The sequence below is a fragment of the Mastigoproctus giganteus genome, chromosome 6 (assembly GCF_048544385.1).
Source record: "Mastigoproctus giganteus isolate SK-2022 chromosome 6, ASM4854438v1, whole genome shotgun sequence".
NCBI classification, from domain to species: domain Eukaryota; kingdom Metazoa; phylum Arthropoda; class Arachnida; order Uropygi; family Thelyphonidae; genus Mastigoproctus; species Mastigoproctus giganteus.
The window spans coordinates 5,121,640-5,265,818 of NC_143580.1; the positions used below are offsets into that span (position 1 = coordinate 5,121,640).

At 37.7% G+C, this 144,179-nt stretch overlaps 3 protein-coding genes and 1 non-coding gene across 4 annotated transcripts in view; 1 reads left to right on the forward strand and 3 right to left on the reverse strand.

Annotated features, from left to right (window-relative positions):
• Positions 1-7,415: 7,415 nt before the first annotated feature.
• On the reverse strand, positions 7,416-21,051 carry LOC150083836 (protein obstructor-E-like). Its single transcript, XM_090375806.1, has 5 exons — positions 20,906-21,051; positions 19,434-19,631; positions 16,247-16,447; positions 12,768-12,972; positions 7,416-9,267 (listed from the first exon to the last, which is right to left on the reverse strand). The coding sequence occupies exons 1-5, from the start codon at positions 21,030-21,032 to the stop codon at positions 9,159-9,161; spliced, it is 840 nt and encodes a 279-aa protein (XP_090231932.1). The 5' UTR covers positions 21,033-21,051; the 3' UTR covers positions 7,416-9,158.
• LOC150083837 (5S ribosomal RNA) lies at positions 11,461-11,579 on the forward strand. The gene has a single exon (XR_016547128.1). It is a non-coding gene; the product is annotated as a 5S ribosomal RNA (ribosomal RNA).
• A 9,367-nt stretch (positions 21,052-30,418) lies between the features above and the next one.
• Positions 30,419-48,191, reverse strand: LOC150083838 (uncharacterized). The gene is made up of 5 exons (XM_090375807.1): positions 47,881-48,191; positions 45,412-46,107; positions 45,079-45,267; positions 38,432-38,636; positions 30,419-30,830 (listed from the first exon to the last, which is right to left on the reverse strand). Exons 1-5 carry the CDS (start codon positions 47,930-47,932, stop codon positions 30,719-30,721), a joined length of 1,254 nt encoding a protein of 417 aa, XP_090231933.1. The 5' UTR covers positions 47,933-48,191; the 3' UTR covers positions 30,419-30,718.
• Positions 48,192-93,535: 45,344 nt separating this feature from the next.
• The window catches only part of LOC150083839 (high affinity copper uptake protein 1-like), a 54,496-nt gene continuing 3,852 nt past the window's right edge, over positions 93,536-144,179 (reverse strand). Inside the window, exons 2-5 of the mRNA XM_090374897.1 lie at positions 125,494-125,825; positions 110,279-110,345; positions 101,148-101,316; positions 93,536-93,909 (exon numbers count right to left, since the gene is read on the reverse strand). Coding sequence (XP_090231023.1) covers positions 93,708-93,909; positions 101,148-101,316; positions 110,279-110,345; positions 125,494-125,802 — 747 coding nt within the window. The 5' untranslated portion in view covers positions 125,803-125,825 and the 3' untranslated portion in view covers positions 93,536-93,707. The remainder of the gene's footprint in view (positions 93,910-101,147; positions 101,317-110,278; positions 110,346-125,493; positions 125,826-144,179) is intronic.

Below are 144,179 nucleotides of genomic sequence, written 5' to 3' on the forward strand. Positions count from 1 at the left end.
ACAAGAGAAGGTTAGCCGCATTACAAACATACTAAAAATCTAGAAGCATTTCTATTTGAACATTTAGCCAAAATGTCCTTTGTGTAACTAATATATAGAGAATAAATTGAATGGTTTCGAGCGAATCAAATTTATGGTTATGTCTAGGTAGGGAAGGGTAGGTAAGTTCAATTCGTGGTATTTTGCAACTGATAGACATGGTCATAGGTGAAGCATTCTTCCATTTTCCATTTGTGGGAAAAAGTTCATAAATTTCATACACCTTCACGGGATTCCAAATGAGACCTTTTCCACAAAGTGTGATTATTCCGGGGTCCTGGACAAAAGTAGTTGCGTAGTTCCTGAACTCTCTGCGACCTTGGGGCTGTAGAACAACTGACTTCAGTACCCTCTACTCTAATCGAAGGAAAAAAAAACCATCAAGTACTGCAACACCCAAAAATAGTAATTTCTGGCACGTACTGAGAGTATTACATCTTCCATCATCACTGACTCTTCGTTAACCTAATGAACTGCCTCTTCCGACAACAACATCTTTATTGGGTCTTACAAGTGGGTTCAAATTCCCCACCCCCGACGCAGAATAGGCCATCTCTGTCTCTTTCTGTTTTTCAGCATAAACGAGAGATTGTGGGTTCCCTTGTGTAGACAGTTGGCAAGTAACTTGCTTTATTTCTCCCATCTTTAAACATAATTTATACAGTATATCACCATTACCAGAAGTTTATGACTCACTTTAAGACCTTTTAAAGATATGAAATTTGTGTGAAAAATGATAATAGTTGTTTTATTCATTTTGTGTTTATCATCAGGAAGTAATAGAGATGTTGGCCAAAATAACACGAAGGCTTTATTTATAATCCTTCAGTTTATTTTTGTATTATTTGTGTGTGATAGACAATTTACTATGAAGGTTTTTTTTTTTTTTTTCAACATATAGAGTGAACAGAGGAGCTATTTTCTTTAATTATGACATCTTTATGGCTAAACACAATATGAATAATCCACCAGATTTAGGATTGTAAATTATTATTTTTTATTTCTTTACTCTCTGACATAGTTTTAATTACTTACCCATATATGAAATTCCCACACTATGTGGCAGCCATAAATGGAACTTGCTTTTGAATCATTAGTATGAGGTATGATCAAAAAAATTTCGGGGACGGACTTTATATCTTTAAATTGCTGTGCCATAGCTAATTTTGACTTGTCTCAACATGTTCGATGACTCACCGATAACACGAGATAAGGCAGATTGCCTTTACCTGCAGTCAATCTGAATTAGAGCACGTTGTTTTATAGATTCCTTCGCATTTTACAATGAACGATTTTACTAAAACGAATCAGCCTTTTAAAATACGCTGCTTGTTTGATGTTTGTGGGCTAATCAGGTACGGGATATGATATTGCCAAGGGGGAATGTCTTTGTGTGTGTGCGCGACGTAAGCAGTGTGACGAAATAAGGCAACAACTCAGCATTGGGTCTATATGAGAGCTTGAAGGACAGGGTGGATGCCCTCGAAGGATCTAAATTGAGGGGCCCATCAAGCTCTCAGCTGCCCACATCAACGCCAGAGCTTGCACTTGGGCATCACGCAACAACGGAAATCCCCAAGACAAAATGCGCTGTTCCCACAGGAAAACATAGTTGTTGGTAACTCTATTGTCAGGGAAACGGTGAGCATGGTATGTAAAAAGGATAGGTGTAACAGGACCAGAGTATGTGTGCCGAGGCAAAGGTTCATGACGTTGTAGAGCGGTTATTATCTTTTAAGGGCACAAAAAGTGATATTGTTGTACACGTTGGTACTAATGATATTAAGAGAAGGAGACCAGTGGAATTACTTAACAAGTACAGGTCACTGTTGAACAAAAGCCGTGAATTAGGGTTGAATTTGAAAGTGTCTGCAATTCTGCCCAGACAGGATAGGAGGGAGTATATAACAAGAGCCTTGTCGATCAATTCGGCTTTGGAAAGATTGTGCAAGGCTCAAGGGGTAGAATTTTTTTCAGCCTGGTCTGTACTTGTTAACAGGAGAGATTGCTTCTACAGGGATGGGATACACTTAAATAGAAAGGGTGCAAGAATGTTTGCTGATGCTATCAAGGCAGTGTTAGGTGGGTCGGAAAACTGCTAGCTTGGGGGAATACAAGGACTAATAGATTAACAGTAGCCACTGGCAGAGGAGAAAGTGATTCTTGCACTGCTTCTCTTGGAATGAGCAGCAGTCTGGAAAACAAGATGCAGGATATTTCAGAGACTGCTGGGAGTCATGCGGTACAAGTAAACACATGGATTGTGCTAGGGTAGCTAAGAATAGGAACATGTACATCAATGCTAGGAGTTTGGTAAATAAATTTGATGAATTTGAGTTTTGCTCAAAACATCAAAGGCAGATATTTTTGGGATATCAGAGACGTGGTGTCACACAGAATGCAGAAACGGCATTTGGGGAGTACAATGTGTACAGGAAGGATAGGAAGGGAGGAGGAGTCATGCTATTAGTTAAGAAACACATACAATCCAAGGAAGTGAAGCTAGTCGGCATCGCTGGACACTGTAGTGTCCAGTCAGTTTGGTGTGACATAAGAATTGGGAGATGAAAATTGAGAGTGGGAGCGTGCTTATAGGCTTAATGACTGTGATGAGTATAATAAGAAACTGAACAGGTAAATAGAGAGGACCAGTAAATCAGAGAGTCTTATAATAGGGGATTTTAATTTCTCAGATATTGACTGGAATTTGTGGGTTGGTCACTCACACACTAGCAAGGCTTTTGTGGATTTATTGGATGATTGTTTTCTAAATCAGCATGTTCCGGAGGCAAACAGAGAGAGAGTAATACTTTTGATATGAGTAGTGATTGTTCATGCATTAAGAATCTGCAGATAAATGAACCACTAGGTGGCAGTGATCACAGTGTGTTGAAGTGGGATTTACTCAAAGAGGTAACTACCATCAGGGGGTAAAGGGAACGGGTTTTTGCTTTCGTAAAGGTGACTACGATGGACTGAGACAGTATTTAAATTCTATACAGTGGGACCAACGGATGATTTTACCAACAGCAAAGCAAAATGGGAAGCACTCAAATAACTTATCTTGGAAGCTCCTAGGCTTTACATACCAACTAAGAAATATTGTTCAAGGTTTAGGCCAAAATGGATGTCAGATGAACTAATGAGGCATATGGCAGAGAAGAAAAATGCATGGGATACATACAAATTAATGGGTGACACGGAGGCCTACGATAGATATAAGCTGGTCTGTATCCAAGTCACAAAGGAGATTAGGCAGGCAAAGGCAGATTATGAGAAATCCTTGGCAAAGGATGCAAACAAAAACAGAAAAGAATTCATTACCTACGTAAACTCTAGAAGAAAAGGGATGAATCAGATGGGTCCACTGGATATTGAGGTTCAACTGTTGATGATCCTACAGACAAGGAAAGTCCTGTCTGACCAATTTGATTGGATACTATGATGCAGTCACAAAGGAACTGGATGCATGGAATAACTTTGATATTATACAGGGTGTTTCAGTTAAACGTTTCAGAACTTCTAAGAGGGGTAGGGTACATCCTGACAACTCGAAATCATATAGCAATGTGGGGTCGGAAATGCTTTCCTGAAGCGGTGTTGTACACAGAAGCACCATAAAGAAAAGAGACCGTAAGTGAGAAATCGTTTTAATAATACATGAAAAGAAGCAAAAGGTACATGGATTAAAGTAAGTGTTCGAAGTTTCTTCCACGGGCTACAATGCACGCCTCACATCTCCGACGCATGGACATCCGAACATTCTGGATTTCTCCAGGCGAATTTCGAATTTCTTGAACAAGAACGCCAAGTTAGTAGGATGGATGATTACACGAACGCAGAGTTAGCCGATATGCATTTGGCGTACGGGGCTGCAAATTGTAGTGGGCCAGCCGCACAGCGTTTGTACGCGGAACGATATCCGACGAGGCGTATTCCCAGTCATAATTTCTTTGCAAGACTGCACCAGAGGTTAGCTGAGAGAGGTTCATTTGAAAGAGCTGACAGGGACAGGGTAAGAACAGCACGGACTCCAGCCGTCGATGAGAATGTGCTGCAGCATGTACAGGGGAATCCAAGAACGAGTACACGAAGTCTAGCAAACGCAGTCGGGGTTTCCCATTGCAGCGTCTGGAGGATTCTCGAGAACAAGACATGCATCCGTTTCACGTGCAGCGTGTCCAGACACAGCAACCGGAGGATTATGCACCTCGTATTGCTTTCGCACAGTGGTACCTTGGAAAATATGCTACAAATCCCCTTTTTCCTGCTGAAGTGTTGTTTTCCGATGAGGCATCCTTCACAAAGGAAGGAATTTTCAACACGCATAACGACCATATCTGGGCGGTCGAGAACCCGCATGCAATACGACGTCGTGCAGCACAGATTCGATTTTCGGTCAATGTATGGGCCGGTATTATGGGAGATCACCTCATCGGACCTTACCTGTTACCGTGTCGTCTAACCGGACCTATCTACTTGATCTTTCTGCAGCAAGTATTGCCACAACTTTTGACAGATGAACAGATTTCTGAATCGACGCAACAGACAATGTGGTTCCAACACGATGGAGCCCCTGCCCATTATAGCGGAGATGTTCGTAACTACCTGGATGTCACATTTGGTCAACAGTGGATCGGACGTGGTGGTCCCGTGCGTTGGCCTGCTCGGTCACCCGACCTATCATGTCTTGATTTTTATTTCTGGGGTCATATGAAATCGCTAGTTTATGACACCCCTGTTGACAATGCTGAGGAGCTGGTTGCAAGAATTGCAGTAGCTGCCGAAGAAATTCGAAATTCGCCTGGAGTATTCCAGAATGTTCGGATGTCCATGCGTCGGAGATGTGAGGCGTGCATTGTAGCCCGTGGAAGAAACTTCGAACACTTACTTTAATCCATGTACCTTTTGCTTCTTTTCATGTATTATTAAAACGATTTCTCACTTACGGTCTCTTTTCTTTATGGTGCTTCTGTGTACAACACCGCTTCAGGAAAGCATTTCCGACCCCACATTGCTATATGATTTCGAGTTGTCAGGATGTACCCTACCCCTCTTAGAAGTTCTGAAACGTTTAACTGAAACACCCTGTATATTTAGATCTTAGAAAGGCTTTTGATACTGTTGCACATGGAAGACTGCTGAACAAATTGGAGCAGTGTGGTATTGGAGAGCGAATTGCTGCTATGGATAAAGGGGTGGTTGAGGGGGAGAAGACAGAAAGTGGTAATCAATGGACACTGCTCATCGTGGACTAATGTTATTAGTGGAGTCCCTCAGGATTCAGTGTTGGGGCCATTGTTGTTTTCTGTATTTATAAATGATATTGATGATGGTATATCAACCTTAATGTCCAAATTTGCAGGCGATACAAAGGTTGGCAGGGTTGTCAAGGACACTACTGACAGTACGCTGCTGCAACAGGATCTAAGGTGGCAAATGAAGTTTAACATTGACAAATGAAAAGTACTACATATGGGGAAACTAACCTTAGAATAACGTATCAAGTTTTCTGAGCAGTGCAGACGGTCTGCAAGTGTAGCTCATTGTGTTATATACAGGAATTGTTCTAGCAGAGATAAGAAAGTGATTATCCCCTTGTATAAGGCAATGGTCTGACCACACCTTGAATACTGTATACAGGTCTGGTGGCCTCATTTTAAGAAGGATGTAGAGCTGCTGAAACGAGTACAGAGAAGGGCAACAAGATTAGTGAATGGAACAAAGGGTTGCTCTTACGAAGAAAGGCTTAAGTTTTACAAATTGCAGTGTCTTGAGACTAGACACCTGCGAGGTGATCTGATTGAGGTGTATAAAGTCTTGAATGGTTTGAGCAAGCTCAATGCTGATAGGATTCTTCCTCTTGCTCAGAATAATCACCTGAGAGGGTATAAATTCAAATTGAGGAAAGACAGACGTAGGATAGATGTGCGGAAGTTTGCCTTTAGCCAGCGGGTAGTTGGTTGGTGGAACAGACTTCCATCCCTCGTTGTGGGAGTTGATAGCCTAAATAAATTTAAGGCTGAGCTGGACAGGCATTTGGAACGAACGGAATGGTGAAATGGGGGTGTTTTTTTTTTTTTTTTTTTTGGCTGATGCTGCATAAGCTTGCTTTCTTGCATCATATGCCTCTACTAATGCTAATACTAGTGCATCAACCAATAGAGATCCACTACATTCGCTTCAAAAATTTGTCCATTTCTTGCTTGAATCTACTTAAGCTATCAACTTCACAACAACAGATGGAAGTTTCTTCCAGCAATCAACCACTCGCTGGCTGAAGACAAATTTCCGCACATATAATCTACAAAATCTCTCCTCAATTTGAATTCATCCCCCCCTGAAGTATCTGAGCAGCAGGAAGTAGCTCATCAGCATTAAGCCTGCTCAAACCATTCAAAGCCTTAAATTTCTCAATCAGATCACCTCGCAGGTGCCCAGACTCCAGATGCTACGATTTGCAGAACTGAAGCCTTTCTTGGTAAGATCATCCCTCTGTTTCCCTCATCAATCGCTTTGCCCTTCTCTGTACTCGATCCATCAGCTCTGCATTCTTCCTATAAAATGAGGTCTCCAGACCTGTATACAGTACTTAAGATGTGGTCTGACCATTGCCTTATGCAAAGGGATAATCACCTTCTTATGCCTGCTTAACAAAATTCTTGTATATCATTGACAAGACCCCCATCAGCTACTCTTGCAGCCTGTCTGCGCTACTCAGAAAACGTCTTATCTGACTGCACAATTACCCACAGGTCCTTTTCATTCTCTACCACCCTCAGTGTAGTACCACACAGTTGGTATGTTACTCTGGGATTACTGCTTCCCATATGCAGCACTTGGCATTTGTCAATGTTAAACTTCAGTTGCCACTTCTCAGCCCAGCTGTTACAGCCGCATATCGTCGTTACTGTCTGTCATTACCAACCCTGCCAATCTTTGTATCATCTGTCAGCTTGGACATTAAAATACTTTCATCAATATCATTGATAAATATAGAAAACAACAATTGGTCCAACGTCGAACCCTGGGGACTCCGCTAATAACATTAGTACACGAGAGTTAAAAACATCTTTTGCTCATGCTGTGTTTAATACAAAGACTTTTCAGTGGTTCACAATGTTTAAAGCAGGGCTTCACCTGTCCCTAAAGATGATCTTCTCCCTAACCTCTGTTTAATTTCAAAATCCAATGATTCCTTTACTCGTGGCCGTGATATCATCAGGGGTGATTGACGTGTAACTATTCGTGAAGTTGCCTCACGAAATTGGTATTACTTACGAGTCACGTCAATCAATTTTTGATCACACCTCATATGTTTGTGTTCTTTATGTACTATATGTTCGATGGTAGAAAACACTGAGATATGCAATAAATTATAACCAAGAACAGCAAATATTTATTCCACTTTCGTACGACAAACACGAAGTAGTCACTGAATGCACCCATGGCCACACTACAAGATTCACAAATTACATTTTTATAATTCAAACCTAAAGCGAGAAATATTGGCACTCCACCTTAATCCAAAAACCATCTTTGAGAATTACTGGTATCTTTTTCTTTTTGTCTCAATGAATTTCCAATGTGTGAGTTCACATTTTCTGTAAATAGTGTAGGTAGACCCAAAAAAAGCCAATGTACTTACTAATAAATACCAAATCAAACACAGAAACGAATGCAAAGATCCTGATAATTTTAACCTCTTGAACTGGATCTTACTGTTTATAAATGGCAATAACTATTGGCACTATTTATAAATGGCATAAGTATTCCAATTTCATACTTTAAAGTACTAGTACTAGCATAATTTTTATTATAAAATCAAGAATAGTATTTTTATTATATATAAATTATAAATTGTATATTATAAAATCAGGGACAATCACAAAATAATGTTAAACAGAATTTAACCTCAACATATTGGCTGAACTTAAACATTGTTTTTAAATAATTATATTTAGCGAGGTCTTTCATAAATATTTTTAAAATATTATATACATACATAATACTATGTATAAAATATTATATAAATACATACAATTACTTACAAAATAATTATAAAACAAAAAATTTAAACATCATAAAATTTAAAAACATAAATAATAATACACTGGCAACTGTAAATATCCTGGTTTAGTTTTAAAATAACAATTCTTATGAATTGAAATGGTCTGATGACAAAAAGGAATATTTTACATCTAAATTATGTCTAACTCAAGATGAAAGTTTCTTTTTGGATTTCAAACTTGCTGAATATCAATTTTCTTTTACACTATTCGAAAAAAGTTAATGGTAGTGTAAAATATTATTATTAACACTTTTAAGACTAACTAATTTCATAGTTTTCATTTCATATCGTACATAATATCAGCAATAAGGTCCGGTAACAGTGGATTGGAACAATACAATTTTCATTATGATAAAATGCAGTGTCCGGGGGAAAGGTAACTGGAGTAATCTCTTCCCCACATGATCATTCCTAACATCTCTAAAAAGAACAACTTTGACATACTGCTACTCTTCCTAAGATAGGATCTTCCACGTTTTCCTAGAAAGATTCGAAATCGCCATCTCCAAAACATGGCTTGATCTGTCTTCGATTCTGATCAGATTAAAATAACTCACTATATACAAATTAATACAAAACATTAAGTAGGTGTAATTTAAACTGATGCTATAAAACAACCCACTGCCTAATCCTAAATCCTTCGTGGTTCTAGATTATTTAGGTCTGAAAAACCCTTTCCATGTTTGAGATCATAAAAAATACTTTTAATCATATAAAGAACCCGATTGAAAGGTCCTGTATAATTTTTAGCAATTTGTTTAAAAATATATATTCTGCTTTCATTCATTGGAATATTACTTACAAATAAAACCAAGTATAGGAAGTACATCTGGGATTAAAGAGGATTAGACTATGATTCTGAATTATAAATGTAACATCTCACTTTCAAATATCCGTTTAGTTCATCTGCACTCCATGAAGATTTCTATTGAACAAACCACACAGGATGAGTTCCCTTTGCTCTCGAAATTACAATTAATATTTTGGAACGTGTGATGTGATAGTTATGTTGCACAGTGTTTGAAATAATTTGTTCTTCTAAATGAGGTCACGTGTTCACAACATTGCTTTGATCTTCTTCTTTAGACAGGACATTTTCAGACGCTGGTTTTGGAACTGGTGGTTGCGACACTGAAGATTTCTTGTAGTAATCGGCACTGCAGAAGTATAAAGTTATATTTATGAATAAAGATTATGGGATTATCTGAAATAAAGTATTGGGAATCCAAAAAAAATAGAAGCTAATAATGAAATAATAGTAACATTTTTAGAATCAAGAGAACAGAGAAACAAGTTATGCAGAGTAAAATAATACAGTAATGTACTTAAGAAATATAAATACAAGTTAATAACGTAATAATAGTAAAAATTTTTGGCTTTAGAGCATATTAAAGACATTAAAGCCGCAATCATTTGTGGTTTTTCACTCTAAGCATGCAAAGCATCTTTCATTGTATTACGTTTCAGGTCTTTTCGAATATCGAATGACTAGTCTCTTGCAAAGGATTAAAAACTACAATTCTAATCAAGAGGTATTTACCAAACCCAAATCACCTGATGTTCATGTAATGGCAGGAGTATTTAGCATTTAGCGGAAATCAGAGTGAAAATTCTTTCCACGAAATCTCGAACATTCTTGTGTTGTCACAGTGGCAGTCCTATCAGGAATAGTGTGAGTAATCAATCCCCCTTACTGTTCTCGTGTGTAGCCCAGTTGGTAGGATCACCATCCTCCCCACATCTAGTGGAAAAGACCTTAGTTCCACCATATCTGGTGGAAAAGAGTCCTGTCGTCAATGATAGGAGGAATTTTTATGGCCTTTTTCACAACGTAGCTGAGTTAAGCTGTCTCAGGCGAGGATAGCATGGTTTTTCTCCCGGAAACTCGGGTTTTTCCTCCAGCAAACAGAAACTCGGCCTTGGGACACACGCAATTTACTCGGGAGCAATATGGCCTTAGTCACTGATGCTCCTAAAAGCCCTATTACAACCCCAGGGCCGAGCGGGCTAGCCAGGTGGGTAAAGGGCCTGCCTGGCAACCCACAGATCGCGGGTTCGAATCCCGCCTCGGGCTTGGATCTGAGTAGAAAGTACAAAAACCTTGGGAGGTGCAATATGGCCACAGAAGCGGATGCGTCAACACTAACAAAAAAAAAAAAAAAAAAACCCAGGGGCTCACATCTTATTGTTGTTATTGTTATTGTTATTAATCGCCATATGGTGCAAGGATGCCTGAGGCTTATGCTGCACCAGCCAAAAAAAAAAAAAAATCTCCAGTTACCTTGAGAGAGAGAGAGAGAGAGAGAGAGAGAGAGAGAGGGGGAGAGAGAGAGCAGGAGTCAGAAGTAGAAAGGAATCACCAAGAGAGAGAATGGATGATATCCGCTTCAGAACTCTGGGTGTGCCAAGCCCATACTCACAAGATATGAGCCCCTGTGGTATGTCTAGTGAGCATGGGTCTCTCTCTCTCTCTCAGAGTATCTCGGAAATTTTTTTTAGCTGGTGTAGCATAAACCCCAGGCTTCCTTGCACCATATGACTAATAACAACAACAACGACAACAAAGCCCTCCTCCCCTTCGTCGAAGAAAAAATAAAGGTCTTTATTGCAAGAAATTATTTATAATTAAATAATATAATTTTATATACTTATAATTATATAATTTTGTATATGCTTATACAATAATATAAGCATTTTGTTAATATAATATAATTGCCACTTCACGTGTTCACTCTTGTAAAAGCTACCAGTGTGGAATTTTGCCCTTCCCAACCTGTTGGATTTTGACCCTTAAATTACTGTATTCTTATAGAAATTTCCTTATAAAATTTTCTATGATTTGAACGCCATATTTTACTGTTTTCCTAATACGTTACTGATCTATAATGTTTCCATTACAAAATGTAAAATCGAATTGTTACAAATATACGAGAAAAAAATAATTTTATATTTGAAATTTGTTCTTTCTGGAACTTACCTGACACTAGATGGCCGCACCTGATTATAATAATTTAAATATCGTACATCCTAAGTCCAACTTTATTACCTTATGGAACTATTTTATTACAACAAAAATGTTAAATATTGTGAGTATTACGAAGTGAGTTTTCCATTCTGCAGTAAACATTTTACTTGGCCACATTAGCTTTTTACAGCTATGACGTCACACGTAAGGAAAGAAAATTTCAACAGTTAAAGTAGCCATAAAACTTCTCAATTATTTATGAAGATTCATAAATTACATCGAAAATATTATTTATCTTATAATAACAAACATTTATTTTAAAAAATATAAACAGAGATAAAGATATAACAAAGTATATAAGAAATGCAGGTATTGATTTAAATCAGCCAGCGGCCATACTACGTTGAATACACCGGTTCTCGTCTGATCACCGAAGTTAAGCAGCGTTGGGCCTGGTTAGTACTTGGGAGGGTGACCACCTGGGAACACCGGGTGCTGCTGGCCTCTTCTTTTCCCTCCACAATTTGTTTTCTTCTTCTCCATATTGTTCAAGAAGTCGATTTAATTTATAAAATTAACAAATTTCAAATTATCTGCACAAATTGAAGTCAGACAAATTCATGTACTCTTTCAAAGTAGGGATTAATTGTGTCCAATAATTTGTTTGGAAAATAGTTGATTTATTCACAGCTCCCCTACCAACCAGACTTGAGGATGGGTGAAATATATCGCGTATTGACGAAATGCTGATGTAGGCAGATTAACAGTACAAAAATAAATGATATTGTAGCGTTCCTAAGTCAACAAAATTTGTGTTGGCTTTGGAATGCTAGAGGGCGGCTTCATGACAACAGTTCCCTGCTGCTTTTCGAGAAACACCCGTCTCCTTTGCATATAGGCTGATATTGGGACAATGTGCTTTGTACATTATATTATAGTTTAGCTTTCTTACTCTTAAGTTGTTGTCAGGTGGATACTTTTGTCCTAATTTACATAAAGAAAAATTAGGACAACAGGTATCCACCTGGCAACAATGTAAGAACAGGAGAAAGCTAAAATATGGAGGGAGCCCGTAATCTGTAGGGTTTTTTTTAAACGAAGAGGCAATTCTCCACAACTGCGCACAAGATGTCTATATCGATTTCTTTCAGGATGTATTCAATTTTCGATGGGACGAAGGTCCAGCGAATACAGTAGACATGTACAATCTTTTTTAAAGATTGATTCTGCAGTGAAAGGGTACCAAAATTTTCTTGAACGAATCAACAGCACATTGGACACTCAGGGGGATTACTGAAAATGATCCATCCGAATTTCCTTGGATAACATGGATTCTATGATAGAGAGGGTCCAACTGCTAGGGATTTGGAGTTAATTTCTGCGTCTCTTTAATTTTATTATCTAGCAAAAATTTTGAGTAGGAGGAGTAGGGAGAGATCGACTCTCCCTACTTTCCTATTGCCACATCCCTACAAGGATGGCATAAGAAGCATGATGCCAATTTAATAACAAGGCGCTCGCTTGAGAAGAATTTAAGCTAAGGTTAATCCCCGGTTGAAATAATTTAAGTTTTATAATTTTTTCCCTAACATTAATAATAACACTTTTATCACGACAGTGATCATCTTAGCAATGTTCATCTTATGTATTTTTCATATTGTGAAAATCAATTATTAAAGGAAGATTACTTACCATTCAGGGACCCTCTCCGGTTTATCGCACTGCTTGGTGGCGCTGTTGTAGACGGAGTACTTTGGGCACTTCATCAGGGCCGGGATCCTGCTGAACAAACAAACGAAGTACTGGTTGCAGTCCTGTGGATGAGGATATCGTGGAGCTATGCCGTAAGGCTCGAGAGTTTCAGGTGTCTTCTCCGGACATTGGAACCCATTTACAACTGGAAGCGACAAAACGTAACCCACTTCGATTTTGTAAACACTAAATTGTTTCCATTCCCACCTCCTTCTCATCTGCCTGTCTACCTACTAATTCTCTACAATCTCGGCTAATACTTTTTTTTTTTTTTTTTGATTTCGCAGCATTTAAAGTTCCCGCTTTTAACGGTCCCGCAGTTAATGACTTCCCCCAATAATCGCGTTTTACCATTATCTCTTTTCTTTTTGTTGTGTTTATTCCCCTCTTTCCCTCAAAAATATTAGGATCCCCTTTGAAACCTAATTACTCCTTCGAATAAAAGATTGTATATTGATTTTCAAAACCCGATTTAATGTTCAGGTGCCAGAGGCAAGAACAAGGATGGCCCATTAATTAAACAAAATATAAATAAATAAATTATCTTTATTTATTCCATCAATGAACATGTTTATTTTTTATCATAAAATAATAGGAGTTTCCTGTGTTATATTGTTTTAGTCGGAGCCTGAGACCCAGGCAATCGCTTGCTTTCCGACCCTACTTTGTTATACAAGAAAGCTTATTAAATGTTAATCTTTAATGAGTCGAATTATTAAAATAATTTCATCCTTATTAAACAGTACATTAAATTTACAATTAATTTACAAAAAAATATTAATTTAATTTTATAATGATTAAAAATGTTAAATATTTAATAATTACACTAGTTTACAAATTTAAGCTTATTCACTGGGGTTTGAATTTTAATAGGTTCTACTGCCGAAATATGTTGCTGTGATTTCAAATATGACTTAGATTTTTTTCTATCACATCCAGATACATCACAATTTAAGATATAAAAAAGTATTGTTTTTTACGAAAGTATGTAACTTTATTGTATTTAGTAATGACAAATTGATAGGATTACATTTTCATATATCAAGAAATACGTAAATACTAACAAGTAGTAATCAAAATTCTGAAACTTTCATTAATCAGACCTTCGTCTCTTTGTCTGAAAAGAACGTTTTTCTTTTATGTACAGTGCCAGGTTTCTCTCTTTTTAAAAACCAGCAGTAGTCGGCCATCGTGCTTGTATTCCACCTTCCCTGGTACCTCTGCTCCATTTCCTTTACGTCCTGATGGAATCTCTCCCCTTGTTCTTCGCTCATCTGTGCAAGATTTTCGGGGAAAAAATCAAGGAAAGTGAATTTTGATGCTGATATTGCAACCTAAATTGCGAAGCTTTTGGAGCATATTTTGAACAATTTTCTCATAATCCTGTGATTTATGATTTCGTAGAAAGTTTTCCATTACACTTTTAAAAGCAATCCAGGCTTCCCTTTCAATGTCATTCATAGTAGTTTCAAACTGACCGTCTAAAACCAATTTTCTAATTTGGGGACCAATGAAGATACTCCTTAAGTTTTGCGTCAGATAAACCAGGAAATTTACTGCAAAGGTCCTTAAAGCTGTTGCCACCCTTATTCAATACTTTAACAAATTGCGTCATTGTGCAATTTGTTAAAGTTATTATGCAAAATGTATTTTTGCATAATAACTTTAATACATTTTGCAAAATGTAGTTACGGGTTAAACATGCACAATCTGTTGTATTTGAGGCAAATATTTGATACTGATTCGAATATAGGGGTATAAAACTTGTAAACCATTGCAGAAACTCTAGTTATGTACACATTTGCGTATAATACCTAGGTAATATTTTGTCAATGAATTGTGAAAAATCTTTACGTGATAGAAACAAACGGACTTCGGTTTAGTAATCAGTAAACATGCATAAATAACTGCCACATACTTTCACTCAAACCCCAGATAAACTGTAAACCAGTGAATTATTGTTAAGATACAGGCAGTTCTCGCTTTACGAGTTCCCGGGTTGACGAGTTCCCCCCCCCCAAGTATCAACAAAATCGAAAATATGAATTAATTGCAAAAAAAGAATGTTAAACATTCATAAATACCACATTCCCCGGTGCGTAGCTATACAATACAGTGTACCCCCCTTTACGATATTAATCAGTTCTCGTTTCATGATCCCCTTTACTGAAAACTTCAATCGTATAAAAAAACAAATAAATTTTCAGAATCTTCACTTCATTCCTTTTTTTATAAGCTTCGTAAACTTGTTACTCCATGCGAATCGTGTTAGTTGCAATTTGTGTGCCATTAAAAAACATGCTTATGCATGCAATCGTGAAATTTATAATTAAAAGAGAAAATTATTTTGTGCAACAAACCAACCAGTGGCGAGCCAATAATGAATGATCAACGAGTGTGCATTTAGTCGATGATGATTAAACATTCTTTAACATTTCTAATAATTTCTCTATAATTTCTCCATTATTATAATTTGCTTGATTTTACAGGTTACGTTTTCATTTCTTTCGCTAAATCAATCATTGTTTAAACTAATTAGCAAACTAATTTCATTGTTGAGAATGTAACCCCTATTTTTAACCTTATGTCTATGGGAAATAAATTCCCGCTTAACGAGTTTTCGTTTTACGAGCGCGCGCTAGGAACGAATTAACTCGTAAAGTCGAGAACTACCTGTAGTTAAAATTGTAAACATATGGTTAAATGAATTATTTATCAGTACTATTGATTAAATATTTTAAATTTTAATTAAATATTTCGGAATATATTGGAATATTTTTTAATAAATAAATAAATAATTGTTTTTAAACATTTTTGATCAAATCTCAATTATCCAAAGTGTTGAAAAAATATGTAGTTTGGTGGCGGTGTGGACTATTTATTTACAATCCATTGACATCTGGAAGAGCTGCCTACAAGTTACATGTGTTCCATGACGGGTCGGACTTGGCGCATCATAGCCTAAGTCGCTCATGCGCCATAGAAACCATGTAAAATCAAAATCCATGATGACCTTTCATAATTCTCAGAGACCTTCCAGAGAAAAATCTCGCTGACACAGTCACAGCCCTGTTTCATAAGACATCGATTAACCTTTATGTGGCTGTCCCTGAGCATAAACAGAAATATTTTTATTTATTTATTTTCAAAACCAGTCCTCTGCTCTAAGAAGAAAGGACGTTGCACAAGCGATAAACCCTCTATCCAAAGAACAATTTATAATTAAATTCACTTAATCCTTGTAGGAATGATAATTCGTTTTTAAGCTTGCATCGTTAATCCACCATTGGATGATTGAGAGTTGGCTTTAATTTGAAAACCATTGGCTTGTAAATTACATGTTGCCTTAATTAATCTCAACTGAATGAGAAATTATAGAGATGATGACAGCACCTCTTATGGGCATGTCTTCTACTTACTTTCTCTTTTCTCCGCACATCCTTGAACCATGTGATCCCACTCGCAAGTTCCAGATTTTGGATTGAACGAGAGCCCTTTGGGACAGCGCATGGCATTCCCAACACCATCGACGCACTGCCAGAAGTGAGTACACTTATTAGAATCTTCGTGGGGGAAAATTCCGAATCTCCGGGGACAGTGAGGAGTGGTGTGGGGTTGCTCTAAAAGATATCGAAGTATATATCTTTTTAATATCATTAGTAAATCAATTCATATTGATTTATTTTTATTATTTTATAATTACAAAATGTTTGAAATAAAACATAAAATAATTTACTTTTCACAAGACTCTGTAAATTGGCTAGAAGAGTGGGTTATATTTATGGAGTGACGTTTTATGTGGTTTTGTTGGGTTTCGCTGTCCAGAATGGCGATCACCTGGATAGCCACTTCTGAAAACCCATGTAACACATGGAGGTACGCCTCCTAGAAGCGTACCTCCATGTCTGTATATGGGTTCCTTTTCAGAAGTCCCTGTCAGTCTTCCGAAGAAGAAAGTAGAATACAATAACTCTGCACCCATAAGAGGAAACCTAACCTAAGGGCGCAGAAACAATACCGTATCTAGAACAACGAGCGCCCTGAATACCAGGAAATTCACCTTTCGCCCGGATAAGGGCAATCACACGGCGAGGCATTGAGTCCACTAGTTCACGAAAGCGTTCCACGGGTATTTCCATCCGTGCTTGCTGCACTCCCTGTTCATAATTTCATCACAACCTGGTTGGAGGATCCAATGCTCGAACAGATCTTTCAAAAGCGCCCCAAAGATGCGACACAGGGTTCATGAACGGTGAACGGGAGGCCATTCCATGGTGGTAAAATCTGTGGAACACTCTTTGAACCATGTTCTAGTCACTACGGCTCTGTGGGGAGGCGCATTATCCTGCTGGAAGAGTCCATTGCATTGTGGGTGCACGATGACCGTGAAGGGATTCAGATGGTCTGCAAGGATGGACACGCAACCTCGACCGTTCAGAGATGTTTGTAGACGTACCAAAAGTCCCAGTGTGTGGCAGTTGAACACGTCCCAGACTATTACCGACCGCCCACCTGCCTGAACAGTTCCTTGTTGACATGATGAGTGCATATCTTCGTGCGGTTTCCATCAGATACGCACCATCCCACCCTCTTGAAATAACTGGAAACACGAATCATCGGACCAGGAGACGAGACCTGTCTCCAATGGTCCAAGGTCCAGTGCCGATGTTCTTTCGCCCAGTTGCGTACAGTCCTATGTCGTAGTGTTAGCAATGGGACCCTGGTGGGTCAGCGGCGCCCATAACCTGTTGCGGCTAATGATCGCCTGATGGTCTTGGTGGACACGTTTCTCGCACCTCCCTCGTTGAAGTCGGCAGTGATTTGTGTCACTGTCCGTCTCCAGTTGGCTGAAAAAATGCGAGAGAGACGACCATATTTATCCACCACCTTTCTCCGCCCACAGCGCTGTCCACGATGTGATGTTATTCCATAAATGGCTTATTCTCGATACACTCCAGATACTGTCAAACGGAGATAGTGTAATTTCTGTACCACCTCCTCTATAGAGTAACCCATGCGTCGGGCACCCACTGTCATCCCTCTTTCAAAGTCGGTTAACTCACTACGTTTATCCATACTGACATCGATATCAGTATGGATAAACTTGAATGCAGTGTACCTATATATCTGCAAAGCGGTGGGTTCGTCCGCTAGCGAGAGGGGTGACAGCATCGCTTTGCCCAGGAACCAGATATCCCATGAATTCTGTCCTTTCAGTGTACAGTACACATTGTCTTCATTGCTTTACAATGACTCCAAGCATAATATACCTTAGAAGATCAAAAATGATATTCCAAAAGTCCACAAACGCATGTACAACAAATTGCAAGATATCTATATTTAAAGTCAATCCAAAAGATTTCTGGAGCCAGGAGGTCAAGCCTTTGATGAGAAAAAAATCCAGACGAAGGTGTTCCTAAGATCTTGCTAAGAAGATACTTCGTCAAAAAAGAAGAAGAAAAATAAATAAAGAAAGAAGATCTTTTGCCCAAGACTCATCCTAAAATGCGGTTTCTTCTAAATATTTATGTCAGTTGAATTCCACGTATTTATGCTACACTAACAACCACAAATTTTGGTTGCCTTGGTATTATTTTTTTATACCTCGAGACATAAGGCTGAAAGATAAAACCGTACCACAATCATGATGTAAATAAAGCTAGTCGCCAATCAGTTCAGTGACATAGTCAGTGGTCAAACGGTTGAATAAGGTACAATTCCTATTGACGTCTCCTTCCAAGTACCTCATAAGCACACAGTTCCTGAAAGACATAAATATTTCTGTTTGCAACAAATAGTTTCAGATCCGAGAACAAAAGGCCACAGACACTGAAATCGGTATTATGGAGACCCAGTAGGTATAGTTTTTCATTTGAGGACCCGTGTCCTGTTAGTCAGAAAGCTGCGAAATTAAAAACCATTTTTTCTGTTGTTTTTTCAAATATAAACGTGACATAAGGAAAATATCTTCCTGTGACTTGTCCGGTATGAAGGATCCAACGTGTTAATGTATATTCAGTAATAATTTGTATTTTTAAGTGATTTTTATTAAACCTCTTATTGAGGAGTGTTAGACCACGAGCAGACACCTTTTTCATCTCATCCCAAGTTGAATTTGAGTTGCCTCAGGTGAAGAGGAGGGTTGTTTGCCCTAAAATGCGGTTTCCTCTCATAAATGAAACATTTCTGTCTGTGTAATACACGTATTTATGCAAATTTAAGTTGTTTTGGTGCTGTTTCTTTAGACCTCGAGACATTTGCCTGCAGCAGCATGACTGGACTGTCCTAGTTTAGGCCGAATCAGTTCTTTTAGTGCACCTTGAATTATTACTCGTCAGTCAATGGTATGCATATTGTGGTGTGCAGTTGATCTGCGAAGGATGCTTTGCCTATGATTACCATAGCGAGTTTTGTTTCCTTACTGTTTGGAATATTTCGGAGGTCACTGTAAAGGATTCTTTTTAGTGGGTGGTCTCCTCTTGTGCTGTAACTGCTCATACATGCCCCAAAGAGATGACTTATTAAAAACTCGCGCTTGGGCAAGTAAAAATTATTTTTAAAAGAAAACGTCACTTAGTTCATCTCATATTTATCGAAAATACTTACGTAGTTCTGTTCTGGATCCACAGTTGATGTTGAAAGGGTAGTCGCAACGTTGGTAGAGGGGTGAAGAAATGGCGAATACCATCCCATCCGCACACATTCTAACCGAAGCCACGTTATCTCGACATTCGTAGTATTTGTCGCACTGCTTTTCATCAGGGTAGTATCCAGAACTTGAAGGGCATGTGAACTCCCCGAAAGCTGTTTCAAAGGAGCGAAAGAAAAGAGTTGCAATTAATAAATAAAGAAAATCAATACAGATAATTTCTATCGTTTCTGTTACAAAGAGCAAATATAAATCAAAGATAAATATGTAACAAGAAATGCTACATCAAAAATGAAATAATCTTGTTCTCTGGATGAAAAACCCGAGTTTTAGCATTTAGCATTAGCATTATGCTAAATGCGGGGAGAAAAACTACGCTACAGTCGCCTGAGAGCAACTGACTCAGCCACGTTGTGAAATATATCCAAGAAATTCTTCGCGTATTTGAGTTCGAACCTAAGGAAGACCGTAATTATATCCAGTTGCCACCTGCGAAGGATAAGAAATGAAATTCTCGTGAATACAGATATTTAGAATTACTGAATTAACTGAATAACTGAATTAATTCAGAAATCTATTCTGAATTAATTTAGAATTACTGAAATCTATAACTGAATTAATCTACAAGTTTGAAAATTATTGGCTTCGCAATTCTCATTGGGAAGCAAACACCTTTCAAGTTTTTATTTCAACTAATATCTCCTAAAGTCCAATCAAATCAAAGCAAAAATGCAGTGATTGTGCAATACTCTAAAATAGTGCATAAGTAACGTCTTTTTCTGTAGGTAGAAAAAGCCTTGTAGTTGGGATTCAGTGGATTCCACTCTTAAACGATATATCGGCATTGGATTTGGTTATAGCCAAGTCCCAATGAGTTGAACAGGATAATTAGTGTAATCCCAATTATCTTCTCATCCATCATCAAATTATAAAGACGCTTCTCTGGAAGGTAGATTGAGAATTGACAGGTCTTCATTGCGTGATACGAGCAATAGAGGATTGTATTCTGGGATTCACTACAGCTTTTCGATCCGGAGACCTTTAAAACTTATACCAAAAGTAGCAGCTATCATTATGGTTATTGGGCTTTCTCTCCATTTTGGAAGAATAGAGAAAGGAGTATCCTGCACTTAGGAGTATCCTGAAATCGTCCCTACAGTTGCAGCCACAGAAGAAATGAGGTTACCACAACTTATCTTGAACACCCATAAACATTATAAAATGGGCTTTATACGCTGCAAAACAAACTTGATACCACGATGTTATCTTTATATCGCGTCTTATGTAGTATCTACAAACATGGAAGAAGTCAGTTAAATTTGGAGAAGTTCCAAAGCCAATGATAATATGAAAGTTTTATTTAAGAAATGTATTATATTTATGAGAGGTTTTACTGCGCATACGAATGAATTATTGGCTGTGTACTCACCAGTTTCGAACCCTAGAGAAATGAGGAGCGTTATGAGTAGAATCATCACCATGGCAATGCTGGCTGAGAGATCTTCCGTTACTGGGATATTCGCGCCAGGAATGACTGGAAGAATTGGCGTTCTCATCGAAAAGGTTTTGTGTTCAAACGCCTGTCGCTTAGTGCGCATGCGTCATTGGCCAGCTACTGGAGGGATTTTCTAGGACTTGTTTACTCCACTGAGGTGAGTATGTTAATTTTTGTTTTATGCGCGTAATGTTCTTTTTTAAATAGAACGAAGAAATGGCTAGCGAAGGACAATTGGTTTTTTGTTCTTCTATTGGCATATTTCTCTTCATGCTCGTTACATCCCTTACGTTAGATAGGGCTAAAACACAGCCCCACTTTTTGGTGATGCATGTCTAAAAATAGATTTATTTATGAAAAGAGATTGAAATAAGGGAGTTTAGTCCCCAACTCAACTTGATGATATAGGTCCAACTGCTGAGCGAATCATAAATGACTCTTTTTATTATGTTTCTCTTCTTCAAATGGCAAATAATTTGGCATTTTTCAATGGCAGGAACTCTCTGACAATGCAAACGACTGATCAGCAAGTGACGTTACTGTTGTTTCCACACCAATATTGATAAGTTCAAAGGTTACGCATATTCTTCATAACGGACCTGTGTTAAGGACTTCATGTTTCGTTAATGAATGTCACTCGTTGTCAAAGATCATTGACTTGAATTTACGGTGTAAGCAAAGTGACTGGTCAAAGGTCGTTAAGCACAAATGGAACAACCAACTAATTTTTTTGTTCCATCTCCATCCCCGTAATCTCTAATCACAGACGTCTTCCAGTTCATGACCTCCTTTTCGAAAAACAGGTTGTCTCCGTCACGATTTGCTCATTAACTTGGCGTAGTGTCTTTTCATCCTTAAGGTCACGGCAGTGATCACCTCTGACCTCTTGAATAACTGGTTTGGCTTCGTTTCTGCTCGGAACATTCCGTCGTTAGTGCAACCTTCAGAAGCCCGCTTACATAGAAGCACGTTCATCCTGTTGACGTCCGCTGGCTGGTATTTCGGAGAATGCGAATAAAGTGGGGCGAGAGGATCCACAGTTGCTAAACTGGTTGGACAATTAGATAATCCTACACAGGTTTCGGCGCTAAAGTTCTCGCCGTGGGATTCAAAACAATCTGTCACAAGAATAGATGTCACCGAGTTCTTCCTGCTTTTAGATAGAAACATCGTCAGGATTTCCAATAATTCATCAACTAAGAGTTACCCGATTTCAAGAAGATCTTATATAAGTCTCGTCTGTTATTCATAGCTTTTAACGTTAAGGAGAGGATTTGTATCTCGTTGTGATCATAGAGTTGTTATCATATTTAATTGCTAATGTGATGTAAGAAGTAATTTCTAAGTAAATTATAGAATTACTGTGAGGGGGACATGCAACTTAAGCAAGAAAGCATCTTTGATGGGACACACTATGTTTAAAGCTATATTGCCCATCAGAAGGATGATATTATTATAGATTTTAGATAGATAGATTATAGATTATTAGATTACAGTTGGTGGTAGTCTTATGATTGCTTTAAGCGCTCTAATAATTTTCCAGACCTGGTAAGAGCACAGTGGATCTGAGATGGGTTTATCGGTATTTTAAAAAAAATATACCTGCGTCCTGATAACCAAGAAGGTCCCCTCACTCCTAAAGTCATCAGCTTTAAAATTTATTTAGAATATTGTCAATAAGACGATTCTCGTGTGAGTGTGGTATTGGTTGTATGTATCTACTGTATATTGAATATTTCAGCCAGTCAAAATGTTCTGACAGATTAATTTGTAAACCAAGATTTTTGGTTACCAGGGGTCGAGTAGTTTCACAGTATAAAAATTGTTCTGGTTTAGTAATTGCCCTGTTTTCATGTGTATTTTTATTACCAAACAATTGGTGAACTTAAAAAAAAATTCGAAGACAGAGTCTTAATTAGAAGACAGCTGGAAACCCCAATAAAACCAGTTAAGTTATGAAGACCAGTTGGTGTATGGTTTGCTATTAAACATCATCAATCATTGCTTTGATTCTTCCTAGTGGAAGGCAAGAACCAGCTTAGGAATTCATGAAAGGCCTGATCAAAAATATTTGAGCTACTGGCAGAATTAAATAATTTGTGGGCCCCGTTTTTTCATCCTGTTCCAGAGTTTTTTTTTTTTTAAATGATAAAAGTCGTTTAAAGTTTACTTTAAAGCCCATGTTTAAAACAGTTAAAAATATTAAATCGTAAAAAATTAAATAAAAACATGTTGAATATCTGTTAAAGGTGCTGCTGCTGCTGTTGTGGAAGGGTTTTGGGAGCATCAGCGTCTAAGACCATGTTGTTCTGTGTATATTATCTATAATTGTATTTGTTCTGTGGTCAATTTTCTGTTTGTTGGATGAAAAATCGAGTTTCCGGGAGAAAAACCATGCTACCATCGCCTGAGACCGACGAACTGAGCCACGTTGTGAAAAAGCACATAAAAATTCCTCCCATCATCGACGGGACTGAAATCCAGATATTTTCCACTCGGTGTGGGGAGGACGCAATCCTACCAACTGTGGTCTTAGATGGCCAGAGAAACATATTGACATTGGACAATCTTCAGTCCCATTTGGGTCTTATTGTAATAAAGGATTGTATGATTGCTGGGGATATACACCATCCACGATTGCTGAATATCTGCGAACTTTACGCTCAAAATACTTTCCTTGTTTCTGTACCAGATTACGTATTACATGTTAAATTACTATGTCAGAAATATTTCTTACTCTAAAAATCCAAATAGCTAATGGTAGAGGCACGAGAGAAATTATCAAAACATCAAACAAAACGATCTTTATTTAATGCCGAAAATCAGTGTATGGCAATAAGCAGTATGACATTTTATTCCAGCGATGAAAACCATTATGGAACTTGGAAAATGAGTCAAGAAGATTCCTGTATTCTCTTGAACAGTTAATCCCGTATCTTCCGTACGGGATTAACTGTTCCCTCAAAATCCGTATGATTTAAACTCTAAGCCATGGTTCAAATTTCCGTCTTATCATGTCCTAGACTACTCAGTAGGAGAGAAATCATCCTAGATGGCCAAGGAAGCACGTTGAAATTGGAATATCTTTATATTGTCCAATGACAATATTGGACAATGTCAATTCCAATGTCCAATGTCAACGTTGACATTTGGCAGAGTGTGTTTAGTGTCAAACGGCACCAGGGGTTTCCCCATCTCTGCGTAGTATACATTGTGGATGTGAAACAGAACACTGTCAATGCCAGAGGTTTAAAGGTACTGTATATGGATTTTGTATATGTGTAGTGTCGTGTACCGTTGTTCCTCTGGTCATTTAGCCGCTGCGCCCTAATGGGTCCCAACGTTGTGCACACTCCGCCCCGTGGAGGCAGACCAGGTACACCACTATTATAGTTATTTACTCTGGGTCCTGCCACCTAATTTCCTGAGATTTCAGTGGCTAGGACCTAAAAAAAAAAAAAAACGCTATAGATAGGGTTCAGTCAAAAGGGGTACTGGTTATGCGATTTGATGTTGTTATTAAGTTTTTGGGTGTAGGGCTCAAGCAATTTAGAGATGATTCGAAGACTGGTTGCAAGTTAGAGAAGAGGAGGGTGACTGGAGGCTGGGGGAAAAGACAGAAATAAGGGGTCCATAGAGAAGGTGACCACCAAAACAGTGGAGCAGGTCCATGCCCCACCAGAGGGAAATGAGGGGCGGTGGTGGGGAGGAGACCAGGGGTAACCTCCCCCGCCTGGGGGGATGGAGGCAAAGGACCACGCAAGGGAGCGTGGCAAGGAAAGCTTAATGGCAGCAGCTGAGCTGTGCTGGTGGAGTGTCATACCCGGGATGAAGATCCCATCCTGTGTTCTTTTTCAGAGTCTTGCGAGTCTGATATGTCAGTCTTGACGTCTCTGATAGGTCACACTTGGGACTGTATATCATGTGTCCCGTCCGATGTATACTGGTCACTACGAGTTCGGTGCTTTCAGGCCTGGTCGTTAGGTGTGTGGTTACCACTGGACTGTGTCATTAGTAGGGGTCTCTCCTGAGAGTTTTTCCCGTTTGACGCCAAAATTAGAGATCTACGTTCACTGCAGTCTGATTTGGGAGCGGTTTCAGGGCTCCCGTCCATTTAGTCACTGTGTCAGCAGAGCTGCATAATATCAGAGTTAGTGAAGAGTTCTAAATCAGGAAGGTCTAAAACAGTGTTAAATCATTCATGGGACAGAGGTCCCGTCCAAATATTGATGGTAGTCAGGTTGACCGTCCTGTTTGAATTTGGGCAAGGCGAGTTAGTCAGGTATATGTTGTCGTTCCAGTGGTAGGGATCTTCTTCTTGTAAAGAGCTCATGGCAGTATTGCGAGAAGACCTTGTACTCTCTGTCGCTGTCCAACAAGTAATGCTCCTGGTGTTTTGGATTGAAGTTAATTCTGGTTATCAGAATGCAGCGAAGGTCCTCATACAAAGGGCAGTCATACCTTAGGTGACTCCAGGTATCATGAATAATTCCAAGACTTGAGAGCTTGGCTCTGATGGATCCGTGTCCTGTTAGCATGAAATTTGCGTGCAGGCCGGGGGGGGACACCATGAAGGAGACTTGGGATATACCTTGTTGATATGTGGAATAAATTTCCTAATTATATCTCCTTTAGTGGAGTTAGCCCATCTATCTTGCCAGGTCTGCTGTAAATGGAGGCTAAGGCGCTTCTTTTCAGCCTTCAAGTTGTTAGCGGGATCAATGGTATGGTCCATGAACGTCACCGATGTGCCTTTTGATAGTTGGTAGAGGAACCCGCATCGTATCACCTCCAGGTCGAAAGGGAGGGCGCCTGCCAGCATCTGAAGGCATGCGTGCTGACAGTAGAGCAGGTCCTGGTAATGGTAAGGAGGATAAATATTTGAATAGTTTCGAGCTTCTTTCTGTTTATTTTTGCTCTCGAATACCATACCCTGCAGCGTATGTAATCGCCGGTAGAAATACTGCTTTGTAGAACAGCGAGAAAGTGTGGCGGTTGAGGCCCCAATCGCGCCGCGTAACTCTGCCGACCAAGGCAGTATAGTTCCTTAACTTTGTCAGCAAGTGTTTCAAATGTGGAAGGAATGTAGTCCTGATCCAGGATTATTCCTAGATATTTCAATTCAGCAGTGAAACGTATTGTGGTCTCGTCTATCTTAATTTGTGGATGTCTTCTGAAGAACCTTTCAGTAAGATGGAATTTGTCTTTATTAGAGAGATTTGAAGATTATGATCCCTTGACCAGTTTTGCCTAATTGGCAGAATTTTCTCGTTGTGTTCTGCAGTCTGCAGACACGGCCAGGATCAAATCATCTGCATAGGCCTGGGAAAATTAGTGTTCAGGAAATCATCAAGTACGACATTCCAAAGGAGCGGCCCCCAGTACCGAGCCTTGGGGGAGGCCCCTGTAAACCCTGACGTTTGACTCTGCAGTAAGGTGCATTGATATTTATTTCTCTTGCTGTGAGGTAGCTTCTTATGGTGTTATAGAGGTTTCCGGGAAGACAGGCACGTCGTAGTCGGCTGAGAACGTTCGACCACCAGAGTGAGTCGAACGCCCCAGCAAAGTCTATGGAAATAATCAGGAAATATTTTCTATTGGAGTTTGTGGCAGTTGTAAGGATATTCTGGAGTGCGTCAACTGTTGAGCATCCTTGTTTGAAACCATATTGGCTTGTAGAGGATAAATTTGCTGCATTATAATGTACTGTAATTCTACTGTGTAGAAGGTATTCGACAAGCTTGCTTAGCACAGATAACAGGGCAATCGGTCTATATGAAGATGGGATTTCTGGAGACTTGGTTGGGTTTTTCAGAATCTGGCGTATGTTAGCTGTCTTCTAATCAGAGGGGAAGACTCCTGTCTGCAGGCAGTGATTGAACAGGTCGAGGATGAGATATGGGGTTTGCTCCACAGTCTTCTTTATGATCTCTGGTTCAAGTAGGTCTGGTTCTGGACATTTATTGTTGCGGAGTCTATTAGTTGCGGTATGCAGCTCCTCAATGGTGAAGGGCAGCTCTTGATGTTCTGGACTGTATATATATCGTTGTCCTGGCAGAGTTGCTATTATTGACTTGTACTAGGATCCATTGCTGGTTGGATAATTGTATCCAATATGTTACTGATGGATCTATCCCGTGAGGTTGTTATGTTACCTTGCGGGGTTATGGTTTTTTTTTTTTCATTACCTCTCCTCTTGGGAGTTTGTTAGTTGTGATTTTATAGACTACACCCCCAGGGATCGGTGTTTCCGGTTGTGGAAACTAGGTGTTCCCATGATGTTTGTTTGCGTTTCCTGATGGTAGCCGAGTATATATGTCTGGTCTCTCTGTATTGCTGGCGGAGGGCCTCCACCTCCGCGGCTGGCTAGGAGCGTCGCGCTCGTTGAAAGGCTCTTCTTCGGGAGTTGATCTCCCGCCGTAGGCGCTGGAGTTCTGAGCACCACCACGGGGCAGCACCAGGAATGGGTTTCTTCCTAGGAATGGCGCAGTTGCTAGCTTCTATATAATTATATTTCTGACTTCTCTGGTAGGCATCAGTATCAGTGGGATGGTAATTATTAACTTGCAGCTGGTGGGCTAAGAAGGGCAGCTTCTCCGCGAAAAGGTCCCATTTTGCTCTGGTGATGGCGTACCTTTGAGGTGTGAATCTTGGTGTTTGTATTCTATCCAAGGATCTTGTTATTTGGTATGTTATGGTCCTGTGGTCTGAAGTGGTCCAGGAATCCTGAACCGCCCAGCCCACGATGAAGTTTGATATGTTTCTCGTAGCCAACGTGACACCAATTGTGGATTTTTACAGGGTATTACAAAAGGTGGGAAAGTTGTTCGGCCTGTTTAGAACGGTAAGCTGGGAATTTTCGAGAAGATTTTCAAGTGTTTGGCTGTCCCTACAGCCATGCCTATCAGCAATAGTGCTCAACCAGGCAGGCGACCTGCAGTTGGCGTCAGCACCGATGATGATCTTCTCATTTGGGAGTGTTGTAAGGACGATCTCCAGATATCTCGTGTATGGAAGTATATCCACCCCCGGCCTGCAGTACAATGAGACTATATAAAAACTTCCCACGGAGCTGATGATGTGGGCACACGCCACCCAGGATGTGCATAAATGAGGGATTTTGTTAACAATTGTGTCAGGGTTCCTAGTTGCTATTGCAGCCCAAGGGGCTTCTTCATCAACTTGAGTAATTTTATAGGTGAGGGGGGTACCCCCTGACCTGATTTGCATATGTGTACGACTCCTGTAAGATCAGAATATCGAAGTTGTCTTCATCTGCTTTTATTCTTAGCTGTTCAGCTACTGCTTTTGTCCGTTGTGCATTTATTTGGAGTATCTTCAGGACGCTGGTGTTGTACGGTTTAAGACGTTGGGCCATAATCGGTCTTTGATTGGTGTAAACTCTTCGCCTTTAAATATATCGGACATTTGTTGTCACGGATAGAGTGTTCGTGAGGCTTCTTCTGTCCCTTCCAATTTGCACAGACTGGCGATTTTTCTTTATTAGGGCACGTATTATACTCGTGGCCCTTTTCAGCACAATGGCCACAAGTAGCAGTAGCCTGGGTGCAGGTGTGGGTGGTGTGCCCAAAATCTGCAGCCACGTGCTCTCTGAAGCGGTGGCTGCCCCAGTTTATAAAAACTCTGTCTTGGTGAATGATTGTTTGCCAAGCAATAGGGGAATTTTAAAAATTCAGTTTACATTGTTTCCATTCCTGGACTTTGTATGGTACTGTGGGGTGATAATTTCCTCCAGACCAGTCTGGGAGAGTTCTCTGTATATTTATTCCGTATAAAAAAAAAATACTATATTAGGGTTACCCGTAAATGATTACATTAACCCGTATTTGTGTCTGTAAATTGCGTGTGTTCTCTGGTCGATTTGCCTATTTTGCTGGACGAAAAAACCTCAGTTTCTGAGTGAAAAAAACCTTGCTATCTACGCCTGAGACCAACTAACTCAGCCACTAAGTGAAAAAACGTTTTCTACATGTTGTGTTAATTTTGTCGAGCAGTGTATTGTACGGGTGAAACTCTGAAAGCTTCTACTACATTTTTGATACTCTTTAAATCTGAATATTTTATCAGTTTGGATAATTGTGGTGATGAAGTTTCACATGTTTGATGATCCTCACGTCTAGCACGGTGTTATGATCGCTGCTTTTTTTTTTTCTTCAAGACTGAAGGAAGTTTTATTTTTTTTATGAAAAGTCCAAGCACCAGAGGTATTAGAAACTATAGTGCTTAGTAACGTGCATGGGTTCAAGCTTTGAGAAGATGAAGTCGACCTCAGACTTAAACTTCTGTACATTGTAATTTTCAGGAAATACGTACGAAGGAAGGTTAATTTAGAAACGGAAACTAAAAAACCAAGTTTTTTAGATGCACAGGAAGCAATATTTATAATGTGCTTATGCCAAGAGAGAGAGAGAGAGAGAGAGAGAGAGAGAGAGAGAGAGAGAGTAATCCTCAATAGAAATATATGATCTGGCCTAGAAATCGGAGTGTCTTTGAAGCATAGGAGCAGAAGAATCCTTTTTGCGAGATATAAGACAAGACAGAGTTCTAGAAGGATAGAAATCAACTAAGTTATCATTGCCCCACTGGAGAATTACCTGGAGATCAGCATTTAAAGAATTGGTAGTGGATATTCGAGCACTTGAAACTGTTTGTTCAGGGAAAGGTATCTCAAACTGGAAGGTGAAAGGCAATGGGCTATCATCATCAAAACTACTGATAGGGTTTCTGGTAAATGGAAGAAATTCATTAATATATAAGAGGAAAAGAGCGGGAGAAAGAACTGAACCTTGGAGACCACCAGCCTTAGTGGAGAAGTTAGAGGCCATCTGCCATCACCCGCAGTGAGCAGTCAGCGAAAAAACTGGATACCCAATTACAAAAAAAAAAAACAGTTGGCAAACCGTAACACGAGTTGGAAGAAAAATAGGTTGCTAGCAGGTGAGCTTTATCCTTGGATGAACGGGCAGTATAACCATCTGGTGTTTGACCAAGGAGGGAACAAAGATGGGGAAAAGTTGCAGCCAATAATTTTGGCAAGAGACCAGAATGCTCGGCTGTCATTTGGAAGCAAGAAGCAAGTTTTCTACTCTTAGTCTGTTCAAAACCAAGTTTGGACTGATTAATAACTGCATGAATAACAGCTCATTATTAACTTTATGGGCTTTTTCTCACCACGGTAATCTTTCTTATAGGAAAGTTGGATTGCTTTTTCCTGGAAACACAGAGTTTTAATACAGAAATACATGCAAACCGACGGTTTTCTACAGATTGAAAAAAAAATTCCGATTTTATTTATAATATTGTACAGAAAGATTAGTAATATAATCATTTTTTCCCACTCCTACCAGTGTGTTTGGTGTTGAAAAGTGAACCGTGGTGAACCAAGTATTGGTTTTTGATAAATTAATAATATTTACATTGTTCAAATCGAGTAGATGTCTTTATTTTTACATCATTGAGACTTCAAAGTACTGTACAAATATCTGTCACCAGTGCACGATAACAAAACCCCTTTTCTAACCTCCTTAAAAGAACTGCACGTGTCTTTAGATCACCTGTCTTAATTCGCCTGCTGAGTAATCCTTTAGGACTGAGGTGTTTTGCAATTGTAATGGGCCTTTTGTAAGTGGGCAAATCCATTTAGCTCGGCATTGCCAAAGGACTGGAAGTTGTAGCACTGGTGTTTGTAGAACAGGTTGTCTTGGAGTTAAAGGTCGAATGATATCTTTACGCTTCCGTGTCGTGACCTCTCTGCCTTCGTCTGGAGGCCTTTCGCCTTGATGACTCTTCGGGAGGTTTGGTCGCCTCTGGTTTAATTGCATCACCATAATACTTTTCACTGAAAAACACGAAAAATGGAGAAATATTAGTAAAAGAATTAAGTCATCGTAATTGGATAAAATGTGATGATACGTCACACAGTTGTAAATACGTCATTCAACAGATGCATTTAAATAAGTCATTCAATAAGTGCAAATGAGAATGGACAATTTTATTTTAGCGAGGTAAACTCACGCTTTATCGGAAAACAATGTCTTTGAAATGATAACTTATCTGTTGACGCCAATTGCAAAAGGTTTCTAATTTTTGGTCAGTGACTGTACACACTACTGCCAAAAGTGACGTGTCATCTGCACATTGGCACAATATCTAATATTATATACGGTGGGTTGTGCAGATTGATGATGTGCAATGTCTGTTGTGATGGGTGGTTTATGTTCTTTGGTATCAGTTCTTCTGATCTCCAAGTCCTATTTCACAGCATTCGACTACTTCTGAGTGCCCTCCGTCCTCTTTTTGACAATTTCTATGGTGTTAAATTTGTTGAAGGTCTCGAGGCAGGAAACACGTTTCTCAGAGAATTGAGATTTTTCAGAATTAGCCGCTGAGGGAAGCAAGAGTCGGGGTGATCTGTTCTTTCCTTCTTTGGACAGGAGATTAATGATGATTTATCTAATATATTTCTTTGGTCTGTTTATATTAAGACAATTACAGTGAGAAGACCCCACAGGCTGTTCACCTGCAATAATCTGAAGTGGTCCGTCAGACTTGGTAAAAGATCTTATCGTAGGCGAACAGAGCCACGATTCAAGAAACGAAACACATGGCTGCTTTCTCAAGAGCTTCTATCTGAAAGGTTTTTAATGAGTGGAAAGCAAGCGGTTCTTCCACATCTCAAAGGCGTAAATGTGGCAGAAAAACAATATTCCAAGGGCGAAGCTGTCCTACTGTGAGGACTGTCCTGTGTGCAGCAAATAACATTTGAATTTAACCAAGTCCAGAACTGCCCTAGTTCAACTTGTACCATGCACAACTAATTGAATAAATTGGGTATTGGTAGTCGCCCGTCTATTCGGAAGCACATATTTCAGAGAAAAACAGAAAAATCCGTTTGTAGTGGTGGCGAGAACGTTGTGATTGGACAGTGGAACAATGAAAGAAAGTCACGTAGTCAGACGAATCATGATACAGTGCACTGAGAGTAGGCAGAGAATGTGGTGAGAACCTAACGAAGCGCTTTCCTTGTTAAGACAACCCAAGAAACTAGGGGTGGTATCATGGCATGGGAAATGTATTTTGGCACGGACTGGGCCTGTTGTTACTGGTGAAAGGTAGTATGTCATCGAGGGAGTACTTGAATTTGGTATCAGATCTATTGCACTCAGCAATGTTACTCTATTCGGAAGGTGATGACCATTTTATGGATGACGATGAATAGCACATCGTGCTAGAATGGTTCGGAGAACATGACACGGATTCCACCATCCCCCCCCCCACTCCACATACACATTCACTTGATCTCAGTCCTGCTGAGAATGTGTGAGTTATGCTGGAGAGAGCTATTTGGAAACGAATTCTCTTCCTTCAACTTTGTCAAGGCTACGAGATATTTTGCTGGAAGAATGGTTACAATTAAGCCAAAACGCACTAAAACATCTTACAGAATACATCCACACTTGCTATTGTTCGAAACAAAGTCTGCCTGATTCGATGTTCTCGTTTTTTTTGATCAGCCCGTGTGCTATTTTGACTCTTTTTAATCGCCATGCCAAACTGCAATGGGTTCAAGATAATTGAAAAGGTTATAAAGAGACAAAAAACTGTTTAATTTTTTCACTCTTTTCGCATCGGTGGATATCTCGTAGAAGAATTGTTGAAGTTAGAGCGACGGTTAACGCCTTCATTTTCTAAAGTTCGACAGGATGACACATTGTATCCCAGCTATGATTAATTACCATATCCAGCTCCGTGTTTTCTCGTGGGTGGGGAAATACCAACTACGCAGATTTCTCCCCCGTTTTAACCCAATTTTTCCTCGGTGTTCCCATAACTCGATGCAAATCGTGACCCACAGTAGTTGCAGTGTAACTCCTGGCTTCGCAAGCCCACCTTGACCTAGCCACGCGAGGCGTACGCCATGCGTTCGAGTGATTTATTGATTAATAGGAGAGATTACAAGAATAAGCACGCCTACACACTTAGGAAAGTCATGGTTAATTCAGCAAACACCAGCTATTTCCGGCGATACCAGCTCCATCTAGAAGCAGCATGCTCGTTTATAAATGACTGTGTGAAACTCTATAGAGTTACTGCGATGTGAAATTAATCCGAAAGCAACACCTGGAGTTGCTTGCACTTGCCTGGAATTGGTATAGTATGAGAATGAGGGAGATAACTTGGGTTTGAACATGTATACACAGGAAAGTTTACAGTAGGAATTCAATTACAATCTATTAAAAGACAGTCAAAGTCTTCAAGCACAGAAGTTTCTGGATGTAGGCGTCCGTAGATGACATGTGATGGACTTGTAGATGGATTGACAGGATCGTATCAGGATTCACTGTAGGCCAGGCTTCGATGCAAGTGTTCCAGGACATTCTTCCTGTAATTCTTTTCATCCAATAGTTTGCAGCTTGTTGAAATGTTCAATAATGTTTGCTGGGAAAATATCTCTAAGGTAGATGACATTGATTATGTAGCTTTCTAGAACGGATACTTGATGCTGAGATGATTTTTTCACGTTTGGGGAATCTATCCTATTAGCTGGTAGTTTGACAAAAGTGATGAGGCTCTTTTCCAGAATTTTAATTTTCCACGGTGTCATGTTCATGCTTGCATGTAGTGTAGATTTAGAGATGGTGAACGGGTTTCCACAGATCCTGTTCAACCATCACAGAACCCAATATTCAACTGCCAGGAATTTCTTTACAATACTTTACGTATCTGAGGACCATGGTTCTGACGCGTATATAGCGACAGGCGTGAGGCAACTTTCAATGTATTTGCAAATAAGGGGCGTATGTTGACAACCAGTAAGCTCCTGGTGGATCGCCCAGAAGGCTGCGTATGTTTTCCTTTTTGTATAGATGAAATAGTCTTGAAAATTAAAGTTTTCATTCCAGGAGACCAAGATCCGTGTGGGATGACACCTTTGTGATTTTGTTGCCATTCGTTATAGCTTGAATATAATTTTTTCTCCGCTTCTTGGTGATAGATATTTGGGAGGATTTTTTTGATTAAGTCGGAGCCCTGCCACTCTAATTAGTCAACAAGTCGATTAATTTGTGCAGCAGTATTTTGATTTATCTGTTTAACACTTTTAGTATTAGTATTAGTATTAGTAACGGCCGCATGGTGCAAGAAAGCCTATGGCTTATGCTGCACCAGCAAAAAAAAAAAAAAAAAAAAAAAAAATCCGAACAAAATAATGATAAAAAAAAAAAATAAAATAAAATAAATAACTAAATAATAATAATTAATAAATAAAAAAAATAAAATAAAAAATAAATAAAAAGGAAATTAAACCTATCATCCTATGCGCTTCCCTTACCCGAAAGTACTATCCAGATGACCTTTGAATTTCCCCAAACTGTCGGCCTCTACCACCCATGAAGGCAACTTATTCCAGTAATTTATAACTCGCTGGCTAAAATAAAACTTCCTGCAGTCCAATCTAAACATTTCCCCCCCCGTAACTTGAATTTATGTCCCCTAGTTCTAGCATCATTTATAATCTTGAAAATTTCGTCCTCATTCATTTTACTGAAGCCTCTCAGAGCCTTAAACACCTCAATCAAATCTCCTGTAAGGTGTCTAGTTTCCAAACTCTGCAACCCACATATTCGAAGTCTTTCTTCATAAGGACGCCCTTTTGCCGATCTCACCAGGCGAGTTACCCTTCTTTGCACCCTTTCAAGAAGCTCGATGTCTTTCTTTAGGTGCGGTCTCCATACTTGAACACAGTATTCCAAGTGTGGTCTAACATAGGCCTTATATAATGGGATTATCACGTCCCTATCTCTACTTGCAAAAGTTCGATAGATCATCGATAGGACACCATGGGCCTTCCTTGCAACCTGTTTACAATGCTCAGAGAATTTCGTGTCTGACCGTATCGTAACACCCAAGTCCCTTTCCTCCAGTACTGGGTTTAGTTGAACTCCACCAAGTGAATAAGTTATTTTGGGATTACTGTTTCCCAGGTGTAATACCTTACACTTTGTTGGATTAAGCAACACCTGCCATTTTTCTGACCATTCCTGAAGTCTATCTAGGTCTCTCTGAAGAAGCTCAGCTTGACAGTGATCATTAACTACTCTACCAATTTTAACATCATCTGCAAATTTAGACATCACGCCCTCTATCCCTTCATCAATGTCGTTTATGAAAATTAAAAACAACAGTGGTCCTAATACTGATCCTTGGGGAACCCCACTTCTTACATCAACCCAATCTGAGGAATAGTCATTTATCACAACCCTCTGCCTCCTGCCCTGAAGCCATCCTTCTATCCATCTAAGGATTTTCCCAGTGATTCCAACCTGTTCCAGCTTATAAAGCAACCGCTCATGTGGGACTGAGTCAAAAGCTTTGCTGAAATCTAAATAAACAATGTCGAAATTATTCCCTAAATCCAGCTCGTGAGTGACCCTTTCGAAATAGCGAACCAGATTTGTTAAACATGATTTTCCCTTTACAAAACCATGCTGAGTATCGTTGAGAATTTCAATTCGGTCCAAATGATCCTGAATTCCACCCTTGATCATTGCCTCCATGATTTTCTCTACTACTGAAGTCAGACTGACAGGTCGATAATTTCCAACTTCACTTTTAGAGCCACCCTTATGTATGGGAGATACATTTGCACTTTTCCAATCCAAGGGAATCTCCCCATCAGAGGTGAACGAATAACTTCGAGTCATCAGTCATCAGCGTAAGAGCTGAAGTTTGTAAACTTCGCTAGAAATGGTTCAAAGATGAGTGGAAAGAGGTGGTAGATAATACCCCATCTTGTGGTACTCCTCTTCTTTCGGTTATCATAGTCTGGTAGTGACTATGGGATATAATGAGCATCCATTCGTTAAGGAGGTTGCGAAAGATGGAGATTAATAAGTCGGTTGCCTTGAAGTTATTCTTTAATGTATGAAGCAGTGTCTATCTTGAATGTCTTCATGATAAAAACTGCTTATAAATTTAAAATTTCCAACCTTAAATTAAATAATTATTTGTCAGATTCAGAATGTCGATTTTCTGGTGTTTATGGGAAAATAAATATATTTTTATTTCTAATTAAATTTTAAAATGAGTGTAAAGTTAATAAAAATAAACAAGAAGTTCTAAATGTAACTGGTCCAGGAACCTCGTAGAATTATTTCGAAATGTCGGATTCAAATATATTGTTACCTCTACTCCCTCATTTTTTTACCTCTACTCCCTCGCCATACTCTAATTTGGTTCGGATAAGACTGTAAACGCGAATTATTACAACACAATTAACGATATTCACTGACGATTCCTCAATATTTTTGCTCCTGAAGACAATAAGAGATATTTTTCTCTTTACTTTCTACATATATTACCTTATGCATGTTTCTTCTTGCTGAATCTGCTTGATCAACTACTCAAAAATCACAATCCATAGGTTCTCATCCAAGATAAGATTTCAGCTCCTTTCAAGATATGATACCATGAAAGGAATTGATTTATATGGAACAAAATATGGTGGAACATGGTCCCGAATACAACGAATGGATCAGCATATAGCAAAAATATCATGAGTCTATAGAGCCATCCTAACAATGCACGGTGGTGGTTGCAGTATATCCATGGGCAAAGGAGCTGTTCGCAGATGATAATTGCCATATTCCACCATTGTAAGAACTGGTTCCAGCAACATGAGAATGGATTCAGAGTACTAGCCTCCTCAGTTATCACATCTCAATCTAATTGAGCACCTGTTGGATTGGATGGATTGGAAACGAGCTGTTCGAAGTAGGTATCCATAACTGTCCAAATTGCAAGAACTGTGGGAAGCAATTGAATTAACAAGATCAGCATCTCTGTGGTATACTTTTGACATTTGTGAGGGCTACTCCAGGCTCTTCTGGGACCTAAAGGAAGGACTATTTGCTATTAGGTAGGTTTCCTAATAAACAGGCCACACAAGTGTATTACACTCGTGAGTAGAAATATTATGACCATCTCCCGAATAGCGTGCTGGGCCGCCTTTCGCAGTGATAGCCGCTTGCGCTTGGTGTGACATCGACTGCACAAGACCGCGTAAGATGCTCTCAGGTATACTGAACCAGCTGGACAGAATATCACAGGGTTCGGTAACGGAGTGAGGCACTGACGTGGGCTGGCGAATGCTGAGTTCTACTGCATCCCATAAATGTTCCATGGGATTGATGTCAAGGGAATCTGGCAACCAGCGAATCACACGAAATGCTTGAAAATGACACTCGAGCCATTCCTGCACAATGCGAGCTTTATGACGTTGTCTTGTTGAAAGAATCCAGTGCTGTCTGGATACACAGTCACTATGTAGGGCAAAACTTGGTCCGAAACAATGCTGAGGGTGTGTTCAATTGGGACGAGGGGAGCCAGTGATGTCAATGAAAACATCCCAAAACCCATGATACCACCGGCGCTAGCTTATTTTCCTCCTACAGTTGTTTCATCTGTTCACTGTCGAATACGCATCCTGTGATGTTCATTATCGAGCTGAAACGTTGATTTATCAGCCCAGGTGACTTTTCCAATTATCCAATGTTCAGAAACATGAACAGGTTATTCACTCCGTAGGCCTATCAGCAAGAGAGTCCGCTGGATGGTGTGCTCGGCTACGTTTATCTGTGCTCCCTGGTTGTATGATACCAATAATTAATTAAGGGATCGTGAGCGTGCTTCAACTGTCAATCAGTTTAGTCTTCCCGTCCCGACATTTTGGGTGGTTATGTGTCCATTTTGTTTTTGCACAAAGAAAGATTTGTATTCACCCAGAAGTAGTTGTAACAGAAGGCTAAAACAAACACCATCTATTATACTTTTTCAACACCAGACAAAATGACACATTGTTGCCACCTCACAACACACTTCCATAGCCCTCTCTTTTGTAGAAGTCCTCCGACTGTCCTTCAAACCACAATTCGGCAGTAGAAATCACCTCAGCAGCAAAGTGTTTTCCATGAATAAAAAACTTCAGGACAGGAATGAGGAAGAGGAAGAAATCCGATGTTGCAATAAGTAGGGGAATAGTCCAGAAATAAGTAGGATGAGGCTGTAGTTGTAATAGGGTTTTAGGAGCATCAGCAACAAAGGCCATACTGCTCTATATATACTGTCTGTAAATTGCGTGTTCCAAGGTCGATTTTCTGTTTGCAGGACGAAAAACCCGAGTTTTCGGGATAAAAAATCCATGTCACCTTTTCTTGAGACTGACTAACTGAGCCACGTTGTGAAAAAGGCTCATAAACATTCTTCTCGTCATCGTTTTGAAATCTGGTTTATTCCCCTCGGTGTGGAAAGGACGGTGATTTTATCAACTGTGCTACCCATGAGGGATGTTAACATGAACCCTAGAGCGACGTAAATTGGCACGTGTCATTGCGAATTATGTCAGGTATTATTCTTCACATTTTCTAATATATTGCAACTTACCATCCCTTCACGTTGTCAGGATCTTGGCAATCACTAGTGGTGGGATCGAACACGAGTCCAAAATGGCAGGAGAGCAGTCGGGGTCTGGACACACCATCCTCACCACCGATGCAAGCGTAGTGCAGTCGACAATCATCGGCATGTGCGTAGCGTAGGTAAACCCCGGCAGGGGAGCTCGAACTGGGACAGGAAAATCCCAGCAACTCTGAAAGAAAATTTGTTATTGTATTTGTTAGTGTGTAAGAGAGACTTTTCAATATAATTAACGAGGACTTTGACAAAAATCATGCGTTTTCGCTACGGAAATCATTCAAATACAATATCCACAATTGAAACGACAGCGGCTCCATCTTTCGGTGGAAAACGAAACAATCGCAGGATGACAAACCTTTTTTATAGCCATTTATGTTCCGTTTGGGTGCCAAAGAGCCTCATAAGAAACTAGCAACAATAAGCTTCTCAGAAAACACTTACATGGAACTCGAGAAAGCCGCAATCCAGAACACCTGTTGGATAGTAAGAGAGTTCCTCAATAAATAATAATAAACATAATAATAATAGTAATCGGACACAACCAACCAACCAATCCATACACTTTGTACCAGTACCCATCATGTGGCAGAAAAAATCTCATAAAAGGAGGAAGATTTTTTAAATAATAATAATTATAATGATGACAAGAAGGAAAAGGCTACCTATCTGATTGACACAGCGGTGACCAGCACTGGCACCCTCCAGAAAACCAACGAGGAAAAGATCAGGAAGTACACGGACCTAATAGCAATAGTAATGGTATTCGCCATATAGCGCAAGGACCCCCAAGGTTTTTGATGCATTCACAAAAAAAAGTAGATAAAAAAAAACAAAAAATTATGTGCTTCCCTCTTCATACAGGTAACTTCAATAAATTCAATCAATAAATTCAATGGTCTGCTGGACCATTGAAAAAATTCAATGGTCCAGCAGACCATTGAATTTATTCAAACTGTCAGCTTCAACTACCTGCAAGGGCTACTTGTTCCAGCTATCAACGACTCATTGCTAAAAGAAAACTTTCTACAATCTAATGTAAACCTCGACTCCTGTAATTTTAATTTATGACCTGCAATTCTTTATAACTGTGAGAATTCCACCTTCGTTCATTTTATTAATCCCTCTAAGAGCCTTATAAACCTCCATTAGGTCACCTTGAGGTGTCTATTTGCTAAGCTCAGTAGCCCATACGGAGTCTATCCTCATATGGCGTCCTTCTGCCGATCTTACCATTTGAGTTGCCCTTCTTTGGACCCTTTCAAGAAGCTCGATGTCTTTTTTCAGATGAGGTCTCCATACTTGAATACAATATTCCAAATGTGGTCTTACAATTATCTTATACAGTGGGATTATGAACTCACTATCTCTACAATATAACGTTCGATAAATCATCGATAGGACACAATGGGCTTTCCTGGCTGCCTTAAAATACAGGCACTTCATACATGCCCATATTGCAACTCACAGATCCTTTTCCTTTTCCATTGTTTTTAATTCAACCGCACCAAGTGTATCATCTATTTGTAGATTACTATTCTCCAAGTGTAAGACATTGCAATTAGCAGCATTATTTATAGCTACCACTTCTCTGACTATCTCTAAAGGTGTGCTGTTGACACGATCATTAACAACTGCCAATCTTTACGTTATCTGCAAATTTGACATCGCGCCTTCTATCCCTTCATCGATGTCATTTATGAAAGTGAGAAATAACAGTGGTCCAAGATCGATCCTTGAGGGATCCCATTCCTGACGTTAACCAATCTGAAGAATATCCCTCTGCCTTCTGCCCTGCAGTCACCGAGCAATCCATCTTAGCAATCAATCTTACCAGTAATCCTAACTGTTCAAGTGAAAAAAAAAGTCCATAAAAGTTCCTCGCGCCATCAACGAGATTCGAACCAGGGCCGTTTCCAACCGGTGGGGGAGGACGGTGATAATACCACTGTGCTACGAGAGCAGACAATATTTTCTTAAAGATTTGCATGCGTTCATGGCGTCTGTTATTTTTGCTTTAAAAGTATTCCATAATTCAAATGTATTTACCATCAATCGGGATTCGGCCAAGTTCAGAGATGCCATATAGCTCCTTAATTTGTCAAAGTCTCCTCTGCTGAACTTAAAACCCGTTCCCTTACCTTTAACTACTACAACATCATTCTTCATCTTCCAACTGACGATTGCATGATCACATCCTAACGATGGTTCCTGTACTTTAAGGAGTTGATTCTCCAACAAGTCACTGCGGATCACCGAAGAGTTCAGCACTGACATTAAGATGTAATTTGGCCTAGACAAGCTCAAGACCCATGGATTACATCAATGACATCTAGACGGACTAAAATACCAGCTGAAGGCCGGTGAAGAGATTGAAGCCATGACAGACGAAGAGACAGAAATATCTGGGGATGATGCAGACCCACCAGTTAGAACACAATGACATCAAAGCCCGCCTGACTGAGAAATATCATCAGAGATTGAGATGCCTGTTAAATCAAAGCTGAATGGCGGGAATATGGTCACAGCCATAAACACTTACCCAGTCCCAGTACTAACGTACTTCGGGATCATAGAATGGAACAATACCGAGGTGGAGGAGATTATGAAATCGACGAAGATAATGATGACCAAGAGCTGCTACATACCCGAAGTCGGCCATCGAGAGACTGGTCATAGCCCGTAAAGAAGGAGGGCGGGGATTGCCTAACCTCACAGAACAAGAGAAGGCGAGTAAGAACCTGCGAAACTACTTCCAAGAAAACACAGCACAAATCTGCCAAGTCATAAGAAAGATAGACAAACAGCACACAACTCAACAAGGAGACCGCACTTACACCAACAGGAGAAACAAAGACAGAACGATGGGCGAAGAATGCTCCATGGCAGACACTACAACGACCTCCATCAAGACTAGATAGATGAGGTGGCTTTCAATGCTTGGTTTACGAAAGGAAACCTCTTCCCTGAAACCGAAGGATTCATGCTCGCCATCCATCTATAATTAGCACCAGGAACTACAAGAAATACATCACAAGAGACCCAGGAGTAACCCAGATGAGACATGTCCTCGATGACACCTGTCCCCAGAAACAATCCAGTCCATCACCGTAGAGTGCACAGTGATTACCCAAATGGATTACACTCACAGACATGATCATGTGGCCATGATAATAAATCAGAAGCTACCCCAAAAATACAAGCTGATCAAAGAAAGTTTACTGTATGAGCCATAGGACTTTACTGGGACCGTGTCATAACAACAAGACGATTCCGCATAACAGACCAGACATAATCCTCATCGACAAGAAGGAAATGGCTACCTATCTAAAGTGGCGCCCAACACCAACAACCAACCTCCTGAAAGCATATGAAGAAAAGACCAGGAAGTGCTCAGACCTAAGACAAAGAAGTGAAAGAAATGTGGCATGTGGAACAATTAATGGCCATCTCGATCACCGTGTCAACCACCGGCATGATGCCAAAGAGCCATCATAAGAATCTAGGAGCAGAGAGTTCCTCGACCAATAATAATAACTGGACTTAAGAACTGTCCCTTGCACCAGTATCCGTAGCGGGATTACAAAAACCGATTAGGAGAAGAAATAATAATCATTCTCTGTCCAAAGACTTTTAATGATTCCTCTGGCCTAGTCTCGCACTAAACAGCCACAGAATCCCTACGTATCTGCTTGATATCGCATGGTACAAATACGTGATTCTGTTGCAGAAGGAAACCACCAGATCAAGAAAAGAATATGTGCGCCTAATAAAGTGCCCGCTTGGTGTAGTTAATTTTTAAAAAAAATATTTTATGAACAAAATGATTTCAATAGAAAACAAAAATATATATATATATTAATCCAAACTCCATTTTCAAAGAACCCTTTGGTGGGAAAAAGACCACCTCAGGTGGGGTCCTTTGAAAAGTCTAAAAACAGTGCAGTAAACAGGTTGGCAAAGTGACGTATTTTGCGATTCACTTTAATATTTTTTTTAAGACTTCAGATAAGAAAAACAAATTTATGATTTATTTAGAAAAAAGTCGAGTGGTTCCTTCTTATGGCGAAAACCGGGGCAGGTGGTATTTGTCAATCCGGAAATATGCGGAAGCTGATGTTAAACAGAGTGTGAAGGTAGGGGCGATTGCTAAAATAGGGCAAGTTTTTCGACAAAGAATAAAGCTTTACTGCGTGGTAATATCACGAACTCTTAGGAAAAAGAAAACTCGAAAACAGGCAACAAATACTGCTGCAGTTGAACGTGGCAGGATGCAATTCTGCTCCTATGCACCAAGACATTCTTCAAAATAAATAAAATAAAATATAAAAATATACTTTTATAATAAATAGACCACTAGAAACAGAAACCGGCAACTTGTAGGTGATTCCTCTTCAAAGGGATATCAAATTAACTCTAAAAGGGAGAGTATTTCAACCATTTTCACCACTGTCCAGAAAAATGTCAGTGGATGTCCTTATAGGATCCGAACCAGACAAAATAAATAACGAACTGAACTCAAACTTAAAAGTATGTCATGGTCACAGCCTTCTGTGGATTAAATAAGCAACCAACCGTCATCATCATCATCATCAATTCATCCATTATTTCACCGGAGGGCAACAGGATATTCTATAATGAACTATGCAGTCACTTAACACCAAAATGGCTTCTTCGTTGAACTTTAAGTGTTTTCTTGTAGATATTGTTTATTTTATTTATTTATTTATTCAGTTGATTGCAAACTACAATTGCCCCTTGTACGGCCAGAGGGGTTACGTTTTCCAGGCTTTAAGGAGGGTGGCTGTCTCAATGATTCTATTGAAAGTATACGATAGTAAGTCCACCAGGCCCAGACAAATTCCCTCTTTTCATTATTAAGATACATATCTTAATATGTATCTTAATTTGTCTGGGCCTGTGGTGCACTTGTTTGGTATGCCCCTGATGACCGCTGCTATTTCTTTACTACAGATGGATAGTTCTCCATAGCTGTCCGATTGGCTATTGGGTTAAGAGGTTGGTTTGAGCAAGGTGGTTTATTACCATAATCTCTAAAGGTGTGATCGGCCCATTCCTTGAAAGCCTTCCATGTTTTTTCGAGTTGTAAGGGATTCTCTTTGCTTCTGCAAGTTTCTCATTGATTATTTTTTAATGGATTTGTCTTATCCTGTTGAATATGGCTCTTTTCATTTTGGAAAAAGTATAGGATTCTTGGGGTTCATGTTTTTCACCATTCTCTATTGGTTTTTTGCTTGTCATTGAAAAATGATTTCATTTCTTGAAGAACCAGGCCTGATCCATTCACAAATTCTTATTTTTCTTGCTGCCCCTATTATAATTGACCCGTTAAATTAAATAGTCATTTGATTTTAGTTTAGCTGCTTTTGTCAAATCTGTTTATGATGTTAATTTAAAAGTTTAAATTTCCACTTTGTCTGTAATGTTTGCTTATTAAAGTGTTGTAGACCGGGCTAGCCGGGTGGGTAAAGTGCCTACCTGCCAACCCAAAGGTCACGGGTTCGAATCCCGCCTCTGTTCGAATCCCCTATACAATCCGAACAAGATAACGAGTTCATATCGTTATCTTGTTCGGATTGTATAGGGACCTCCATCGAGATTGTTTAAATAGGAAGAGAGCTGATGGTAAATAATCCAGAAATGGTTTCCAGAATTGCTTCGATGATCATAATGAAGGTCAATAGGAGACAAATGTCAGTAGTACACACTCCACTCAAAAATAGTTGAATGCCAGTAACGCTGAACAAATTTAATTGTTAAAAGTGAATAATTATTAATTAGCATTCTGAGGAATTTTCTAACCAGGTGCCTACAAGATTGACTTTTATGGGATGGAACATTATTCCACAATTCCTAGCCTCTGATGGGTATTCTCCAAATCCAGATTAGACCTGAACCTTTTGTAGCGCAAATTATTCGCTCCTTAAGACATCTTTGTTATTACAAAGTGCAAAATGATGACAATATATCACTTAACCTATAGAACTCCAGGAGAAAAGATAACTTGGATTCTAATAAGTTTTGAAAAGACGTCTTTAAGGATGGTGTAATAACCATCCTCTTTATGATTCCAAAATTTCTCGCGATGTTTCTTTGTCCTAATGGATTATGATTGAAGTGTTGTATCCTCCTCAGTATCCTCTCTTTTCTTATATTTAAATTGGACTTCACGAAGTCCAAATGATCCCCCATAATGAGTCCTAAGAGTTAATACAAGTTGACTACATGATGCTGAATTACTTGTGTCCGGGTTAATTAATTGAAGAATTCCGAAATCCAGAATTCTTTTATCATCAATTATTAAACTGAAAACAAACTTGTCATATTAGAGTCACCCAACTGTCTAACTTAAATTGCATGTGTTCTCTGGTCGATTTGCCTGGTTTTCGAACTAGGGGCTTTTCGACGTGTTATGGGGATTATAACCATTGTATACCCGCGCAGGCATCATCAATTATTAAAACAGATCAAATCACCAGAAGAATGCATGGACCATGGAGAATGCTTCACTCGAAAATAGTTAAATCCTTTTAGAAAAAGTTAGAACAGTGGTGGACACGGGAATGGATTCATTAACGGTATATTGCGTGACCTACCTTCAGGCTTGCATTCTGGAACGAGATCTGGCCAATCACAGGTCGCTTTTTCTTTATTAAACACCAGCCCCGGGGGACAGACAGTCTCTGTAGATGCTCCATCCACGCACTGGAAGAATCGGGTGCAATCGGACTTGTGCGCATAAATCCCGTTCTTTCGGGGACAATTTGGCGCTGATTGTGCAGGTTCTACAAATAAATAATGGAATGGTGTTTTTAAAGATAGGGTGACAGAGTGCAGCCAACAAATAAATGAATGTTCTTTATTTATATACTTATATGTTCAAAGCAGATATATTTCGAAAGAATTTTTGTGAGTTTCCAAATACTTACGAAGATCTGGTCTGGTGCTGCAGTCCACGTCCCTCATCGAATCACATCGAAGGTAGATTGGGGCACTCTTGGCATTAAATACCAGTCCGTCTGGACAGAGACCTTCGGTAGCGGTTCCATTTCGGCATTCATAGTAGCGGTCGCATTGCTTTTGATCGGGGAAGTACCCGTTAGGCTCGGTACAGGTGGAAGAAGAAACAGATTGTTGTTTACGAGGATCCTGGCGAGACGGCAGTGGGGTTTGGCGGGCAGGAACCTCCTGCCTTCTGTGTGTTGGCTCTCTGGAAATAGAGCGTACTGGATCCGAGTCAGGAACGAGATCTTGAGCAGCAACCCTTCTTGGAGGAGATTGATACACCGGAATTTCTTGCCTTCTGTGAGTCTGTTCCCTTGCAATGGATTCTTCTTGGGGTGGATCCCTTCTGGGGGGAGATTGATATACTGGAATTTCCTGCCTTCTGTGGACCTGTTCTCGAGCAATGGGCTCTTCCGAGGGAGGAATTCTTCTGGAGAGAGGCTGTTCGACAGGGATTTCTTGCCTTCTGTGGGTACGTCCTCTGGGGACATCACGAACTGGAATTTGCTCTGGTAAGGCTTCTCCTTCTTCTGTTGGTGGAACTAGGTATGTGGAAGGATCTCGGGAGGATGGGTGGTGTGATGAATCCCGCGAAGATTGACGTCTGGACTGGCCAGCCACTGGAAGAGACACACAGACGGTATGAATATGAAAGCAATAATCCAAAATAAATTTTAAACCTTTATAGATAAATACTACATACACTGAGTGGCTACTTTATAAGGTACGCTTATCTTTTCCACGGCACGACGAATCCAGGCTGTTCTGGGGGCTAAAGAGGGTTCAACTATTGGGAGGTGTATCAAATAAAGTGGCCACTCACGATTATCACCAATATCAGTGTATTAAATCCTATAATACACTGATACTGCATGAATAAATACTATATAATCTTTAAATAGTAGGTTATAGTAACCCAACTGAAAACATAATCGTAAATCAGAAAACGTCCACTTGTACTTTTTGAGCGCTATTCTATCACATGATTTGGTTTCCCCTTTAATTTCTTTTACCCGCAAAAACGCGGATTCTCTTTTTCAAATATTGTACTCTAATCTTGCGTATTAATGGTACACTTCGTATTTTCTTAAATATCACATAAATTCAAAATAAGACGAGTTCTTTGCCACTATGCAGGTACAGTATGTTATTACATCATATTAAACATTTTGTTACGTCATCCTTTGCCAGACAAACGACAGGAACATTTATGGGCTTTTTTTTTTCTCACAAGGTGGCTGAGTTAGTCGGTCTCAGGCGAGAGTAGCATAGTTTTCTCTGAAAATTAGGGTTTTTCATCCATCAAAAAGGCAAATCTCCGAATACACGTAGTTTATAAACATAATGTACTGACACTTCATGGCCTTAGTTACTTGGCTTTTAACACATACATTTCTTCAATTTTTAATTTTGGTATCTATTTTTTGTGAATTTTTCAAGGGGATCTACGATAGCATTTTTTTCTTAAAAATTTGATGTTCTTAACTTAGTTATAACGGTGTCAAAAAAATAAGTAATCGCGATCGACCGGTTGATCGCAACTTAAGCTCGAATTCTCCCTGGAATAGAAAAACTGCGAATTTCAAAACTTGTAGTTGCATCTCTTCCCAACTATCGATAACAAGCTTCGGTTATCAATTGTCGATCAGATCTGAGTTCTACAAGAAATAGGTCACGACCATCTATCCATCCAAAGCCGATGTCCTTCACTTCACACGAACGAGAAAGAAATGCGCGCTTCCAAGGTTTCTTCATTTCTTCCGCATGCGCAATAAGAGGGCAATTTTATGTAATTTCAATGCTGTCTTCCTGTACGTACTACGAGCAGCTATTTCAGGAAGTGCTGATGAAGACAGCGTTTAAAAAAATAAAGTTTCTGTTTTACACTCGGGGACAACTACACAGTCAGAGAAGTTCACATGGTGGAGAGAATACAAAAAAACAACACAGTATTTAATAATCATGCGGGCTCGAACCACGGTTACTCAAAGCACGTGTAGGCTGTGTTAAGTGGTAAGGAAAGAGATGCATTGTGGTGGTACTGGAAGTGCTCTCGTCACCAGTACCAGATTGAGTAAGTTCCCTAGGCATAGTTCCGGTTTTGAGCACAAATGGCACAAATATGTATTTAAAAAAACTGAATTTCTTAAAGGAAAATTTCTCTACAAATTAATGAGGAAAATTTTATGGGGCGCCATATTTCAATTGGCACCCCGGGCCACATACATTAGTAACGGCCCTGGTTATAATAATTATATTATCATTTATTATAATACTTAAATTCTTGTTCGCAGAAGCGACTGCAGTTCTACCTAGCGGTGGAAGTACGTGATTACTCGTTGCCATGACTACCAGATGGCCATAAGCGAAATCGAAATATTCAAAACGCTTACCTAGAGCAGACGACAGGGCGACCATAAGAATGAAGATTAAGCTGCGTTCCATTTCGACGAAAATATCGAAGAATCGTCTGTCGTTCACCCGCAGAAGAGTTGCCGATGTGGACTGGGGTACCCGTACTGGGTCAACAGGCTTTCTCTGGATTCTTTCCTGTAGGAGTTAGTCGGCGCAGCTCAGATGGGAGGGGCAGAAGAACAACTCGAAAAAGTAGGTCTCTCCGTAAACCAGTCAAATTACTGCGTTTCTTTTTTAAAGGGTGGTCCGTGCCGCGTTAGCGAACAGCATTCTAAAAATATCACACCCTTTATGTACGACTTTCGTCTCAATCTTAAACCAGAGTTTAAAGTAGAACTGTTGGAAAATTTTAATCGTGAACCCAGCGTATTTAGAATTGAACGCAATACATTACATTGAGGAGGGAGGGAAGGGGAAAAAATAAAAGCGGTTTGTACTGCAGCGACACCGTCTGCTGGAGTACAAAGAGTTGGTGGTGCCCAAAATATGAATTTAAAAAGAATTGTACCAGAGTCCCAGCCCGGGATGATATGTCACTTGACTCACTATTTTTGCTTTCCATCCGTCTTTACCATGCCCGTTCGTCTGTTCGCACGCAATAACTAGACTGTTAATGGTTGTATTTTATAAAATTTCATTTCTTTTAGAAAGATTTGTAGAGCCATCTCAAATTTCATAAAAATTCCACCAATAGAAAATCCGGCTATTATTTGTTTTTTCCTTTTTTTTTTTTTTTCTGCGCATCCGTCACACTATCCACTCAATGCTCCAATCAGAGCATGGTAACAAACATAATATCCAGTGTTTTCGCTACAATAGGTATGTGGAGCCAATAGTGTGGTGGAATATTATTTTGTCGCCTCACCTTTTTAATCTTTATGCCAAAGGTATCATGCGTGAAGCCTTGGAAGATTTAGACACTGGCATCAAAATTGGAGGGCTGAAGATAAACAACCTTCGTTATGTAGATGATACTGTGCTAATTTCCAGTTCCAAGGATCATCTTGAAGAAACTCTGAGGAGAGTATGTGAAGCAAGTTAAGGTTAATGGGCAAGATATTGAAGAAGTAGATGAATCTGATTATTTAGGGTCAAGAATAAATAAAAAGAGTGACTGCTCAAATGATATAAAGAGACGAGAGGCAATTGCTAAGACGTTAGTCACTGATCTGATCAAGATCTGCCCCTAAAAAGGAAACTGAGAATCATTGATTTCATGATTTGTCCAGTTGCCCTTTATGGATGCGAAGGATGGAATCTGAAAAGAGTTGGCAAGAAGAAAATGGAGGCATTTGAAATGTGGTGTTGCCGGAGAATCCTGCGTGTTTCTTACCTTAATTGAAGAACAAATGAGCGGGTATTGAATAAAATTGGCAGGCCTAAAATTCTTCTTCATCGCATCAACAGAAGAAAACTCAAATTTTTTTTGGACACATAGCAAGGAGGGATAACTTTCTGTTGAAGAATATAATGGAAGGGTAAACGGAGGGGAAGAGGAGCAGAGGAAGACCTGCAACTAGGTGGATGGATGGGATCAATGAACTAGACATGAGATTTTGTGATGCCACTCGTAGAGCACAAGATCGATGCAGTTGGAAGAATTTGTTGGTGGCCGCAACAACTCCTCAGGGAGCTCCATGACTGGAAGAAGAACATACGCACAGGATTACTGGACACATACACAGAATTACAGTAGTAAGTGAACCTAATGCGAAGTTGGCCCCGGGTCACAGTCGCCATTAGACCGAAATCCACTTCCTCTTTTTTGGCATATTACTTTACTGTACTTCCTCGTTAGTGGCAAACATTTCCTGAAAGACTTAGCCTCGTAAACGTTTTTTCTTTCCTTTTTTTTTTTTTCCTACAGTTTAATCCGGGTACACCTATTTTAAAAATATGTTTTTTTTTATTCATTATTACGTGGTAATTCACTCGCATTGCCAACTCATACCTGTTTGATTTAAATCTTCCAGGAAATGGTAGGATATTCACCCATAAATCGAGTTGTCACTGGGTGAAATCTGAGGCCACGAAGGAATACCAAACTAGTCCTTTCGTTGTCTTGAGATACAACCTACGCATACGTTGCCACTTAATATGATCAGTCATTTCTTGCGAATGCCTCCCAAGGACAGTTACAATATTTGTTTTTGTTGATTTTATTTATTTCTGTCCAGAAGGCTTTCATGTGGTTTTTTGGTTTAAATTAAATTAAACCTACGAGCTCACTTTAGCTTGGTTTAAATTACTTTTCACTTTTTATGCTGGATTAATGATCAAATAGATTGTCAGGATCAAAATAAAAGGCTCCATCCACTGAAAATAAGGATACGAGACAATATTGAGACAATGTCCTCATCTTTCTGTACCACAGAAGAAAAATAAAATGAGGAGACAGCAAGAAACTTCGAACATTTATAAAGGGCTGGCTAAAGGCAAACTACCACGTATATTCTGGAACCATCCTTCCTCAAAATCAATTTGTGCTCCTCATCATGGGTGTAATCTGAACAACAGGAAGAATCCCATCAGAATTGAGCTTGCTCAATCCATTCAAAACTTTCAACACCCCAATCAGATCACCTTGCAGGTGACTAGTCTCTAAACGTTGCAACTGGCAAAACTAAAGCCTTTCTTAAAAGTACCTCTTTGTTCCCTTCACCAATCACATTGCCCTTCTCTCTATACTGTTCCACCAGCTCTATGTCCTTTCTAAAATAAGGCCTCCAGACGTGTATGCAGTACTCAAGGCGTGGCCTGACCATTGCCTTATACAATGGGACAATCACCTACTTATTATAAATTATCATCTCATAATTTATATGAGAGAAAGTAAGAGCTGCTGTGTAGGGAAAGAAACTTGAATATCAGAAATGGCTGGGTGAAGGAATGATGCAAATAGGAACATTTGTGTTGAAAAGAAGAAAATAACCAATCGGTTGGTAGTAGAAGCAAAAAATGAAGAATGGGAAAGGAAGTGCTCGACTATTAATAGCAAATTGGGATTCAAACGATCAGCGGAACTATGGAAGGTCCTTAAATACTTGAGAAAACAGAATAAACACAATACTGGTTTTAAATTAATACTTGAAAGATTGGATGAAGTGCTATGAAGGACTTTTAAAAGACCGAGAAGAGTTCGAGACGATGGAGGATTTCGATGTGGAAGACTCGGGCTTAAAAGTTTCTGTTAGGGAAGTGGAACCCTTGCTAAAGGAGGGAAGGAATGGCAAATCACTGGGACCTGGAGGAGTTTATATGGAACTTCTGAAATACGGAGGAGTGGCTGTTTTGATACAAAAACTGTTAAATGGTATACTGAGAGGAGAAGAAATACCGAAAAAATAATAACAGGATATATTACATCAATTTATAAGAAGGGCAATCGGAAAAGCGGTTCAAATTACAGAGGAACATGAGTCCTGAACTCGCTGTTAAAGATTCTTGAAAAATGGATCAGGAACCATTTAGAAGCCCGAACTGCGGTGTCAGAAGAACAAAGTGGTTTTTCATCCGGGGGCGGTCATGTATAGACCATATCTCAACAGTATGGCAGATCCTTGAAAAATGTCAATCGAAAGGAAAAGAAATCTTTATGATTTTCATTGACCTTGAAAAGGCATATGACAGTGTTCCAAGAAAACTCTTATGGGAAGCACTGAAAGAAACAAATACTGGTGGACAATTGATTAACATTATTAAGAAAATTTACAGGAAAAATAGATGCAGAATTACAAGGCTGCTGCATGCCACCAACACTTTTCCAAAATTTATATCGACATCTACCTAAGATCCTGGTCAAACAAATACAATACAATGGAATTGCTGTCGATCAAAAAGAACATCTACAGTATATTCACAATTTACTTTTTTGAAGACGATCAGGTGGTGACAGTACAAGACTTAGAAGATGCAGACTATGCATGTCGTAAATTGAGGAATATAAACGATAGGGTCTAAAAATCGATTTTAGCAAGACTGAAATGTTGTCTTCAGGATCAGGACACATTCTAAATATTGCAGGTTTTAAATTCAAACAAATCGATAATTTCAAATATTTGGGATCGATCTCACAAAGAGAGGGATCATCGCAAGCAGAGATCAATAAGAGAATTGCAGACGACAGAAAAGCTATCAGCATGTTAAATTCTGTTCTATGGATCAAAAATATTCTAAATAAAACAAAAAACTTATATTTCAAATCATTGTACAAAGTCTTTTATTTGTATGGAGTGGAAAACTGGACGTTGAATAGGCGAGGGGAAAACAAATTACTCTCCACAGAAATCAATTTTTCGAGACGCTCAGCAAGGACTTCTAGAAGAGACAGAAAACGGAACGAAGACATCAAAGAGAAAATGGAAGTGATAAAGAATATTATTGATACTATCAAAGAAAAACGTTTAACATGGTCTGGATATGTAAAACGGATGCAAAACACCAGATATCCAAAGGCTATCCTGGAATGGATACCTCCAGGAAGAAGGAGAAGAGGAAGACCTAGGAGGACATGGATGGATGGAGTACGGCAGTACATGAGAGCCCGAGGTTTAACTGACAAAATCACCATGAACCGCACTTTATGGCGGGAAAAAATTCCTACCAAAAATAACTCGGTAGGCTGAGGAAACCCATTGTAAATCTTCTGGAAGAAGTCTCTGTAAATCCTCTGGAAACCCATTGTAAATCTTCTGGAAGAAGAAGATAATTTATATGTGTCCCATCATTTGTCTTCTCTGCCACATGTTCATCTGAGCATTTCTTCGTCCGTATGAAAAGACTAGTAGCTTCTATGATTATTCCCTTGATTTCATCCCATGTAGAATTTAGCATTAGCATTAGTTGAGGCATATGATACAAAAAAACAAGCTTATACAGCATCTGAAAAAAAAAAAAATCTTCCCATTTCACCCATCCGCTAATTCCAAATGTTGGTCTAGTTCAGCTATAATTTATTTAAGATATCAACTTCCACAACAACAGATGGAAGAAAGTCTGTTCCAGCAATGAACTACCCGCTGGCTAAAGGCAAACTTCAGCACATTTATTCTACAACTTTCTTTCCTCAGTTTGAATCTATGCCCCCCCCCCCCAGGTTCTTAATCTGAGCAAGTGGAAGTATCCCGTTAACATTGAGCCTGCTCAAACCATTCAAGGCCTTATACATCTCGATCAGATCACCTCGCAGGTGCCTAGTCCAAAGATGCTGCCTTCTTCGTAAGCGCACCCCTTTGTTCCTCTAACCAATATTGTTACCCTTCTCTGAACTCGTTCTTGCAACTCTATATCCTTCCTAAAATGAGGCCTCTAGACCCGTATACAGTATTCAAGATGTGGCCTGACCATCACCTAATACAAAGGGATAATCACCTCCTTGCCTCTGCTAGCAAAATTCCTATATATCATTGACAAAACTCCACGTCCTGCTCAGGCAGCCTGACTGCATAGCTCAGAAAACTCCATATCCGTCTGCACAATTATCCCCAGGTCTTTTTCATTCTCCACCTCTCTGAGTTCAGTAAAACAGAGTTGTCACGTTTCTCTTCGGTTACTGTTACCCATATGCAGTACTTTGCATTTGTCAATATTAAATTTCAGTTGCCACTTCTGAGCCCATCTACCTAACTTTTCTAGATCCTGTTGCAGTAACATACTGTCTTTACTGTCATTAATAGCCATACCAACCTTTGTATCATGCAAACTTGGACATTAAGCTTGATATACCATCTTCAATATCATTTATAAATACACAAAACAACAATGCGCCGAGCACCGAGCCCTGGGGGACCCCGCTAATAACATTAGTCCGCGTAGAGCAGTGTCCATTTATTACCACTCTCTGCCATCTCCCACTCAACCATCCCTTTATCCATTGCAGTAACTTTCCCTTAATGCCATGCTGCTCAAATTTGTAGAGCAGTCTTCTAGGTGCAACAATATCAGAAGCTTTCCTGAAATCCAAGTATATGATATTAAAATTATTTTTTGCATCCAGTTCCATTGCGACCTCATCGTAGTAATTAATCCAATTGGCTAGACAAGACTTCCCCATAACAAACCTAGGCTGTGCCTGAGCTATTTCTGCTGTCTTGTCTAGGTGATCCTGAATCACCTGTGAAACCAGTGACTTCATTATTTCCCCAACAGAAGTTAAACTAACAGGTCTATAATTATTTGTGTCACCTTTTGAACCCCCTTTGTGAATTGGGGACACATTTGCAGTCAATGGAGACCTCCCCTGACTCTAAGGATGCTCTCATAATTATGGCTAAGGGTTTGCTTGCTTTCCTTGCTGCCTCCTTGATTATAACTAGATAGATTTCATCTGTCCCAGGTGCCTTTTTTATGTTTAACTTCAACAATTTCCCTTCCACTTTGCTCTCAGTCATTACAAAATCACTTAGCTCCCTGTTAGAGTTTGATAAACTTCTGGCATTCCCGTCTTTGAATAACTCCTCATGTGTGAACGTAGATGCAAAATACTCATTCAATTTGTTTGCTATCTGAGCAGGATCATCAATAGTCGAATCATCTACGTTAACTGGACCAATCTAATTTATCCCTTTTCTTCTAGAGTTTACGAAAGTAAAGATCTCTTTGCTGTTTTTCTGTGCATCCTCTGCCAAAGATTTCTCGTAATCTGCCTTCGCCTGCCTAACCTCCTTTGTGACTTGATAACAGACTAGCTTACATCTGCCATAGGCTTCTGCGTCGACTGATAATTGATATGAATCCCATGCATTTTTGTTCCCTGCCACGAGCCTCATTAATTCATTCGACATCCATTTAGGCCTGAACCTTGAACAGTATTTCTTAGTTAGTATGAAAAGCCAAGTAGCTTCCAGCATTAAGACTCCAGCATTTACAATTCACCATTGGTAACATCATCAGTTGATCCCACTGTATAGAATTTAAGAACTGTCTGTGACCACTGTAGTCACCTTTACGAAAACAAAAACCCTTCCCTTTACTCTTGATGGTAGTTACTTCTTTAAGTAAATCCCACTTCAGCACACTGTGATCTCTGTCACCTAGTGATTCCTTTATCTGCAAATTCTTAATGCATGAATAATCACTGCTGATAATCAGATCAAGAGTATTACTCCCTCTGGTGGCACCTCGAACATGTTGCTGTAGAAAACAATCCTCCAATAAATACACAAATGTCTTGCTAGCGGGCGCATGACCAACTCACAAGTTCCAGTCAATATCGAAAAGTTAAAATCACCTATTACAAGACATTCTAATTTACTAGCCCACTCTATTTGTCCGCACAATTGTTTGTTGTACTCATCAGGGTCATTAGGTCTATAACACACTGTTACTTTGAGATTTCCTTTCCCAGTATTTATGTCACACCAAACAGACTCAACATTGCATTGTCCACCCGTGTCAACTGGATGCATTTCCTTAGATTTTGTGTTTCTTAACTAACATCATAACCCCTCCTCCCGTTCTACCCTGTCTGTCCTTTCTGTACACATTGTACTCCCCAAATTCCAATTCTGCATTCCTTATATCTGTGTGACACCATGTCTCTGATATCCCAACAATATCTGCCTTTGATGTCTTGATCAGCACGTCAAATTCATCAAATTTATTTACTATACTTCTAGCATTAGTGTACATGCAAGTATACATGCACCTGTTCTTACTCTTAATTACTCTAACACAGCCCATGTATTTTCTTGTTCCATGATGACTCCCAGCAGCTCATGAAATCCCCAGGAACTTGGTCTGTTGGCTCATTCCAATAGAAGCAGTGCCAGAATCCCTTTTGCCTCTGACTGCGGCTATTCTTAATCTTTTAGTCTGTGAAATCCTCCGACACTAGCAGTTTTCCGACCGAACTAACACATCCTCAATAGGATCAGCAAATATTCTTGAACCCTTTCTATTTAAATTTATCCCATCCCTGTAGAAGTAGTCTCTCCTGTTAGCAACTTGTTCCACAGGCTTTTCCGTCATATTATGCTCTTGCCTATCAATATACTCGTGAATCACTCGCTACAGCAAGAAGCACAATATCATGTGAATTCCAGAAAACCCTGGGTTTTGAATGATCTGTCTAGCGGTTCAAGTTAGGACAAATATATCTAGCGTTCTACATTTACTCTGAGAAGTAAAGAGCAAATGGCAACAACTAGACGCGTTGTGTTTTTCATCCCGAGACACCTCTTAACCAAGGGCTACTCGAAATGCCGCCATTATTGATTCTTTAAAAAAATGATTGTTAGTGATTTGCATGTATTGAAAAAGAATGATCACGACATAATTTTAACAAACAAAACAGGTTTATTTAACATATATGTATACAAATAAGTACAATATAATTGGTACATAAGTTAGATTAATTGGTATGTAATTGTTAAGTACACTAACTGGATACAAGCAGTATCTTGCTTTAGCAATATTATAATTTTGTAATGTTCTTCATGTGACTTTTACACTAATTCTCTATCAAGTACAAAATTCTAGAACAGGGAATTATATTAACAGGAAAAAACTAGAACAGGTAATTATATTAACTTAATAGTGTAATTAATATTCGACCATTAAATTAATAAGTCGCATTTTCCATTAAAACTGAATACTAAGAAAATAATACAATTGTCGGGGTATATTTATATATATTTATGTGAGGAATGATGTCTTATAAATGCATTAAACGTATGCAGGTAATGGATTCGGCTTTTGGGTGATTTAATACTGTTTGTTATCAAACAATAGGGGTTGACTTACCCGAAAATATTCTGCAACGCCTCGGGGGGGGAAATCTGTATCAGACATCAATACGATTCTTTTCTCATCTTTTCCTATTAATTATTAATTTACCTCTTCTTCACATAATGACAAAAGTCGGCCAAAACTATCACTACTCTTTCTTCAGTCATGTCTTGCACAAAGATAACTGTGTCTCTGTGTGTCCGTCTTCTTCCCCTTTTCCAATATATACCTCCGCATCCCCTCAACTGCTCAACTGCGCTCCCTAAGAATTGTCTTATTCTCACGAGTCAACTATGTGGGGGGGGAAGAATTAAATGGATACTGTACCATGCACGGAGTCGTAGTGACAATTAATATCTTTATAAAGGTCTTGTTATGCAAGACCTGCTGTGTCTTGTTCTGGTAATTTCTACTCATATAACAATTCACCGTTCTTCGGACCTTTGCGTTCGATCAACGCTCTTGTCCGCTCAGGAGAACGGGTGACGTCACTGTGGGGTAGTATTACGGCGAGCGCACCCCTGGGGTGTTTGAATTCGAAAGTAAAAGCTTAGCTCTGTCAAGTGACGCTATCGTTATATAATTTAGTTGTACAGGCCGTGAAAAATATATCAGGCATTATTAGGCCAAATACCTCTTGAAAGTAAGTGAAAGGGCTGAAAAGTGAAAACATTTTTCACACACCTTCCCCCTACGGATAAGAAATTCTGAGCGCCGAGAATTTCACAAGCTCAAAATTTCTCAAGTTTCTTTTTTTTTTTTTAAAAAAAAAAAAACGTGTAACATGAATTCTACCGGTGTGAAAAAAAAAATGAAGTGGCAGACATCTTTCCTCTTACAGAATTTGGATTGTTCTCCACTATGATAAATGGTACCCCAAACAAAAAGAAATAATGTGTCTACATACACTTTTCAAAATCTTCTGAGTCCTCTAATCCTACCTTGGATGAGCCAACAACTTGGTCTGCAGACCTTAAACAAAATCCCATATTAGCAAGTAAATTTTCACAAGAGGTGTTTATCATATATGCAATGTCTATATTGTAGCAATGTTTATTTTTGTATTAACACAAATTGTTGTAGTATGTTGCACTGAATGTTCTCTACACAAATGTCTGAACTGGACATTTGAAGCACTGGAATACTGATAGGATTGTTCATTGTTGGTCAGGGAAAAACTTCTTCTCAAAGAATTCTTTGGTCACATTTCCTTTATATCAGCATTGACTCCACACAATAGTATTACATGCAACAAAAAAAATCAAAGAATCTGTATCTATTCTTTTTAACAAAATTAGTATAATATGACACTAGATATACTATTCATTATGACAGTTAGCAACTGAGACAACACAAATGTTCAATACATATGACATCCTTTTATAATAAATGTATTTAAAAATATATCAAGTAAACAGCAAAAAAAAATATTCTTCTAACAGGTGAACATTTATTTTACTTATTCTATCTTATTTATTTATTTATTTACCCCTTTTTTTTTAAAAAAAAAGAAAAACATAGCAAACATCAAACATTAAATGATTATATAATATAAATCCTCAAATATAATTAAATTCCTGCAACTAATATACAGAATTTGCAATAAGAACAAAAAAATCAAAGAATACATTGAATAAATATGGCTACAAGTACTAACTTATTCTTGCAAAGTTATAAGACTACCAACTGAACTGTAAAATTTAGGCAGTTATATCAACTGACCAATTGTATAGTTTAACTGTTCAGCACCTTCTGATGGTGCAACCATCATCTGTGGAGAATATCTCACTAACTCTCCAGACATAGAGTTCTTGGGTCCACAAATCCTTAAAGTTTAAGGCCACTGAGTACACTTGTCAGCTGTGAAGACTGCATCATATTCCTTGAGTGATTTCATGGAGATAGTCCTTCACTATTAACTGGAACACCATGTCAGAGCATGAGAAAGACTAAATGTTCACTACAGTTCCTTTTCATTCAGAAGAAGGACAACCATCATGCACATAAAGAAAAACCTCATATGTTCTGAAAAATCGGGGTGGTTGAGGGGGAGAAAACAGAGAGTGGTAATCAATGGACACTGCTCATCGTGGACTAATGTTATTAGTGGAGTCCCTCAGGGTTCAGTTGTCAAGGACACTACTGACACTATGCTGCTGCAACAGGATTTGGAAAGGTTGAGCAGATGGGCTTCGAGGTGGCAAATGAAGTTTAACATTGACAAATGTAAAGTACTACACATGGGAAACAGCAACCCCAGAGCAACGTATCAACTCTGTGGTACTACACTGACAGTGGTAGAGAATGAAAGGGACCTGGGGGTGGTGGTGCAGGCAGATATGAAGTTCTCTGAGCAGTGCAGACGAGCTGCAAGAGTAGCTCATGGTGTATTGTCAATGATATATAGGAATTTTTCTAGCAGGGATAAGGAGGTGATTATTCCCTTGTATAAGGCAATGGTCAGGCCACACCTAGAGTACTGTATACAGGCCTGGAGGCCTCATTTCAGGAAGGATGTAGAGCTGCTGGAACGAGTACAGAGAAGGGCAACTAGATTGGTGAATGGGACAAAGGGGTTCTCTTACGAAGAAAGGCTTAAGTTTTGCAAATTACAGTGTCTGGAAACTAGGCACCAGCGGGGTGATCTGATAGAGGTGTACAAAGCCTTGAATGGTTTGAGCATGCTCTGCTGATGGGATTCTTCCTCTAGCTCAGAAAAATCACCTGAGAGGGCATAAATTCAAATTGAGGAAAGACAGATGTAGGATAGATGTGCGGAAATTTGCCTTTAGCCAGCGGGTGGTTGGTGGGTGGAACAGACTTCCATCCCTTGTCGTGGAAGTTGATAGCCTAAATAAGTTTAAGGCTCAGCTGGACAGGTATTTCGAACGAACAGAGGGGTGAAGTGGAAGTGGTTATTTTTATTTATTTATGTTACTTTTTTTTTTTTTTTTTTTGGCTGATGCTGCATAAGCTTGCTTTCTTGCATCAAATGCCTCTACTAATGCTAATGCTAATGCTAATCTCCTTGAAACTACTGAGCAAGAAGATAGTAAAATGTTAAGTGGATCTCAATTCCTCTTTCTGTCTTTCCTTTTTTTTTCTGTTCAATACATTCAAATGTCATGTTCACAGCCTTTATTCATCTTTTCCATTTTGTTTTGACTTGTAGGAGAGGGGTGAGGTCTCATGCCCTTTACCCTTCATCTATAGACTTTCCACTCACTTTTCTTGTACTTGTTCACTTTCCAAAACTGTCACCTCCTTATTTCCTTTCATTTCTTTTTAAAATGGATTTTTCTCTTTATTTTCAAAACAGAAACACACAAGTCACTCATGACAGATAAACAAGGTTCCCTTAACAGAAATTGGTAACCAATCTCTAAACTTGAAAATGAGCTCTGATCTTCTCAATCAATGCAGTATTTTAATCATCAGCTATTTGGATTATCAAAGGCAAGAGCACAAGAGTGATATTTCAACAGTTTGCTTTCTGTTTTCTTTTCATTATTGCAGTTGATATACATCAATATGGGTACTGTCTAAACCCTTTTACTTTAATACTATATCACTTACCTTTCTAACGTCATATGTGATACAACTGTAATTAGTGGATATACTCCTTTTCAAAAAAAATAATTATTTATGGAACTACTCTCTGATTTATATTGTTTCAACTTTAACTCAGGATGAGGCTGAGTATTCCTTTAAAAATGGTACAAGGAAAGATTCTCTTATCTTCATCTAGAAACACAGGTGTTACTATTTATTACACCCTACTCTTCTCTTCGGAGGAACGACAAAACAAGCAGTGACTGGGCGGAACCAGCCGTCCTCAGGCCACTTATTTCATCCGATCTTCAAAAGAAAAAGCCTAAATATATATATAGACATATTTATATTTTTTTCCAGAATCTTTTCTCTTGTAGTGAAATTTTAGTCAGCAATGAGAGAGAGAGAAAACAAAAGAAACTAGGGGGTGCACCCAAAAGGCCCTAGTATCCACTGCAACCTTCCTCTCAAAATTGGCCTATACAATTGCAACATGTTTTGTGGAATGCGGGTGATAATATAGGTTCCATAAGAAAATATTTTCCTCAATGGTCAAATTTGAATAAGAGTTCTAGTATTTATCTTCTTTTACCTTCTCTTTTTTTTTTTTTTTAAACAACTCCTGAAAATAACTCTTGTTTTTATTTGAAATCCAGATTCTCTTTCCATGTTTTCACCTTCATCCTTTAATCCCCTTTGCTCACTGCATCATCCATAACAAAACTGCTGATAAACACAATGCTTGTGTCTGATGAGAACTAACCTTTCTGTTCCCTTTATAAGTAAAAACTTCATGGGTCTGATACTCTAATTAATCAGAAACTTCATTTAATGTATCTCTTAGCTTATAATCAAATCATCTTCAACCGAATGCAATATTCATCTCATGACACTATGCATCAATTTAGCATGATACTGGAATCATTATACTTATATAACTTTCCCTCTCCAAGAACTGACTTCTTTTCTTTAAAGATGGAGGAAACACAATAACAAACTTTTCCTCATACTGTTTTCTCTTTCTCACAAATTTCAATTTTGCTTCTTTATAGTTTTAATCTCTCCACGCATCTCTTATAAGACCTGCCAAATCAAGGCCTCTGTCATCATTTGGTGTATTTAACCTCGCGGTAAGTGGACCTCCCAACATCCACTGAATAGTCCTATCTAATCCACTGGGTTGATCAGCGTGATCAGCACTTCCATGTTCTTCTGTATTTTGATCTGAAGGTTCGCCCCTCTGCATCTCTGTTTCATGAGAGGAGCTTCCATGTTCTGTTCCTACTCTACTGTCAGAAGCTGATTCGGGAATTCTCACTTCATTTTGTGACAGTGGATTGAGGGTTACCACATATGGTGTGTGAGTTACACGACTACGACTGCGCAAATTATAGTCATGTGTCTGTACTGGCCTATGGGTAGATTCAACTGTCTCTTCAGACTGTTTTATCACTGACGGCCTATTTTGGTTCTCATTTGAAGATGTCGTCAAAGGTTCTGAAATAGGTGCAGTTCTGGTTGGCTGCAAATACACAGGTTGGGGGTCTATGGGTGGGATTAAATCACATTCTTCTATTATGGGGTCATCAAAGATCCATGTTTCTTTTGGCACTTTTGGCACCGTCTCTGTACCAGATTGATCTTGTATTTCACCATCTTCTGATTCTTCTGACTCTTCTACTCTAAGTTCAGGAAACACTTTCCTATTTACCACCTTTGTCAATCTGTCAACATGCACTAACTGCTTGTCCTTAGGTTTATTTATATTCTGTATTTCAAAATTGACTGGAGAGGTCTGATTGATCACACGGTAAGGTCCTGTACTCAATCGAGCCAGTTTCTTCGTGGTACCAGCTTTTACCTTAGGAGTGAAAAGGTAAACAAGACTTCCTACTCGAATATTCTTATCCACAGCCACTGCTGCTCTACGTTGTTCTTGTTTCTGCACTGCTTCCTCCAAATGTTCAGAGACCATTTCATAAGCTCTACGGAGTCGTGCACACATTTCTTCTGAATAGTTCTCTAAGGATGCGTAACTTGGCCTTAATTTTGCATGCCATAAATCTGAAGGTAACACTAAATCTCTGCCATAGATTAAAAAGTTGGGTGTTTCTTGAGTAGAACTGTGAGTTGCAGCATGATATACAGCCACAGCCAGTGGAACCATCTCATCCCAATCTGACTGGGTCTGATTTACGACATGAGATAATATGTTCGCTAAGGTACGGTTTAAACGTTCGACTTTTGCGTTGCACTGCGCATGAAACGGAGAGGTATGAATTTGGTGAATGTTCAATTTTTCACATACTTGTCGCAACAATGAGGACATGAAATTAGTACCTTGATCTGTGAGTATGTATTTAGGAATTCCATGTCTCGCTATCACATTGTTTATAAATGCTGTGGCTACTTCATCTGCCTTCTGAGTTTTGAGTGGAACCGCTTCAACATAATGCGTGAAATTATCCACTGCTAACAATAAATATCTGTGTCCTTTCAAGGACATAGGAAGTGGTCCTAGGATATCTAATGATACTCGCACCCAAGGTGAATTTTCACTGGGAACTCTCATCAGAGCTGCTTTGGCTGTAGGCTTGTAACCTTTTCGTTCGATACACGATGGACATGACTCAATGTAATTCTTAATGTCGCTGTAAATCCCAATCCAAAAAAAATTCTTTTTTACCTTCTCTAACGTCTTCTGTAGCCCAAGATGGCCGCCAGAAAGAGCGTTCTCGTGGGATGCTTTCAATACTTCTGTCTTTAGGCCAACGGGGACCACTAATTGTTCTGTTGGCTCTTCTCTTGTCGCTCCAGGGTCAGATAAAGTGTAATGATATAGTATTCCCTCTTTAGATAAATAGAAGGAATCTGGGATTTTTGCTGATGCCTGGGGTATTTCTTCCAATTGTTCAATAACTTTTGTAAAACTGGATCTTCTCGTTGCAGGGTTTTAATTAAATTTCTGGTTTGTTGCTGGGGCATCACCAATGACTCCATGGTTAAATCAGCTGATACGGGAGCTACTAACTCCGTTGTTTTAGGCTTCCTTGGCCTTTTTTTCTTTTCATCCTCTTCTAACACTGGCCTTGAAAGAAAGTCTGCATTTGAATGTACTTTACCAGGACGGTACTGAATTTGGAAGTCGTATTCTTGCAAAAGCATGCTCCATCTCGCTAAGCGGGGGGAAGGGTTCTTCAAATTGAGCAAATAACTCAAGGGTTGGTGATCTGTTATCAGAGTGAAATGATTGGACACTAAAAAAGGTCTGAACTTTGTGACTGCGAAAACAATAGCCAAAGCTTCTTTCTCTGTCGTACTATAATTCAATTCTGACTTCTTTAATAGCCTAGAAGCATAGGCTGCTGGCTGTCTTGTATCTTCATCCATCTGAAGCTCGAGACAGGCCCCTACACAGTACGCTGATGCATCCGTTGATATGAGAAATGATCTTGTGAAGTCAGGAAAAACTAACAGAGGTTCAGTTGTCAAGGCAGTTTTCAATTGATCGAAAGCTTGCTGCGTGGAACAGTCCCAAACAAAAGGTGTTTCTTTTTTTGTTAGCGAAGTGAGAGGTCTCGCTATCTCAGCAAAATTTGGAATAAATTTTCTGTAGAAACCAGCCATTCCAAGAAACGATCGGACTTGTTTGATCGTTCTGGGCGGTTTACAGTCTCGAACGGCTACCAAGTTTTCGGGATTTGGACGAATGCCCTCGCTGCTCACCAGGTGGCCAAGGTAACAAATTTGTTGTTTACCAAATTCACACTTTTTAGGCTTCAATTTTAGGTCATAATCTCTCAGACGTTGGAAAACTATCCGCAACTTGTCCAGCAGTGAACTCCAATTTTCTGAGGCTATGATTACGTCATCGAGGTAAGCGAATATCGATTGATTTTCCAGGCCAGAAAGCACCAATGACATAGTTCTCACAAAAGATGCGACTCCGTTTCGAAGGCCAAACGGCATGCGCAAGAACTCAAATAAAGATTCACCAGTGGTGAAAGCGGTTTTGTGACGATCGGCGGGGTGCATCTCGATTTGGTGGAAACCACTCTGTAAATCGAGCGAAGAGAAGTAGCGCGCTTTCCCTAAAAGTTGGAGAATTTCATTTAAATCTGGGACAGGATATGCATCTGAAACCGTTTTCGCATTCAATCTCCGAAAATCAATACAAAGCCTATATGATTGGTCCTTTTTGCCCACCAAAACAATTGGCGCTGAATATGGGGAGTTGCTGGGTTGAATGATGTTTGCCTCCAAAAGTTCATTCACCTGCCTTCGAACTTCATCTTTCAACAAGAAAGGAACTCTATAAGCTGACTGCTTAACCGGTATACTGTCCGTCAATTTAATTCTATGTTTATATACCTTTGAATTTCCTAGCTGAGCTGGACATTTGGCAAAAACATCTCTATATTCATACAACAAGTCTGATAGTTCATGTTTCTGATCACCAGTCAAATGATCAAGATTAAAATCACTTAAAGTCACAGGAGATGTCTTATTGTCTTCTATTTCCTTACCTGCAAAAGTAACTGGATTAATTTCAACCCTTTCCAAACTAGCAATACCCATCCCCTTTGGAAGATATAAAGGCTCAGTTGACAAATTTGCCACCAGGACTGATACTAATCCATCGGCCTGTACTTTGTCCACTGAACAACGGACAGCTAAGTCCTCACGACCAAGGTTATAATTAGGCTCTGTTAACACCAGTTGTTCTGTGGAAACAGCAAGCTGGTTACAATAGGCTGTCAAAACCCTTTCGGACGATCCTGGTAGTACATGTTTACATGTGAGTTTAGCTACCACAGGTTTAGAACTCATAATTTGTTCCCTAACCTCTACTTCTCTTAAACAAATATTCAATGGGATTGAGCGAACCATTTTTTTACCTAAGTCAATTATGAACGAAAAACGTCTCAAAACATTCAATCCTAATATAACATTATATTGTCCGGTGAAATTTCCATTAGCTACCAAAACATTATCTTGAAAACATGCATTATCCAGTTTAATGTTTACTGTAATTTCAGTATGGATCGGCACTACATATCCAGAAACACCCGTTACCGTCAAGTTTGGAGCTCTTGGATTTAGAGATTTATCTTTTTTAATTTTATTAAATAAATCTGTACTAATTAAAGTTACGCTAGCGCCTGAATCTACCAAAAATTTAGCCTCAACATTTTGAACTGATCCCATGATCAACGGCAATTGAGAATCGTTATCTAAAATATAAACTCCATGCTGCACATTTTTGTGGTTGGCATACGATTTAGCTCCTCTATAATAATTTTGACCTGGTAAAACATTTCTATGACGCTGATAGTCCCTTCTATTTCCTTCAGACATCCGTTTATGTCAGAAATTCCTATCTCTATCATGTCTGTAACTTACATTATCTACCTGGTTAATTTGCCTACCAAAAATCGCTTTAGGGTGAGTTTGTACCTGATTAAACTCATTTCTAGGTATTTCTTTTCTTACCCCTGTATAAGAGTTCATATTAGTCCTATTTCGATTATTATAATGCATTTTACTTGCATTTTTAACCCCATTTCCATTAAAATTACCACTTTGTGTATTAACATAAGGCGTCCGATATTTTGGTAACGCAGTGTATTCACGCGCTCCGCGACTCGTGCACGGACGGTTAGGATAATTTGGCGTCGGTCGGGAGCTGCAGCTGCGACCGCCAAGCACATAGCGTCCTCCCGACTGTCTTGCTTCGTACATAGGGTTACAGTATACGTGCTTCCTAGCATAGCACGGAGCACACTCGCGTCTCTCACTTCGGGCGAGTTCATTGCAACTGACGCCTGAGGGAATAGCGTCTCTTCGTTCGTCAGACTGCGAACACGTAAAACTGGACGCTCTGTTATTGTAGGGTGAAAAATATGGATAAGCCGCAGTATCAAAATTTTGACATCGTTCCGTTTCGTAAATTGGCGTTTGTAAATTATTACAAGTTGCGTTACTTACAACTAATGCTTTAAGTGATTGTTTTAAGTCCAGTATTTCATCTTGTAAAGGTTTGATAAATTTTTCAAAATAATTTTCCTGCTGGCTACCGACTACTTCATTATTAGATTGACAGTATATGGCATTAATTGGTCTGTGTTTTGTTTCTGCAATAAGTTCATTTGTTTCCTCTCGTTTCGAAATAACAATTGCTTGATGGAAAGTGAGGGGGTTTTGTGACAAGACTATCATTTTAATTTTATTTGAAACACCCCTAAGAAACTGGGCTAACATTGCCTGATCTAAAATCGACTTTGCTTCAGGGGTTTCATTCTGTATCTTAAACGCCTTTCTTGCCAAGTTTTGAATTCGGGCTCCAAAGCTGGAGACATTTTCGTCAGGTTTTTGCACAGTATTAGCGAATTCGCTTAAACAAGTGACTATGGGTTCCGTTTTTTCAAAGTGAGCTAAGAAAGCATTTTTGAACACGTTATAATTTTCTTCCTTACGCAATTCAGTGGATTGTGCTAGAAATTCTGATGCCAAAGAACGAAATTTAGATCTTGAAATGGCGATCATTTCTGAGCTCTGCCAAGCCGCTAATTTCCCTACGCTTTCTAAAGTTTCAAAAAAATATTGGACCAATGGGCCTTCATCCGTACCAAAAAAAGTAGGCACCAAACTTAGGTAACCTGCGATATTAGCCACACGCAGCCTGCCTGTTTCGGGCGGGGCTTGCGTTTGTTGCGTATCAAACAATGCAGCAGAAAGGTCGGTTGAAGTTTGTGGGATTTGTTCTTCCATGTTGGATTTTTAAGTGTCTATGCTAAATTAGATGACACTACTAATATTTGAGTAAAATTCGGGGTGGGAAGGTCCCTCCAAAACAGTGTACTTACCTTTACGTAGCTGAAACAGAATTAAACTGTTAGTACTGAGCAATGCTAAAATCAAAATGAGTTTCTAACACATATAGCAACTAGAGGTTTTTTTTTTTTTTTTTTTTTAATTTGTTATTATTATTTGTTTTGACAAATCAATTAACTACTTCTAGTTGCAATGTGTTACTATTATGTATGTACTTGAGGACTATGTTATTTGTATTGCTGAAAAAGAAAAAAAAAAATTAATAAAATGTCTCTAACCATTCTCTGTATACACACAAAATCACTAGTGTTAGACATTTCCCTTTTATTCTATTATCACATTAATCCCTTTATTTGTCTTCTATTATCACATTAATCCCTTTATTTGTCTTCTATTCACTAGTTACTCTTGTTGTGCTTTGCTCTTCAATTTACAGTAATCCTCATAACTCACAAGCTTTCATATATAAAAAAAAAGGTTTTTCATCCCGCAAAAGCACATTTCATCCTGGTCACGATTAGCAACAGTGTTCCACAGGCTTTTCCGTCATATTATGCTCTTGCCTATCAATATACTCGTGAATCACTCGCTACAGCAAGAAGCACAATATCATGTGAATTCCAGAAAACCCTGGGTTTTGAATGATCTGTCTAGCGGTTCAAGTTAGGACAAATATATCTAGCGTTCTACATTTACTCTGAGAAGTAAAGAGCAAATGGCAACAACTAGACGCGTTGTGTTTTTCATCCCGAGACACCTCTTAACCAAGGGCTACTCGAAATGCCGCCATTATTGATTCTTTAAAAAAATGATTGTTAGTGATTTGCATGTATTGAAAAAGAATGATCACGACATAATTTTAACAAACAAAACAGGTTTATTTAACATATATGTATACAAATAAGTACAATATAATTGGTACATAAGTTAGATTAATTGGTATGTAATTGTTAAGTACACTAACTGGATACAAGCAGTATCTTGCTTTAGCAATATTATAATTTTGTAATGTTCTTCATGTGACTTTTACACTAATTCTCTATCAAGTACAAAATTCTAGAACAGGGAATTATATTAACAGGAAAAAACTAGAACAGGTAATTATATTAACTTAATAGTGTAATTAATATTCGACCATTAAATTAATAAGTCGCATTTTCCATTAAAACTGAATACTAAGAAAATAATACAATTGTCGGGGTATATTTATATATATTTATGTGAGGAATGATGTCTTATAAATGCATTAAACGTATGCAGGTAATGGATTCGGCTTTTGGGTGATTTAATACTGTTTGTTATCAAACAATAGGGGTTGACTTACCCGAAAATATTCTGCAACGCCTCGGGGGGGGGAAATCTGTATCAGACATCAATACGATTCTTTTCTCATCTTTTCCTATTAATTATTAATTTACCTCTTCTTCACATAATGACAAAAATCGGCCAAAACTATCACTACTCTTTCTTCAGTCATGTCTTGCACAAAGATAACTGTGTCTCTGTGTGTCCGTCTTCTTCCCCTTTTCCAATATATACCTCCGCATCCCCTCAACTGCGCTCCCTAAGAATTGTCTTATTCTCACGAGTCAACTATGTGGGGGGGGAAGAATTAAATGGATACTGTACCATGCACGGAGTCGTAGTGACAATTAATATCTTTATAAAGGTCTTGTTATGCAAGACCTGCTGTGTCTTGTTCTGGTAATTTCTACTCATATAACAATTCACCGTTCTTCGGACCTTTGCGTTCGATCAACGCTCTTGTCCGCTCAGGAGAACGGGTGACGTCACTGTGGGGTAGTATTACGGCGAGCGCACCCCTGCGGTGTTTGAATTCGAAAGTAAAAGCTTAGCTCTGTCAAGTGACGCTATCGTTATATAATTTAGTTGTACAGGCCGTGAAAAATATATCAGGCATTATTAGGCCAAATACCTCTTGAAAGTAAGTGAAAGGGCTGAAAAGTGAAAACATTTTTCACAAAGCACAGACCACGCTGAAAAATATTCTACCCCTTGAGCCTTACGCAAGGGGTAGAATTTCTCTCCAGGGCCGAATTAATTGACAAAGCTCATGATATGCTCCCTCCTATCGTGTCTGGGAAGAATTACAGATACTTTCAAATTTAATCCTAACTCGCGACTTTTTCCAGCATTGACCTGTACTTGTTAAGTAAATCTGCAGATTCTTACACTTAAGGTCATTCAACAATATCACCTTTTGTGCCCTTAAAAGGGCACAAAAGATGATACTGACGTTGTAGGTACGATATCACCTTTTAAGGTGATATCGTCCCTACAACGTCGTCAACTTCTGCCCCCGACAGACATACCCTGGTCCTGTTCCAGCTATCCTTTTTGCATAATATATTTCCTGTCTCCCTGATATTGAGTGGTCGACAATAACTTGCTGATGGTAACATCATAAGTTGGTCTCACTGTAGTCTCCTTTTACCCTTTCTTTAAATAAAACCCCACATCAGTACACTGTATCGCTACCACTTAGTGGTTCTTTTATCTGCAAGTTCTTGTTTCAGGAAGGTTGCTAATAATAACCATATAAATAGTATTGCTCTCGTCTGTTGCTTCTCTAACATGTTCTGCTGAAAACAGTCGTCCAATAAATCCACGAAGGTCTTGCCAGTGTGTTAATGACCAGTCCACAAGTTATAGTCAATATCTGGAAAATTACAGTCACTCCCCCTTATTATAAGAAATTCTGATTTACTGGCCCACTCTATTTCTCTGTACAGTTGTTTGTTGTACTCCTCAAAGTCATTAGCTTTTAACACACTCCTACTCTCATTTTTCCCCGATACTTATGTCACACCAAACTACGCAAAAAAATAACACTAACCTTTATTCAGTATCGACTCCTTTATTTAGACCAGCAAATGGATTCTCTAAGATATTTTTATGCGTTTCGGTCTAATTGTAACAATTCTTATTGCAAAATATAAGAGGATTGAGATTAGGTGAATCGTGAAAGCCAGGGAATATTTTAGAAATCCGTGTCATGTTCTCTGAATCATTTTGGTACGATGCGCTGTTGCACTGTTATCCATAAAGTGGCTATCACCTTTGGGATAAAGGCATAACATTGTAGGGCGCAGCAGATCTAAAGAAAAATTCAGGTACATCCTGCATGACATTCGACGTTCCACTGGTATTAATTGATCCATTCTGTGCCATTAAAACATTCTCCATACCACGTACCATCCCCAGATGCTAGGGTTGTCTTAACAGTGAAGCAACGTCCATCACTTCGTGAGGTTCTCGTCACACTCTCTGCCTACCATCAGTGCAAAAAGAAGAGTATTATGATTCGTTTGACCACATGGTTTTCTTTCGTTGTTCCACTCTGTAATCACTACATTGTCTGCACCACTACAACCGTTTTTTCTGCTTTTCTCTGAAACATGTGACTTCCAAATGGGCAGGCGACTGCCAATGCCCAATTTCTTCAGTTCCTTGCATTATTGTACATTATACGGTTTAAATAGGACAGCTCTGGTCTTGGTTGAATTCCGATGTTATTACTAGTAGTAGTAGTGATGCAAGAAATCAGCTTATACAGCATCAGCCAAAAAAAAAAAAAAATAATAATTCTCCCATCCGTACCCCCTCCAAGGATTTGTGTAGCTCTCCCATGAATTTATTCAACTCATCCACTTCCACAATAACAGATGGATGCTTGTTCCAAGAATCAACCACACGCTGACTAAAGGCAAACTTCCGCATGTCTATCCGGTAACCATCCTCAACTTGAATGTTCATGTTCATGTGTGTGTATAGTCTCAGCAAGTGAAAGAATACCACTAACTTTCAGCCTACTCAACCCATTCAAGGCTTTAAACACGCAATCAGATCTCCTAGCAAGTGTCTGGTCTCGAGACACTACAATTTTCAGAACTGAAGCCTTTCTAGACAAGCACATCCTTTTGTCCCCTTTACTAGTCTGGTAGCCCTTCCCTGCACCCATTCCAGCAGATCTACATCCTCCAGACCTGTCATTTACTGATCTATTATTCTGTACAGTCCTCCTTAGAGTTCGACAGCTTCGCTCTTGAGATATTGTTTTTCTGCCAAATTTACACCTTTGAGATGTGGAAGGACCACTTGCACCCCTGTTTTTAAAAAGATGGATAATTTTGAGAAACCAGTTATCTTTCGTTTCTTAAATCGTGGCTCCTGCTAAGAACGTTTTCCTAATCTGATCGATAAGGCGTTTTCCCCATTCTGGCTTCAGATTACTGAAGTCGAACAAAAAAATCTTTATTATTATTATTGTTGCTCTTATATTATTTCTCCCTGATTGGGGGTTCTACCACGTGACGGGTAGTGCTACCAAGTACACAGGGTGGTTGTTATTATGTCTGGTGTTTCTGTTGGTCGATCTCTGACTATCCTACAGGTGTTCAGGATTGCGACTTTCTGGAGTTCCTTGTTCGCTGGGAGACCTATTGCTGCTAGGCTGTTATGTGGGGTCTTGGGCACCATATCTGTGGTTGACACGATGATCGGGATGGTTGTTACTTGTTGCATATAACCACATCTCTTTGATCTCCTGTCTTAGGTTCGTGTACTTCCTGATTTTTTCGTCCATGGGTTTTCTGCAGGTTGCCAGTGTTGGGTACTGCTATGTCAATCAGATAGGTAGCCTTTTCCTTCTTGTCCACAAGGGTTATGTCCAGTCTGTTGTGCGGGATTGTCCTATCTATTATTATGGCGGGGTTCCAGTATAGCTTGTGTGTTGGGGTCTCTTGTACTGTCTGAGGTTCGTACTTGTAGTACGGTACACTTTCTTCGATCAACTGGTATTTCATTGCTAGCTTCCGATGTATTATCCTGGCTACCTGGTCGTGTCTATGAGTGTACTCAGTCTGGGTAATCACTTTGCATACTGCAGTGATGTGTTGGATTGTTTCTGAGACCAGGTGGCATTGTCGACATGTGTCATCGGACACTCCAAGTTCCTTGGTGATGTATTTTCTATAGTTACTGGTGTTGATTACCTGGTCATGGATGGCGAGCATGAATCCTTCAGTCTCAGGAAAGAGCGTCCCGCTCATGAGCCATACATTGGAAGCAATTTTATCTATGTGATCTTGATGAAGATGATTGTAGTGTCTGCCATGAAGTGTCTTCTCTGCCCATCTTTCTAGATTCGTTTGTACCTCCTGGTTTGGGGGCAGGACTCCTTGCTTAGGTTGAGTGAGGTATACCGATTGTCTATCTTCCTTATGGTGGAGTGCTGCTGCTGTGTGTTTCTGGAAGTAATCCTTCAGGTTAGCTATCACTGTCTTCTGTTGCTCAATGAGGTCTATCAGGTCTCTTCCTCCTTCTTCCCAGGCAATTGTTAGTCTCTCCACGGCAGATTTCGGGTGGTGTTGGCGGCTCTTGGTCATCGTTGTCCTTGTCTTTCTCATGATATCCTCCAGCTCGGTGTTAGTCCAATCTATGACCCCGAAGGAGTATGTTAGCACTGGGACTGCATAGGTGTTTATAGCTTTAACTGTGTTCCCTCCGTTCAGCTTTGCTTTCAGCAGGCTTCTGAGTGTCTGATATTTTTTGATCAGGCAGGCTTTAATTTCCTTATGCTGTAACTGCTGAGCTGGAATCATCCCAAAGTATTTGTAGGCCTCTCCCTCTGCCATGGCTTCGATCTCTTTACCTCCTGTTGATCTCCTGTTGACCAATTTTCCGTGGCGCAATCCGTAGGTCTTGCACTTGCCTAGACCAAATTCCATCCTAATATCATTGCTGAATTCTTCGGTGATTTGGAGTAGTTGCTGAAGGTGCTTCTCGGTTGACGCGTAGAGCTTGATGTCATGCATGTACATCAGGTGGGTGAGGGTGTACAGGTTCTTCCTTCCTTCTTTGAGGTTATATCCGTACTTGCTACTGTTGAGCATGGTAGATAGCGGGTTAAGTGCTAGACAGAACCACAATGGGCTCACTCAGGGCATCTAACTGAAACATTCCTCTCCTGATGGGGATTGGCTTGGTTATGATGTTTTCGACCTTAATGGTGGTACTTCATTTCGCCATCGTTTCTCCTAGGACGTTTGTTATTATCTGATTGATTTTGTAGCTGTTCAGCACCTCTATTAGCCAGCTATGAGGCACGGAGTTTAAGGACTTGCGGTAATCGATGTAGGCTGTGTACATGTTGCAGTGCTTCTTATAGGCTTGCTCCATAACTGCGGCATCTATGGTTAATCGCTCCTTGCATCCTTTCTGCTGTTCGGCCATTATGTTATTATTATTATTAGCCATATGGTACAAGGAAGCCCGAGGCTTATGCGGCACCAGCCAAAAAAAAAAAAAAAAAAATTCCCGACTTACCCCGTGTGTGTGTGTGTGTGTGTGTGAGAGAGAGAGAGAGAGAGAAGTAGAAAGACATCACCAAGAAAGAGAAGAATGATGATATCCAGCTCAGGACCTTGGGTTTGCCAAGCCCATACTCACCAGATGTGAGCCCCCGGGTTAAAATGTTCTGACTCTCCCAGTGGTCTGATATCTTCCTGATTATGCAGCTGGCCAGAATCTTGTACATTGTTGGAAGGCAGGTGATTGGTCTATATTGGGTTTCTTGTATCTTCGTCTTTAGGCTTCAAATATGATTCCTTGAGGTAGAAACTTCGGGATTGTCTCGGGGTGTCTTATCATTCGGGTGAACGGCTCTGCCAGGTGCTTGTGTGTGCAAGTGAGCTTCATGTACCAGTAGTTGTGGACGTTACCTATTCCTGGAGTTCGCCAGTTGTGAGAGTTCTTGATCGTCTGTTTTACTTCTTCTTCCCGAATCTCCCACCCTCTCAATTTTTGTACGTCCTTTGTTTTCTTGCGTTCTAGTTCTATCCAGGTGGCTCGGCTGTAAAGTCTTACTTCCCTGCTCCATACATTTCTCCAGAACTCCTCAATCGTCTTCTTCTCGGGTGGCCCGTTTCCTTCTTTCCCATCCTATCCGAGATTCCTGTTGAAGCCTCTTTGGTCCTCATCGAAGATTCGGTTGTTTATTTTTTTCTGGGAGCTCTTTTTTTTTTGGCGTAGTCTCAGCTGAAGGCAAGGAAGTTCTACTTTAATGTGTCCAAGTACTCTCCCATTCTCTGATTCTTTGTCTTGTGTTTGCGGTGGACGCTGTCTCTCTTGAGGATGCTCTCTTCACTTTTCCAATTAATTTCTTACTCCTATTGCCCCATTGGTACTGGGTCAGTTGGCCTATCTTGACTCTTAATTCTTCTATCTTCTGCTGAAGTCTTCTTTCCCAAGCTATGGTTCCTTCTGTTTCCGGTTCTTCTGCTGCTGGTCTCTTGCTTCTCTTCCATTAATCCTAGTGGTTGCTACCGCAGCACAATACATGGCTGTGTGGATGGCCTCCAGTGTTGCACCATTACTGTCGAGGTAATGCGGTATTATGTGCCGATTCAGGTGGTCTGTGACTCTCCACAAGGTACTATTCGGCCTCTGCTTCGGTATACGTGTCTTTGTGGGGTCCATTCCTTCGAATTCTGTTAGAGTCTTCCACTCGTCCTCTATTCTGGATATCATGACCTCGTCTGTTTCCACTTCAGCTGCTGTGGGTTGTATTTCTTCTTGCTCTACCTCCTCTGGTTTGGTGGTGGTATGTTCTTCCTCCACTGGTTCCACATTCTTTATCCTTTGTAGTTGATCGCTCACGGCCTGCTTAATTTTTTCCAAGATTGCAGGAGTTATCAGGTTCTTCGTGACATTGGTCCTTCTCTGGTCCGCTATTCACTGAGCTGAAGATCAGGGAATCATTCCAGCCACTTGGTATGTAGTCTCACCCTGTAAGTTGTCATATCGGTCTCCAACTTCGTTATTTCGTAGTATGCTTGCATGATGTACGTATTCATTTCGATGCTCCACTTCATGCATTGGTGTTTTCTCCCTTCCTGGGTGATCACTGGCATAGTTGCACAGGAACCAGTTCCAGTTGGTGGGGCTGGATGGTCTTGCCCTTCTCATCGGGGAACAGCACCACTCGTTCCACTGTCTTCCTCGGGAAACTGTCTGATTTTTTGAACCGGCCACTCTGCCTAAGACCTGAACGCGAGTGACTTTATCCTGTGCCACACTCGGTGCAGTATGATTAATATTTCTCTCCAACATCCATTTATGGAGGTGGACCTGTTTAGTGATGCCAGATAGCACCACAATCTGCCTTAGCCGCTACTCCGACCTTGGGGTAGGTAGGTCCCTTGTAGCAACTTTCACTATGTTTATTTGTTTTATTAATTTTTATTACTGTTAATTAATTTATTTATTATTATTCTAATTTATTACTATTATTATACCTGTCTCCCAGCATGATGGAGCCGCGTTCGCTTCCGCCAAGGCAGTATTCGAACTGGCATCCATCATGCTGGTAGTCCAGTGTTGTAACCCCTGGGCCATCATGTCCCTTATAATTATAATAATTATTATATTATTACAATAATTTATTATATTATAATTATTGTAATAATAATAATAATAATTATTATTATTATTATTATTATTATATTAGCCATATGGTGCAAGGAAGCCTGAGGCCAAAAAAAAATTCCCGAGTTACCCTGAGAGAGAGAGAGAGAGAGAGGAATCACCAAGAAAGAGGGGATGATGAAATCCAGCTCAGGACCCTGGGTGTGCCAAGCTCATACTCACCAGATGTGAGCTCCTTGATACTTAACTAGGACAACAGTTTTCTATCTATTTGAATCTGCGTTTATTCACATTTATTTGCATTTCTTCTTTCTGTGACTGTCTTAATACAACAGTTCATTTTATGTTGCAGGTAACTCAACATTGCACTGGCCACACGTCAACTGGGTGTAGTGCCTTAGATTTTGTGCTTCTCAACTAAGTGCACAACCCCTCTCCCCGTCTGTCCTTTCTATGCACAATGTACTCCCTATATTAAATTTTTCAGCACATTATATCTGTGACTAACACGTCTCTGATGTTCCACAATGCACGTGGGAATATTAGAGAAGTTTGCTGACTTGACCAGCACTTCAAATTCATCAAATTTATTTACTATGCTCCTAGCATGCATTGTTGTACATGCAATTATACATACACCTGTTCTCTGTTGCCCTGACACAGCATGTATTTATTTGCATGACAACTGAGTGATTTCTTGCACTGCTTTCAACAGCAGTGCAAGAATCACTTTCAGCTCTGCCCAGCGCCAGCCACAAGCATGTGGCTGGCGCTGGGCTTCTACCAAGATTAGTCTGTGTATCCTCCGAAGATAGCAGTTTTCCAACCCATCTAACATTGCATTGATAGCATTAGCAAAAATTCTTGCATCCTTTCGATTGAAATGTATCTGATACCTGTAGAAACAGGCTGTCTTGTTAACAAGCACAGACCATATGGAGTAAAATCCCATCCCAATGAACCTTGTATATTCTCTCGTGCTGAATTTGTTGACAAGGTTCTCATAATGTTTTCCCTCTTATTGTGTCTGGGCAGAACTGCAGACTTTTAACATTGTCTTGTACCTGTCAATAAGTCTACAGATCTACACTCTTAATTACATTAGTGCCAACATGTACAATAAACCTTTTGGGCCCTTGAAAAATTATATCTACTTTACAGCATCTCCTGCTTATTATTCCATCAATATCCAAGAAAACAGAAACATGGAACTTTTTTGGTAGGGGTGACTCAGCATGCTTCCATTAGATAGATTGTTGCTTAGTTTCAGAACTCAACAGTATAATCATTGTCCTATCCATTATCATAATCAACGAGAAAGAACAACCATTCATTGAACCATCTAAAGGCATTGCTTCACACAAGTTGACACAAATGTCTTTTTGTTGCTGAGAAAGAGAGAACTTCATGAATAATGGTATGCATGGACCAACAGAAATGTCTGGCTAGTAACTGTTGTAGTTTTATTCATTGTTGATCTGATCTGTAGTCCCAAGCAACTTCTTCTACCTGTTGTATGCTAGCTCAGAACATCTGGTTCAGGTTCTTGGTCATCAAGCTTTGTCCCTGCAATTCCCCCTTCATTCATAGCACTTTTGCACCCAGCAGTGCACATTTTTCACACCCACAATGCTGGCAATAGAAACTTCCAACATGGCCTGGTGCATTTCAGCAGGAGTCTCTCATGTTAAATGCAAATACTGGATAATTACCCATTGTTCTTGATGACTGACACTTTTAAGTGTTGAAACACATTGCTGTCTGGAGTGCTGCAATCAACATTCCTTGCTACAAAGCACTGCCATTTTTTGACATTCTAAAACAACTTTCTCCAATTTTTAAAGCAGTGGTAATAATGTATGCAGTACTTGATTATTTTTTAAAATTTAATTTGGTGACATTTTATATCCTGAATGTACCTCATAATTCAGAACAGTTCTGAAACATTATTTCAGCTGTCGTGGTACACTGTGATGGTAAATAATTGTGAAATACCGAGAAATCAGTGTAGTGCACTTTGTGCAGCCAGTGTGTGTGTGTTGCACTTTTTTGTTGTACTTTCCACTTTTCCACGAGGAAACAGTCACAAAGAAAAGGATTTTGCTTCCCAGTACCCATCCATACCACAAGGTAGGCCACAACTATGCATGCACCATCTGTGGGGAGGCAAGTGAAATCTAAACATACTGACTTCCCATTAGCAACAAGATGAACAGGGAGAATCAAGAAAACTCTCATATATTGAGAAGAGTGAAGAAAATGCACAACACAATGGCCTGCAAATTCAAACTCATAATGAGTTTGAATTTGTGGGTCATCCTCACACACAAAATCACACTTCAAAAAACATTTCATACTTTAAAAAATAAAATAAATAATAATTAAAATTAAAAAATACCCCCACTAAACAAGTTTCATGCCAATAAATTCCATGCCGGAGAAAAAGCGAATCTTGCATTTATGGTGCCAGCTACAAGTAGAGGGACAATCACATAGAACTTCATGTGTGAAATCTGTGAAGATGAGGACAGCAGCATTACTCTTTTTAAAGAGAAGTAACATGGGACTGCATTTTAGGACTGAAGTTAACTTAAATTGTCCTACTGGAGACATACCCTGGCCAGTCTCCTCTACCTACCTGTAGACTGACATTCAAGGAACTAGTCTTCGATATTTGAGAAGTTGGAATTGTTTGAACAGAGAAAGCTTTCTGAAAATTGTGTATGGATTTCCACTTAGTGGAAGGTCATTAATATACAAGAGGAAAGAAGTAGGAGAAAGAATTAAACCTTGGGAAAACGCCAGAATTAGGGAAAACAGTGTCAGTGAGCTACATTGAGCACTCATAGAAAAAACTGGATACCCAGCAGCAAAAAAAGCAGTGAGCAATCCCTCAAAGATGAGAGCTTTAGACCTTTGTGTCAAACATGATCCAAAGCCTTAAAAACATCATGAGCAACTGCTTGAGTTTCACTGAGCTTCTTCATAAAATTTTTCCAAATTTATTTGATATTGTTATATTATTGGCCTAATTAGCATTAGCATTAGTAGAGGCATATGATGCAAGAAAGCAAGCTTATTCAGCATCAGCCAAAAAAAACAAAAAACACAACACTCCCATTTCACCCCTCCGTTCGTTCGAAATACCTATCCAGTTGAGCCTTAAATTTGTTTAGGCTATCAACTTCAACAAGTGATGGAAGTCGGTTCCACCAACCAACCACCCGCTGGCCAAAGGCAAATTTCCGCACATTTATCCGACATCCGTCCTTCCTCAATTTGAATTTATGCCCTCTGAGGTGATTATTCTGAGCAAGAAGAAGAATCCCATTGGCATTGAGCATGCTCAAACCATTCAAAGCCTTATACACCTCTATCAGATCACCTCGCCGGTGCCTAGTCTCCAGACTCTAATTTGCAAAACTTAAGCCTTTCTTCGTAAGAGCAACCCTTTATTCCATTCACTAATCTTGTTGCCCTTCTCTGTACCGGTTCCAGCAGCTCTACATCCTTCTTGAAATGAGGTCTCCAGACCTGTATACAGTACTCAAGATGTGGCCTAACCATTGCCTTATACAAGGGAATAATCACCTCCTTATCACTGCTAGAAAAATTCCTGTATATCATTGACAAGACACCATGAGCTACTCTTGCAGCTCGTCTGCACTGCTCAGAGAACTTCATATCTGCCTGCACAATTACCCCCAGGTCCTTTTCATTCTCCACCACTGTCAGTGTAGTACCGCAGAGTTGATACGTTGCTCTGGGGTTACTGTTTCCCATATGTAGTACTTTACATTTGTCAATGTTAAACTTCATTTGCCACCTCTCAGCCTATCTGTTCAACCTTTCCAGATCCTGTTGCAGCAGCATAGTGTCAGTAGTGTCCTTAACAACCCCACCAACCTTTGTATCATCTGCAAACTTGGACATTAAACTTGATATACCATCATCAATATCATTCATAAACACCGAAAACAACAACGGACCCAACACTGAACCCTGAGGAACTCCACTAATAACATTAGTCCATGTTGAGCAGTGTCCATTGATTACCACTCTGTCTTCTGCCACCCAACCATCCCCTTAATATTAGAATAGTATTTCTTAAAAAGAACAGCAAATTGTTCTCTTTAAAATTAACAGTTTATTTATAAGATTGCTGTTCTGTGTGCTCAAGTTTTGTATATTTAAAGTTTATATACATATATAAGACATGGTAAAAAAAAGTAGATGCCTGAAGTTTCCTGGCTTTGAATTGATCTCCTTAAAAATAGTTTCCTTGACTATTTTGAAGTTCTGATAATTCAAACATTTCTGGCAACTTCTGGAAGCATTTCTGACAGGCTTTTTTGGAACTGCTAATAGTTCCTATAATGTTCTGAATCATTTCCTGAGTTGTCACAAATCTGTGGACTTTTTGGGGAGGGGGAAAATCATGGGGCCAAATTCAATGAGTATGGGAGGTGAGGACCACAGCGATAAAGTACTTCACAAGAAATTCCTGAATGAAAATCAAGTGCAGGGGCATCTTGATGTAAGCACCAATTTCCTGAGCCTTTCGTGCTGTTTCTTCCAAACAGCATCATACAATCACAAGGGCTGTTTTTGTAGTTCTCTATTTTACTCTACAGGACGAATTCATAACGAATAATGCAGTGGAAGTTAAAAAATACAAGCAGGAAACATTTGCATTTTTTGGGGCATTGGAGAAGTCTTCCATTGTTGCTGTCTGATTATCAGTGATTATGAAAGGTGAAAACTGAAGCTCCCGATAGGAAATAGTAATTTCACTAGTAACTTTGTGAATAGTTTAGTCAATAACTCCTGGTCATCGGAAATAATGGAATTGTTGGTTTTTGAAGTTGAAAGGCAGCCACAGAAAAGGATCAACTCTGCCAAACCACTGAAGTCTTTGAATGCTACATAGCATCTTCTCCAAAAGCTGCTTTTAATATTTTCCCCTAATTTGAAACAAAACTGATGAAAATTTTCTGCTCACTAAAACCAGTTTAAAATGCAAAAAAAAAAAAAACACACACACACGGCACCTTCTGTTCAATGCCTGCAAATTCAGACTTCTTGTTGATAAAAGTGTAATTCATACTTTACTGTCTACAATATGAATCACCAAACATGTCTCAACAAGTTACAAAAATTCTAAGTTGCAGTCCCTGAACTCTTTTGATAAAACCCAGTATATCCATAAAATCAGCTGCTGGCATGCCAGTGCTTTTGTGGGTTGTATATTGTAACTCCCATGACACCTCTGCTTTTTGTGTTTACGCCTCTGACCAATCTCCAAAGTGGGCAGCCAGGTTAATTAATGACCTGTCTCTTAGAAAGCCTCTTCACTTTCTATACCACTAGCCATTGTTTCTGCTGCATGCCTTTCCTATAGATATTTCCATAGGCAACGTTCTTCTGAACTGGCACCTGTAATTCCCTCACTCTTCTAAACACATGCCACAACCAGTCAGGTTTTATTCACCGTCCAACTTGAAAATCATAGAACTGACTATTCCTTTTCCTTATTTATCCCTTCTGTTTTTTTGTAACAACCTTCCTCCACATTTTTTTCCTGAAAATTTCAACCTACAGAAATTCAACTCTGTTGTCATTGAGTATCTTTTGTCTTCTCAATCTACAATTCACACACGGCAACACATGGTTGCAAAAGTATTACAACCCCTATACCATAGGGGTTGTAATACTTTTGCATTTGTGGGTTTCATTAATTAAAAAAAAAACTTGCATTGTTCTTTTGCAGTATATTTTTTTGTACCAAACACTATGCCTTATACAATACTTGTGATATTCTTGTGTATTTTTAATTGTATATCTACTTTTAATTTTGTGATTATTATTTTTTAGATGTTTCCTACGTAATCCAATTTTTAATGAATAATATAGCAGAGTATCTAAAATGTATGAATATTCTGTTTAACCCTTGTGGATTGCTTCTTTTATATGTTGGTTATAATTCCTATTGCACTTGTCTTTCATTCCACAGGAATAAAATTGTTTTTGCTAAAAGGAGCTAGAAAATTCCTTATTCTTTCATGTCTTTTAATAGCAGTTTGTGTTTAGAGTACATATACAGGGTGTCCAAAAAAAATGTATTTTTTTTTTTGGACACCCTCAGTAACCTTTCTTTTTCAGTTGCAAGTTGGTGGTAATAATGGAGAAGACTAGACTTACATTTGAATAGTGCGTTAGTTGTCTGACAGCACCAGGGGATTTTGCCCATCTCCGCCTTACATTTGAACAGCAGAAATTAGTGTTGAAGTGGTATTGGAAGTCTGAAAATATCAACAAAATCCAGACAGTTTAAGAGTGAATACCACAATGAACCACCAACGCATCTCACAATTTTGCATATTTGTGAAGTTTGAAACAGAAGGCACTGTGAAAAATGTACACAGGCAATGATCAGGAAGACCTTGCACATCCACAAGCCCCACGAGATCGCAAGAGGTGCTGGAACTTTTCCGACAAACACCAAATAATTCTTTCCAACAAGCTGCTTCTGAAACAGCAATCCCTAAATCCAGTGTGTATAACATTTTAAAAAAACACAAAAGTTTTTTTGTTGTTAGCGCATCGGCTTCTGTGGCCATAATGCACCTCCCAAGGTTTTTGCACTACTCTGATCCAAGCCTGAGGCGGGATTCGAACCCGCGACCTTTGGGTTGCCAGGCAGGCACTTTACCCACCCGACTAGCCCGGTCAGCTAACAAAAAGGTACATTCCAAAATTAGTGCTAACCCTGAATGAAGATGATCCTGATCATAGGGTTGAATTTTCCAAGTTGTTTTTAAGAAAATCTGCAGAGGACTCTGCCAATAAGGGGTGAAGTGGAAGTGGGTTTTTTTTTTTTTTTTTTTTTTTTGGCTGATGCTGCATAAGCTCGCTTTCTTGCATCAAATGCCTCTACTAATGCTAATAAGATCCTTTGGAGTGATGAAGCAACATTCAAGTTGAATGGTACAATTAATCAACACAATTGTTCATATTGGGCAACCAAGAATCCACACGTTACTAAGAAACATTTGAATTTACTGGGAATTAGTGTGGTGTGGATTATCATCCTTGGGTTTGACTGGATCATTCTTTTTTTGATGCAACTGTTACTGGTGCTGTTTACCTCAACTTGCTTCAGGAATCAATCGTCCCACACATTCATGAGCTATTTGAGGACAGTGATGAATTTTATTTTCAACACTATGGCACACCTCCCCATTTTCATCATGTTAGCGCTTATCTGGATGAATCTTTCCCAAACACATGGATTGGATGAAGAGGCAGTGTGGACTTCCCTGCACATTCTCCAAATCTAATGCCATTGGATTTTTATTTATGGGATATCTCAAAGATAAATCTTATGCCACAAAACCAGCGACAATTGCTGAATTACGGCAAGTTATTGAAATAGAATGTGCAGCAATATCGAGAGATAACTTAGGTGATGTAAGCAATTCGGTTTCTCGACAATGTCAACAATACCTAGATGAGAATGGAGGACAATTTGAACACTTGCATTAATGCATATTGTTTTCTCACATTTTTTCTTCATTATAAAATTATAAACTTTAATTTATTAAAATAAACACAGAAATTATTAATAATCAAAGTGTGTATAAATTTTTTCTGGACACCCTGTGTGTGTGTGTGTGTGTGTGCGCAAAATGTAATAAATTACTCATAAACCATAAGGCAATGCATGCTTCAAAGGTTTTAATTGTAGTTAGGAAACTTTTCCCCTTCCAAGAAAGCATTTGCCCTTAAGTTTCCTCAACACTTCTGTGTTTTATAAATTTCATCTCTTAGTGCCTTTCTGTGGAACAGGAAAGGAAAAATCCAATTCCTGTGAGTAAAAGCCAGAGCAGAGCATATTAAAAGCTTTCCTTATTCCACTTTTTGGGGTAGTTATGGGGGGGGGATGTTATTTGATCACTAATTACTTCAAATTGAGTCAGTAACAGTGACCGTAGATTTATTAGCCACTAGCTAAATGTTCAGGGGAAATTAATGCACATAGAAAAACATTATAACACACCAATATAGCAAACTATAGCTTTATTTACACTTCACCAATTACATATTAACAGTGATTTATTATTCACTTTTAAAGATACATATCCCCTTTACTCCACCTAAAATGTACATTTTGAAATATAAAACTAACTCTCAGCTCATGAAGAGCGTGTTTTTTGTCAAACCTATATTTAAAAAAAAATAGATGCACGAAAAATGGCAAATGGTTTTTTAATGAAGGAGCTATACAGTGGTTACTACTTTAGGGGATAAAAATTAGGACATTTATTCCAAATGAGATGAAAATACCAATTTATTCACTGATTTAAAAATGTTTTACTGTAAAATCCATTTTGTAATAAAAAAATCCTTAAAACTAACTTCATACATCTTTATACAAAATTTATATAATTTTTTACACAAGTGGCATGTGTAAAAATGCCACTTGTGTAAAAATGTGGCTTTTTACACAAGTGGCAGCATTTGATTCCTTTTTTAGTGTTTAATTACTTATACATTTAAGTATATCTAGTTTAAAAGTTCTAGCAAGTTTGTTTTCATCTGTATTCAAATGATTATTTAAAAATTACTTTCTGCACTTTAAACCACTGTTGTGCACAATGTGTGGCTATTTAAAATGAAAAATTATATAACTAAAATTTTAAATGGGATGGAAAGAGTATACAAGATCCATCTTCCATAAAGATGGATTTTGTATACTTTTTCAAATACTGCCTTTGTTAGCTACTTTTTATAGCAGTCTTTTCACTTCAAGGCACACAGACCATTTTGTCCTGCAAAGCACACTACCCACAAAATTGATCCAATGATTTGCAGAGTATAATACTGATATCCAAATGAAATAACTGTGCATTCCAAATAATTACAGCCTAGCTAATTGTTAAAATTATAAAATATTTTCACTGCAGTTTTGGGGTGTACATTAGAGGTCTGCACATGCCTGGACTTAGCCCTCAGGATTGGCTCAATCCTGCTAGACTAAATCATAATCAGTCTCAGACCAAACTGTGGACAGTTAACATTTAGCAGAAAGGTGGAAATACTGGTTGTGATCTAAGACAGTGCTGCCATGCAATTAGTGTCTGCTAAACTTTAGCACCAAAGTGGAATGAGCCAATATTCATTTCATTTATACGTTAATCCTTAAAGCATGCAAAAAAAAAAAAAAAGTGACGGTAAGAATTATTATGACTTCTTTGAATAAACGTCAGTGGTAGTTATAAATAACTCAATCACATGATACAGTTCTGACAGAGAAAAAAAATCCTAAAAAAATTGGCTGCTTGTAGAAAGGTACATCACCTGATAGCTAAAAGATGTGGATGTGCTCGATGGGCCTGGTCATCATGCCAGGTACAGTTTGGGTAGCAACAGCAGCTTTTGAATTTGGGTTCAGGTGCAAGTCGGGTGGAACTGTCTTAGGGCCAGACTGGGTAAAATTCTAAAATTTCAGCATATGCAGCCCTCTAGCATATGTAGCAAGCATCAAATTTCATACACAACCATTAAAAATGCACAATCAACTTATAACTGAGCACTATTCAAATGTCGGTTAACACTTACAAGCAGATACCCCTTCCGATTGATCACTGCGAGTAGAAGCGATTGACATGCCTAGCCTGCTATGTTTAGTCTTAGTATGTTTATCCCCCCCACTGCTGCTGTTTTAAAATTGGGAACTCATTTTTCAATTTTAAAAGTGGTAAGTGAAGAATTAACACCCTAAGACTAACCATAACAGGTTAGGCATGTCAATCACTGCTACTTTCAATGATCAATCAGAAGGGGTACCCACTTTTAAACATTAACCCCGATTTTAAAACAGTGGCAAGGGGGAGAAAAACACCCTAACTAAGACAAACCATAGCAAGCTATGGCATATCAATCACTGCTACTCGCAACAATCAATCAATTTACGCGCTTGTAAATATTAACCCAAATGTTTATAAATAATGAAGTCATAAATTCCACTGAGTAGTTGTAGTGGAGTTGTTTAAGAAAATAAATTTTCTTCGACTCCCCCAATTTTAGCAGTGGCAAGAATCAATACAATGTAACTTAGGGGGGGCTAACCTTTATGAGCTTGGTAGCTACAATTTCTTTTTTTCTCTTTCTGAGCTCCCCCACCCCAAAAAAATATTTTTACCCTATCTATAAAAAAACATTTTCCTTAAAAATGTATATTTTAATAAAATGTGCTTTCAAAGTAATGACTGCACAAAATGTAACTAAGAATAAAAAAAAAAATTAATTATATATTAACTAAAATTAGTGGTAAAATTGACAGCATGATTACCAAATTTTTAAATCATGTTCATAATCACAATTAAATGTAGACAGTTGTCCAGATGATTATCAGTCAAATATGCCTGGTAATAAATTTAATGTACACAATTAAATATAATTAAACAAAACAATATTCAATGGTGGTGAAGTGAGACACACAGAAGCATTTGCAGAACACTTGTTAGCAAAGCCACATGCTTGCACAAATATGTGAACGGAAAATGGCCACAGTTTAGTGCTGAGTACATCCAACTATCCTAAACATTTAGTTCAATTCTTTTCAAAAAATATTTTTCAAATTATATTGAGCAAAAATGTTTGTTTGAGCTAAAAACCATTTTGAATTAAAAATTATTGTGGTTTCAAATTAATGAAGTGTTTTGCATAAAACTGATATTTTCAGTCTTACACAAAGTATTTTAAAAATTCAAATTATACTGAATGTCAGACTATCAAGGTTCAAATTACATTTTGTTTTTACTACAACTTCACATTAAGAAAATATTCTGTAAATAAATATATATAAAGAAATTAAGTAAAAATTGTTATGGGATTGGCTGGTTTATTGTGAACAGTTGGACAACCAGCTGTTCAATAAACCAGCTTTTTCACATTTTAACTTTTAACACAATAAACTTTCACATTTTAACTTAAATAATATCAAGATATTATTCATGATGTTATATCATGATATCTGGTCAAAAATAGTTGATATTTTTCTCTAAATAAATCTCTTAAACATTAATAAAATAAATTCTTATTGTTTATAACTGCTCTAAAATTTTAAAACTCTCACTAACTCCTTGGAAATAATATTAAGTTTTTTTTTAAATACATAAACTATAAAAACAATGACAACAAGCCTTTCTGTTGTTGCATGTCACTAAAGCCATGAGGCATTAGTATATTGCCTGTATTATATATTTTTTGGGTGGTTTCCTGTTTTTGAAAAAAAGTTTCTGGGAGATAAAACCATGCAGTTCTCACCACAGATTGGATAACTTGGCCATGATGTGAAAAATGTCCATTAAAATTCAGTCTTGATAGGATCTAAACCCAAGCTTCTTCCCACATTATCGAGCATAACCACAGTACTAGCCACGAGGATACAAAAACTATATATTAAGATATATATACATATAGAACACACGTGTAATTTTTAAATATACATAAAAAAATCAAAATAATACAGACCTTAACTAGTCATCAGTGGGAAAAAAAAATAATAAATAAACTAACCATCATTCAATTTGAGTATCCAATTACACATGAATATATTACATGATTTAAACTGGGATTACAATAGGTTGCAAGTTTGATGGATCCATTTCTGTAATTCATTAAACAATACTAATGATTTTTTAGGTAACTATAATAAATACTGGTCCGATCATAGGAATGTTTCAGTATTCTAATTTATTATTCTAGACATTAAGAATTTGTGCTTTAGGATAAATGTTTCTGTGAGCCTGGTACCAAAAGAACAAAATCTAGCATTCTATGCAATTAATGCACAAAACACTGTTAGAATACCAAACGCTCAATACAAAAATAGTCCTGTGATTATTTTAAGGCACAACAAACTATAAATTAAAAAGTAGTAATATACAAAGGTGCTTAAACATGTTGAAAAAGAAGCAGTTTTCCTAACCCAGCAGTCTTCAAATTGTGGCATGCACAATGCAAGGGATCTACACAATAATTGTGAAACTAATAATAATACAGATGACTCCCACTTAGATATGTGCTTGTGACAAATCCACATTACTTAAAAATCAGTGTTCACTGGTAACAACAACCTTATTCTTTTTTTTTTTGCAAAAAATGCAAAATTTATAAAAAAAAAAACCCACCATATTTATTTACTATTAAAGAAACAAAATGACAAAAGGTTTCTACATTATATACATATTTCATTAAAAGTATGTACATATGTTCCTTAGAAATGCATAAACACTTATGAGGATCCATGGGTTCCAGTATTAGAAAGCAAACCTAAGGAGTTTATTAAAGAAACAGGGGTGCTATGCTTTTTGTCTTTAATGCCTGGGGAACATACTGTCCCCTCTTGTGACAGAGCTTGAGCTTAAGCTCTTTAGAAACTGTGTGTATCCATGAATCAACAAGTCACTAATATTATTTTTAACTAAATAACAATGTCCAGAAGGTGAATCAGTTATTCATTAAAAATTTGAAGGCACTAAATGTGACCAGTTTTTAACAATATCATGGATTGTGTCTAAAAAATTTAAAGGTCCAAGCTCTGTCACAGGAGGAACAATATGGTCTCCAGGCAAAATAAGACAGTAAAGAATAATGCAGAGTAGCATTATTTTCTTAAACTATAGGGTGGAGAGCTTGTTATACAAAATTTGTCTATAGCACTCACAAAACTCACTTTCTGCTGCATGTAAGTGGTTCCAACCTTGCTCCACAGCACTCACTTGTGAAAAGCCATTGTCATGCTCCTCCAACAAATTCATGCACTGGCTGTATAGTGAAAGTTCACCATTCAATGACTTTGACAGTCAAACCTTCAGAGAAGTAGGCTCAGATGCAATTTCTCAAAGGCAGCACGAAGATCAACTCCTATAGATCTGCACTAACTTCTCTGATTCCTGCTATAGTGGCCATGTGGCCGTTATCTTCAACTGCATTGGCCAGGTGAATAATGTACAATTTGTGGGTACAGTTGCTGATATACATCCTTCACAACACAGGGAAACATTGCAGGCCTTGCAAATGTTACGAACTGCCATCGTTATGTGGAAATTTTTCTATCGATTGCACATGCTTTGTCCTGACTATCAATAATGTTTTATTGAGAAAGCTATGTATGTACAATAATTGAGACAACAACCATGAGGTGGTGTTCATAAATCTCCATATAACAAGTGTACACTAACCCCAGTGGGACTGCCCATACCCAATATATATTTCTGCATATTATTGATATAAGTTACATTAATTTTTTTTTGAAATATAAGCCATGTTATAACAAATTCACATTGGCTGGGGGGGGGCACTAAGTGAGGGTTATCTGTATTAATTACAGAATTTTTTACTAAATCAGTAAAACAATTTAAAATGAAATGGCTAACAAGATTTACAAAAGTGTATACTAGCATACATAATTACATATTTATCATAAATCAATGTCTCTTTTAGTATTATTATAGCATACTATTTACAAGGAACCACATTTTGGGAACTACATAAAATATTCAGTGGACTTTAATTAGTTACCAGATGCAAAGAAGTAAAAAAAAAAAAACTAAATTACAGTACTCTATAATTTAATTCTTAGCATGAAATTTGTCAACACAGGTTTGTACACCACAAAAGAAGATAAAAATAAGTGTAAGACTAGGGAAGGATTGTGCAATAGTATAATGGGGTGCAGGTATATAGTTGGTTATGAGGATTTTTTTTCTTTTGTTATAACTATAATGAATGAACAAAAACTTTTGAGGGTCCACTTCTGTGCCAAGGTTTGGATACTATGTATCTAGTGCACTTTTTAGCCTGTTAGCAGAATGCAGACCATCTTAGCTACTCTGCTGTAACTTTCAGTGCCTTTTCAAGGATACTATGAAGAGCGGTTTCCTATTAAAATAGATCACAGCCTTCCAAACCACATATCAGATTGATATCTGATATGTAGTTTGGAAGGCTGTGATCTATTTTAATAGGAATTAATTTTAGGAATTTTTAATAGGTATAAATTTAATAGGTGAATTTTAATATTCACCGGTCTCTTGATTAACAGAGACTGGTGAATAGACAAGAAATTAAAGTCCGTTTAAAATTTTTTTCAAAATTCCTTTTCCACAAGAATTTTGAAAAAAAAAAAAAAAAAAAAAAAACCTTCAACTGACTAAAATTTTTCAACCATGTAAACTGTTAAATTTGTTTTAAAAAATAATTCCAAAAATAAAAATGGTGTATTTTTATAGCTTAGGGCAGTAACAACCAAAAATAATAAAATAAATAAAGAAAGATTTATATGCACGACTGACTTTAAACTTTCTTGAATCATGCCAAACAACATGTGTCCACTTACATTATAATGGTCTTTGTTGTACTTGCTGTGTATCCTGGGGTATAATTTTTTTTTTTTTTTTGTATATCACTACTTATTTAGAACCATTATCTTGCCTAAAACTAAATTCACTACACGAGGCATTTATCTCTAGTAAGTTCAATTTACAAAATGTATATTTTAAACTGTTCTAAGTAGCCAGATGATCACAAATATACACAATTGTGATTTTTTGTTTAAATAATATCAATGTGGAAAGGATCATTATTCTGCATTTTAAATAACAGTTGTCCATCTTTCCTCTTATATAAAACCATATTACTATACTGTTTAATGTGATAAATGAAGAAGGCATCACAATGTGGGATTGAGCACTCATGCTTACTGGAAATTCCTGTGTATTCCCTCCTGTATATCTTGTCTAGCTGAAGGTGAAAAAAATTTAGTTATTCAAATTGAATTAAACTATTCAAGATTTATGTTAGTGGCATAAAATCTTATTAAATACTCTATAATTAACAGTTTAATTAAATTCAGTAGATAAAAAAAAAAGGATTTATAAGTATTTGAAAATAGGTAGATATTTACCATACAACTTATGTAATGTACTGTATATATACATGCTAGACAAGGAAGCAGAAATGCAGAAGAATTAATCTTTCAGTTACTTTTTAATCTTATTAGAGATTTTTGATAGAGAGAATGGGTCAAAAGCTTTTCTTAAAAAGTACTGCGAGCTACTGATAGGTGGACAGAATGATTTTTAGAATAAAATATAAATGGGGATCAAAATGATTCCACATAAACCTTCCAGGTGGTTAATCATATTAAAAGGCAAACATATCAAATGAACTTCAGTAAGTAACCCAGCAAAGACTTGATGTGCTGATGACAATTTTTTTTTTTTTTTTTTTTTTTTTTTTTTGAGGCTTATAACAGTTATGTATATTTCTCATTAATAGCCCCCCAAACTATTCTAAGCACATAAAAGTACACCACATTTAGTACAACAATTAGTAACTATTGTTACCCAAGTGAATGCACATGATATTCACAAAAACCCTAACTTTATAAGAATATAATATAGCTGTATAATACTCTCAAGTGATTCTTTCCCCCGCCCCTGATTAACTACTAATTTGTTGACAGATACTATAATGATGTTTAATGACAAACCTTATATTAAAAAATAAAATGTATAGTATAAGTAATAAGCTTTCAATGAGCTGTTCCTAGATTCAGAAAACAGCAAATCCTTCAATAAAGAGAGAAGCTTTTTTTTTTTTAAATTATTTTCCTTTATAATCATTCGTATCTCTGAAAGGTGCTGAAAGTCTGGGCATGATCAGAAACTGTTTCTGCATTGGAAATATTTTTATATTAATGAGGTCCAACCATTATCCCACACACACTTTGAGTTAAAAGCTCTAAACCTAAATTTTCAATCTTTATCAGCATACTGTATATGAATATCATATAACAATCTAAGAGTTCTTTAATATTATCAGTGTGCTAAACATTAACAAAGATAATTTAACAATCTAATACTTAGTGCACAGAAATTACATTTTCAAAGAAACAAATATAAAATATGCATACAATAATTTATAACATGGTTAAAACTCTTATTCATACAACTCACCAACACCTAAAAAACATCACAGCTACATACAATTGTACAATATTTATCACCAATATCAACAATGAAGGAACAGGAGCAGCAGCTGCTGTTTCTCTTTGTCACTTGACTGGAATAAACAAGCTTAAATACAGAACAGAGAATAACACCACTACAAAAAGCTTAAAGTATGTCACAATTAATTTAAACATATGTCCTCCACCAGAAACCTACAGAATACTTATGAAGATAAATGTATATCTATTTAAAATGATTGAAACCACCTAAAAGAATCCCATAACGAGATATTTTTTCCTAATATATATATATATATATATATATATATATATCTTTAAATCATATGGTACTGATTAAAAAAACAACAACAAAGTATTGTGTTTTTTCCAAATATCAATGAAAAAATTTTGTAATGATCCACTTCACAAGGAACTGTCATAACTTTCCTCAATTCTGCAATAATAATGGGAAATTTTAATGGGATCAAAAAAGATAAAACTAAACTTGAAATTAATGTTATAATTTTCCTAGATTACATATTGAATCTTACACTGAAGTCCTGTTGTGTAAACGCTTCACTCACATAATCTGTTACAGCATCACTAAGAAGACCGTGATACTCTTCATGTTATGACCATTAACTCCAACACACAATGTTTCTATCAACAAAGTTATTAACACACAATGTTTCTATCAACAAAGTTATTTTCACTTTGGAAGAGAAGTTATGGTGTCCTGCTCTTACTGAAGAAAAATATGCTAAGGAAACAGCTATAAGCCAAATGAAAAAAAAAAAAAAAAAACTGCAATGAATGTTTACAGCAAATTAACAGAACTCTATTCTGAAAAGCCAATTCACGAAATCAACGAATTAAAGACAAAATTAAGCAGCACTAGAAGAGCTTCAGTGTACAAAGTGAAGAAAGACTCAAGAGAAAAGGAGAATTGTTAATGCCACAACAAACTGGCATTACTGATTGGTTAACAAAATATTGTAATGATTTCACAAAACTGGTGATACGTAGGAAAGTCCATGCCTACTTACTTTTTTCATAATGAATGTCCTAACATAATCACTTACTGATGACAATGAGTTATCTATATTATTGCAAGTTATTGTTTGCAGCATGATCTCGACTCTGTGCAGTATACAATAACTGAGATATAGCAGATTACTATTTAAAATACAGCTAATAGGCAAAAAATATTTTACACCTAAAATACATTACTGATCACTGGAAAGTTCACTGGAAAGTATGACATTATAGAAGAGGCAAGCAATTTTTAAATTTTGTAACCAGAGTAAAATGGCACAATTTATTGGGGATTTTTCTAACTGACTTAATTGTGGTGTTATAGCTGAGTTCTCAATATTTCTGAGGTTTCTTTAACTGAGCTTGGCTGCATTATATTTTTTTTACCATATATTACTCTACAACAGCATCCACACCACTAGTTTGTTTGTTTGTTATTTGGTTTTTAGGAGCATTAGCAACTAAGGCCATACTGCTCCAGGATATGCGGTGGTCAATCCCTGACCTTTCCGCATCCTCCATATTTGGTACACCACTAGTGGTACTTCAACCATTTGGAAAATGCTGATATAAGGTAAACTGTAAACTAATTTAAAATGAAATGAAAGCACAAAAATAAAATACTTTTGTGTATTTATATACACAATTAGCACATTCCTGTCATCCTGAAATGTTTGCATTCACAGTTTCACATGGTTGAAACAAAATTACCAAATTTCTCTCCTCAAGTAGTCTACCAGCTGTTTCTATATGTACAATAAATAATTATAAACAGTAACAGCAGAATAGTTACTAAATATAACAGTAGAATTTGACTTCCAATAATCAGTTGCACTTAAAAAAAAATACAAAAACCATGTTTACAAATTTGAAGGATGGGCTCTCACATCATGAATTAAAAAAAAAAAAAAGGTAAATTTAATAAACTGACTATGAAAAAGTTTGCAGGCAAAGTGAATAAATCTAAAATCAAGTCACTTCCTATTTCGTCCTTCACATTTTCTAATTTTCATGGCTTCCTTCTATAATGATATTCACACAATCATGGAATGTGATCACTTCAAGTTTAGTCAGATTAAAAAAAAAAAAATCTGAATTTCTGCTGATCAAACAGCACTTGCAGAATAAAAACTTTCTTTCTGAAGAAAACCACAACTCTAATACCACTGCAAAAAAATTGCCTATTAACTAATGACAATGTTCTGTTACATCCACTACAGTTGCTTTCTTCCATCCAAACATAAAATAACCAACTCCAGATCCAAATATAACAGCTATGCAGAGCCAAAGATTGTAAGTCATGAAAATAAGCATTAGAAAATAGCTAATAACCATCTGGATGACATGCAGGACAGTCTGAACACCATGAGGCCAGCTTATCATACGATTTCTGTAAAAGGAAATAAATACTATTAGAAATGGTATATATCTAACATATAGCTAATTAAAACTATCATTTCATCTATAACCACTAACTGTTGCTAATTCATCTCTTCCATTACTAATTGCACAATGAGGTATAATACACTAGTACTCATTTACTAACTGAAATTTATTATTACGCATACACACAGCAAGATTCTGTGTATAAATTTTGTTTGTTAGAAGGCTTCATTATAGTTTTAAAAAATAATAAACCAGCATGACCATTATATTAGGTTATTGAGTTTATTTTCACACAATAAATACAATCATTAACCATATTCAATAGGTATGCAGGCTTGAATCATGGTCTAATCAAAGAATGCAAGCTTCTTCACCAGCCCACTTGTCCATGCAAGACAAGCTCGGCTACATCAGGCTGCATTTAATATGATTAATCAGAAATGTTGTGTTTAATTTATATTTTATTTTGTAGTATGATACAAGGGTGTATATATATATATATATATATATATAGTGGATATGGCCAAAGGTTACAGCTATAAACGTAAGATAATTAAATTTAATGGTAATACGGTCAGTGAAAACCTAAACTCAGAACTTGACAAGGTAGGGAAGAGCTGATTAATGCCATCAATGTCTAGATTAAACATTACATCAGTCTTAATATCTATGAATGTTTAGTGAAAGAGCAGGTGATAACTAAGTGCTTTGATAGCTGTCATAGCTGTCTCTGGTCCATGGTGCTAACCTGGTAGGGAAACATAATGGTTATATGCAAAAATGAAACATATATATATAAGGATAAATACTAAATAACTAAGTCGAGCCAATTGTAGTAAAGATAGATCAGACACATTGCAAAGGACTTTATCGAGGGCTAACCCTTACAATGTGTCCTCCTACATTTGGCGAGCTATCAGTTTCTGTTGTCATCTGCATGTTATACCTGACCAATGATACATGGATATCATAAGGATATCTGTAAGGTGACATTTAAGTTAAGTTAAGATTAAACTAAATATAGTGGTTGATAGCATATAATTAGTTAGGGAGGTGAACGAATTAAGGTGGTTAACAAGCTAGATGACTTTAGCCCGACTGATAGCCCAGACGACGACATCAAAGTGAAAAGCAAAAAATGGTGATAGAATGGAACCAATACTACTATATAACAAGTTACTGGATGACATAAGATAGTCAGCTGTTGCTAAATAAGGAGAACGGATATTAAGTGATAGAAAAGTAATAGTACCTCAATCCCCCTCGAATTGCTCTAATAGTTCTTGAGGTATGAAAAGTAGAAACAGATAGCAAATAGATAAAGTGAAGGAAGAGTAGTAAGGCCAAATTACGTCGGAAAATACCGGGAGCGTAACTTCCCGTCCCTTTTAGTAAGAGAACCTGGTATTGTAATAGAATTAAACATCCAAAATTTGGAAAGTATGAATAAAATATCTTCTTGCATGAAGAAGAAAGGAATGGCCAGTTCCTGATTACTTACGGCGTAGTATAACGTGTAAGGCAAAACTTACCACAAAGACGAGACGCGGGGAAAAATACCACGTTGTGGCGTACGTGTTAAAATATATAGGTATAGTATATGGTGCCAGCGCCCTCTTACTGGCGAAAGGTTAGATGTTAAAATTAAATATTATAATTTAAACCAAGATAGCCCAAAGGCCAACAGTATGTTATGCTAGTAGTGAAGGATCTCATGAAAAATGAAGGAAGAGTGAGGCAAGAAGGAAGCTAAGAATTGATTCCTACCTTAGTAGCATCTGATCTATCTTTACTACAATTGGCTCGACTTAGTTATTTAGTATTTATCCTTATATATATATGTTTCATTTTTGCATATAACCATTATGTTTCCCTACCAGGTTAGCACCATGGACCAGAGACAGCTATGACAGCTATCAAAGCACTTAGTTATCACCTGCTCTTTCACTAAACATATATATATATATATATATATATATATATATATATATATATATATATCTTCTATGGAAGATATATACATGCATAATAGAAGATATATGCAAGAGAATGAAAAACACTCATCGTGGAAGGTGGAGAACATTGTTTTTCAGGATCAAATACATGGCTCTGCACTCTGCACATTAGAAGTGATACAAGAAGGCATCAGACTTTGTCGCTCCAAGTGCAACAATAGTTGTTTTGTATATTTATCAATGATATTGATGAAGGTATATCAAGTTTAATGTCCAAGTTTGCAGATGTTACAAAGGTTGGCAGGGTTGTTAATGACAGTAAACTACTCCAACTGGATCTAGAGGTTGGGCAAATGGGCTGAGAAGTGACAACTGAAGTTTAACATTGACAAATGCAAAGTACTGCACATGGGTAGCAATAACTGAAGAGAAACGTACCAACTGCGTGGTACTACACTCAGGGAAGTGGAAAGTGAAAAAGACCTGGGGGTAATTGTGCAGTCAAATATGAAGTTAGCTGATAAGTGCAGACGGGCTGCCAGAGTAGGTAATGGAGTCTTGTCAATGATATATAGGAATTTCCCTAGCAGGGCAGGGAGGCGATTATTCCATTATACAAGGCAATGGTCAGGTCACACCTAGAGTGTGTACAGGTCTGGAGGCCTCATTTTAGGAAGGATGTAGGGTTGCTAGAATGAGTACAAAGAAGGGCAACAAGATTGGCGAGGGGAACAAAGGGGTGCTCTTACCAAGAAAGGCTTAAGTTCTGCAAATTGCAGTGCCTGGAGAGTATGCACTTGCGAGGTGATCTGATTGAAGTGTATAAGGCGTTGAATGGTTTGACCAAGCTGAATGCTGATGGGATTCTTCCTCTTGCTCAGATTAAGAACCTGAGGGGGCACAGATTCAAATTGAGGAAAGGCAATTATAGAATAGATGTGCAGAAATTTGCCCTTAGTCAGTGGGTAGTTGATTGGTGGAACAGACTTTCATCTTTTGTTGTGGAAGTTGATAGCCTAAATAAATTTAAGGCTGAGCTGGACAGGCATTTGGAATGAATGGAGGGGTGAAATGGGAGGGGTTTTTTTTGGTTTATGCTGCGTAAGCTTGCTTTCTTGCATCATATGCCTCTATTAATGCTAATAGTGCTGCATTATAAAATTTCTATTAAGAGTAAACAACACTAGCTGAAATTCTCATAATAATGAGAAGTGACCATATAATAGACCATGAAGAAGTAGCTAATCTCCTTTATATGTTCATGCACAGATGACAGCTATCATCAATGTGAAAATCTGTTGCATCAAGGAGCTGATTCTTGAAAAGAAGAAACTGCAGATGTTCAGAGCAACATCAACATATTGTGCCTTCTGGTGTCAAACATCACCATATTATAGGCCCACTTTTGTGAAGAACACACAAATAATTGCCTCAACTCCTTTTGATACAATATCATGCATCTGAAATGGAAGGAAACAATTCTGCAGCAAACAGTGACTTCTCATGAGAAAGGGCAGGGGGTGCGCTACTTTACTCTAGAATTAAAGAGGTCCAGTATGGAACAGCACTACACAAGATCTCCACCACCCAAAAAACATTCAAGAGATAACTTTTAGCTGGCAAAATCATGGCAAGTGTCTTTTTGGGATTCAGAAGGGTTAACCGCTGTCAATTTTTTGCTGCATCAGGTAACAGTTAATGCTTATCATAAGAGAAACTTGATTCTTAATGATGCCCACACAGCAGTTCATAAGTTCTAGAAAACAGTCAAAGGGAGTCAAGTCAGTTGCAAATTACTTTATTTATTGTTTTATTATTTAAATTTTTTATTTTAATTTTCACTTTAATTTCACATTAAGTTAATTTGGTATGTGATTGATTACAACTCACTAGCTTTTGCTTACATTTTGATAATCGAGATGCACCTATAGAAACAATTAAGCTAATTTCTTCACTGTTGATCCCTTGGCTTTTGGCTATGATAGGCTCTTATATATTTTACTTAGTACAATGAAGATTTTAAGATGATTATTATAATCTTTGATACCATGCTACTGATTATGCAAGCAATATCTTCTACAGGGATGGGATACACTTAAATAGAAAGGGTGCAAGAATGTTTGCTGATGCTATCGAGGCAATGTTAGGTGGGTCGGAAAACTGCTAGATTGGGGGGATACAAGGACTAATAGATTAACAGTAGCCACTGGCAGAGGTGAAAGTGATTCTTGCACTGCTTCTATTGGAATGAGCCGCAGCCTGGAAAATAAGATGCAGGATATTTCAGAGACTGCTGGGAATCATTGGGGTACAAGTAAACACATGGGTTGTGTTAGGGTAGCTAAGAAAAAGAACAGGTGCATGTATACTTGTGTGTACACCAATGCTAGGAGTTTAGTAAATAAATTTGATGAATTTGAGGTATTGCTCAAAACATCAAAGGCAGATATTGTGGGGATTTCAGAGACGTGGTGTCACACAGATATAAGAAATGCAGAACTGGAATTTGGGGAGTACAATGTCTACAGAAAGGATAGACAGGATAGGAAGGGAGGAGGGGTTATGCTATTAGTTAAAAAACACATAAAATCCAAGGAAGTGAAGCCAGTCGACATCGCTGGACAGTGCAGTGTCGAGTCAGTTTGGTGTGACATAAGCATTGGGAGATCAAAATTGAGAGTAGGAGTGTGCTATAGGCCTAATGACTCTGATGAGTATAATAAGAAACTGTTCGGAGAAATAGAGTGGGCCAGTAAATCAGAGAGTCTTATAATGGGGGATTTTAATTTCCCAGATATTGACTGGAATTTGGGGGCTGGTCACTCACACAGTAGCAAGGCTTTTGTGGATTTATTGGATGATTGTTTTCTACATCAGCATGTTCGGGAGGCAACTAGAGGGAGTAATACTCTTGATTTGATTATCAGTAGTGATTCTTCATGCATTAAGAATCTGCAGATAAATGAACCACTTGGTGGCAGTGATCACAGTGTGCTGAAGTGGGAGTTACTCAAAGAGGTAACTACCATTAGGGGTAAAGGGAAGGGGTATTGCTTTCGTAAAGGCGACTACAATGGACTGAGACAGTATTTAAATTCTATACAGTGGGATCAACTGATGATATTGCCAACAGCAAATTCAAAATGGGAAGCATTCAAAGAACTTATTGTGGAAGCTACTAGGCTTTACATACCAACTAAGAAATATTGTTCAAGGTTTAGGCCTAAATGGTTGTCAGATGAACTAATGAGACATGTGGCAGAGAAGAAAAATGCATGGGATACATATAAATTAATGGGTGACATGGAAGCCTATGATAGATACAAGTTGATCTGTAACCAAGTTACAAAGGAGGTTAGGCAGGCGAAGGCAGATTACGAGAGATCCTTGGCAAGGGATGCGAAGAAAAACAGCAAAGAGTTCTTTACTTATGTAAACTCTAGAAGGAAGGGGATGAATCAGATTGGTCCACTTGAGATCGATGGGTCAACTGTTGATGACCCTGCTCGGGTAGCTAACAAACTAAATGAATATTTTGCATCGACATTCACACATGAGGAGTTATTCAGCGAGGGGAATGCCAGAGGTGTATTCAACTCTAGCAGTAAGCTAGAGAATCTTGTAATAACTGAGAGCAAAGTGGAGGAGAAAATGTTGAAGATAAACACAAGAAAGGCACCTGGGGTGGATGGGATCTATCCAGTTATATTAAAGGAGGCAGCAAAGGAGGTAAGCAAACCCTTAGCCATAATTATGAGAGCTTCCTTGGACTCAGGGGAGGTACCCATTGACTGGAGATGTGCAAATGTGACCCCAATTCACAAAGGGGGATCAAAGGCTGACACAAGTAATTATAGACCTGTGAGTTTAACTTCTGTTCCCGGAAAATTAATGGAGGCACTGGTGAAAGAAGCACTGCAGGATCATCTAGACAAGACTTCAGTTATAGCTAGGACACAGCATGGTTTTGTTAAGGGGAAGTCTTGCCTGACCAATTTGATTGGATACTATGATGCAGTCACAAAAGAACTGGATGCAGGGAATAACTTTGATATTATATACTTGGATCTTAGAAAGGCTTTTGATACTGTTGCACATGGAAGACTGCTGCACAAATTGGAGCAGTGTGGCATTGGAGGCAAGTTGCTGCTATGGATAAAGGGGTGGTTGAGGGGGAGAAGACAGAGAGTGGTAATCAATGGACACTGCTCATCGTGGACTAATGTTATTAGTGGAGTCCCTCAGGGTTCAGTATTGGGGCCTTTATTGTTTTCTGTATTTATAAATGATATTGATGATGGTATATCAGGCTTAATGTCCAAGTTTGCAGACGATACGAAGGTTGGCAGGGTTGTCAAGGACACTACTGACACTATGCTGCTGCAACAGGATTTGGAAAGGTTGAGCAGATGGGCTTCGAGGTGGCAAATGAAGTTTAACATTGACAAATGTAAAGTACTACATATGGGAAACAGCAACCCCAGAGCAACGTATCAACTCTGTGGTACTACACTGACAGTGGTAGAGAATGAAAGGGACCTGGGGGTGGTGGTGCAGGCAGATATGAAGTTCTCTGAGCAGTGCAGACGAGCTGCAAGAGTAGCTCATGGTGTATTGTCAATGATATATAGGAATTTTTCTAGCAGGGATAAGGAGGTGATTATTCCCTTGTATAAGGCAATGGTCAGGCCACACCTAGAGTACTGTATACAGGCCTGGAGGCCTCATTTCAGGAAGGATGTAGAGCTGCTGGAACGAGTACAGAGAAGGGCAACTAGATTGGTGAATGGGACAAAGGGGTTCTCTTACGAAGAAAGGCTTAAGTTTTGCAAATTACAGTGTCTGGAAACTAGGTACCAGCGGGGTGATCTGATAGAGGTGTACAAAGCCTTGAATGGTTTGAGCATGCTCAATGCTGATGGGATTCTTCCTCTAGCTCAGAAAAATCACCTGAGAGGGCATAAATTCAAATTGAGGAAAGACAGATGTAGGATAGATGTGCGGAAATTTGCCTTTAGCCAGCGGGTGGTTGGTGGGTGGAACAGACTTCCATCCCTTGTCGTGGAAGTTGATAGCCTAAATAAGTTTAAGGCTCAGCTGGACAGGTATTTTGAACGAACAGAGGGGTGAAGTGGAAGTGGGTTTTTTTTTTTTTTTTTTTTGGCTGATGCTGCATAAGCTTGCTTTCTTGCATCAAATGCCTCTACTAATGCTAATGCTAATGCTAATATGTAACCAACTTTAGAAGTAAACTGCCTCACATTTTGCTATGCTAAATTATATTTACCTTGCAATTCGATATACTTCAGTCACAGTCTTCCCATCATCTCCCATCACAGATACAGATGAATGTTGTAATGATGAAAAGTATTTTTTGAAGAGGTACTCACGAAAAAATTTCAAACCTTCATAAAGCATAGCAAGAATAAAAATACCAATCATAGAACCAACCATACCTGAAAATAAAATATATTTTTAATAAAATTTTAAAAATTTATTTTATAATTTAAATTATTTTGGAAAGATATTTCATGCAGATAAGTTAGATACTGTAAAAAAAAGGCTCAAATTAGGCTAAATTTTTCCAAATATAAATCATCAAAAAATAAAAAATGTAAAATCATCCACAATCATTTTCATAACACCTTTAAAAATAAGATATATATAATTACCGCCACATTTATTAAATCTATATTTTGTTGTTAATTCCAATTTTGATGGGGGGAGATGTCTGAATTGTATCTACATATGTTTTTTGCATTCCAAATAGTAAGCATCTGTAATCAAGAAATTATTCTATAGACCAATCATAAGCTTATAGAAAATTACTGCCATCAAAAATAGTTTCCAAACTGTGAGGCCCAGCCCTTTGGGAAGCTGCATCTTTGCCGGGAGAACAAAAAAGTAATTTTTAAATTTTGCAGTTAAGGTGGTTGTTGTTGATTTTATTTATTGGTGCAAGGGCTACTAAGGCCATAACTCCTATTACAATATTATTTGGTACAGGCTTGATAAACAGATTAACTTGGATTTAGATTAGATGGAATTTGTTTATTGTTCTCAGGAAGGTAAAGAAATCATTTATATTTTACTGTGAGTTGAGTTTGGCAGTTGCTGCATAGAGGAGGATCGTTCCGTGTGAGCAACTGTGAATTAGGTGAGTATGCTCAATCCGCAATCTAGAAAGTACAACTTCTTCTTTCCTATTGCCTCTGAGGCTTGATGGCCACAGCTTGTGATCATTTTTAATTTCAAACAAATTATTGGTTTTGTTCTCCACCCAAATGAACAGCTATTTTTTTCTTCCGGCACTTTGTATGACATGTTTGCAATTAGTGTAAGGGTATATGAATGTCTGATATTGTGAGACTCTCATTCTTGGCGGAAAAATCTGCTTTTTCGTTGCCTGTGATTCCAGAATGTCCAGGAATCCAACAGAAGATTATTTTTTGCTTGTTTGTACGAAGTTGCACTAAATATATTTGAATTTGTTGTAAACAGGGGTGACTTGAAGGAAGTTTACACTGAACAGCAGATACAGCACTTAAGGAGTCTGTATAGATTATGGTTTCAGGGTATGAAGACTGCTTTACATTCTTTAATGCCATGAGGATAGTTTACAGTTCTGTGGTGTAATTACTGCACTCCAAAGGAAGCTGATGAGATATTGTTAAATTTGGCAGTAATGCAGCTGCACCAACTTTAGCATCTGTCTTGGAGCCATCTGTGTAAATTTGAGTGTAACAAGAGAACTGAAAGGAGTGAGCCGTATGAATCTGCTTAATACTGCAATTTTGAAGGTTAAGTTTTGCCCATTGTTAGAAATGTTTATCAATATTTTCCAAGGGTATTTGCCATGGCAGTGTAACCATGCTTTCATTTGGAGTTATGTTATCCATATTTAGACCCCAAGATGTGTTTAAATTCTGTAATATAATGCCACATGGTTTTTTTGCAAAGGTTTACTTTTATAAAATTATTCTCGTAATCTGCTTTCGCCTGCCTAACCTCCTTTATGACTTGATTACAGACTATTTTATATGTACCAGAGGCTTCTGGTTAAATTGATAATTTATATGCATACTATACATTTTTCTTCTCTGCTACAAGCCTCATTAATTCATCTGACATCCATTTAGGCCTAAACCTCGAACAGTATTTCTTAGTTGGTATGAAAAGCCTAGTAGCCGCCAAGATTAAATCCCCACTTAGAATTCAACGTTCGTAACATCATCAGTTGATCCCACTGGTAATACACAGGCAAAACAGATAATTGTAAAGGTGTTTGATTGGGCTGCTATGTGATGCAGTATACAGAGATTTTAGAAAGTAATGATATAACTAAAACTGTTTGTTTTGCCCAAGTGTTGTCACTAGAATCCAGCAGCTATCTGATGATGGACCTGTTAGCCAGAAAAATACTATCATAGTGGTCTCATCTTTTAAACAAATGGCAGATTAACCTTTCAGAAAGGCCATCTGTTTGGAAGTAGTGCAATAACAAGGTAACTCGTTGCAAAGGCAAGTTTGTTCTGCTGTGAGAATTAGGACCATTGCATTATTAATGCAGTGTAAATCCAACTGGACACAAAACAGATGAAAGGACAAGGTAGTCCTACAAATATCTTGTAATTTCTCCAAGGCCACACATCTCTTATTCAATAAACTTTGTAACTTAGCAAAGAACTGCTTGTCAATTACAGCTATATAGATGGTCACACAGAGCTTCTGTGGGCTGGTGACCACTTTGTAGTTATTTCAAAACAGCTGAGAGAAAAGAGAATATATTTTTCTAGGTGTACCCAATCTGGGTACACCTAGAAAAATATATGCTTCACAGTAAGTTACTGACAGAAGTAACACTGGCAGAAGCAATATATTTAATTTCACATAACCAAGGTTTCTTTGCCACCATTATAACCATTAATACAATGCACCTCATCAACATCATCAAACAAATGTAGGGAGAAAAATAACAGACAACTCAAGATTACTCAACTGGGTTCCCAATCTGTGCTAATGACAAGGAAGAGAGGACCTAGTGAGTGACATCAACTGCCTACTATTTTTCTCTCTGCTATATGGCAACATTAGAAAACAGGACTTAATAATCTTTGTTATTATGTGTGAGAAGTTGATTTAATTTTTCCATAATCAAAATGTCATGTAAATTGATAAAGACTGCCTCATTATAATAATTTGTTCCATTGAAAAAGTATTTTTTCACTGCAGGACATCCATTGATATTCTGGCATTTTCTGTTACTGTTTATTGTAATTTATTAACATTTAACAAATTTATTTATTTCAATCAAAGTATACACAACAGTTAACCCATTTGCAGTGTACAGCAGTCAAGGAAAAGAATTACAGTCCTTACAATGCATAGAAGTAATAACATGATTTACATTGAACTAATTACATATTTAATTTATAAACACTTACGCATCTTGAAAGGAAAAAGAAAAGATGTTGAAGGTCTGGAGGCAGAATCCATCCTGGGAAAATCGGATATAGAATTATTGAATTCTTCAAACTACTAATTGAAGAATTCAATTACAATTCTTTAAATTAAGGTCCTTATAATCAATGAAATCATGCCATCTGAAGTTTGCTCTTATTTATCATTATCACAGTTATAATAGTTGACTGTGCTTACACTTCGTTAGTTGCATAAAGTATCCAACAACAATACAAAAAACATGAAATTATCTTGAAAAGTGCTACCTGAGTAACATGGCATAGTGCTCACTGGCCAAGGAGATGCATCCTCACACCCATGAAAGGAAGAATGCCTCATCCATAACAAATGAAATGAGATAAAGACAGGGAACCCACAAGCACCACTTCTTAAGGAAATATTGTCAGTTGTGAATTCGAAAACTAATCATATTGCAATGCCTGCCTGCTGTTCAGCAAAATATCAATGGATATTCCTTATAAAATCCAAACATTGCAAATATAGATGGTGCTTCTTTTTTGGGGACAACATGGTATAAGGATCCTCAATAACTTACAAGAGTGTTTAAATATGTAATATGCCAAGTATAAAGTTATAGAATTCTTATAGTACCATGATAATAGACTAAATATAAAAATAGCTAAATGCTTAAAGTGCAGTACTCACCTTGAATATAATCTGCAATAGTTTTATGAAAAGACTGATGGCTAAATATAAGGTGGAATGGTTAAGTTAATGCATTAAGGTGGGATGAGATTTAATTTAACGGAATTTTAAAATAAGCGCACGGAAGCAGAAGTGCACTACTCCATCTTTGGTTGTCATAAAGTAGAAAATAGTTAATCTGGAACATAAAAGAATTGATATTGCCAATAGTCGTGACGACAGACTTTCGTTAAGTTATGTCTTCAGTTGGGTGTTAAATGAGAAGCAACGCGTGCTGTATTTTAAGGAATTTTCTATACTCTCGTGATGCTCTTTGGAACACGTGAGAATCTCGGATGTGAGAGATTCCAAGCCGAGGAAAGGTGAAAGGGAAGTTTTGCATTTAGGATGTTGAGATTAGTGTTGTGTCGAAACCATTCGATAATAAGGGCTTCTTATTGAAGAATTTTGTGGCTGGTTTTAAGTCTTATAATGGTGATAGCGGAGTCAATTAAAGGAGTGTGATTGTGGGTTTGGGCATGAATTGTGAGATCTGTACTAGCTTGTCCCGATCTAAGACTATTATAGTGGTAGTACGCGCAAGTGTTGGAGGTTTTGGTAGAACCAAACTTGGTAGTAGTACTACCAATATAACAGGCATAACAGTTTGGTTGACATTTAATCAAGTAAATTATATTGGTCAAATCGTTGGTTGGATATTCGTGTGTTTGTAAGTGTTAAATAAGGTTCCGAGTTTATTATAAGCTGAAAAAATAAAGGAGATATCAGTACCTGTAAACACATGGCGAAATTGTCCGGCAAGTTCATTATGGTATGGGATGATGATGCGCATATTTGAGTTGGTGGTGGGTTTTGGTGGATTGTTAATTTTACTTTTGGCAGTGGAAATAGTATGTTGAATGAGTTGGGTTGGGTAGTTCCTAGCTGTAAATTTTTCTGTGAGGTATTGAAGTTCATTGGTTAAGTCATTTTGTGAGGTGCTATATACCTACAGGCAAATACCTACATTTTGCTTCGCACCACCCCCTCTGCACAAAAAAAGCGGTTTTATACAACCAAATACATAATGCCCTCAAATATAGCACCTCACAAAATGACTTAACCAATGAACTTCAATACCTCACAGAAAAATTTACAGCTAGGAACTACCCAACCCAACTCACTCCACATACTATTTCCACCGCCAAAAGTAAAATTAACAATCCACCAAAACCCACCACCAACGCAAATATGCGCATCATCATTCCATACCATAATGAACTTTCCGGACAATTTTGCCGTGTGTTTACAGGTACTGATATCTCCCTTATTTTTTCAGTTTATAATAAACTTGGATCCTTATTTAACACTTACAAAGATACAAACAAATACCCAACCAACGATTTGAACAATATAATTTACTTGATTAAATGTCAACCAAACTGTGATATTGGTAGTACTACTACCAAGTTTGGTTCTACCAAAACCTCCAACACTCGCGCGTACTACCACTATAATAGTCTTAGATCGGGACAAGCTAGTACAGATCTCACAATTCATGCCCAAACCCACAATCACACTCCTTTAATTGACTCTGCTATCACCATTATAAGACTTAAAACCTGCCACAAAATTCTTCAATACGAAGCCCTCATTATCGAATGGTTTCGACACAACACTAATCTCAACATCCTAAACGCAAAACTTCCCTTTCACCTTTCCTCGGCTTGGAATCTCTTACTTCTGAGATTACCACGTGTCCCAAAGAGCATCACGAGAGTATAACAAATTCCTTAAAATACAGCACGCATTGCTTCTCATTTAACACCACCAACTGAAGACATTATAACTTAAGGAAAGTCTGTCGTCACGACTATTGGCAATATCAATTCTTTTAAGTTCCAGATTAACTATTTTCTACTTTATGACAACCAAGGACGGAGTAGTGCATTTCTGCTTCCCTGCGCTTATTTTAAAATTCCATTAAATTAAATCTCATCCCACCATAATGCATTACTTAACCATTCCACCTTATATTTAGCCATCAGTCTTTTCATAAAACTATTGCAGATTATATTTAAGGTGAGTACCGCACTTTAAGCATTTCGCTATTTTTATATATGTAATATGCCTATGTGCGAACTGTTCCAATGGTAAATCGGAGTTTAAGTTTGATTTTATTATTACTCAGAAAATAAGTAGGCATTGCCCTCCTTAATTGAACATACTTCTGCATTTAGCATAGGCATACAATGCAAGAAAGCAAGCTTATGCAACATCAGCCAAAAAAAAAAAAAAAAACTCCCACTTCACCCCTCCATTTGTTCCAAATGCCTGTCCAGCTCAGCCTTAAATTTATTTAGGCTATCAACTTCCACAACGAAAGATGGAAGTCTGCTCCACCAATCAACTACCTGCTGACTAAAGGCAAATTTCCGCACATTTCTTCTACAACTGTCTTTCCTCAATTTGAATCTGTGCCCCCTCATGTTCTTAATCTGAGCAAGAGGAAGAATCCCATCAGCATTCAATTTGCTAAACCCATTCAAGGCTTTATACACCTCAATCCACCTCGCAGGTGCCTCTCCAGGCACTGCAATTTGAAGAACTTAAGCCTTTCTTGGTATGACCACCCCCTGTCCCCCCCAACCAATCTTGTTGCTCTTCTTTTTACTCGTTCTAGCAACTCTACATCCTTCCTAAAATGAAGCCTCCAGACCTGTACACAGTACTCTAAGTGTGGCCTGATCATTACCTTGTATAACAGGATAATCACCTCCCTGTCCCTGCTAGCAAAATTCCTATATATCATTGACAAGACCCAATGACCTATCCTGGCAGCCCATCTGCACTGCTCAGCAAACTTCATATTTGACTGCACAATTACCCCCAGGTCTTTTTCACTTTCCACCTCCCTGAGTGTAGTACCACACAGTTGGTACGTTTCTCTTTGGTTATTGCTACTCATATGCAGTACTTTGCATTTGTCAATGTTAAACTTCAGTTGCGACTTCTGAAGCCCATTTGCACAACTTATCTAGATCCAGTTAGAGTAGCATACTGTCTTTACTATTGTTAACAACCTTGCTAACCTTTGTATCATCTGCCAACTTGAACATTAAGCCTGATATACCATCACCAATATCATTTATAAATGCAGAAAACAACAATGGACCCAACACTGAACCTTGAGGGACTCCACTAATAACATTAGTCCACGAAGAGCAGTGTCCATTGATTACCACACTTTATCGTCTCCCACTCAACCATCCCTTTATCCATTGTAGCAACTTACCCTTCATGCCATATCTCTCCAATCTGTACAGCAGTCTTCCATGTGCAACAGTATCAAAAGCTTTCCTAAAATCCAAGTATAGGATATCAAAATTATTTTTGGTATTCAGTTCCTTTGTGACCACATCATAGTATCCAATCAAATTGGTCAGACAAGACCTCCCTTTAACAAACCCATGATGTGTCGTAACTATTACTGCAGGCCTGTAATAGTACAAGTAATAGAATACAAGTTAAACTAACAGGTCTATAGTTACTTGTGTCACCTTTTGAACCCCCTTTGTGAATTGGTGATACATTTGCACACCTTCAGTCCATGGGGACCTCCTCTGAGTCCAAGGAAGCTCACATAATTATGGCTAAGGGTTTGCTTACTTCCTTTGCTCCCTCCTTTAATATAACTGTACAGATCCCATCCACCCCAGGTGCCTTTTTTATGTTTAACTTCGACAATTTCTCCTCCACTTTGCTCTCAGTTATTACAAAATCACTTAGCTCCCTGTTAGAGTTTGATAAACGTCTGGCACTCCCCTCATTGAATAACTCCTCGTGTGTGAATGTAGATGCAAAATACTCATTCAGTTTATCGGCTTCCTGAGCATGATCATCAATAGTCAACCCATCTATGTTAAGTGGTCCAATCTGATTCATCCCTTTCCTTCTAGGGTTCACATAAATAAAGAACTCTTTGTTGTTTTTCTTTGCATCCTTTGCCAAGGATTTCTCATAAACTGCTTTTGTCTGCCTAATCTCCTTTGTGACTTAATTACAGACCACACTCTGGAAATCTCGTTGCACCTAGTGCCGGAGCCACTCCAGCACAGATGAAGCTAGGTGCAATGAGATTTCCAGAGTGTGGTCAGACTTGATCAATTGTGGTTACCCAACCCACATATTGGACAAGCGCTTATTACAAGTGCAGGAGCTCACAGTCTACCCGAGACCGCCATCAACTCAGGACAATGTGCCTACCGCCTACATTCCCTACTATCCAGACATGTTGGGCCAGACCTCAAAAATCCTCCAAGAATACCACATAAAATGCATGCCTGGTAGAAACTTACGTTCTCTAGTTTCTAATGTAAAGACTTTGGTCACCCCTCTCTTACACAGTGTAGTATACCACATAGCCTGCAAAGATTGTGACAGCTGCTGCATAGGAGAGACCTCGAGATGTCTTCAAGACCACCTCGCAGAACACGACAGATTGATTTGCCTTGCTGAGTCTGACCAGTCAGCAATCGTGGAACACTTCTGGTTGACCCACCACAACCTCAATCCCAAGCGGGACTATGAAGTAATTGACCAGTCCCAACACTTTCGTCACCGCCTCTGGTTAGAGTCACTTAATATATTGTGTAATTCGAGAGCCATGAACCGCTGAAAAGGCATGAGACTACACCCCATCTTAGAGGCAACTGTTTTTAGTCTAGATAAGCACTGGAGACAAAACTACGCACGTACAGCAGCAACAATGAACACCTGTTCAATGTTGTTATTTGGTTTTTAGGAGCATTAGCAACTAAGGCCATATTGCTCCACCAGTTCAATGGTTGAATGGCCTACCGCGTGCCCTCACAAGCACAACTCTGTGTCCGTTAAAATAATTTTTATCTCTAAAGTTTCCATTCTATTTGTTGATAAAGAGGCACTTTCAAGGCATTCAGCCTTGAAAGTTCCAAAGTATTTATTTATAATTAAAGATATTTTTACTGTATATACATATATGTTATCATTATTTCATATCACTATGGATTCCAGTACAACAGGCCCATTTATCCTCAGACTTCTATCATCTGTTGTTGTGGAAGTTGATAGCTTAAATAAATTTAAGGCTGAATTAGACAGACAAACATTTGGAGTGACCAGATGGGTGAAATAGGAAGGTTTTTTTTTTTTTTTTTTTTTTGGCTGATGCTCTATAAGCTTACTTTCTTGCATCATATGCCTCAACTAATGCTAATTTTCATCTATTCTAAAACTGATTCAACAATATGTAAATTTTTGATTAGTACTCACCTCCACTAGAAGAGACAGTCCATTCTTTAAACAATATTATGGCATCTACACCTGAATGGAAATACATCTGGGGGGGAAAAAACATCCAAGTTAATCAGGAATAAAATATAACAATTCCAGTTAGTTTTGTTTTTTGTTCCCTATCAAATGAATGGAGAATTCTAGTACTCACTTATAGAAATAATACTTTCATACCACTTGTAGATTAATTTTTATATTATTTTTCAATATGTAGCTACTAAACAAACAAAAAAAAAACATCCTAGGCATCATATTTCTTATTGTGTAGCAGATCGCAACACAATATGCTAATTATTTGAAGTGCACACTTGCACTTCAAATAATTAGTCTAAACAGATAGCCTTCAATAATTAGCCTTCAAATAATTAGCCAAAACCCTAAACAGACCATTCTGGGAAATACTGCCCCTCCATCTGTGGGTAACTAGATAAACAACCTTCAGCATAGGAGTTGACAATCCCATTTTGGTAAATTTAAACAGTATGAGAAGTACAATACTTTTTTTTGTTTGTTATTACTAGGTAATGACGTCCTTACATTATATGTTAGTTATAAACTTATTTCTCATATGCAGCTTCACAGTAAAAAACAAAAAAAAATAATAATTAAACTATTTAATAAAGTTCTAAAAGAAGGTGCAGCACACTTGGTTTCAGAAAGCATGCTATAAATTTTTTTACTTTGTTTGACATGACAGTGCCTTGAAAAAATTTTCTACTACCTATAAAAAACTGTTGCCTTTAAAAAATAATAAAATAAGAAAGATTTCACTTCATTTATAAAGCCTAAGAACAAAACAGCTTTAAGTGTAAATTCATAATAACTGTCAAAGATGGTAACTTCCAGAGTGATATATAATACAAATTTTATTTATTACTGACTAAAAGGTTAGTCAATAATAAATAAAAATAAAATAATTAAAAATAAAATAATAAATAAAAATAAAATACAATTATTAACTTTTGTATTACCCGAGATAAAAAAGAAATAATAATAAATAATAACTGTATAATAAAATGCAAATAGAAATAAAGTACAGAGAAAGCAGCTCATGTTTAAAAATTACAAATATATAGTAAATATTTATTTACTATACAAGTAACCCTCGTATAACACAGTTATTAGGGTCCTATAAAATGTCGTGTTATGCAAAACCATGTTATACTGGACTAAGAAAAAGTACAAAAAGGGGGTTACGTTCAAAAGCTAACGAAAATGCACTATTTCGTTAACAAAATATTTTTAACAAGATAAAAAAGCAGTAATCTGGGTTTACTGCTTTTTTAAATCGATAAATCTTTGTGAATTTCATCATATGGAACTAAGCATTTTTAAAGCTCCCTTTTGAACTTGGGACTCCTTTCATTCAAGAATCTGCATTCAAAAAATAATATTCTAATTGCTCGGCTAACTATATGCCTTCCCGTACTGTTTAGTGTAAAATTTGAAAGTTTAGAATTTTCATCTGTGCTATCATCCTCTGAATTGATTTGATTTTACCTCCAATGCCACTTGCACCAAATCCGCTATGCCGGCTTCTTTTTCTACCAGTGATTCTTGAATGTCTTCAGTAATCATATCTTTTTTATTATTTTTTATTGTTTTTGGAGCATCGGCAACTAAGGCCACGTTACTCTGTGTATATTGTCTATAAATTGCATGTGTCCTGAGGTCAATTTTCTGTTTTGCTGGAAACAGAAAAACTGAGTTTCTGGGAGAAAAAAAAACATGCTACCCTGGCTCCAACTAACCTTAGCCACGTTGCGAAAAAGACCAATAAAAATTCTTCCCTTCATCGACGGGATTCAACTCGGGTTTTTTCTATCCGTTGTGGAGAGAAGGGCGATTCATCAACTTTGCTACCCACGAAGGCTTCAGTAGTCATATCATCAAAACCTTTCCCTCCTACCGATGTAGTAAGTTCTACTTATCACACCGATTCCGTTTTCTTCCTGTTCGATCATATTTCCTGAATGAGCTCACTATGGCCATACATTTTTCCGCACACATTTAACGTTGACAGTTTTACTTCTTTCAGCAATAAAGCTATGATTCTGATACAGTCCACAATTGAGAAATGTTTCCATGCCTCCATACTTCAATAGACTCAAAATCAATTTTTTCCAAAATCCATCGTAACGATTTTCTGATGGAATGAGTTTTTTTAAAAAGGTGCCTTGATCTAACAGCTGAATGAAAGAAGTTGTATTAACCCAGTACAACTATGGCGGAATACAACTTCAACGTTTGGTGACTTAAATATTTTGGATGGCCTGGTGTGCTATCCAATAGTAATAAAATTTTGAAATCTAGATTTTTCCACAAGTTCAATAGCACAGAACGTAACATGGGAATTTCTCAACAAAATAAAATACAAGATTTCTCAATAATTTTTTTTTTTTTGACTAGCAAGTCAATAGCAGAGATTCAAAAAGAGAGGAAACACTGAAAAATTACATCCAACATAATAGCAAGGTTTCCCCACACAAAACTCAAAAATACCGTTATGCAAGGTTTCGGTCCAGCAAATAAGACAAATCGACCAGAGAACGCACACAATTTACAAACAAAATAAATATATGGGTAGATGTGATCATTTACAGGGGACCCTAATATCATATTTTTTATTTTTTTTGTTATGCGAGGTTTACCGAAATTCTCTTAACTGTGTTAGAGCAAAACCGCGTTATATAAGTACCGTGTTTGCAAGGATTGCCGCAATTTATCAATCGTGTTAGATCGAAACCATGTTGTAGAAGTACCACGTTATACAGGGGTTGCCTGTATATATAATCTATTTACATTTCATATCATTATATGGTTAAAAAAAATCTTATTACGTTTATAGCATTTCACATTATCCAAGTTATTAGTTATCCTAGGTAACTTATAACTAGGGTTGCCAGATGTTGTTTTTTCAAAGGATACTCCTTTATTTTAGCCAAACTGTCCTTGTCCTTTACTGAAATAAGAAAGGATGCAATTTGTCCTTTATTTTCATTTTTCAATGCCTGTGCCTCGTAATGGCAGTGACGGATTTCCACACAGACGTAGGCTTCAGACCCCACAATGCACAGGACCCCCCTTCCCAAACTGACAAGAAATTAAAATTTCATTTCAAAGCTTTAACAGGGAATATGTTAAAAACCCCCTCAAATACAAAATCCACCACGAGAAATGAATCATAAAGAGATAATTTTAACCTATTCTAGCCTCTCTGGCTCATATATGTAGTTTCACGAACAACATGCACTTAACTTCGTACTTCTTGATGAAATTATATTTTTTTGACAAAGCATAAAAACTTGCACCTGCATGGCCATGATCTAATTTTCACGAAAATTGCACGACTGGTAGATAATTAATAAAATCATAGGTACAGAAAAATCACTTTTATATAAGATGGAGTTCAACGGCTTTGTTTAAAAACTGTTTTTCCTATAACTTTACAAAGACACTATCTATTTATCTATTTCATTTATACGGTTATAGGCACCAACATATTTCATGTTATATAAAAACATTTTGAAAACATTTTTTTATTTTTTAGCCATCAAAAATGGAATTTCCCACAAAAAAGAAGAGGCCCTGTTCTTATAACAAAATTTGAGAGCAAGAATACGAATGGCTAGCTTCAACAAATGATCCTCATGAGGCAAGATGTCTCCTATGCAAAAATGTATTTAAAGTTGGTTATATGGGCATCTTAGCAGTTGCTCAGCATAAAGACTCACAAGCTCATAAATTGGCTCAAAAATCAGCAAATTCTTCAAATCTTGCTGATAGGTTTCTTGTGAAAATGTATATGAAAGAAGTTACTGCAGCTGAAATAACTTCATATTTATCATTCAGTTAAGCATCACTATTCTTACTGTGCCTCCATAGCCAAGTGGGCAGGAGCAGCAGTGCGTAGCACATACTTCTTCATTAGACCGGGGTTTGAGCTCATGACCACCAAATATGGAGGATGCGGAAAGGTCAGGGAATGACCACCACATATCTCCGGAGCAATATGGCCTTCTAATGCTCCTAAAAACCAAATAACAAACAAACCATTCTTATAACTCATTAGATTGTAGCATGAAATTGAACTCCAAACTTTACAATGATTCAAAAATTGCAGCAAAAATATCACGTGGAAGAACTAAATCTGCTGCCATTGTTTGTAATGTTTTAGGTAAAAAAGCATTGCAAATTGTTTTGGATGATTTAAATCATGATGCACCATTATTTTTTATGTTTATAGATTGATGCTTCTAATTGAAAGAATATGAAAATGTTTCCTTTGTCAATTCAGTACTTCAACAAAGAATATGGTCCTACAAACTATTTAGTTGATTTTTTTGAAAATGCTGATGAAAGTGCAGATGGAATTAGCATTAGAATTAGTAGAGGCATTTGATGCAAGAAAGCAAGCTTATGCAGCATCAGCCAAAAAAATTAAAGTAAAAAAAATAAATAAAAAATAACCACTTCCACTTCACCCCTCTGTTCGTTCGAAATACCTGTCCAGCCGAGCCTTAAACTTATTTAGGCTATCAACTTCCACGACAAGGGATGGAAGTCTGTTCCGCCTACCAACCACCCGCTGGCTAAAGGCAAATTTCCGCACATCTATCCTACAACTGTCTTTCCTCAATTTGAATTTATGCCCTCTCAGGTGATTATTCTGAGCAAGAGGAAGAATCCCATCAGCATTGAGCATGCTCAAACCATTCAAGGCTTTGTACACCTCTATCAGATCACCTCGCTGGTGCCTAGTCTCCAGACACTGTAATTCGCAAAACTTAAGCCTTTCTTCGTAAGAGTACTCCTTTGTTCCATTCACTAATCTTGTTGCCCTTCTCTGCACTCGTTCCAGCAGCTCTACATCCTTCTTGAAATGAGGTCTCCAGGCCTGTATACAGTACTCTAGGTGTGGCCTGACCATTGCCTTATACAAGGGAATAATCACCTCCCTGCTAGAAAAATTCCTATATATCATTGACAATACACCATGAGCTACTCTTGCAGCCAGTCTGCACTGCTCAGAGAACTTCATATCTGCCTGCACAACCACCCCCAGGTACCTTTCATTCTCAACCACTGTCAGTGTAGTACCACAGAGTTGATACGTTGCTCTGCGGTTGCTGTTTCCCATGTGTAGTACTTTACATTTGTCAATGTTAAACTTCATTTGCCACCTCTCAGCCCATCTGCTCAACCTTTCCAGATCCTGTTGCTGCAGCATAGTGTCAGTAGTGTCCTTGACAACCCTGCCAACCTTCGTATCGTCTGCAAACTTGGACATTAAGCTTGATATACCATCATCAATATCATTTATAAATACAGAAAACAATAAAGGACCCAATACTGAACCCTGAGGGACTCCACTAATAACATTAGTCCATGATGAGCAGTGTCCATTGATTACCACTCTCTGTCTTCTCCCCCTCAACCACCCCTTTATCCATAGCAGCAATTTGCCTCCAATGCCACACTGCTCCAATTTGTGCAGCAGTCTTCCATGTGTAACAGTATCAAAAGCCTTTCTAAGATCCAAGTATATAATATCAAAGTTATTCCCTGCATCCAGTTCTTTTGTGACTGCATCATAGTATCCAATCAAATTGGTCAGGCAAGACTTCCCCTTAACAAAACCATGCTGTGTCTGAGCTATAACTGAAGTCTTGTCTAGATTATTCTGCAGTGCTTCTTTAACAAGTGCCTCCATTAATTTTCCGGGAACAGAAGTTAAACTCACAGCTCTATAATTACTTGTGTCAGCCTTTGATCCTCCTTTGTGAATTGGGGTCACATTTGCACATCTCCAGTCCATGGGTACCTCCCCTGAGTCCAAGGAAGCTCTCATAATTATGGCTAAGGGTTTGCTTACTTCCATTGCTGCCTCCTTTAATATAACTGGATAGATTCCATCCACCCCAGGTGCCTTTCTTGTGTTTATCTTCAACAATTTCTCCTCCACTTTACTCTCAGTTATTACAAGATTCTCTAGCTTACTGCCAGAGTTGAATACACCTCTGGCATTACCCTCGCTGAATAACTCCTCATGTGTGAATGTCGATGGAAAATATTCATTTAGTTTGTTAGCTACCTGAGCAGGATCATCAACAGTTGACCCATCTATATCAAGTGGACCAATCTGATTCATCCCCTTCCTTCTAGAGTTTACATAAGTGAAGAACTCTTTGCGGTTTTTCTTCGCATCCTTTGCCAAACATTTCTCGTAATCTGCTTTCGCCTGCCTAACCTCCTTTGTAACTTGGTTACAGATCAACTTGTATCTATCATAGGCTTCTGTATCCTGAAAGAGGCCTCTGAGGTCGGGAAAACTCATGTCTAAAAATATATATAAATTCATACACCGACCATTGAATAAAATTTAATATGACTACAATCTTTACACAAAAATATTTACAATAAACTATTGCGGAATGCTAAAAACTGTAATAAAAGATCATTTACAATAAAATTTGCTAAAATATAAAACATAAAAGCGCTAAAAACCTGAAGCTTTCGGGAGCATCAGCTCCCTTCTTCAACAGTGAAATGACTTCCTGCAACATCTCCTTAAGTAGCAGGCTCACGGTACCTCCACACGTGGTATTTCTCCACGTGGTTCAATCGGCACATGGTCAGAACTGGAAGCGGAAATGTCTTGGGAACGTGGCAAAGAAAATCGTTCATCCGACCTTAATATAATTGTTTCGAAGATAGGATTAATACGTATACCTCTATCTCTATTGATGGTATTCCTACTGGATGAACTAATCCGTAAACCCTCAAGCCATTTACTCTCCCAGTATCCATGTGCACGATCCAAAATAATAGCGTCCTCCGGGGAGATTTGATGCTGCTTCTCCCAAAAATGTTCGGCCACAGCAGACTCTTTGTATTCAGCGGTTCTTATGGCATTTAAATGTTCCCCCAGACGATCCCTGAGCCGTCGTTTTGTTTCCCCCACATAACACTCCCCACAATCCGGGCATTCTATTCTATAAACCACTCCACTACTAAGATCTTTTGGTATGCGGTCTTTGACCTAAGACACAGCTGTGCACAGCCTCCGCCCAGGAAGCTGTACACCGTGTCCCATAACCCCGTAAAATTCTTGCCAGATGTTCAGTAAGGCCCGGATAGTAGGGAATGTATGCAGTGGCTACCGGAACGAACGAACTACGTTCGGACACTCCTCTACTATATCTATCCAGGATCCTCTGGGGGTATCCGCATTTTCTAAGTTCTGTCGTGACACGATTAATTTCTTTTTCTTTATCCTCAGAAGTGGTACAGTGTGATCTTACTCTGTCAAATAAAGCTTTTGCTACACTATTCTTATATTGTCCAGCTTGTGCTGAATTGAAATGGGTGTATTGACCTCTACACATGGGTTTTTTAAAAACTGACGTCTTAAGTCTAAAACCCACCCTGGAGATCAATACATCTAAAAATGACAGGGTACCACCCGTTTCCACCTCTGAGGTGAATTGTATAAATTGGGAGAAGCTATTAAGCCAGCAAACGGCATCATCCTCCCTCCCCTTCTGGACCAGGGCAAAGGTATCATCAACATATCTTCTCCAGTTCCTAATAGGAAACGAACACCCACTAAAAACCCTACTTTCCAACTCCTCCATGGCCAAATTGGCCACGGTGGCACTAATGGGTGAACCCATGGCAGTACCGCGAACCTGCTTGTACATAGTTCCTTGAAACAACATGGTAGTACTAGCTAGACATAATTCTACCCCGGTGCAAATGACTTCCACACCGAGAAGTGATCTATTACCAAGGGAGGCATCCCTGGTCAATGACATTTTTACACAATATACTGCATGACTAATAGGAATACATGTAAATAAAGATATAACGTCAAACGAGATCATGCTCTCATCATCATTTATAGTCAAATTCCCCACAAAATTCACAAACTCTCTACTGTCTTTAACAACATATTCGGACTGCCCCACCATGGGTGCAATTAATTTTGCCAAGTACCCTGATAGCGCATAGGAAGGACTCCCTATAAATGAAACTATAGGTTTCAAGGGCACTTCTGCCTTATGAATTTTTGGCAGTCCGTAGAATCGCGGGAGTTGACTACCTGTAGTGTGTAATGACCAGTAAGTCTCCTTGGAAATCTTCTCTGTGTTCAACCAGGATTGTACCAGTTTATTGACTCGCCGTTCCAGCCCCACCAACGGGTTCCTCTGGATCACCTTATAAGTGTTATTATCTTGCAGAAGATCCAATGCCTTCTTATTATAATCTTCTGTATTCAGGACCACCGTTGATCTCCCTTTGTCTGCTAGTAAAACAACTATTCCTTTGTCTCTTCTCAATTCCTCTAGAGCTCTCTTTTGACTAAGGCTGAGATTCGGGGGTGCCTTCCTCACCTGACTCAACACTGCAGCTGACTTCACCCGGATTTCATTAGCTAAAGACTCAGGAAACTTATTAATGGCCCGTTCAATACCCATCGTGTCACGGCAGAACTTAGAAAATGCGGATACCCCCAGAGGATCCTGGATAGATATAGTAGAGGAGTGTCCGAACGTAGGGATTCGTTCGTTCCGGTAGCCACCGCATACATTCCCTACTATCCGGGCCTTACTGAACATCTGGAAAGAATTTTACGGGGTTATGGGACACGCTGTGTACAGCTTCCTGGGCGGAGGATGTGCACAGCTGTGTCTCAGGTCAAAGACCGCATACCAAAAGATCTTAGTAGTGGAGTGGTTTATAGAATAGAATGCCCGGATTGTGGGGAGTGTTATGTGGGGGAAACAAAACGACAGCTCAGGGATCGTCTGGGGGAACATTTAAATGCCATAAGAACCGCTGAATACAACAAGTCTGCTGTGGCCGAACATTTTTGGGAGAAGCAGCATCAAATCTCCCTGGAGGACGCTATTATTTTGGATCGTGCACATGGATACTGGGAGCGTAAATGGCTTGAGGGTTTACGGATTAGTTCATCCAGTAGGAATACCATCAATAGAGATAGAGGTATACGTATTAATCCTATCTTCGAAACAATTATATTAAGGTCGGATGAACGATTTTCTTTGCCACGTTCCCAAGACATTTCCGCTTCCAGTTCTGACCATGTGCCGATTGAAACACGTGGAGAAATACCACGTGTGGAGGTACCGTGAGCCTGCTACTTAAGGAGATGTTGCAGGAAGTCATTTCACTGTTGAAGAAGGGAGCTGATGCTCCCGAAAGCTTCAGGTTTTTAGCGCTTTTATGTTTTATATTTTAGCAAATTTTATTGTAAATGATCTTTTATTACAGTTTTTAGCATTCCGCAATAGTTTATTGTAAATATTTTTGTGTAAAGATTGTAGTCATATTAAATTTTAAATTTTATTCAATGGTCGGTGTATGAATTTATATATATTTTTAGACATAGGCTTCTGTGTCACGTGTTAATTTGTATGTATCCCATTCATTTTTCTTTTCTGCCATAGGCCTCATTAGTTCATCTGACATCCATTTAGGCCTAAACCTTGAACAGTATTTCTTAGTTGGTATGTAAAGCCTAGTAGCTTCCAAGATAAGTTCTTTGAATGCTTCCCATTTTGAATTTGCTGTTGGTAACATCATCAGTTGATCCCATTGTATAGAATTTAAATACTGTCTCATTCCATCATAGTCGCCTTTACGAAAACAATACCCTTTCCCTTTACCCCTAATGGTAGTTACCTCTTTGAGTAAATCCCACTTCAGAACACTGTGATCACTGCCACCTAGTGGTTCATTTATCTGCAGATTCTTAATGCATGAAGAATCACTACTGATAATCAAATCAAGAGTATTACTCCCTCTAGTTGCCTCCCGAACATGCTGATGTAGAAAACAATCATCCAATAAATCCACAAAAGCCTTGCTAGTGTGTGAGTGACCAGCCCCCAAATTCCAGTCAATATCTGGGAAATTAAAATCCCCCATAATAAGACTCTCTGATTTACTGGCCCACTCTATTTCTCTGTACAGTTTCTTATTACACTCATCAGAGTCATTAGGCCTATAGCACACTCCTACTCTCAATTTTGATCCCCCAATGCTTATGTCCCACCAAACTGACTCGACACTGCACTGTCCAGCGATGTCGACTGGCTTCACTGCCTTGGATTTTGTGTTTCTTTACTAATAGCATAACCCCTCCTCCCTTCCTATCCTGTCTATCCTTTCTGTAGACATTGTACTCCCCAAATTCCAGTTCTGCATTCCTTATATCTGTGTGACACCACGTCTCCGAAATCCCAACAATATCTGCCTTTGATGTTTTCAGCAATACCTCAAATTCATCAAATTTATTTACTAGACTCCTAGCATTGGTGTACACGGAAGTATACATGCACCTGCTCTTCCTCTTAGCCACCCTAACACAACCCATGTGTTTACTTGTACCCCAATGATTCCCAGCAGTCTCTGAAATATCCTGCATCTTATTTTCCAGGCTGCTGCTCATTCCAATAGAAGCAGTGCAAGAATCACTTTCTCCTCTGCCAGTGGCTACTGTTAATCTATTAGTCCTTGCATCCCCCCAATCTAGCAGTTTTCCGACCCTCCTAACACTGCCTCGATAGCATCAGCAAACATTCTTCCACCCTTTCTATTTAAGTGTATCCCATCCCTGTAGAAGCAGTCTCTCCTGTTAACAAGTACAGACCAGGCTGAAAAAAATTCTACCCCTTGAGCCCTGCACAATCTTTCCAGGGCCGAATTGATCGACAGGGCTCTCGTGTTTGAGGAATGTTTGAGTGCCTAAAAATTTCAACGAGTAATTTAGGACTGGATTGGCAAAGGGTTTTAGTTTCAGTGCAGACAATGCAAATTCTAATTTTTGGATTAATAAATCCTTATTCCAAAATATTAAGAAATTAAATGAAGACGTAATTAAAGTAAACTGCTATGCTCACATTATTAATAATTTAGCTAAATATGCTTTTGGTAATTTAGATATTAATATAGAAAATATTGTGTTGAAAATATATGGTCATTTTTATGTTTCAGCTAAAAGAAGGGATAACCTTAAAGAATTTCATGAATTTGCCGAAACAGAGTTTAAGGAAATTAAGGCATGTACCAACTAGAGATGGTTTTCTTTACAACCAATGTATTTTTCTCAATGTATGCGATCGAAATAATTTTCAAAGTAATAAAAAGAACTTGAAAAGAATGAAATGTGTGCCAGTGATATTTTTTATATAATGAATGATCTAAAAAATTCATCGAAGAATTGTCTTGATCAAGAATTTTTTGGGTATCACGTTCATCAGCATTTTCAGAAATTAGACTCTGCACGTAATAAATGATTTCAAAGCATTTTATAATGTTGCATTGAAATATTTAGGAAATAAATTTAATTTTAAAGAAAATAGTCCTTTTTTGAAACTCGGCAAATTAAGCTTTAAAAATGGTTGTCCTAACTATAACTCATTTGTTGAAGTAGCAAAATATTTTAAATTAATAGAAAAACTAAAGTTGGATATGAACGATTTATTTGATGAGGTTTCAGTACTGAAAACAAATTATGAAACTGTGTCAACATCTGAAAAATTTAAAACTTGTTTGAGTACTTCAAGTCAATGGCACTTAATTTTGAAGTGCTGATTTTAAGCTTTCAAATATTTTCAAGGCCATTTTGTATGTTTTTTCAGGGCCATTGATCTCTGCAAATTCAGAATGGATTTTTAGTGTAATGAACTCAGAGTGGGGTGATGGGCGAAATATTTAAAGCCTTAAACACTTCAATCGGATCTACCACAGATTCTATGTAGGTAGCTGAAGAGAGCAAACATGTTTTAAGTTGGCTCCATTGGATTAACTGTAGCGAATTAAGATCAGGTGTCTGGTAGACAAAATTTCTGTTTAAAATTTGTTTAAATTTAATATCAATAATTTTGCAAAATCAATTACTACAATATTTTATAAATTTAATTATTAACTTTTCTAGAGTATTTCTTCTAAATTAAATTGTTTCTGTTAACTCTGGTAGCTTAATTTTAATTTAACTAGTGGATAAAGTTTTGATAACAGGTTAATTTCTTGTAATACTTTCTTAATTTAAATTTTGTAATATATTATAAATTCAAATTTTGTAATCTTTCTTAAATTCATATTCTACCTAAATAATGGTTGTTACAAAATGCCCACGGGCATTTCCCGTGTGAGTCACAAGTTTGTCATTTATATAGCCTGAGGCCTAAAGTGACTTCAATTCAATTCTATTTTTAATGGATAACTTCAATCTGCCCCTAACTGATTGGAATAAGTGGGAGGGAAACTCACTAAAGTGAGGCCTCCATACTTGCATACAGTACTCAAGGTGTGGCCTAAAGATGAAACAAAGGGATAAGCACCTCATTTATTCATTGACAAAACCACATGAGCTGTCCTGACAGACTGTCTGCACAGTTCAGAAAATTTCATATCTGACTGCACGATTAACCCCAGGTCTTTTTCATTTTTCCCTACTCTGAGTAGAAAATGAAAAAGCAGTAATCCCAGAGTAACTTATCAACTGTTTGGTAACACAGTTGATAAGTTCTTCTGGGATTACTGCTACTCATATGTAGTAGCTTGCATTTGTCAATGTTTAAACTTCAACTGCCATTTCTCAGCCCATCGACCTAATTTTCCTAGATCTTGTCACAATAGCTCACTTTGTCACTGATCTTTGTCATTAATCACCCTGCCAACCTTTGTATCATTTGAAAAATATTGAAAACTACAGTGGGCCCAGTACTGAACCCTGGAGAACTCCACTAATAACATTAATTGACAAAGAGCAGTGCACACTGATAACAATAACCACTCTACCTTCTTCCACTCAACAAAATCATTTAGCATCCAGTTACATAACTTGGTGTAGTTCTGGTGTTCCCATCCCTAAAAACATCTTCATGCATAAATGTAGATGCAAAATATTTATTTAGTTTGTCAGTAACCTGAACAGGATCATCAATAAATACTGTAAATCAATCCATTTGTATCCACTGGATATAAATGGATTGGTTTACATTCATATTCACTAGACTTGAATGCTGTTCACCCCTTTCCCTTTAGTGTTAACATAAACAAAGAACTCACTGCATTCTTAACCAAGGACTTCTCATAATCTGGCTTAATTTGCTTAACCCTTAGTAAACTGACTGCAGACTTATGTTGTACTTTCTGATTGCAGACTAGTATTCTACATCCCCTGCAATTTATAACCATCTCACGAACTTTTCTTCTCTGCCAGCAGTCACACCAGTTCATTTGACATCCATTTAGGTTTAAATCTTTAATTAGATCTCTTAGTTGGCATAAAAAGCTTAGTAGCCTCCATATTATTTCTCTGAATGCTTCCTATTTAGAATTTGCAGTTTATAATATTATCAGTTGGTCACACTGAAAAGAATTTAAAGACCATTGTAGTCATCTTTATGAAAGCAAAATCCTTTCCCCTTACTGTTGACAGTAGTTATATCTTTAAAGTATATCCCACATCAATATATTATGATCACTGCCGACTAATGATTCCTTTATCTGGATATTCTTAATGCACGTTGAGTCACTGCTGATAATCAGATTAGACATATTGCTCTCCCTTGTTGCCCCTATAATATTCTGCTGTAAAAAAACAGCCATCCAATAAGTCCAGAAAATTTCTGCTACTATTTCTGAAACTGGAACTTGTGGGTGACTGACCCACAAGTTCCAGTCAATATCTGCAAAGTTAATTCTCCCATTATAAGCATTCCAATCTACTGATCCACTCCACCTTCCTGTGTAGTTGTTCATTATACTTATCATCTTCTTCTTAATCCTCTAACAATCCACCATGTGAACCAAATAACCAGCTGCACAGACACATTCAGTATCTTGAACAAGTTAAGACTATGTTATCTGATAGCTTGAACTCCCACATATACATCACATGTGTATATGTGAGAGTTCAAGCTTTGGGTTATTATTGCCAAAATATAATTGAGGTGTCAGCAATACAAAATAGAAGGATCAATTAATGCTGAGACTTTTAAGTGATGTAAGAGTAAGGCTAATCTTTTGTTTAATGATTTAAAGTTTTACCTGTAAATCTTTTGTTTAACATTTTGAAGTTTCACCATTAGATTGTGGAACTTTAAAGTTACTATGTGAATGACTGAATATCCTTCACTGTCACCTATTACCTTAACAGTCTAGATAAAGTTGATTTCCTTTTCCTGCATTCTAACTAATCTATAAACTGAAAAGTGTTTCTTAAAGAGCTTAATCTCCAGAAAAAAAATACTAAAAACTAATAAACTATGTAAAAGAAAAATTTCTGAAATGATTATGGCAGCTATCGGGTTTAAGAAGATATTGATTACATTGTAAACAAGGATGAAAAAAAAAAAAAGCTTTTTATATATTGCAATTTAATATAATTCTGAAACAATATCGTTTCAGAATTATATTAAATTCCTTCTATATGTATCTGGCTCAAAAAAAAATTGGTGCAAAATAAATATTCACACACTACTATCTTGTCCCATCATTGACAGTTGCATGGAGTCATTTTGATCCTCACTTTTTTCACTCTGAATTCTGGAAAACCATTCTTTTCATGCAGGAGCAATTCATAATACATTTCATGGTTGTTGATACGCTTTTTTCTATCAAAACTTTGAGAAGTCTCCAATGGTTAGGATTAAAATGTGCTATAAAATTGGTAATATTTTGTAATTTCATTAATTTTTCAAATGGCTGTCAGTGAGCATAGCTAGTAAATATTTACTAGATGTGCAGATACTTAGGTTAAAGAAAACCTTTTTTTCCTCCTTTAACCAAAGTTACAGAAAAATTAAAAGCTCTACCAACTAGAAAGATAAATTCAATTGAAAATATTAATAAATTCCACACTATACACATTTAAAGAAAGAGGTGATCATCGCTCCCACATAATACAGAATGCAGCCACTTAAGAGTTAATATCATGGATAATGGAATGAGAAAATCTAAACAAATATAATTACAAATGTGTAAATGTAAAAAGAAAAATTAAATTTTTAATTATCAATCCACTTTTACAATAAAACTGGAGGAAAATATTTAGTTAAACTAACCATGAGGTTACTTTGACCTAAATAAATACTATTTTTTGTTACCACATAAAAACAGAAAACAAAGAGTAATTTTATTTCTGAAAAATTTCATACCTTCATATGGTCACTTGTATGTGATCCATGAATGCCTGTATATCCTATGTGATCTGAATGGTTGTGGCCAGATGCAGTAACATTAGAATTAGAGTGAGGACCATGATCATGAACCATTGAATGACCAGATGGAAAGTTATCAGAATGATGGTTATGATGCATGCCAGGTGTCATAACAGTAGTAGTAAGTGTTGTAAGCAGTGCTTGCATAATAGAAGATGCTGTAGCTGCTGCAGTTGGTGACAGGTCACTTGTAGTTGATGCAGCAGTCATATGATGCATGTGTTCGTGGTTAGCATGGCTTGCCATTTCTGTGTTTAAAATTAAATTCACTAAAAGAAAAAAAAAAACTTGAATAATTATGGATGCACAACTTTGATAAAATGATAATAATCAGTTTCTTGTGAAATTAAATAACTATCTTAGTAAAAACAGGTTTATGTTTCAATAAAAGAGACAAAACAAAGAGGCAAGACAAACAAACTATATAATAAAATTATCACCCATAATCCATCCTTTTACATTGTAAAATCCCATGTCATCTGATTTCTACAGCATAATGAGTTCATCACTTGTCACTAGTTTGGAAAAACAGATCTAAGTTTCAAATATCTTAAGAGACTGATTTTTTTTATTTATTTTTTTTTGAGATAATTTTATTAATCAATCTCATTTGAGAATTGCAAATTATTTTCACCCAGAAATTAGGTTTTTCTGCTCACAGTAAAACTAGTCTGAGAATTGAACTCTGTACATAATATTATTTCTGACAACTTTTCCATGTAAAACTCTAAGGTCTCGTTTTTAATTTTCATTAATGATACTGATGATGCAGATGCCTAGCTTACAAGTTTCATGTCAAAACTTGTTGATTAAATTAGGCACAGCTGTTAATTAACAGCGAGAAATGAGGGATACCGCTGAAATAAGATCTGGACAAATTATATAACTACGCTAAGAAATAGCAATTAATTATAGTAAATTTGAGGTCCTGTATGCAGCTGAGAGTAATCCCAACTTACATTATCAACTGTAGATAGTACACTCAACACTATTCAAAATGAAAAGACCAATGAAGTTCTAATACAGTCTAATATGAAGCCCTCTCAAAAAGAACAGTGAAGGGATATTATCGATGATATTACCCTGACTGACCTTACTTTTAACCCATGCACTGCCTGAAAACAACCCCCCCCCACACTGTATTAATAGGATTTTTTCCAGAGGATAATCCCCAGTACAAAAATCAATGGTCGGCCTGCATCTCAGTCTAACCATTGATTTTTAAGTTCAAGGTAGGAGGCCTCAGTATAGGAAATATGTCAATTTGCTCAAAAGGATACAAAGGAGGGTAACAAAACTAGTTATGGATACAAAGAGATGTGCTATAATATGGAAACTAGGCATCTGTATGAGGATCTAACTGATGTGTTTAAAGCCATGAGAGGGTTGAACAAATTTCGAGATAGAAGTATATTTTCTCTTTCTAAGATGAGACAAACAAGGGAGAGAATCTTAGAAAGAGAAAATATATTTCTATCTTGAAGTATGTTTTCTCTTTCTAAGAAAAGACAAACAAGGGAGAGCATTCAAATTAAAGAAAAATAACTGTAGAATGGATATGAGAAAATTTGAATTGAAAAAAGACCAGATATAAAAAAATTAAGAAGAGTTTATTACGCTTTAGTCAAAGAGTAATTAACTACCTTAGTTAATTACTCTTTGTTGATTAGAATAAGTTAAAACCTAGATTTATAGAAGCAGCCAATTTATGTATATTTTAAAATACAAGATATATATGTGGAAGAAGTAAAAATATATAGACTTGGGGAGCCATTATTTTCTCATTATTATTTCAATTTAAAATGTCAGTAGTATTATTTCAAAGTTGTACTTAGTTCTTATTCTGATAGTAGTAAGTTTATATAGCATCAGTCCAAAAAAAAAAAAAAAAAAAAATTCTAAATGTAACCCATGTCATCTTCACTCACTTCATTTAGCTACTTCTATTTAACCAATCCCACTCATTCATGTAAGAGCAGAACCCAGCCACTAGACTTTATGCAACATGTAAAATATTTTTTTGTACCCCATAGTGAGAGAAAAAAAAAAAAAAAACAGAGTTGACTTTGGTAGGATGCAGTAATGTCATAGCTTGCACCGCATTTTGATATTCTGAGACTGCAATTACAGTTATAGTGGTGGTCGACTGGCAATATTACACAAGTTAAGAAATGAATGCAATCATATCAAAGCTAACTATGTTATTTTTTGGTCTCACATTGTAAAAGAAAAAAAAAAAAGGGTGTCCTTTCAAATTGGCACCCCAGGTAACTGCCTGTGTGTAACGGCAGCCCTTGACAAGAGTTTATTTTAACGTCAAATTACTCTGACTAAAGGCAAAATTTCACACAACCATACTTGAAGAATCTAAATTTTTAGAATGCTTTCAGTGAATATGTTAAATCAGCCTAATTTTCAAAAGTAAATTGCTGGATGCAGAAATACAAGTTCTTCACTGCTGATAAACAAGTCGCCAGTCTTGTTCACAAATAGCAATAGAGAAAAAAAACAGATGATGCCGTATAACCAGTTGTTATACAGCATCTTCTGTTGTGTAGAAAAAGTATGTGAAATTATATCTGATTTTATTTTAAAATTTTACTAGCAAAAGAAAGTTAATGAAGGCATTTCCACTTTGTCTCATTCCCTTTTCCTAGTCTTAATTTTTCTACCTGAATGAGTTCTTCATCTGTTAATGGCTCGGTCTTCAGATTCTCTTAAGTTACATTCTTTTTTTTATTTTTGAGAACCACGAGCACAAGAGGTATTAGACCTGGTAGTACTTGGTACTATACATGGGTTGAAGGTTGAGAAGATGCAAGATACTTGTTGACATTAGACTTGAACTTCTGTAGATTGTAATTTTCAGGAAATACGTATGAAGGGAGTTGGTCCAGAAAACGGAAGTTGAATGAAAAAATGAAGAAGAAAAGTTTGTTCTGTGAGTTTGGACAGTAAAAGGATGCTGACTGGTTGCTGCACGTAGGAGACAGCGGGAATTATTGAAGCCAATTGAGAAAAAAGTACCCACAGAAGTATCTATAGAAAAAGTATGCAGCAGAAAGAGAATGTCTATGAGACAGAGTGGAGAGACTTTGTTAGAGATCAGTCATTAATTAACCTAACTGCTCTATTTTGAATCTACAAGACTGACATTTTCAGAATTTACAAGACTGATTGATACACAGTGAGCAGGTCAGAGAGAAAACTGGATACCCGATTACAAAAAACAGTTGCCATCATGAGATAGAAACTTATTTAGACCTTTATGCCAAACACAATCAAAAGCATTTGAAATGTCATGAGCAGCTGCTTGAGTTTCACCAAACTTCAGAATATCACCAGTGGATCGGCACTGATGAACACCATGCTGGCAATCATCGATCAGATCAACAAGAATTCTCACTACAAGAATGTTGTCATAACTTAAGAGGGCCTCTTAAGTTATGACAACTTAAGTTAGTAAATAAATTTGATGAATTTGAGGTATTGCTGAAAACATCAAAGGCAGATATTGTTGGGATATCAGAGACGTGGTGTCACACAGATATAAGGAATGCAGAACTGGAATTTGGGGAGTACGTCTACAGAAAGGATAGACTGGATAGGAAGGGAGGAGAGGTTATGCTATTAGTTAAGAAATACATAAAATCCAAGGAAGTGAAGCCGGTGGACATCGCTGGACAGTGCAGTGTCGAGTCAGTTTGGTGTGACATAAGCATCGGGAGATCAAAATTGAGAGTAGGAGTGTGCTATAGGCCTAATGACTCTGATGAGTATAATAAGAATCTGTACAGGGAAATAGAGTGGGCCAGTAAATCAGAGAGTCTTATAATGGGAGATTTTAATTTCCCAGATACTGACTGGAATTTGGGGACTGGTCACTCACACACTAGCAAGGCTTTTGTGGATTTATTGGATGATTGTTTTCTACATCAGCATGTTCGGGAGGCAACTAGAGAAAGGAATACTCTTGATTTGATTATCAGCAGTGATTCTTCGTGCATTAAGAATCTGAAGATAAATGAACCACTAGGTGGCAGTGATCACAGTGTGCTGAAGTGGGATTTACTCAAAGAGGTAACTACCATTAGGGGTAAAGGGAAGGGTTATTGCTTTCGTAAAGGCAACTACGATGGACTGAGACAGTATTTAAATTCTATACAGTGGGACCAACTGATGATGTTACCAACAACAAATGCAAAATGGGAAGCATTCAAAGAACTTATCTTGGAAGCTACTAGGCTTTACATACCAACTAAGAAATATTGTTCAAGGTTTAGGCCTAAATGGATGTCAGATGAACTGATGAGGCATATGGCAGAGAAGAAACATGCATGGGATACATACAAATTAACACATGACACAGAAGCCTATGATAGATACAAGTTGATCTGTAACCAAGTTACAAAGGAGGTTAGGCAGGCGAAGGCAGATTACGAGAAATCTTTGGCAAGGGATGCAAAGAAAAACAGCAAAGAGTTCTTTACTTATGTAAACTCTAGAAGGAAGGGGATGAATCAGATTGGTCCACTTGATAGATGGGTCAACTGTTGAGGATCCTGCTCAGGTAGCTAACAAACTAAATGAATATTTTGCAACGACATTCATACATGAGGAGTTATTTAGCGAGGGGAAAGCCAGAGGTGTATTCAACTCTAGCAGTAAGCCAGAGAATCTTGTAATAACTGAGAGTAAAGTGGAGGAGAAATTGTTGAAGATAAACACAAGAAAGGCACCCGGGGTGGATGGGATCTATCCAGTTATATTAAAGGAGGCAGCAATGGAAGTAAGCAAACCCTTAGCCATAATTATGAGAGCTTCCTTGGACTCAGGGGAGGTACCCACAGACTGGAGATGTGCAAATGTGACCCCAATTCACAAAGGAGGATCAAAGGCTGACACAAGTAATTATAGACCTGTGAGTTTAACTTCTGTTCCAGGGAAATTAATGGAGGAACTAGTTAAAGAAGCACTGCAGGATCATTTAGACAAGACTTCAGCTATAGCTCAGACACAGCATGGTTTTGTTAAGGGGAAGTCTTGCCTGACCAATTTGATTGGATACTATGATGCAGTCACAAAGGAACTGGATGCAGGGAATAACTTTGATATTATATACTTGGATCTTAGAAAGGCTTTTGATACTGTTGCACATGGAAGACTGCTGCACAAATTGGAGCAGTGTGACATTGGAGTCAAATTGCTGCTGTGGATAAAGGGGTGGCTGAGGGGGAGAAGACAGAGAGTGGTAATCAATGGACACTGCTCGTCGTGGACTAATGTTATTAGTGGAGTCCCTCAGGGTTCAGTGTTGGGTCCATTATTGTTTTCTGTATTCATAAATGATATTGATGAGGGTATATCAAGCTTAATGTTCAAGTTTGCAGACGATACAAAGGTAGGCAGGGTTGTCAAGGACACTACTGACACTATGCTGCTGCAACAGGATCTGGAAAGGTTGAACAGATGGGCTGAGAGGTGGCAAATGAAGTTTAACATTGACAAATGTAAAGTACTACACATGGGAAACAGCAACCCCAGAGCAACGTATCAAATCTGTGGTACTACACTGACAGTGATAGAGAATGAAGGGGACCTGGGGGTGGTTGTGCAGGCAGATATGAAGTTCTCTGAGCAGTGCAGATGGGCTGCAAGAGTAGCTCATGGTGTATTGTCAATGATATATAGGAATTTTTCTAGCAGGGATAAGGAGGTGATTATTCCCTTGTATAAGGCAATGGTCAGGCCACACCTAGAGTACTGTATACAGGTCTGGAGACCTCATTTCAAGAAGGATGTAGAGCTGCTGGAACGAGTACAGAGAAGGGCAACAAGATTAGTGAATGGAACAAAGGGGTGCTCTTACGAAGAAAGGCTCAAGTTTTGCAAATTATAGTGTCTGGAGACTAAGCACCAGCGAGGTGATCTGATAGAGGTGTATAAAGCCTTGAATGGTTTGAGCATGCTCAATGCTGATGGGATTCTTCCTCTCACTCAGAATAATCACCTGAGAGGGCATAAATTCAAATTGAGGAAAGACAGATGTAGGATAGACGTGCGGAAATTTGCCTTTAGATAGCGGGTGGTTGGTTAGTGGAACAGACTTCCAGCCCTTGTCGTGGAAGTTGATAGCCTAAATAAGTTTAAGGCTCAGCTGGACAGGTATTTTGAAAGAACAGAGGGGTGAAGTGGAAGTGGTTTTTTTTTTTTTTTTTTGGCTGATGCTGCATAAGCCTGCTTTCTTGCATCAAATGCCTCTACTAATGCTAATGCTAAGGACCTAAAGAAAAACTACCATTCACACTGTGGAACTTCATTACAGGTTTCATCAATGACATTTATAGTTCTGTAGATGTTCAATTTCTTCCAAAATTATTTTAGCATCCTGCTATTATTCACAATAGTAAAGGGAAGAACAAACATCGAACTTGATATGACTTTCTCACAATCAATCACAAAAGTAAAATATTTATCTTTAAAGTACTGTGCGTATTTCATTAACTTGTTTACTTTTACAAGTGATCCCAGTACAATGACTTATCATTAACTTTTTTACTGAATGTGGATGTATATTCTTCTGGTGTTGCACTCATCAGGTGCAAAATGAAGAGAATACAGTATGTCTATAAACAAATATCACCATATATGTATATATCTTGAAAATTTAAGCAAAAAAAAAAAAAAAGTTCCTAAATATTCAGTTTGGAAATGCTATTAATTACTGTAATAGAATGATTTATTGCAGCTTCAGTTTTCTTTACACTGAATTAAAATAGGAATTGCAGTAAAACAATAACATCTAAATTTCCTTTTATGACTTCTATAACTTTTACAACTAGTCATAACACAACCAGTGAAATTGAAAACAGGAAGTCCATTACTAGGTGCAGGAAGAGGGTTTGTAACAAATGTGCTATAATTTTGTTTGAGGTACAAATGTTATCTCACCTAAAATTTAAAGTTCTATCAGAGAAAAAACCCATACACTGAAGGGTAACTTTGAGAAAGATAAAATGCAAGAAAGAATTCTGTTCAGCAATCAGCTGCAGGTCTTTCTTCTATTTTTATCTTATTCTTAAATGGATTCCAAAATAGTTTATGCAAATACTGCTGATATAGAGCAGCAATCATGCCAATTGGACGTAGAGCTGCTGGAACGAGTACAGAGAAGGGCAACAAGATTAGTGAATGGAACAAAGGGGTGCTCTTATGAAGAAAGGCTTAAGTTTTGCAAATTACAGTGTCTGGAGACTAGGCACCAGCGAGGTGATCTGATAGAGGTGTATAAAGCCTTGAATGGTTTAAGCATGCTCAATGCTGATGGGATTCTTCCTCTAGCTCAAAAAAATCACCTGAGAGGGCATAAATTCAAATTGAGGAAAGACATGTAGGATAGACGTGCGGAAATTTGCCTTTAGCCAGCGGGTGGTTGGATGGTGGAACAGACTTCCATCCTTTGTGGTGGAGGTTGATAGCCTAAATAAGTTTAAGGCTCAGCTGGACAGGTATTTTGAACGAACAGAGGGGTGAAGTGGAAGTGGGTTTTTTTTTTTTTTTTTGGCTGATGCTGCATAAGTTTGCTTTCTTGCATCAAATGCCTCTACTAATGCTAATGCTAATTGCTTTGTTTCCACCAGAACTACAAACAATCCTGATAAATTAAATCACAAACTTATACAGGCATAATACACAAAAAAACTGCATACTTTAAAAACTAGCACACAGCAGTCTGAATAGATTGACACACAAAAGAATCCATTGACACACAAAAGAATCCAAAAGATTGACACACAAAAGAATCCAAAAGATTGACACACAAAAGAACAAAACTTAAAAATAGAGAGAAACGTCTTACATAAATATTTCATTATGTAACTTAAAATAAATTAAAATTACAAATAACCAAATTTTGGACATACTTTTCTAATGTCAAGGAATTCTTGAAGTGGTCAGTGATTATATAGCATTTACTGAGAGCATAAATTACACAAGCTCCCAACATTCCAAAGCAAAAAATAAAACATACAATACTAATGGAAGCATATTTTATATTGTTATAATTATAACTAATACATGGAGAGGATGATGAGGAGAGAAGAATGAGAACAATTAGAAGATACATTAAAAATTAACTTAATGTAAATACAAATATAAATGAGTTGCTATGGCATTATATGTACCTTTCTGGCTGCCTGTTTAGAGTACATGGAAATTATATTTGTTTGTATTGTTGTGGTGTCTAATGATTAACATATAAAACTTAAAACCATTAGTAGAATCCAAATCATGAATAAATTCATGAATGAATTTTAAAAATAAAATTCACCTGTCATATACACCTGTCAGGTCTACCCCCACACCAACACTACTTGTTTCCAACCTTTTCAATCACATCTAAGCCACTGCTTACAGAAATAATGCACTCACCACTATAGCCCCTCCTTTGAATTATCTAGAAATGTATGCCTGTTTTATTTAGATTCAATATCTAGACCTGATTACAGCATTCCAAATGTGTTCTTACATTGAGGAAACCTTTTCCCTACTTACAAAGATGCAATAAATCACTGTTAGGACAGCAGTAGAAGAAACTAGCCTTTGCAATGAATTGCTATGGCATTGTATGTGCCTTCCTGGTTGCCTATTTAGAGTACATGGAAATTATGTTTGTTTGTATTGTTGTGATGTCTAATGATTAATATATCAAAATGATATGTTAATCATTACCCAGTTATAAAAGTGCAAAAAAAAAAAAAAAAAAACCCTTATAATTGTGGAAGCATATTTTATATTTTCTGTACAAGTTTAATTAGTTTATTAAACTCTTAGCAGTAAACCTATTACAAGTACCAATATACTAAAGTTGTAGATTGGTGAAATTTCAGGATTCTTGCTGAATCCTGTCCTTACACCTGACTCTTGGAAATCCACTGACACTGGAAATCTATCAATGTATCTCCAATGGTATTTGTCTTAATGTCTATTTGTATAATGGTATTTCTCTCTAAGTGGATCATACGTCTAAATCTTAGTGGTGAGTACTTTGCACTCGGTCTTCAGTGAAAGTCTCTGTGATTGATATCAAACGGAATTAAAAGTATATGAATTTTGATTTGATTTCAATTACTCCATTGAAATACCAGTGCAATCCTAGTATTGTACTGCATAGACAAAGTGCCAAATTTAAAGGGTTAAAGGTAAACACTACAGTTATGTTTTTAAATGGAAGTTTTACTTCCATAAACTGCTTGACGGTTCACCAACACAAAAAACATTATTCACAGTTCAGCATGTGTTTGCTGAACTGTGTTCATTATAGGAAGGCTGTGGATCTGTTGGAAGGTGCAGAAAGGGGCAACAAGATTAGTGAAGGTAACAAAAGGATACTCATACCAAGATGGGCTTCAGTTCTGGAAATTTTAGTGTCTGGAACCTGCAAGAAAATATGATTTGAGGTGTTTAAGACTTTGAATGGATTGAGTAAGCTAAATGCTGATGGAATTCTTCCTCTTGTTCAGATGCACATGAGTGGACAAAATTTGAAGTTGAGGAAGGATATTAGTAGGGCAGGTGTATGGAAATTTGCTTTCAGTCAGCAGTGAGTTAACAAACTTCCATCTGGTATTGTGGAAGTAAGTAGTCTGAATAAATTTAAGTTAGAATGAGAAAAATCATCAGAGGGGGAAGTACAGGTGATGTGGGATGTTTCCTTGTGTCAATATTAATACTAATTCTACTAAAATACCTAATTTTAGTAGAATTCATCACTAATACTAATTCTACTAGAGGCATGGTCAGATCCGAACTAAAAAATAAGACAATTATTTACAACCCATGACAACTGCCATGTTCTGTTTGCATTATATTTCTGTTATTACATTATATTTTGTTTATACTCCAACAAGATCATTAGACCAGAGGAGTTCACAACACTCATTTTGGCTAATATAATTATTAACTGCATACTTTTTTTTAAATGAAATATATGCCTCAAATCAGAGTGGTTCAAACATCGTTATCTGAAATTTTTCTCTACAACTCCTTCTGTAGGAGGAGAAGGCATATGAATATTTTGTAGAGTCCATAAATTTATAGATGCACCCCAGTCCACAGGAGAGCAATAGCACTCCCAGTGGGAATCACTATTTTAACTTATTATCAATAAAATCACAGACTAAAAGATTAAAAGTAGCTGCAGGAAGAGGCAAAAGTGATTCTTGCACTGCTTTTATTGTAATGAGCAGCAGCAACCTAGAGAGCAAGTTGCTGGGAATTTCAAGAGCTGCTGGGAGCCATCCTGGAACAAGTAAATACATGGGCTGCATTAGGGTAACTAAGAGTAAGAACAGATTCATGTATACTTGCATGTATACTAATGCTAGAAATATAGTAAATAAATTTGATGTGCTAGTAAAGACATCAAAGGCAGATATTGTTGGGATATCAGAGACATGGTGTCACACAGATATAAGCAGTGCAGAATTGGAATTTGGGGAGGAAGGGTTATGCTGTTCATTAAATGAAAAAACCTAAGGAAGTGCATCCAGTTGACATGGGTGGACAGTGCAATGCTGAGTCAGTTTGGAGTGACAAACACTGGGAAAGGGAAAATGAGAGTAGGAGTGTGTTATAGGCCTAATGACTCTGATGAGCACAACAAACAGTTGTGCAAAGAAATAGAGTGGACCAGTAAATTAGAATGACTAGTAATGTGGGATTTTAACTTTCCAGATATTGACTGGAATTTGTGGGTTAGTCACTCGCATGCTAGCAAGACAATTGTGGATACTCTTGATCTGATTATCAGTAGTGATTATTCATGCATTAAGAATTTGTATATAAAGGAACCATTAAGTGAAAGTGATCACAGCGTACTGATGTGAGATTTACTTAAAGATGTAACTACCGTCAAGGGTAAAGGGAAAGGTTGTTGATTTGGTAAAGGTGACTACAATGGTCTCAGACAGTTTTTAAATTCTAAACAGTGGGATCAACTGATGATGTTACCAACAGAAAATTCTAAATAGGATGCATTTAAGGAGTAATCTTGGAAGCTTCTAGGATTTTCAAACCAACTGAAATACTGTTCAAGATTTAGTCCTAAATGAATGTCAGATGAACTAATGAGGCTTGTAGCAGAGAAGAAAAATTCATGGGATGCATATAATTATCAGGTGACATAGAAGCCTATGGCAGATATAAGCTAGTCTGTAAACAAATCACAAAGGAGGTTAGGCAAGCGAAGGCTGATTACGAGATATCCTTGGCAAAGAATACAACAAAGACTTCTTTACTTATGTAAACATCTAGAAGGAAGGAGGTGAATCAGACTGGTCCACTGAATATTGGTGGTTCGACTGTTGATGAACCCTCACAGATAGGAAATGTGTAAGGAAGGGAGGACAGGAGTTTACTAAACTCTAACAGGGAGCTAAATGATTACATAATAATGGAGAGCAGAGTGGAGGAGAAATTGTTGAAGTTAAACACAAAAAAGACATGTGGCAGATGGAATCTATCCAGTTATACTGAAGGAGGGAGCAAGGGAAGTATGTAACCCTTTAGCCATAATTATGAGAGCGTCCTTAGATTCAGAGGAGGTCCCCACGGACTGGAAATGTGCAAACGTATCCCTAATTCACAAAGGGGATTCAAAGGGTGACAAATAATTATAGAACTATTATGTTACCTTCTGTTCCACAGAAAAAAATTCTGGTTAAAGAAGCGTTGCAGCATCACATAGACAAGACTGCAGTAATAGTTAAGACACAGCATGGGTTTGTTAAAGGGAGGTCTTGTCTGACCAATTTGATTGGATACTACGTGGTCACATGGAACTGGATGCAAAAAATAATTTTGATATCATATACTGTACTTGGATTCAGGAAAGCTTTTGATACTGTTGCACATGGAAGACTGCCTGTACAAACTGAGACAGTATGGCATTAAGGGCTAGTTTCTGCAATGGATAAAGGGATGGTTGAGTGGGAGACAGCAGAGAGGGGTAATAAATGGAAACTGCTCTATGTGGATTAATGTTATTAGTGGATTACCCAGGGTTTGGTGTCTGGCCCATTGTTGTTTTGTGTATTTATTAATGAAATCGATGAAGATATATCAGGCTTAATGTCCAAGTTTGCAGATGCTACAAAAGGTTGGTAGGGTTGTTAATGACAGTAAAGACATTAACAACTGCACATTAACTACTGCAACAGGTCTAGAAAAGTTAAGCAGATGGGATGAGTAGTAGCAACTGAAGTTTAACATTGACAAACACAAAGTACTGTATATGGGTAACCCAAGAGAAACATACCAACTGTGTGGTTCTACACTCAGGCAAGTAGATTATGAAAAAGACCTGGAGGTAACTGTGCAGTGAGATATATGAAGTTCTCTGTGCAATGCAGACAGACTGCCAGAACAGATCGTGGAGTGTTGTCAACAATATATATAGGAATTTTGCTAGCAGAGACAAGGTGGTGATTATCCCTTTGTATAAGGCAATGGTCAGGCCACACCTTGAGTATTGTGTACAGGTCTGGAGGTCTTATTTTAGGAAGGATGTAGAGTTGCTAGAACAAATGCAGAGAAGGGCAACAAGATTGATGAGGGGAAGAAACAGTTGCTCTTACCAAGAGAGGCTTAAATTCTGCAAATTGCAGCACCTGAAAACTAGATGCCTGCAAGGTGATCTGATTGATGCATATAAGGCCTTGAACGGTTGAGCAGGCTCAATGTTGATGGGATTCTTCCGCTTGCTCAGACTAAGAACCTGAGGGGGCATAGATTCAAATTAAGGAAGGACAGTTGTAGAATAGATGTGCAGAAGTTTGCCTTTAGCCAGCAGGTAGTTGATTGCTGGAGCAGGCTTCAATCTCTTGTTGTGGAAGTTGATAGCTTAAATAAATTTAAGGCTGAACTAGCGAAACATTTGGAGTGACCAGATGTGTGAAATGGGAAGGATTTTTTTTATTTTATTTTTTTGATGATGCAAGAAAGCAAGCTCTATTAGCTTGCTTTCTTGCATCATATACCTCAACTGATGCTAATACTAAACACACTTACAATAATCTTTGGACAAAACTCCCTGACACTACCTCTGCAATCCACAGTATGAAAAAAAGAAATTTTATTTATAAGTAATAAGCAGTTAACAAAAGTTTCTTAACTCTAAGGAAATTGTTTAATTTCATTTGCCTTTAAGGAATCTTTATTACTCACAAAAAAAAAAAAAAAAACCACTTTCTTAGATATGTACTTAAAGAAAAGTATATTACTTTTATCAATTGAACTAAAAGCATAAATGAAGTGGGAATGGACATCGTAACACACAATCCTTCACTGGTACTTAACATGCATGCTACTCCAATATTTCCTGCTACAATGACCTTGTGGCTGTCTAATTGAGGTCAATTTCAATACTTAATTCTGGGATCACACTATGTCCAGTTTAAACTGCAATCAGTATAGATAGTGAGATCAAGGATGAAGTACAGTCAGTTATGAAGGCAACCCATTCTCCTAAATTAGGTGAACTGATTTATATCACTATTTACAATTTGCTAGAGGTCAAAAAGAAAAGATTACTTGAGAAATAATCTAAATAGGAAGTATTAAAAAAAAAGACATTACTCATTCAACTACAGTAAATGAAGAATTCAGCAGGCTGAATGCATTTACATTTTTAACATAAAGAATAGTATGAAGTATGAATGGCATACTAAACCATTGTAATCTTTAATTAATAAATAGAACCAGAAACAGATGCTCAGTTTAAACTGGGGGAAAATTATTGAAAATATTCAATTACATATATAGGCAACCATATGTATAACTGAACTCCTTAACCAAATATTTACAACTGGTGCTAATGCAACTGTGGTCATAAAGCATCAGTGTATTATCTGTAACTTGTGTGGTCTAATGCCAGTTTGTTTGTATGTAATAAAACCAAGAAAAAAATCCATTGCATATCATCCTTTGACCTGCTTGAAAACAGGTGTTTTGCATCATAAATGAGATGAACTTCAGCAAATAGGATGACAGGTGGTGCCTAATCCACTGTACCTTAGAAGTGAAATAAGTAAAATGAAAGGTGAACATTTACACAGCATTCATAAATGAATAATTATATGTAGTGTGCTATTCTATTAAAACATTTGACCATCAGTCGAAGCTGCTAAGGTGAATCATGTAATTATTGAGTATGTTTGAAAGTACATTATAATGTCCTACAGGGACAAAGAACTTATATCCCACAGTATAATGCAATCGTTAGGCCACATCATGAGTACTGCATACAGGTCTGGAAGATTCATTTGAAGAATGATAGAGATCTCTTCAAATTGGTTCAGAGTAGAACAATCAGATTAATCTGAAGCACAAAACAGTACACTCATCAAGTAAGAGTAGAGGTCTGTAAACTGCAGTATCTTGAAAACTAAGTATCCGCAAGGTGATCTGATTGAAGTGTTTAAGGTTTTATATGGATTGAGTAAACTAAATGCTGATGGAATCCTTATTCATTTTAGGATGAAACACAGAAGGGGGCCATAAGGGTTTAGTGTCTACAACGTTAACTACTAAATCATTTTGTAATTAACAGAAAAAAGTCATTTGGCATTTTCTAGGTTTACTGGAAACTTACTTCCAGCCTAAGCTAACGTGTAAAGTACTAGTGAGATACAGTTCTGACATGATATGCACTGTTACTTGTAGGAAGTAAAACTGAAGTTATTGCAAAAAGAAAATCCAATTTTGCAGTTAATGTTGTTTGACACTAAACTGTCAAACTGGAAAAGGTTGTGGGACAGATGTACAAAAATTTGCTTTCAGCCCAGAAAGTAACTGACTATTGGAACAAACTTCCACCTGATATTGTGAAAGGGTAGTTTAAATAAATTTAAGGATTAGATAAATTATTTGAGGGATAAACAAAATGGAGTTGGGTAGTTTTTTTTTTTTTTTTTTTTTGTCTGATGGTGAATAAGCTTGCTTCCTTGCACCATCTGCCACTACTAATGTTTACTTCAATTATTCCTTTCTGAATACCTGCCATTACTTTAATATATACTAAAAATGAATTCAATTTTTATACCTTATTACTTTTAAAAAGTATCTAAAATATAATTTTTCTAAACATATTACTAAAAAGAGAATTTTAAAGCATGTTTAGAAAATCCGAAAAAATTTCTCAACCAGCATGAAAACGAATTGGACCAATCATTTATTTTGTTATCGTGCATAATTAAATTTTAAATATTAATAATATTTTATATTTTTGTCCACTTTCTGGATATATATATATATATATATATATATATATATATATTTGAAAAAAAAAATATATAACATCTGATAATAAATTTTGTTTTTCTTCAGTTAGTTTTCCTATTTTCTGGATGAAAAACCAAAGTTTCTGGGAGATAAAACCATGTAACCCAAAGACTACACTAACCACATTGTGAAAAATGCACACAAAAAAAAAAAAAAAAAAAAAAAAGCCAGGGAATATAAAAAGAGCTGGAATCAATGAAAAATGAATATTCACTGGCTAAACAGCTTACTAACTTTTTTTTTTACAATTACTGTACAAACATATTCCCATCTTGCTCACTTCTTAGGAATTTTGGATTTTTTTTTTTTTTTTTTTTTAAATAGCTTTCTTCTGTTGCTCATAGTACTACAAACTTAAACGTTCACTCCAGAATGGGAGGAGATGACTGCCATGTTTGAGCCCCCTAAAGAGACCATCAAAACAAGAAATGGTAATTTTCTTTGGGTCAAAGCAGCGATTCTCATCCTTACGCCCCCACTCCCATCAAAGAAAAATCTCATGTATGATCAAATAATATAATAATAATATAATACAATAAACTATCACTTATAATGGTCTTTATTCTAATCCTATGATCAATACTGTGAAGTAAGGAGGGTCCCACTGATAGTGCACTTTGGGGCCAACTGGTCTTCTTGAAAGTGCTATATTATGTATATCTTGTGTGCTACCAACACTATCGACAATAAAACTGTATTAGTATTAATCAGATTAATATACAATAATGAAAGGTAGAACTACTCTGAATGAATTAGAAATAATTTATTGAATGGAGGTTGCTGCTTTTTGACATACAGGCCAAATAATAATGCAGATAATAAAGATAATGTTCTACCGTTCATTCTTGTATATCACGTTACCTATATGTGGAAGAAAGCCCTTCAACTCCTATATCATAATCAGACTAAATGAAGCAAGAAAGCATCAGCCAAATAATTAATAATAAACAAAAAAATTTAGTCAGTTACAATTTTTATTATTAGCCATACGGTACAAGGAAGCCCGAGGCTTATGCTGTACCAGACATTAAAAAAAAAAAAAAAAAAACTTTTCCCTGTGAGAGAGAGAGAGAGAGAGAGAGAGAGAGAGAGAGAGAGAGAGAGAGAGAGAGAGAGAGAGAGAGAGGGGGGGGGGATCACCAAGAAAGTGAAGAATGATGATTTCCAGCTCAGGACACTGGGTGTGCCAAGCCTATACTTACCAGATATGAGCCACTGAGGATCTACTACTATAAGATAACAATCCAATTCCACCTTAAACTTTTTCAGATTCTAACACTATTCATGTAATTTAATCTGTGCAGTTTAATTAGAATCATTCATATTTCACATTAATTCATTATAAACAACCAAGTCCTCAAAAAATTTACTGTACATTTTTATAAATACCTCCATAAAAATTTCTGATATAAAAGAAGTAAATCGAATGGGTAATTCAAAACATTTCAGGCCAGTACTAATCTACAACAGCTGTTCTCAAACTCTGTCATCCTATATCCCTCTCCCGCACACACAATGTCTTTCTGTGCTTGTCTCTACTTCATCCTATATCAATGTCATTAAACTTAATAATATACTTCCAGTAAGTGCAATTTTAATGTTATAATGTTGAAATATAACATTAAAATTGTGAAAATTTTTATATTGTGAAAATAATGTTCCTAACAAGGTTCTCTCAGAGGTCAAAAGCAGCCTGCCATTTCATGCTTCTCAGGTTCCTAGATATAATAATAAAAAAAGGTAGCTGAAAATAAAATTTCACAAAAAAGTGGGGCATAATTTGAATGTATTTTACTTAATAAGCACTTTTCTAGCTTTTTTATGTAAATATACTAATTACTGGGGCAAAATCTATTCAAAAATTTGATAGCCGATTGAGTTTGAAGTGCGGACCAGGTGGTCATCATGGCCCTCCCTATGATAGATCTTGATCCCAGTCCCTGGATCAAGAATGTAATGTTTGAAGCCAAACAGTTGCTCCCATTGTGAAGTACATGTAAATATTGCACTCTGTATGTTTTTAGGAAAATAAGCTGATATAAAATAGTAGTAGTAGTAATGGAGGCATATGATGCAAGAAAGCAAGCGAATGAGCTCATGTAGCATCAGCCAGAAAAAAAAAAAAAAACAATTTCACACATCCATTCCCTCAAAAAGTTTGTCCAGTTCCTCCTTGAATTTATTTAAGCTATCAATCAACTTCCACAACAACAGATGGAAGTTTGTTCCAGCAATTAACCACCCACTGGCTAAAGGCAAATTTCCACACTTCTATTCTACAACTGTTTTTCCTCAATTTGAATTTATGCCCACTCAGATTCATAATCTTAGCAGGCAAAAGAATCCCATCAGAATTCAGCGTGCTCAACTGATTCAAGGCTTTATACACCTCAATCAGATCACCACTCGCAGGTGCCTAGTCTCCAGCCACAGCAATTAAGCCTTTCATGATAAGAGGACCCCTTCGTTCCCACTCAACAATCTTGTTGACCTTCTCTGTACACACTCAAGCAACTCTACATCCTTCCTAAAATCAGGCCTCCTAACCTGTACGCAGTACTAAAGGTGTAGCCTGACAATTGCCTTATATAAAGGGATAGTCATCTTTTCCCTACTAGCAAAATTCCTGTATATAAGTGACAAGATGCCATAACCTGCTCTGGCAGCCTGCTTTGCTCAGACAACTTCATATCTGACTGCACAATTACTCCCAGATCTTCATTTTCTATCACCCTAAGTGTAGTACCACACAGTTGATATGTTTCTCTGGGGTTACTTCTACCCATATGCAGTACCTTGCATTTGTCAATGTTAAATTTCAGTTGCCACTTCTCAGTCCATCTGTCCAACTTTTCTAGATCCTTTTGCAGTAGCACACTGCCATTATTGTCATTAACAACCCTGCCGACCTTTGTATCACTGGAAACATTAAGCCTGATATACCTTCATCAATACCATTGATAAATACACAAAACAACAGCGGACCCAAAACCGAACCCTGGGGGACTCCACTAATAACATTAGTCCACGAAGAACAATGTCCATTGATTACCACTCTGTCTTCTCCCACTCAACCACTCTTATCTATTGCATCAACTTACCCTTAATACCATATTGCTCCAATTTGTATAGTTTTCCATGTGCAACAGTGTCAAAATGTTTCCTGAAATTCAAGTATATGATATCAAAATTATTTTTTGCGTCTAGTTCGTTTGTGACCACATCATAGTATCCAATCAAATTTGTCAAACAAGACTTTCCCTTAACAAACCCATGCTGTGTCT

Bases quoted from the DNA above. Each gene is read 5' to 3' on its own strand.
- LOC150083836 (XM_090375806.1), bottom strand. From the start codon at position 21,032: ATGAGAACGCCAATTCTTCCAGTCATTCCTGGCGCGAATATCCCAGTA. The intron at 19,632-20,905 runs GTGAGTACACAG...CCTTTGAAACAG, and splicing joins TTCTCTAGGGTTCGAAACTG to CTTTCGGGGAGTTCACATGC. The intron at 9,268-12,767 runs GTAAGTAATCTT...ATACTTCTGCAG, and splicing joins CCGGAGAGGGTCCCTGAATG to TGCCGATTACTACAAGAAAT.
- LOC150083838 (XM_090375807.1), bottom strand. From the start codon at position 47,932: ATGGAACGCAGCTTAATCTTCATTCTTATGGTCGCCCTGTCGTCTGCT. The intron at 46,108-47,880 runs GTAAGCGTTTTG...TGTCTCTTCCAG, and splicing joins CGCCCTGTCGTCTGCTCTAG to TGGCTGGCCAGTCCAGACGT. The intron at 45,268-45,411 runs GTAAGTATTTGG...ATTTATTTGTAG, and splicing joins CAGCACCAGACCAGATCTTC to AACCTGCACAATCAGCGCCA.